At 46.4% G+C, this 144,179-nt stretch overlaps 2 protein-coding genes, 1 long non-coding RNA gene and 1 other non-coding gene across 8 annotated transcripts in view; 2 read left to right on the forward strand and 2 right to left on the reverse strand.

The window, feature by feature from the left end:
• MFSD9 (major facilitator superfamily domain containing 9) overlaps positions 1 to 17,565 on the reverse strand; it is an 18,435-nt gene extending 870 nt beyond the window's left edge. The window contains exons 1-6 of one of the 3 annotated variants that reach the window (XM_059658927.1): positions 17,324 to 17,565; positions 12,612 to 12,699; positions 11,643 to 11,686; positions 6,579 to 6,708; positions 3,614 to 3,823; positions 1 to 134 (exon numbers count right to left, since the gene is read on the reverse strand). The exon at positions 1 to 134 is cut by the window's left edge and continues 870 nt beyond it. In XM_059658927.1, the coding sequence (XP_059514910.1) occupies positions 1 to 134; positions 3,614 to 3,823; positions 6,579 to 6,708; positions 11,643 to 11,686; positions 12,612 to 12,699; positions 17,324 to 17,488 (771 nt within the window). In that variant the 5' untranslated portion in view covers positions 17,489 to 17,565. Of the gene's footprint in view, positions 135 to 3,613; positions 3,824 to 6,578; positions 6,709 to 11,642; positions 11,687 to 12,611; positions 12,715 to 17,323 lie in introns of all 3 variants that reach the window. The other 2 variants (XM_059658926.1, XM_059658928.1) reach the window with 2 other exon arrangements.
• A 17,549-nt stretch (positions 17,566 to 35,114) lies between these two features.
• TMEM182 (transmembrane protein 182) lies at positions 35,115 to 110,872 on the forward strand. 3 transcript variants are annotated; one of them, XM_059658930.1, is made up of 5 exons: positions 35,115 to 35,140; positions 48,544 to 48,643; positions 50,197 to 50,295; positions 92,060 to 92,197; positions 108,689 to 110,872. In XM_059658930.1, exons 2-5 carry the CDS (start codon positions 48,544 to 48,546, stop codon positions 108,907 to 108,909), a joined length of 558 nt encoding a protein of 185 aa, XP_059514913.1. In that variant the 5' UTR covers positions 35,115 to 35,140; the 3' UTR covers positions 108,910 to 110,872. The 3 variants fall into 3 exon arrangements, with proteins under 3 accessions (XP_059514913.1, XP_059514914.1, XP_059514912.1); XM_059658929.1 differs by lacking the exon at positions 35,115 to 35,140 and adding an exon at positions 48,024 to 48,322; XM_059658931.1 differs by lacking the exons at positions 35,115 to 35,140; positions 92,060 to 92,197 and adding an exon at positions 48,021 to 48,322.
• Positions 50,979 to 51,105, forward strand: LOC132214095 (small nucleolar RNA SNORA25). Its single transcript, XR_009448190.1, has one exon. It is a non-coding gene; the product is annotated as a small nucleolar RNA SNORA25 (small nucleolar RNA).
• LOC132213742 (uncharacterized) lies at positions 81,136 to 83,181 on the reverse strand. The gene is made up of 3 exons (XR_009448055.1): positions 83,047 to 83,181; positions 82,152 to 82,249; positions 81,136 to 81,508 (listed from the first exon to the last, which is right to left on the reverse strand). It is a non-coding gene; the product is annotated as an uncharacterized LOC132213742 (long non-coding RNA).
• Positions 110,873 to 144,179: the final 33,307 nt, after the last annotated feature.

Consider the following 144,179-nt stretch of genomic DNA (forward strand, 5'->3'; position numbering starts at 1 on the left):
GCTCCCAGGCCCCAGGCTCGCCCCCTGCACGGCACAGTCTGTCTTGTCCAAAGGCGCGTGGTTCTCACCCAATCGCAGGCTGCTCTCTGTACTATGGACACTCACTTCACTCCACGGAAACAGCCAAACGAGACCTGTTGAAATGCGTGTCTGTTAAAGTGGGTGACTTCACGGTCACACACGCCTCCCACGGGGACAGGCAATGACTGCATTAGGTTATATTGCATTTTTTTATTAGCAGATTTACTCATCTGTATTCTTGAATCCAGTTTTTAACCATTCCCACAGCTATTTCTACTCCATTTTAATACCAGAATTCTGCAATTCGCCTTAAGGAAAAATCTATGCCTAAGTAATACGCACTGTTTTCCCCAGCTCAAGAGCCTATGAGGGCTTCCTATATCCCACCATTTCATATCTAAATTCTTAGGCTTTACACTTAAGTTCTTCCCTCACTACTTTGCTAATTCTCTGACTATCCACCATCTGACCACCCACCCAACACTGAAGAGTCAGGCTTCTAAATGTTGAATCCCGTGCTAGCCGCTACATTCACACACAAGGCAAGGCCTGTACAATCCCTGTCCCCAAGGAACTTAAACCTGAGAGGGTGCGGACATGCAGACGGGCAATTCGATTCCAGGGTAAGCGCTACGCTGGGGAGGCAGAGGGTGCTAGGCCAGCCAGCCCTGGCAGGGCGTGGCCAGGGTTCCCACACCAACGGCCCGTCAGGAGGCACCTGCAGGATCTGCGCTTTTGCAAGTCTCACGTAGCAACCTCTGGGGGCACCATTCCCATCGCCCATGACACCCCTCACCCAGCAGCTCTGTCCCTGCTCAGATAATGCCCTCTGCCCCCAGGTGACAGGCACAGTATTGCCTCCGCTGTTATGATCCATGCCATCCAAGTACAATTCCATGCCAATCCCTGCCCTGAGTTTTCTTAAAACTGAACTCAGGCTCGCCACCTAGGACCCGTTTCCTAACTCATCCCTGTGGTTTTCAGCCCTTCGGCACAAGTCCCACCGGCCCATGGCTGCCGGCCAGGGCTGCTCCCTGCTGTTCCCCAGCTCTGCCTGCGCGTGTGCGTCCTCCACACGCAGTGTAAGGGGCCTATTAGCCAGGCACTAGCTTCGGACAGAAAGCTGGTCGCGTGAGAAAGCAGGCCTGGACTTTCCCTCGCTCTCATTTATGACAGTTCCCTTGGACAGCTCACAGAGCTTGATAAGACGTGAAAGAACTGTCGCTAAGGGACTGAAAGAGAAGTATAATTACATAATAATAAAAATGAGGGTGACAGCAACTGGCATGTACTGAGTGGTTACCATGTGCACCAGAGGCGGGTAAACTGCTGCTGTGCAAACCTCCACTCGTTCTCACAACACGTCCGCCAGGGCTGTTTCTCCGGCTCCGACGACGAGGAGACGGAGAGAACCCAGCTGAGGCCCACACTGAACGGGGCCGGTGGGGACGGCACCCGATCTCAGACCAGAGCCTGAGTTCCGACCCAGGAGAAAACAAGTCATGGTCAGGGAAGTGGCAGATCAGAGCAAGGACATAAGAAGGGGTCGGGTTGAGGAAAATGGCCGTCATTGAGGACAAAAGTATGACAAGACGGATTGAGACGACAGCTATACACTGCTCACCGCCCTGGAAGGCCCAGCGCACTGTGCGACACTGTCTGTGTCCCCTCTCCCTCCTCCCTGCATGTCTCTGTGGACACATCTGTGCCCACCCCTCACTCTCCCTCCTCCCCTGCATGTCTCTGTGGACACTGTACCCACCCCCCACTCTCCCCTCCTCCCTTGTATGTCTCTGTGGGCACATTTGTGCCCACCCCTCACTCTCCCCTCCTCCCCTGCATGTCTCTGTGGACACTGTCTGTGCCCACCCCCCACTCTCCCCTCCTCCCCTGCATGTCTCTGTGGACACTGCCTGTGTCCCCTCTCCCTCCTCCCCTGCATGTCTCTGTGGACACTGCCTGTGTCCCCTCTCCCTCCTCCCCTGCATGTCTCTGTGGACACATCTGTGCCCACCCCTCACTCTCCCTCCTCCCCTGCATGTCTCTGTGGACACCGTGCCCACCCCCCACTCTCCCCTCCTCCCTTGTATGTCTCTGTGGGCACATCTGTGCCCACCCCTCACTCTCCCCTCCTCCCCTGCATGTTTCTGCATCGGCTGCAGCCTGTGACCCCACAGGTCTTTACTGGGAAAAATAAATCCCTGTTACTTTAAGCGACGGGAGTTGGGAAACTGGCAGCTGAATGCACGCTCACTGACTCAGGGCCACTCACAGGCTTAGGTTAGGGCAGTGCTTGGCAAACTCATTAGTCAACAGAGCCAAATATCAACAGTACAACGATTGAAATCTCTTTTGAGAGCCAAATTTTCTAAACTTAAACTATATAGGTAGGTACACTGTCATTAACTTAATGAGGGTACTCCTAAGGCTTAGGAAGAGCCACACTCAAGGGGTCAAAGAGCCGCATGTGGCTCGCGAGCCGCAGTTTGCCGACCACGGGGTTAGGGAAAACGTTAAATAGCACTATCACTGGAAACTCCAAACAGGACGCCACACTCACGCTCCTGGCTCACACACTCCTGGCTTCGAGTGACCGCATGTAGGTGCCTTCCTTCACATCGGAAGGTACCTGTTCATACCAACCAGTCACGTGTTTAAAGCCATTTCATCTAGGCTCACACTGATCCATCGGACCTCTCCTCCTGGCTGAGGTACAGGTTACACTCCTGGCAGAAAACCGTGCAGTATCCCCAGGAGCCCTGACATTAGTAAGCTCATGAACTTTGTTCTTGAGGCTGACATCCCAACCCAGCATGGAATTAACCACTCAGCCTGAAGTCTTCAAAATGAATATCAAGTAAAGTAGAATATAATTAGATTTAGGACAACTGAACAGCATGGCTCCTCTTGTTCATAAAGCTGTTTATCTAAGGGTTGGCCATGCACCGGTCTCTGGGCAAAGCGGTTCCTCCTCTCGGCTTTAAGCAGCCGGCCGGGCACCCACGGGCCTTCTTCTATTCACCCAGTATCACCGAACCCCGGCCGCACGCGCCTTCCTCTCTGGGCACTGAGCAAATACAGTCTGTGGAGCTGACTTTCTCACTGTGTGTGTTGGGGGGAGGGGAGAAAACACACTAGTAATACGGCTTCAGAAGAGCTATAACAAATACAGTTACCTTAGACAAAGTGATCAAAGCAAGCTTCTCTGAGGAAGCAGACATTTTAAACTTGAGTGATAACAAGAAAGAGCCAGTGAAGAAACGTGCAAAGAACTCTGCAGGTGGAAGAGAGAGCTCATGGCATCGCCGTCCTGTGGGAATAAGCCTGGTTTGTGTGAGGTCGACCAGGAAGCCAGTGTGGGAAGCACCTGGAGGAAAAGAGGGGAGGGCAACACTGTGAGGCTGGGAGACGAGCAGGGCCTTAGCAGGATGGAGCCCACGGGAGGTCTGCACAGGGGGTGGCACATCTTTCATTTCTGAATAATGAACCTACATACTCTAAGAAAAACAAATTATTCTAAGGAGATAAAAGCGGGTAGGTCAGTCAGTATGAATGAATAAACCAGGCTTTTCATGATTCAGTGGCAACTTACCAGCATTGAGAATGAAGACAGAAAAACAGATGAAGCATGTTAGACAAAATCCACCGTCTAGTTCACTAAGACAGCCACCGACCATGGGGCCCAAGATGAAGCCCACACTGGACGCTGTATTTAATTGTCCGATGACTAATGGCCGCTCCTTCTCTGGAACCAGATCAGAAAGCATAGCCCTTGAAATGGAGAGTGTATGTTTAAAAATACCTGCAAGGAGACAAGTAACATATTCTGTAACATTTTCCACATTAAAAGCAGGGACTTCCCCTCTATCCCTGATGGAGTTCCTATCCGTTTCCTTTGAACCTCTCAGGCCACATGTTCCCTGCTGCCGTGATGGACTCCTGGTTCAGCCCACCGTCCTGGTTGGCCACCCTGTCCCTGGCAACCAAGCTCCTGGATCCTCAGCTTCCCCCCACCTCCCATCAGGACATCCCAGTGTCTCCAGTCCTCTCCGCTATCCAAGTACAATTCACGGTGGCTTCTATATAGAAAGTTATCCTTCATTATTCATAAACTCGGAATAAACATTTTCTGCATGCCTACTATATGTCCAGCACGAACCTTGACCCTGAGGGTAATGCAAGGAACAGAAAGAACAGAAAGGCAGGAAAAAGACAAATATCCTGTCCTCACAGAGCTTCCATATCTCTCTAAGTTAAGTGCTATGGAGAGAAACAGAGCAGAATGACAGGGAGTGAGTAAAAACATAAAGATATGATGATACCACTGATTTTCTACCAGCAAGAAGCTTGTGAAACTGTTGACTACACAAATTGAAAGCTGCGATATGACTTTACTTCTACTGATGTATTTGACTTGTAGGCACCCACACATTGAACACACACACTCATAAATGGACGGGTGAATTCTGGTGACCTAGGTTGCCCACTATTTTGATGAAGGCATCGTAGGTCCTACTAATAAATGCTGCTGGCAGGTCTGGCTGACTGCCCTAACCGGGATGGGGCACTGGTTTCCGTGAGCTCCCTGAGGGAAGCAGCTGCATGTCACTACTCAAACCAGGTTGGCTGACATTAACATTATCATCCTCCACATAAATCTCTACTCATTTTGTAACAAATACTGGTGGTATTGTAAGAGTGGTAGTATTGTAATCCACCCCACCATTCTTGTGACTGTCTCTGTGAATGCTGACTCTAATATGTAGCTTGTAGATGAACAGCATGTTGGCGTAAGAATCCTAGGAACTAACTTCAGAAGACGCAGACCCGGTCTCGAGTCACCCCAGTTCTGGGCCATTTGCTGACCTTCAACCACAGAACCAGATGACACAGACCCAGGATGACGAAGACCAGGGTGATGCACACAGACCATCACGTGACCAGTTTCAAGGTCCTTATCGGCATGGCCTGTGCTGGACTCACACAGAGAACCCCTCCCCTTGATTTCTTTGTTCTGCTTTCCCTCTCCCTCCTTATAAAAACCTCGGCCGCACTGAGACGTTGCAATGGGCTTTGTGACAAGAGTTCCCCGTCTTCTCAGGTGTCTAGCAGTTGAAACAACCACTTTCCTTTTTCACCAGCACATGTCTCACAAATTTGGCTTTCTTGGCAGCAGGTGATCAAATCTTGGTTCCAGTTACACTATTTATCTCTCATCTGTTTCTTTTGAATTCTAAACAGCCTTACCAGTGAATGGTGGAGTGTATTATACTGTACAAGGACACACTGCCACCCAAACCAAGATCATAAAATAATGTGGACACCAGGTGCACATGAAACAGCTGTCAGTGGATTTTATGTGTGATGGTGGAGCTTATTGGAATGATTGATCACATTTAGAGCAAAGGCATTCATAAACCATTGTTTTAAGTAAACCACAACTCAGCATGGATTTTGGAGGGTGAACACAGAAGACTTGTCCATCAGGGTAGCAGAATCGGTCAGTGCTCTCATGAGAAAGGTGAGAAAGAAATAGAATTTCCAGGGCTCTAGTCACCAAGAAAGGCAAAGAGGGAATTAAGAGTAACGACCTACCCATCTCAACACCTAGCACTCACAGGGAGTATTTCAAAGAATGGAAAAACATTTTAATGGCTGGACAAAATAAAAGCTATTTCAAAAATGGAAGAAACATTCAGGAGCAGTCTGGAGACAAAACTAACCACTGAGCATTCCCCCACAAAGCAACGGCCAGCTTCACAGAAGGCGGCAGGAAAGCTATAGTGGTCAGTATCCATTTGAAATCAGGAAGCCCAACTTCAAAACGATAAGCTCGCTGAGGGACAGAACAGCAGTCAGTGCTGGCTGGAGACATTTAACAGATTATCCTGCTTGAGAGAGATCAACAGGAAGGAGCGAGGCACCGCCGCAGCAGCCGAGCTGTCGCCGTGACAGACACTGGGCGCTGGCTCCGGCTCCATCATGAGGTCTGAAGCTCTGGACAAGTCAGCAGAGCCTGGCTGATGGTGGTGTGACAGCGCTAATTTGTATCGCCATTATGCTCTCTACACATAAGCTCTGGTCAGAGGCATTGGCCAGCAGGGACAGGTTTTCTCTATGCATATATAGGGTTTCCCAAAATGCACGCAAGATTTGAATTTTGCGCGAGCATTAACAACAACAACAACAAAAAATAAAAGCCTAATTTTACTTGGTTTATTGAATCAGATTCTAATATCTGTTGCCCTTTGATTTCAATCCCTTCAATTCGATAAGCATTACCAAGTACCAATGATGGCCCAGGAGCAGGGACAAGGAAGACCAATGAAGACCATGGCTTTGTGTATGTGCCAGCAAAGCCGTGGAGGCCATTTACCCGATGTGCTAGTCCATACATAACTCTATACTGTATACTTTATGAATCAATAAAAAATTTTCAATTTTTAATTATAAACCTGTGTTTTCTATCAAAATTACTTCTTGCGTGAATTTTGGGGCACCCTATACATACGAGTGACTTATTCTGAAGGAAAACACAGGCAGGGGCAAGCACTCACCCACAGAGACTCTAGCGAGGACGAACAGGAACATGTTGGTAGAGGCTCCAAGAATAAGATAACCCAGGGCACTGCAGAGAATGCACACCAGCAAGGAAAGCCGCCTCCCAATCACATCACTCCAGCAGCCCTGAGGAAGCAAGAAGCACAGACAGTCCTTGATTCACCATAAAATCACCGCCTTGGAAATGCCCCCCAATGCAAGCCAGTGGGAACCAGCGGGGAATTTGGGCTAAGATCCTTAAATGCTCAATTCTATTATGCCACTTGTCAGAGTATTTTCTTTGGTCTTCCACAAGCTGAGTGGAAAATACAACAGAGCTTTCTCTCTCTCTTTTGTTTTTTGTTGTTTTTTCCTAAATCCTCACCCAAGGATGTTTCATCGATTTTTAGGGAGGGAGGGGGGGAGGGAGAGAGAGAGAAACATCAATCATCTGCCTCCCATACGAGCCCTAAATGGGGACCAAACCTGCAACCTGCTGATTGGTTGCGTCCTGCACACCCCAGGGCTGGGGTTTGAACCTGCAACCCAGGTCATGCCCTTCATCAGGATTTGAACCCTTGACCCTTCAGTGGGGGTGCTCTAACCACCTAGACACACCAGCCGAGGCTCATTTTTATCCTCGTTATTGCTTTACACATTTCAACTCCTCAGTAACAATATTTAGTTTAGAAATTTAGGAAACACTAAAAAACAAAAATATAAAAATGCTTCACAATCCCCAAATCTACAAATGATATTTCTAACAAAATATAGCATACTGTATTTTGTAACTTGCTTTTCCACTTAACAATAAATCTCGAACATTATGCCATTAAAAATTTGCCGCCTCCCCCCCTTTTTTTTTTGCTTAAAAGTGTCTATTTTCTACCATCATGACAACCATGGATTTTACCATTAATTTTTTTGGTCTGTTAATCTTCACCTGAGGGTATTTTTCCCACTGCTTTTCAGAGAGTGGAAGGGAGGGATTGCAAAGGGGGTGGGGGAAACAGAGAGAGAAACATCGATGTAAGAGACACATGGACTGGTTGCTTCCCACACATGCCCTGACCAAGGGGGGGAGCGAACCTGGAACCCAGGCATGTATCCTGGACTAGGAATCGAACCTGCAACTCTTCGGTATGCGGGCGACGCTGTAACCACTTAGCAACACAGGCCAGGGCTTATTGTGTCAACCCATATGGCTCAGATATACTGCAAAATGATTCCCATAATAAATTTAATTAACACCCATTATCTTAAATAGGTATAAATAAGAATGAAAAAATGTTTTTTCCTTGTGATGAGAACTTTTAGAATTTCCTCATAACAACTTTCAAATACATCATTCAGCAATGTGAGCTAGTCACCATGCTGCACAGTACATCCCAGTACTTCCTTATAACTGAAGTTTGTACCTGCTGAACACCTTCACTCAATTTGCTCACGCCTGCCTTTGCTTATCACAAATCTGATCTTTGGTAAAAATCTCATTCAAAAATGACTTTGCTTTTAGAGTCCACATGTAAGTGAGGTCATCCAGCATTGTCTTCCTCGGTCGCCTTCACTTAGCAGAAAGCCGAGGCCCATCATGTGGTCCCAGATGGCAGGGCGCCCTTCTTTTCATGACCAATAGCACCCACTGTGCACACAGACCACATTTCTTCACCCAGTCACCTCCTGATGGACAGAAGTTGGTTCCGTCTTGGCTGCTGTAAATATAGCTGCAGTGAACATGGGGGTGAAGGGATCTCTTCCACAGCGACTGCCTTTCCTTCGGATATACAGGAGAATTGCTGGATCATATACGTGTTCTATTTTTAATTTCTTGAGCAACCTCCATATCGTTTCCCATGGTGGCTGCATCCACCTGCATTCCCACCAGCAGTGCCGTGGGTTTCCCCCCCTCCACATCCTCACCATCATCTGCCTTGTGTTTGAGGTGACAGCCATCCTAACAGGTGTGCAGTGATGTTTCATTGCAGTTTTGATTTGCATTTCCCTAATGATTAGTGATGTTGAACACCTTTACCATTTATTCAGATCCTTTGCCAACTTCTTCATTGGATTCTTTCTTTTTCTGCTATTCAGTTGTAGAAGGTCTATATATATTTTGAATATTAATCCTTATCAGATAGATGGTTTGCAAATATTTGTTTCCATCCGAGTGGCCTTTTCCATCATGGTTGTTTCTTTTGCTGTGCAGAGGCTTTTTAGTTTGATGTGGAGTCTGGGGGGTGGTGCGGGGAGGGTCACAGATGCCTCAGGAGCAAAGGGCCGCCTTCCCAGCTCATCCTTCACTTCCCTGTGTTCAGTCTCACAGCAACAGCTACAGCAAAATACACCTCCCTGTAGCTAGAGGCCTGGCCTTCAGAGATGCAACCAGAAGCCATGGTGAGGCTTCTGAGAAAGCTCTTCAGAGGTGGGGGAGGGGGGGGTACTGGCTGTCTCCTCTTCCTCCTTTCCTCTCTCCTGCTGAGGATGCCCACCACGAGCCCACCACGCGGGAGGCTGCGCCGCTGCTAGTGAGGAGGGCTGGGCAAGACGATGCACGCCGGCCTCCTGCAGCCCCCCAGATGCTTGACAGCCTGGCGATCAGCTGCACGCTTTCCTCTTTACACGTCGGCAGTTCCGTGCAGAGAGATACACGCCTGACGGAGGAGCCCAGCCCGGCTTCAGCGCTGCCAGTGAGCCGGCTCATGTACCGAGGTTCTGGGTGAGGCTTTGTTTGATAGAAGTGTCAGAATGAAAATCACTGAACACTCTCAGAGCAACACAGCTCTGCCGGAGAAACGTCAAGGGCAGGGCTCCGGCCACGTGGCCTGGCGCTGGCTGGAAGGTGGTCTATAGCCTCCTGCCTCCTTATCCCTCAGGCTGCTCAATGACTCCCCCACCCTCTCCAAGTAGCCGCGACACCCACACACCCACACCGGAGCCTGCCTCTCTGTCTTGCCAGCAGCAACCACCTCTGTTCCCGCCCTTCCTCCACTTTTATATTTATATTTATGTGTTTATATTTTTCTAAAAAAACACACAAAAGATCTTTTTACAAAAAGAGGCCATACGTGGTTATAAAATTCCTTTATAAAAAATTCAAGGGCAAATGTTCTAAATACTGTCAACTTTGTCCCGAGTTCGCATTTCAATGGATTTAGAAATTGTCCACTCTCTCCTCCTGCGCCCGCAGGGCAGTGCTGTGATCTGGCAGGAACACGGGCCCTGCGCGAGGCTGTCTGGGTGAAACCCTGAACTCTTACCACACGCCAGACACATTCCACATGGCAGCACATGGCGAGCCCGGCTCTACCTGTAAATCAGGAACAGTAATAGTGTCTGCCCTGGAGGTCTTTCCCCTGCACACTGGCTCGGTGCCTTATGTAAAATCCGTCGTTAAAGACGCAGGGCCTCCAGCGCCGTGGCTGAGAGCAGTCAGGATGAGGGCTGACCGCAGTCAAGTGCTCAGCACAGCGTCGGACACGTAGTAAGCACTTAATAGACGCTAGTCATTTTTATTAAAATCATTAGTCAAATCTGATACATAATTTTCTTAAGGACTTCTTTTTCAAATTAAAATGTTTCTAAAAAACTTATTAAAGATTTATAAAAGCACTGGTTGACAAGAAAATGTTTATTTGGCATTTCACGTGAATGATTTCTAAGGAGTTTCTCCATAGACATTACGGCTAGCAGGTTTATGAAATGTGCTTTGTAAGCGCAAACAGGATAAAGCAAAGGCTTACTTGAGAAAGAGGGTTGGGCCATGGCTGTGACCAAGTTTCAGCCACCAACTGCTCCCGCTGCCAGGGCTCCGACAAGCCCGCCTTCACTCAGACCATCAGCGCCAGCAGGAGGCACTGGCTGCTTACAGCTCACCTCCCCGCCCCCCGCCCCCCCCCCTCCCCCGGCTCTAACATACACACTAGCAAGTGTCTGGGCAGTGAGCTTCCAGGTAAAAGAAAAGCGGCTCTCTACGCACATGCAAATTCCTTCACAGGGACCAGTGTGCCCTACAAGCAAGCCCACCGTCCCCTGTGCAAACTGAGGCTGGTTATCTATTTACTTTTTTGGATCTTTAAGGCTAAGACTTTTAGGGAGAAAAGAACCCAGGCTTAAAGTCTGGGGACAAGATGGGGTCACTTTCTCAAATTATTTCACGTTTGTGAGTCTTCATTTCCTCCTGTATGATAAAGGGAGATGAACATTTTGCTGGGTCATTGTAAAGGTTAAATGAGAATAAAATTGTTATTGTTATACAAACTTAATCTATGAAAGACTTGAAAACAAGATAAATCAGGGAGTAGCTATTTACTTACCAAAGAATTCATTACAAAATCGGACCAAATTTCTTTTCTTTTTTAAAACACCTTTTACGTGTAAGCCGCTCTTGGGAAGCATGGTTCCATACTCTGTGTTCACTAACCAAGGTCACGGCTGGCCAGCCCGTGGACTAGCCTGGCGGTTTTGCCTGGCCTTCCTGGACCACTGGACACTGAGGCTAAGGCCAGGGCGGTTCAGAAAGGAGAAGGGGAAGCTCAGCTACGAATTCCGAAATTCAAACGACGAGTGGGCACAGTGGGCGTGACATGCGCAGCTCTGGCTCTTTCCACCCAGCGCTATAGACAGACTTCAACCCTCCAAATGGCTCCTGTCTGTACACTTCAGTTTTAGAATTAATAAACCGCATAGTTCAAGACGCACCACTTCAAACAGAATCCTAGAAGCATGACTGGATTTGATGACTGTCAATTAATTGAAACAAATGCTAAAACTGGTAATAACCATTCTCTTTCCCAGTCAAAAGTCAGCAGGGAATCATGGGAAGGACATGGTACAGTGTAAAAGTGGGCTCCCGTTCTGACTCAATGTGCTCCTTCCAGACTCTGGTACGCCTAGGTCTTCGCGCATGTCCAGTGAGGAAGAGAGGTGCCTGAGGGACCTTCTGATCTAACGCAGGGATCTCCCAATCATCTGCACGGCCACTTCTGGAAGCCTCCAGCCCTGACTTCGCAGCAGCCGCACTGGGTACGCTCAGAGGGCAGAGCCCGCTTGCAAGACACATTGCCAGATGGAAGGTAACTTACCACCAGTGTGCTAGAAAAGAGCTGCAAGATGCCGTAGGACGAGCCTGCAAAAAACATCAACACCAAGAGCTAAATCAGCTGGACCCTCACAGAACTGGGCAACGGGATAACGACTGCACAGAAATTAACAGAAAAACATTAGGAAAACAAAGATCATTTTAAAAAAGAAATTACCCCACAATTTTTTTTTCAATTGGAAGAGTGTAAGTAATCTAATTATTAATAAAAGGTCTTCAAAATAAAATGAAAAGTAAGCAGAAGAGAGACTAAAGGCAAGTTCCCTTAGGACCTGGAGACAGTCCTTCCTCCGTGTGAGGTCCCCAGAGACGATGCAGAGCCCAGGGGAGCAGAGCCGAGTCCTGGTAGTCTACCACGTCTTCCATGTTAACATCAGCACATGCACACACGTCGTTTTCTCAGGATGCTTTCATGTTATGAAGAACTTACAAAGTTTATAGAGTGCTTTGACCTCCATTCTATCACATAACATGTCTCGTAAATAAAACCCTTGTGCTGCCAGCTGGTCCAGTATAATTCCAGATACCCTTTCTGGCATGGGCAGCGCTTACTGAATATTATGTTCAAAACTGCCCCCAAACACCTGCTGACTGAGCTTGCGAATGACCAAGGACTAGAGTCTTAATTCTTCATTAGCACAGTCAGAAGCCCTGCCAGCTCCTGCCTCTCTGGGGCATCAGTGACTCCTGGCTGGAGACTGGCGCACAGGTGGCAACGCCTCACAGCACTCACACGTGTGGCGCGGGAAGGCTCACCCCACGCCCCCTTTTGGCAAAGCTTCTCATAACACAGGTGGGCTAGGACAAGATGAGTGAAATATCTGAAATTCATTTCATAGCACTTTCAATTTAATTTTGGGCAGCATTGAGCTATGAGACTGATCTGCTTTCAGGGGCTCAGTCCAGGGAGGTAAAATGCTGCGCTCTGAAAATGTGCAGTACATCCACTCACCTGCTATTCCAGCAACGGTGGGACTTGCTCCAAGAGACTTGACGTGAAGGCTCAACAAAGGCACCACCATGCTGACACCAAACAAATCCTGAACAACAAAGCTCTGATTAACTCTAATTAGAAACAGTCTAGGTGTTTTTAAAGCAGTGATCCTAACTATACACTGCTTTTCCAAATAAAACCGCTATCTAAAACTGAGCAAATAAGAAACCGTAAGTGCATTCCATCTATGCCATACTCATCAGGTCCAAGATATCAAGGATCCAAATACAATATGCTGCAGCAGAGGCTCCCCGTCAATGTGCGGGCCACCCTGACGAGAATCCATGTTAACTCTAGCGTCTCTGTGACTGATCTTTAATATTCAAGAAGGATGTGCTACCAGAAGTCTCTCCAATAAGAAAACAAAACAATTTTTGTGAGCAGTCAAGTGAGAAAGGAGGTAGGGGTGATGTGTATTTCTTGACAGAGCAGCACATACTTAATAATACGCATTTCCTCCTGCCGTTAGGGAAGGTAACTGATCTGTGGTTTACAGCCTGAAAAGTAAGTCGCAGTGAAGCAAGAGGCTGGTGGATTAACGAAAGGCCATACTCTGCAGCGACGTCACAGAGAGTGTGCGCGCTCTGGGGTCAGAAAGACCGTTCTCAGTTCCAGGTCCACCACTTTCTAAGAAGCCTGTGTCCTGGGGAAGTTATTTAACGCGACCAGGCACCACTGCGGTCACCTGTGAAAAATGAGGGTTTCTACCTGCCTGGCAGAAACGTGATGCGCATTGAGAGACAGCGACCGAAGAGCTGACACACAATACAATTCAAACATATTTTCTCTTCAGTTCTGAGAGTAAGCACTGACCCTTCTTTTTTTTTAACAGATTGTTAATTTTTCCTTTAAATGTCGTTCTCACTCCTACTCCACTTGGTTACTCGCTACAACTGGTTTAGGAGACGAAAAAAAACACATAGCACACACAGTGTCTTTTACAGTCAACCTGAATTTCTTTTCTTGTAATCCTAAACAGAAATACTTGAAATAATATATTTTTTTCAGCCAATAATTCATCTCTCACTCCCTGCCTCTCTTGGTAGCAGTATATTCATCTAATTATAGAAACATAAACTTCCCAATACACTTTTCAGTGTTCTTCCCATGGTTACAGCTTTAGAAGGCCATATAAATATAATATCCAGTGACCTTAAATAGCTCATAAACCTACACTACCAGAACTGTGGCGCACTATTTTGATTTTAAGATTACGGTAGTCCTCTCTTATCCATGGGGGGTGCATCCCAAGAGGGCCTGAAACCAGAGTGCCCACACTTACTAGTAGATATGGTTTCCTATCCATGCATTCCTACGATCAGGTTTAATTTCTAAATTAGGCCCAGTAAGAGATGAACAACAATAACTAATAAAGCAGAACAACAATAACAATACATTGTAATGAAGGTTATGTGGTGCTGTCGCTCTATAAACACCTGATTGCTCTGTACCCGCCTTCTTCCTGTGCTGCTGTGAGATGGTGCAACGCCTATGTGAGGAGATGAAGTGAGGAGAGATGTGGGCATTGTGACCTGGCACTGGGCCACTATGACAGAGGCCTGAACATAAGCACTGTCATTCTGATAACCGAGAAGGCTGCCAAGTGACTAGCGGAAAGGTGCAGCGTCCAGCGGGGATACACAGGACAATGGGATGAGTCACGGCTAGGCCTGGATGAAGAGGGGCGGCGGGAGGTTTTAAACTGCGTGCAACTTACTTCTGGATTTTTCCACTTAAATTTTGTGGACCAACATTGACCACAGATAACTGAAATCATGGACAGCAAAGCTACCAGTAAGGGGAAACTAATGCATTTAAAATTTCTTTTGAGTCTGAGCCAAATTGGGGGGCGGGGGGAGGTACTGTTAGCTTTGTCCCATCAGCCTACTGATGTTTTATATCATTTAAGACTCAAAATACATTTTCTGGATCTTTAGTACAAGGAAACTCAACTATCCAACAAGATATGTTTTCCAAAAATATCCCCAGTACTGTTTGTATTTAATACTGGAATGGTTATTCTAAGTAAGTCCTGGGAGAGAAGTGTTTCAGTAGGTAGGCCGACAGCTATGGAAGACAGATATAAAGACACAGGCTCATAAGCAATAATGGTGACCATATTATTTTAGTACTTTGTGAGCCTGAAAAATATCCTCTTTTTCCAAGGAGGCTGGCTGTCGCTCCTGCCTCTGTCTTCCAGATTAACAGAAAAGGCGCTTCGAAGCTGGGGCCTGGGAACCGGGAGAGGAGCGGCCACTTCACCCTTCCACAGGGCACCCACCCCTCAGTGCAAACTGACGACTACATCACAGAGTTTGGGGATCTTTTAAAAATGAATCCTCACCCGACTAAAGGTGATGAAATGAAATACAAATCTCCCAGCACCTGGAGGGAAGAAGAGACTGAAATCGCAGGCCCCAGCAGCACCTTAGGGTGCTGACCACGAAGGACCTCATCTTAGACTCACTTTCTACACCAGCTAAAACCTAGCAGACAGAGAGCTGAAAACAGAACATTTACGCAAATGAATTCTTTAACTTGTCCATTTCCTCTCCCAATTGGAAATCATTTTCCCCAAAGTCTTGGGGTCTTCACATCTCTGTATTAAAAATCATAACTAAGATATGTATAATATTGCTTAGCTGTGACCTAACACAGCCATTAGGTGCTTCAAGTTGCATATATTATGTTAACAACACTTTCCATTTAAAAAATCCCGACTTTTAACTTGGGGGAAATCTTACATTTCCCCCTGAAGATATTAGAGACCTGATGATGCTCCTGAGTTAATTATTAAAATGAAGCTTTTACATCAGGTCTGCCAGATCAGGCTCACCATGTGGACAGCATATGAGGAGCTCTGATTGCAAATCTGAATCCCAAGGCCAACCATTAGGAACAATCTCAAACTGTGTTGAATTCTAGGTCATGTTGGTTTCCAAAATTCTCTGAATTCCGGTGTGGACTTTCTAGGTGAGGGTCCAAACCCTGCCCACCTGGCAGGACCAGATCGGAATGCCATCTGAGATAGGGGAGCAGTAGCCTGGGCCCCCATCTTCTACCAGAAGGTGGATGGCGGCCAACCCCTTTCCAGATTTGAAGAGCCACCCACACTCCCTGGTTCTGGATTTTGGGTGACTGGACTGGTAGGGGAAGAGGAGCCTGCATCCTCAGTCTCAGCTAAGAGAGACACTGGGTCAGAAGAAGTGCCAGGCTCTGAGCTCAAAGGCATTAAGCCTGGGGGTGGCTGCAGTAGTAGTGGGAGGCTGGGATCCCTCGGAAAAGCTGCCCCCTGACGGCTCTCAGCTCTGTGCTCACAGCAATGTGGGAAATATGCTCCCATTGTCTTAACAACTGTGAATTCAACATCAGCCTTCGGGGCTGTGGAGCACCTCGCACTGATGAGGGGAGGCAGACTGAGCAGCCTCTGGTCCTCAACCAGCTCAGCGGGACTCAGGTCCGGACTCCAGCCTCCAGCGAGGCACCTTTTGTTGTCGAGACCCTTTGGGGCCCAAACGAGAAAATCCTACTGGGTCTCTGTCCCAAGCGGGGTTAGCTCACAACCAGGGCAACTGAACCGTCTAAACTTGGAAACAAGCGTGAAAAGGTGGATCTGCGCTTCCTACAGACAGTGGTCCCAAACCACCAACACAAGCTTCCCAGTAAGGGTGAAAATTCTCCAGGCACAGGTTGTACACATGGCAATGGGGGCTCCACACACCTAACAGACCGCAGGTATCCAGGAATCCCATGACAATGAATGAGTGGGTGGATGAATGAATTTACCTTACATATACCGGCTTTCCAAGCTGTCCATTAGACATGGACATTGTTAACTGTCCTATTAAACCAGAACACACACGAATTGTGACAAAGCCCTGCACCCCATAACAAAAGGGAGAAGTGTGTAATTCACGGTGACTTGCATTTGTAAACAGCCGGTGTAGCAGGAACCCTCATGGAAACGTGCCAAGCGGGCTCATCAACAGCAACTCCCCAGCCCTGGATGGTAAAGACCTGTGTTCCCGGGGCAGCCCTGCTCAGTGGGCTCTCCCAGGCCTGCCCAGGAAGGCCTGCTCTCCGCCTCGCACGCCTGGCACCTGCCACGTCAATGAACACCTGGGCTCAGCCTCTGAGCAGGCGAGGTCCAGAGCCACCAGGGCGGCCCGGGCCCAGGGAAAGCTCCAGGGCCCTCGGGGCTGGGGCCAAGGTCAGAATGCAGGGGTGATGGGGAAGCAGGAGGCCTGACTGTAGGGAGGCAGCACCGCACCGGCGGATCTAGGTGCGCAGCCCAGGCTGAGCCTGGCCGGCGGAGCAGGGACAGTCAGGAGCCTGGGGGAAGGTCGCCAGGGGCGCCGCGAAGGGCAAGTCTCCCGGGTGGGACCTGCCCCCGTGGCCTTGTCCGCTCCTAGCAGGTCACTGGCCCGGCGGTTAGGGCTCCTGACCTATCACATCGCTGGTCATAGGTTCAGACCGCTTCCCGACCTTTCCTCCCGGCCTGCGGCTACTCATTAAAGTAAATGTGTGTGTGTGTGCTTCTATCTGAAATGTTTCTCGGCCAAAACTCCCAGACGGGGTCTAACCTGGCGCCCTCCGAGGCTAACCAACCCCCGGAGCTTCCAGAGAAAGCACCTGATCAGGTCGGCAGTCTGCAGGGCGGCCGCACTCACCAGGAAGCCCACCAGGTAGAGACAGCGCAGGAAGAGGGGGGCTCGCGACGCACCGGGGCCCGGGCCCCCCGCCTCGGCCCCCGTCCTGGGCTCCTGCCGCTCGGCCGCGGTGTTCCCTGGGCGATCCCGCGGGCGAGCCCAGGACCCCGAGGCCCCCAGCTCCATGCGGACAGGAACCGGAGAGGACGCCGCCAAAGCCGCCGCGAGCTCGGAGCTCGCAGCTCGGCGCCGCCCCGCCCCGCCCCCCCGCCCCGCCCCGCCCCCCCGCCCCGCCCCGCCCCGCCCCCCCGCCCCGCCCCGCCCCCCCGCCCCGCTAGCCCCGCCCCCAGCGGAGGACGCGGACGTGCGCCTGCGCAGAGGGGCGCCGCGGGCTGGGCTCAGCCCCAGGGCGTGGTTGGCCCCAGGCCAGGCTGGAAGTGGGCACGCCCCCTCCCCTCCCCCCTCCTCCCCTCCCTCCCCTCCTCTCCCCTCCCCCTTCCCCTCCCCCTCCTCCCCTCCCAGTCCCCCTCCTCCTCTCACCCTCCCCTTCCCCTCTCCCCTCCCCCTCCTCCCCTCCCCCTCCCCCTCCTCCCCTCCCACTCCCCCTCCTCCCCTCCCCCTCCCCCTCCTCCCCTCCCACTCCCCCTCCTCCCCTCCCCCTCCTCCACTCCCCCTCCTCCTCTCCTCCTCCTCCCCTCCCCCTCCTCCTCCTCCCCTCCCCGTCCCCCTCCTCCCCTCCCCCTCCTCCTTCTCCCCCTCCCCTTCCCCTCTCCCCTCCCCCTCCTCCCCTCCGCGGCGCTAAGGCCCCTGAAGGCCGCCAGTTTTTGTGATGGTGCTGGTGATGCTACTTTCTCCAGGTCAAGACCCTATTGTGCCAGCGTTTGGAGGGTGGGAGGGAGCTGTGACAAGCTCCAGCTTAGAGTACGGGGTTGTCAAGGAGAGAGTGACCAAACTTGTAGAAAAGTTTTTATAAGAGTTTGAGTCCAATTTTGTGGACATACCTAGAAGCAAAATCTCAATGGATTTGAGAAAAAGCCCTGCAAGATGGCAATTCTGCAGTTTATTTTATACCTTAGAATCAAAGGAGATGTAAGGAGGGTGCATGAAATCCGCTGGTGGTAGATTAAGGCAGCCAGAGGAGGGCGTGGGGTGGGGTGGGAAGCTCTAGGATTGGATAAAAAGTGGAAGGGAGAGATAGACTCCAGTTAGCAATTTAAGATCTGATCATGCAGGGTGGTTACTTTGTCAGGCCTGCCATGCTGTGATTTCCACATCTGGGGTAGATGCCTTGAGCGGGTGCTGGTGTTCTTCAAGACCTGTCAAACCACCTACTGGGCTGCTAGAGAAGTAGCCGGTGAACTCTCCGTGTGCTCCAGGGAGCAGGCAGTCACTCAAAGACTTGGAAGGCTCTGCTAATATACAGTCAGTACAGACCTCGGAGGTCTTTCGGCCTCTTGGGAAGTTCCTTACAGCCACTTGACGGCAGAAGGAAATCCTTGAGTCTGGTGTACAAATAGATCTGCATGATATTCTGGTGTCACCTAATGTCACTAGTTTGACATAGGGGTGACTCTGAAGGACAGTGGTGAAGGAAAGTCTTACCATTGGTTGGAGCCCTAAGTGGTATTTTGGTTGTTCACTTTGTCTGGAGTGAGAGGTGGCCAAAAATAAATTACATTACTCATGGCCAGTACCTAACAGGCTGTATCTAACAGGCTTGGAAGATTAATAACAAAGAAGTCTGGAGAAGAGATATGTGGATGGATGTCTCAAAGGGGCACAGGATGGCCTGACTGGTGTGGCCCAGTGGTTGAGCATGTACCCATGAACCAGGAAGTGATGGTTTGATTCCCTGTCAGGGCATATGCCTGGGTTACAGGCTTGATCCCCAGTAGGGGGCATATAGGAAGCAGCCGATCAAATGATTCTCTCTCATCATTGATGTTTTTCTTTCTTCTTCTCCCTTCCTCTCTCTAAAATCAATAAAAACATATATGCATATTTCTTAAAAAGGACACAGGATGTAGAAGCTCCTTTTGTTCCTTGGGGATGTTTGCCAATAGGTATCTACTGCAGAGGAGGCTCTTAATAACCAGGTGGACAAAATGATGTGCTCTTTGGATAGCCCCACCCACACCAGGGTTTCTTCAATGGGTCCATGAACAAAATAGCTGTGGCGGCAGAGATGACGGCTATACACGGACTCAAGAGCATGGCCTTACTTTTGTCAATGATCCAGCTTAATTTGTCACCTACCAACAGCAGAGACCAACATTTAGTTCCTGCTTCACCAGTCGCTGGGGAAGAAACTTAATGGGAGGTTATTATGGAAGGGGCAGAGATTCATCCTTACTAGAATAAATAAATATTCTGCATATATATTTGCCTTCTCTATTCCTAATATTTCTGACAAAAACATTCATAGACTCACAAAATCACTGATCTACCCCTATGGCATTTTTACATAGCATTGCTTCTGATCAATGTACTCATTTCACTGCAAAGGAAATAAAGCAATGAGATCACCCTTATTGAATTAACTGATCTTATCACATCACACATCACCCAGAAGAGGCTGGCTTAGTTAAATGGAGAAATGACTTACTGCAAGCTCCGTTACAGTGCTAAATGGGAGATAACACCCTAAAAGAATAGAGTTCTGTTTTAAAGCATATGGCATATTCTCTGAATTAGAGACCATTATATGGTGCTGTCTCCCCCATGTCCAGGAGATATAATTTGGGAATCAAACGGTTAAAGTGGTAGTGGATTCTCTCACTATTATACCTAAGTAGAGGCCTGTTACAGGAAGATTCCTGCAAGAATAGGGCTTCCTGCAGCCGGAGCGAAGCAGAGAAGGGAGCGAAGCCTGCCCTTCTCTGCTGCTCGCTCCCTCCCGTGTCCGCTGCCTTGGCTCTGCTCCCGTGTCCGCTGCCTCCGGACACTCCATTGGCAGCGGAGCAGCGAGGCTGGATCGGCCGCCGGAGTGGGCAGATTGTGCCTCGCTGCTCACCTCTGCGGCCCCAGGCTGGATGACAGGCCCAGACACTCCAGCAGCATTGCCACTCAGTCCCTCCCCCTGCCTCCCCCACCACCTGCCTGGCCAACAGGCCTGGACACTTCAGCGGCGGGGCTGAGAGGACTGGGTGCCACCATCTTTGTTGATGGAGTGATGGTTAATTTGCATATTACTCTTTTAATAGATAGGACTAGAGGCCTGGTGCATGAAATTTGTGCACGGGTAGGGTCCCTAGGCCTGGCTGGCAATCAGGGCCTCCCCTGGCTGCCAGCTGCTGGCTGGGGCCTTCCATCATTCCGCACTGCCCCCTGGTGGTCAGCGCACATCAGAGCGAGTGATTGAACTCCCAGTCGAACTCCCAAGGGGACACTTTGCATATTAGCCTTTTATATATAGACTAGAGGCCCGGTGCACAAAATTCGTGCACTGGGGGGTGGGGTTCCCTCAGCCCAGCCTGCCCCTCTCACAGTCCGGGAGCCCTCAGTGGATGTCCTACTGATGGCCACAGTCTGGCAGCAGAGGCTCGGAGCAGGCGTCCTGTGTGTGTGTGTGTGTGTGTGTGTGTGTGTGTGTGTGTCTGCTGGGGGCCTGCCCCCAGCCACACCATGGAGGCTTGGAGCAGGAGCCCCTCTGTGTTGAACTCTCAGGCTCCTGGCCTCCACTGCACGTTGTACTCTCCCTTGAGCTATGGCCAGGATGGGGGTGTTGCTTGCAAGCCAGGCTTTCCTGCTCCCGGGTCCCCATGGTGACTGGGAGCAGGCCCAGCTGGGGGCTGCCCACAAGCCGGGCTTTCCTGCTCCCATATCAGGCCCAGCTTGGGGCTGCCCGCAGGCCAGGCTTGCTTTCCTGCTCCTGGATCACCAGCAGGCCCAGCTTGGGGTGCCCGCAGGCCAGGCTTGTTTTCCTGCTCCTGGATCCCCATGGCGACTGGGGAGCAGGCCCAGCTTGGGGCTGCCCGCAGGCCAGGCTTGCTTTCCTGCTCCTGGATCACCAGCAGGCCCAGCTTGGGGTGACCGCAGGCCAGGCTTGTTTTCCTGCTCCTGGATCCCCATGGCGACTGGGGAGCAGGCCCAGCTTGGGGCTGCCCACAGGCCAGGCTTGCTTTCCTGCTCCTGGATCACCATGGTGACTGGGGAGAAGGCGCAGCTGGGCACTGCCCCCAGGCCGGGCTTGCTTTCCTGCTCCTGGATCCTCATGGCGACCCGGGAGAAGGCGCAGCTGGGGGCTGCCTACAGGCCGCACTTTTCTACTTACCAATGGCCGGATCACCACAGCGACCCAGGGCACAGCGGCACTTTCCTGCTCTCCAATAGTCATAGGGTCCAGGCTGGGGGTGGGGCTTAGCAGTGCGGGGCTTAAGCGGCACAGGGGTCCTGGCTGGGGGCTCAGGTGGCACACAGGGGTCCTGGCTGGGGGCGGGACTTATGCCCCGCTGCCCAGGGCTACACATGGGGCCCGGATGGCAGCTCGCGCTGTCCCACCCTGCCTGTAGTATAGGATAGAGGCCTGGTGCACGGGTGGGGGCCAGCTGGTTTGCCCTGAAGGGTGTCCCAGATCAGGGTGGGAGTCCCACTTGGGTGCCTGGCCAGCCTGGATGACGGGCTGATGGCTGTTTGCAGCTGGTCACAACCCCCTTCAGGGTGGGGGCCCCTACTGGGGTGCCTGGCCAGTCTGGGTGAGGACCTGAGAGCCGTTTTCAGGCTAGAGGGCAACTTAAGCTCCCAGCCTCTCCTTTTTTTCTTTTTTTTTATTCTGGGATTTATTTACCTTCTATAGCTGTCACTGGAGCTGAGAGCCGGCTCCAGCTCTGAGGGCTGAAAGCAGGTTCTGGGTCTGTTTGGCTTCTATAATTGAAACTCTGTTGCCATCACTGCAGCTCTAAGCTCTGAGGCTGAAGCTGGCTGAAAGCAGGTCTCTGGAGCTTGTTTGGCTTCTATAATTGCAACATAGTTGCTTAGAGTGCAGCTCAGAGCCCAGCAGCAGCAGGCCGGGAGCAGCTCCGTCACTGGAGCAAGCAAGCCTCCTGTTCGCTTCAGCTGCATGGCTACCAGCCGCCATCTTGGTTGGCAGTTAATTTGCATATCCTGCTGATTAGCCAATGGGAAGGGTGTCAGGGCTATGGTCAATTTTCATGTTTCTCTTTTATTAGATAGAACTAGTAGCCTGGTGCACGAAATTCATGCACATTGAAAGGGAATTAATTAGAGGAATGTAATTTGGACTCACTATCAAATATCAATAATATGTGAGCGTGAGGCAGTCCATGTTTCTGAAATTCGGTGACATGAATTTTAGCTATTACTTTGCCAAATAAATGGAATTTACAGATATCATTTTAAAGAGCATTCAGCTTAATATTAAAAAATCTAGCCGTAACCGGTTTGGCTCAGTGGATAGAGCATTGGCCTGAGGACTCAAGGGTCCCCAGCTCAATTCCGGTCAAGGGCATGTACCTTGGTTGTGGGCTCATCCCTAGTGGGGAGTTTGCAGGAGGCAGCTGATCGATGTTTCTGTCTCATCAATGCTTCTAACTCTCTATCCCTCTCCCTTCCTCTCTGTAAAAAATCAATAAAATATATTTTTTAAAAAATCGGGCTTGCCGTACCTTGTTACAGTTGCCATAGCATCCTGATATCGCTGCTGCATATTTCTGGGACTACCCTCAAAAGATGATGGAAGTATTACCATCTTACCAATCGGCACACTGTCCTTTTCAGATCTAGATGTGAGATAATCCATCAGACCACTATACTTTTCAACTCTCAACTTAGATTGGTTTGCTTTGATGAAATTTATCTGATTGGCCTCCATTTTTTAATACGAATCCATGATAAACTGTTGAGTTAATATTCCTGCATTTAAAATAGGATTGAATGTGTCCCGCACAGAGAAATGAAATCCACAATACTGCATTTGTGTGACTCGTGTCCTTACATTTTGTCTAGTATTATTGTCGATTACACTGTTATCTCTGAGTCTTAATGCAATATCTGTCCCCCAGCCTTTTTCACCATGTGGGAAAAGAATAGGATATGTCATTGCATCTAATGTAGGAAACAGGATATTGATTTTTCATTTTAGTGGCATTTGGATTACTGGGATCTGGTTTACAATGAATGAGCAAGTCCCTTCAAAAGGAGGTTCTCCATCTTTGATTCTGAATATGGCAGCAACCTCGGTTACACGGGAGAATTATATCTACCTGGATCGCTGTTACGATCGTATTTAATCGCCATTGTTACTTCTGTGGGAGCAATACCTTTTGCTGCTGCTTCAGATTGGGCTTCCTTTTCTACCTCATGTAGCATCTTGTACGATTTTGTTAATTTGTTTATTTCATGCATGACGTTGTTGATGTTGATCATGAGTCTTTCTGAGCAGCCCTGGTTTTCTGGCATTGCTAATCTTTTACTTGTAGCTTCGGCTGTATCCAAAATATAGAGTTGAGCAAACTTCTGAGAAACACCATCCTAAGGATATAAAATTCCAGTATGGTGATAAACTGGTCCATGTGTTCTAAAACAGTATGGCCCATATCCTGATGGCGATGCAATATTTGCACCCATGGAAGCAAAAGCAAAATAACTATTTATGGAACAAATATTTTCCATGAAATTTTTACTGTCAGAATCTACATTTGTCATTAATATTTTTAAATATGCCGGGTAATCTGGAAAATGTATATCATTTGGACAGACTTTCCCTTTGCTACAACATCGAGTAAATTTCCCATTGGATGGTTTTTCATCCGAGAAATTTAGTGATAGGCAAAATTCACATCGAACAGTCATTCCACCACAACTATGTTCAAGGATTGCATCCTCATGTACTCCATTTTCGCTGAGAAGGCAGTTCCTACTAGTATTGGTAGTACGTGTTGATGACTGTTCTCTCGACATATTCTGTCATTGCCACAGCCTTCTTTCAACTTCAAAAACGCGTTGGTCTTTAGACATTTTCTGTCGATAACGCCGGTGTTTTTTGGCATCAGAACAGTTTTTTTCCAGTAGCTGGTGTTCAGATACATCCTGTCGCAGGTGCCGCCTTCTTTCAAGATCAGACGCATGCTGCTCTGCAGACACTTTCTGTTGATAACACCGGCATCTTTCAGCTGCAGAGCTACATTGTATCAACAGTTGTTCTTTAGACATAGTCCCACCTCTCTACTGTCATGGTCTGAGATGCAGGTGAATGAGAGTCCTGGCTGTCAGGCCGCTGAGAGCTGTCTGACCAATGGTTGATGCTGGCTGATTCTGTGGGGGTGGGACTTCCTCCTCCCTGCTGTCAGTTTCCACAGATGTGATGAGGAAGCTGGGGTGACAGAGGGAGCTGCGCCCTCCAAGCTGCCCTCTCTCTCGCTCTGCTCTATGTCCAGTGGTCTCCTGCTCTGCCAAGTCCTCCAAACCTCCCGCTCTCTGCTGGAAAGGTCCTGGGAGTCTGCGGGCATGGCTAGGTGCAGGCGGCCGTGCCTCCCCGACTGGCGAAAGTCCTGGGAGCCCACGGGTGTGGCCTCACCTCCCGGGGCTGGCGAAAGTCCTGGGAGCCCGCAGCCATGGCCTCACCTCCCGGGGCTGGCGAAAGTCCTGGGAGCCCGCAGCCATGGCCGCTGTCGCCTCCTGGGGTGCATGACACCTGTGTACAAATTAACCGCCATCTTTGTCAGATAATTTGCATAGTCCAGCCGTGGGCAAACTACGGCCCGCGGGCTGGATCCAGCCCGTTTGAAATGAATAAAACTAAAAAAAAAAAAAAAGACCGTACCCTTTAATGTAATGATGTTTACTTTGAATTTATATTAGTTCACACAAACACTCCATCCATGCTTTTGTTCCGGCCCTCCGGTCCAGTTTAAGAACCCATTGTGGCCCTCGAGTCAAAAAGTTTGCCCACCCCTGGCATAGTCACTCGAATTGGCCAGTGGGCGTGGCTTGAGTGTAGCAGAGGGATGGCTAATTTGCATGTTTCTCTTTTATTATATAGGATACCTCTTTTATAGAACACTAGAGGCCAGATGCACAAAATTCGTGCAAGGGGCTTAGCCCTTGCAGCTGCGTTGGCCCTCACAGCCCGGCTTTGTCCAGAAGGTTGTCCAGACGGTCGTTCCGCTGTTCGGCCATCCAGTCTAATTAGCATATTACGCTTTTATTATTATAGACTTGCTTTCCATTTTGGTAATGTTGGCCTCTCATTTTGAGAACTTTGATCCCAAGAGGGCAGTGTGTCCACCAGATCGCACATCAAAGGTTCTATTGAATTAAAAGATGTTTCTAATGTTATATTTTAGATGTTTTTGTTTTGTGTATCCCCTAGCTACTTTTATAGTTATTGGTTTTGCTCCTTTGTCTTTTAATCTCCATACTAGTCTTTTAAGTGTCTGATTCACTGTGTTTATCATATACTAGAGGCCAGTGCATGAATTCGTGCACAGGTGGGGTCTGGCTGGCCAGCCCCAATCAGGGCAGATCAGGGCCGGGCCTGTTGGGAGGAGGAAATGGTGAGAGGTTGGCCAACTGGCCCATCCCGATCTGGCCCGATCAGGGCTGGGCTGGCTGGGGGGAGGGGCCACGGGCAATTGGGGGGGGCCGATTGGAAGTCAGCAGCTGGGGGAGGGGTCATGGGAGGTTGGCTGGCCAGCCCCACCCCGAATTGGTGTGGGAGGGGGCCGATCAGGGGCGGGGCCATCCAGGGGGAGGGGCTACCAGCCGATTGGGGTGGTGGGGCCCATCAGGGGTGGGGCTGGCCAGAGGGAAGGGCTGCAGGAGGTTGTCCGGCTAGCCCCGCCCCCATTGGAGTGGGGGGGGGCAACCAGGAGTGGGGCTGGCTGGGGGGAGGTGCTGTGGGCCAATCAGGGTGGGGCAGGCCAATCGGGGGCAGGGCCGTGGCGGGTTGGCCTGCCGGCCCCATCCCCCATTGGGCAGGTTTGCTGCCCACAGTGGGCATCGTAGTGACTGGTCATTCCGGCTGTTGGCTTTTTATATAGATAGATAGATTTGCCTTTACTGGTGAGGTTTTTCTTTTCACATATTTTCTTTTTTCTTTCTTTCCTGATTCCATTTAAATGAAATGCCCAGAATAGATAAATCCATAAAGATAGAAAGTGGTTTTCTGGCTGGTGGAGACAGAGTGACTCCTAATGGGCAGTGGGTTTCTATTTGGGATAATGAAAATGCTCTGGAGGTAGATATTGTGATGGTTGCACAACTCTGTGAATATCCTAAAAACCACTGAATTGTATATTTTCAAAGGATGAATTGTACAGTAAGTGAAAATCTTAGTAAAACTGTTATAAAAATTAATCAACAAAAGTCTCCAAACAGAAAAATGAGTCAAATAAATGAACAGCCAATTCACAAAAGAATACAAGAGGTGGATATACTCTCTCTCTATATATAAAAAAGTTCAACCTCACTAAAAGTCAGGTCAATATAAATCAGCACAAAATACCACTTCCAGTACCAGCCTGGAAAAAACTGAAAAGATTTTCATTGATTGTGGCCAAGGCATGTTCCCAATGAGCAGGAACAGAAAATGGTACACTTTGTCTGGATGAAGCAGATATTTAGTGCATTCCTTGGTTGGGTAAAAAGTAATGTTTGGATGTGAGTGATCTGAGGGCCCATGGTACAGTTACTATGATTTCCCAAACGAAAGGGTATTTCACCAGCCGTAAGAAACTGTGAGTCCTGGTAAAGAACTGTGCCCAGAGAAAATCCAGCCTTGGTAATAATAAGCTCTACCACGCTAAGCACTCAGGGAAGCTACTGGCCAGAGAAACTCCGGACTCACTCTTGGCGTAGGGCAGTGGCACAGGCAAGAACGTCACCAGCAGTTATTCCCGCTATGAAGGGAATCGCTGGAGTAGCTGCTGTGGCAATCTGCCTTCAGAGCCTGATGATGCCTGGTGGGTGGATGTGGAGCAAACAGAATTGTCTCATATATTCTTATTTCTGGTTATGACCTTTTCTGCTGAAAACCCTAAGCATGTTTTTGTAAAGCCAGTTTAGTGGTAATGAACTCCTTGAGTTTTGCTTATCTGCGGAACTCTTTCTCTCTCCTTCAGTTCTGAATAGAGTATTCTAGGTTGTAGGTTCCTTTCTTATATAACCTGCCACTCCCTTCTGGTCTGTAAAGTTTCTGTAGAGAAATCTGTAGCTGAAAGCCTTATGGGGTTTCCTTTGTTTTTGACTAGATGTTTTTCTCTTGCTCCCTTTAAGATTGTCTCTTTACCTTTTGCCATTTTAATTGCAAAATGTCTTGGTTTGAGTCTTGTTGGATTCTTCTTGTTTGGAACCCTCTGTGCATCCTGGACCTGGGTTTTCTTCCCCAGATTGGGAAAGTTTTCAACCATTATTTCTTCAATTAAACTGTCTACCCCTGCCCATTTTGTTCTCTTTTTTTTTTTCTGGGATGCCTATAATGTGAATGTTAGTTTTTTGGTGTTTTCCCAACAGTCCCTTGAGCTTCCCTCATTTTCATTATTATTCTTTTACCTTTTTGCTGTTCTGTTTAAGTGATTTCCACTACTTTATCTCCCAGGTTGCTAATCTGTTCTTCTGTATAATCTAATCTGCTATTGATTGCTTCTAGTTTATTTTTCATTTCAGTTATTATATTTTTTATCTCTGATTCTTTTTTGTGTTTTCATTCTTTTTAATTCATAAAAAAATCAAAGAAAAACACATTTGTTTAAATAAGAAAACAAGATACAATATTCAGATGATGTATTATAGAATTGTACACCTGAAACATATATTTTATTAACCAATGTCACCCCAATCCTATATAATAAAAGGCTAATATGCAAATTGAGTGAACAGCAGAATGACCGGTCACTATGACGAGCACTGACCACCAGGGGGCAGACGCTCAACACAGTAGCTGCCCCCTGGTGGTCAGTGCGCTCCCACAGGGGAAGCACTGCTTGGCCAGAAGCTGGGCTCACAGCTGGCGAGCGCAGTGGCGGTGGCGGCCGCACTGGGGATGTCCGACTGATGCGGGGAGCGGACCTAAGCCAGCAGTCGGACATCCCCCAAGGGCACCAGGCCTCTAGTAAATTCAATAAAAAAGAAAATAAAAATAAAAAAACTATTGCAGGAAAGGAGATCTGGGCTGGACCTACCTCTTTTAGAATGGGTAGGGATTTATTAATGTTTTAAACAAAACAAAAAGGAACAAAAAAAAAAGAAATAATTGTTTTGTTCATTACTGTTTGGCATAACTATTTTTTTTTTTCATGCTTTAAACACTCAGAACAGCCACTTCAGGAAGCCTTGAGATGAGACCAGCAAGAATGGCTGCTGGTGCCTTGGCTCTCTAATATCTGGGGGAGGCTCTGAGAGGCAATCCACCAAAGGCCCCCCAAATCCACTCCATTTTTCATTCCACCTACTTTTGCAATGAGAAACAGTCTCCAACTAAATTCTCAATATATTAAGTTTTGGGGTGTGCCAAGTGCCTCCCCAAACCCCCCTGGCTCTGTTCCCCCAGCCAGCTGCAGGAGCTACTCCAATGGCCAGAAGGCCGCTTGGTGCCAGCTCACGGAGAAGGAGGGTGTGTCTGTGTGGTCACTGCTGGACAGGGGGGTCCTTTTAGTGTTTGGAAGCTTCAGAGAAGCTCTTTCCCTCCTAAACCTCCCCAACCTTGAAGGGTAAATGCCATCAGCAGCTTCCTGTAGGGACTGAGCTGGGTTTAGCTCATGCAAGTAGCTTCCAGTTGTAACCCCTGGTTGCTAGCTTCCTCGCCTATTCCAGAGCTGGAAATGGACAGTTAGTTAGAACAGGAGGGGTGGGGGTCGGGGTGGGGGTGGGGGGAGACTCAGGGGCAGGGAGGAGACATGGGGAAGTGCAAGCACTCCTCCTGGGTGAGGCTCCCAGCTATTTCCACGGCCAGCTTAGAATTTTTAAGGAGCCTGGTAGCTTCAGGCTGACTAACTTATGCACCAAAGCAAACTGCACTCCCAAGCAAGAGATGTCCTACTTCTCGGTGGTGGTGGTGTTGGGCTCCCCGCTCCAGTCTTTTTCCCACGTGTGGCTCCCTATACCTTGAGCCAGCCAAAGGGGTGTGTGTGTGTGTGTGTGTGTGTGTAAGAGAGACGGCACAAGGAAAGCAGCAGTGCCCCAATCGACCCCAGCGCAGGTAGCCCGCCGGGCTCCCAGGAGACACTGAAGGTGAGTGAACAGCAGGGCCGAGGGCACCAGGGAGCGAGCAGCCCTTCCCGCTTGCGGTGCGGGGCTTCCTGGTCCCCGCCATCCCCTCAGGTCCAGAGGCAGGCCCTGGCGGTTCTGCCCGAGCGAGGGTGGCACAGTCCGCCTCCGGGGAGACCTCCACGCCCTGGCCAGGAAGGCCAGCCTACAGGGCGGCCAAGGTGGAGCGGGAGGAGGGCACCTCTTGGTGGGCGGACACTCGCCCCTCACGCCTCGCCCATAAGGGAACGCGGGGCCTGCCGTCCCGTCCCGCGGGGCAGGAGCAGTGGGAGGGCTCTGGCTCCTCCTCGCAGGCCACCGCGGCCACCGGACGGGACGGGACGGGAGGGAAGCCGAGCCCGGCGCCCGCCCTCGCCTGTTTCCTTCCGGGTGGTTCCCTTGGGGGCGGGGGTGCCTGCGGGGTCGGCCGCCAGCGACTGTAACAGCTCCGACGGGGCCAGGAAGGTCCTCCTCGGGCCAGAAGCCACCCCCGCGCCTGAAAAAGCAAGAAACAAAATCCTACCCCCGAGAGTTTGCCTCTGACGGCCGCTGATTGGAGGAGACAGCCCACAGTCGGCGGCGACTCACGGAGTTGAGTGGCATGATTGGCTGAGAGACACACAGGCTCCGCCCGACTGCAGCGTTGATTGGTGCCAGGCCCCAGCGTCTTGTGATTGGCAGGAAACCTCGGCGCTGGCTCGGGCTGCAGCGTGATTGGTCCAGACAGCAGCCCGCGTCCGGGAGACTGCGCGCTCGGAGCTTTCTCAGCCGCCCGCCCTCCCGCCCGCCGGGCCCGGCCGGTCCGGCCTGTGAAGGACGTGCGCCTGCAGGTCGGCGTCCGCACGCCGCCTGGCGGTCCTCCAGGCAGTGGTGCCCGTTGCCCCAGCGGCCGGCCCAACCTGGACACCTTCACCTCCGGACGCGGGCCGCCCTGCGGAAGGGGACTGCGCGGTGCGGGCGCACCTGTCCTGGGCGCACCTGACCTGGGCTCACCTGACGAAGGCGGGGTGTAGGTCTGGACCTCTGTCCACTGGAAGGAAGGCCTTCCCGGGGCGTGGGGCTGGGTCTGCCCCGTGGGCACAGCGCTGGCGATTGCGGCAGGTCCCGGGCTCGGAGGGCACCCGCGCACAGCTGACGGCGCGGGCAGGTTCTTGGCACTCGCCGGGCACGGGAGGTGGTGGGTGTTCGGCTGCCAGCCTCCTGCGCAAAGCCCACGGTCGCGCCGATTCACCCCGTGATGAAGCTGTGCTCGTCGCCTCTGGCCGTCGTTCCCCACTTCCACCCCCGCCGGCGCCGGCACTGCTGTCGGTCCCCGGACGTGGCTGCTCGCCCCACACTGTCTGCAGCGGCTTCGGCACCTCGCCAGCCAGCGTGGTGTGGCTTGACCTGGGGCTGCAGCGCCAGCCACCAGCTCTGGACATCAGGGGCAGACCCACGTTCTCTGGCCTCCGACAGGGGAAAGGTCGCTCTCCAAGCAGCTGCCAAACCCATAGGCAGCGCTGGCCTCGCCCACACAGCGGCAGCAGCACAGATCTAGCCACTGAGCCCCTCCTGGCCGGGGCGCTGTAGGCCAGCGTGTCCGGGCTCCAGCTGCACCCCTGGGTGCCCCCAAGTAGGGCAGAGTGGCCACGCTGTGGTGGGAGTCGGGGAAGAGCAGTGACACGATGAGCACCATCAGGAAGGCCCGGGAGAGGAGCCACACTCGCAGGGCTCGCTTCCCTGGGCGAAGCCCTGGGAGGCTGGACCACTGGCCCAGTGGGCAGCCGGTGTCCGGTGTCACCGTGGCCACTCCTCTCCCAGCCCACTGGTGGCCTAGCCACAGGTAGCCTGCCTGTTCCGACCCTGGGTGCAGAAGGCATGCGGGCATTGCTGCAAAGGGGACAGCCGCAGGAGTCTAGGCCAGCCCTCTCTCAAGGTCAGGAGAAAGCACGTGGGTGGGCAGGAGCGGCTCCCCACTTGGGCCTCTGCTTATGGCTTCATTGGGCCTCTCCATCACTGCCGGGCCACCGACGCTGTGCCTCTCCCCCTGCTCTAAGGGAAGGCCAGTACATTGCAGCCTTCTAGGCCATCGGGGTGGCTGGCTGCCAGCAGGCTGAGATGGTCCAGACTGGAGTAGTCCAGGGTCCTGGTGGTTCATGAGCAGAGCTGGGGGCAGCCCTGCTCTCCTGCAGCAGGGGAGCCCTTGACCAGTCGCAACATTGAACACACGGGCTCCAAGCAGCCTCGCTTCCATGAAGAGGGGCCCAGCCCCGCTGCCAGGGGAGAGGAACCAGGCCCCAACCCCGAGAAGAAACCAGGACGCCCTGGGTGTCACAAAACTGCTGCGGAGACCAAGGTACTCCTGACCTCAGGTTCTGCGCTTCCGCTTCCCATCGAGGCGCAGGTCCCTCTGGCCATGGTCACAGCCCCACCTGCAGCTTCCTAAGGGGCTGCAGGGCTGCCGCCGCCGTGCAGTCCTCCGGGCCCGGCACAACAGGGTGCTGCTTGGAACGCAGTCTGGGTCAGCAAAGCATGTGCCGAGGTCCCTGCCCTGGCCCAGGCCTCCTTCCTGGTGCTGCCCTGCCCATCCCCACCCCAGAGGCCAGGGTCCTTCGGTCTTACTGTTAGCTCCTCAAGCAGCAATCCCTTGAGAAGCGCCCCTCGCTTTCAGGCGCCTGGCTGCTTCATAGGACCTGCAGGCCATGTCCCTGCTCCTGCCACAGCCTCCACCACTGCAGAAGCCAGGGCCACCGCCCCACCCAATTGGTTCTTCAGTTTGTATTTAAATTTTTATTTATTCATCTTTACTCTTGAGGGTATTATAGATATCTCTGGCTTTCCCTCCCCACCCCACATCCCCTATTGCCCTCCTCAGCCCAGATCCCGCCCCGCTCCAGGCCTTCACCACCCTATTGTCTGTGTCCGTGTGTAATGCACATATGCAGATAAATTCTTTGGTTGATCTCTTCCACCCCATCTCCTCCCTTCCCTCTGAGGTTAGTCTGTTCCATGTTTCCATGCCTCTAGTTCTATTTTATTCATCAGTTTATTCTGGTTTTGTTTTAGTTTTTTATATATAAATCTTTATTGTTGAAAGTATTACATATGTACATATGTCCTTTTTTTCTCCATTGACCCTTTCTAGCCCCCCCCCCCCACCCCCTAACCCCAGGCCTTCAGCACCCTATTGTCTGGGTCCATGGATTATGCATACAAGGTCTTTGGTTGATTACCTCCCACCCACCCATCCTCCCCTGCCTTCCCTCTGAGATTCTGCACTCTGTTCCATGCTTCCGAGTCTCTGGATACACTCTGTTCATCAGTGTATTTTGTTTTTTAGATTCCTTGTTTGTTTATTTTGATTTTAAGATTCAATTGTTGGTAGACATGTATTTATTGCCATTTTATTGTTCATATTTCCCCTCCTCCTCCTCCTCTTTCTCCTCCTCCTTCTTCTTCTTCTGACCCTTCAACATTTAATGTAATACTGGTTTGATGGTGATAAACTCCTTTAGCTTTTCCTTGTCTGGGAAGCTCTTTATCTGACCTTCAATTCTAAATAGCATATTTTCTGGGTAGAGTAATCTTGGTCGCAGGTCTTTGCTTTTCATCACTTTGAATATTTCTTGCTACTCCCTTCTAGCCTACAAAGTTTCTATTGAGAAATCAGCTGACAGTCATATGGGTGCTCCCCTGTAGGTAACTAACTGCTTTTCTCTTGCTGCTTTTAAGATTCTCCCTTTATCGTTAACCTTTGGTATTTTAATTATGATGTGTCTTGGTGTGGGCCTCTTTAGGGTCATCTTATTTGGGACTTCCTGTGCTTCCTGTACTTGTATGTCTATTTCTTTCACCAGGTAGGGGAAGTTTTCTGTCATTATTTCTTCATATAGGTTTTCACTTTCTTGCTCCCTTTCTTCTCCTTCTGGCACCCCCATGATGCGAATGTTGGTACTATGATTGAAGTTGTCCCAAGGCTCCTTACATTATCTTCATATTTTTGGATTCTTTTTGCTCTTCTGGTTGTTTTTTTTTTTTTTTCTTCCTCATATTCCAAACTGATGATTTGATTCTCAGCATCCTCTACTCTACTGTTGATTCCCTGTAAACTAGTCTTCATTTCAGTTGGTGTGGCCTTCATTTCTCACTGGTCCTTTTTCATGTCTTTGATGTTCTTATTAATTTCCTTGAAATTCTCACTACGTTCATTGGCATTTTCACTGAGTTCCTTGAAGCCCTCATTAAGTCCCTTGAGCATCTTTATCACCATTGTTGAACACTATATCTAGTGGTTCGCTTGCTACCATTTCATTTAGTTCTTTTTCTGGAGAATTCTTCTGTTCTTTCATTTGTGAGATTTCTTTGTTTCCATATTTTGTCTGCTTCCTTGTGTTTGTTTCTATGTATTAGGTAGAGTGCTAATTGGTTCTTTATTACATTTTCTAACTCTTTGCTGAAGTTTTCACTGAGGTCCTCTACCGTCAAGTTGGATGAGCATCCTTGTGACTGTTAGTTTGAATTCTTTATAAAACAATACTTATTTTCATTTCATGAGGCTTTTCCTGTTTGTTTTTTTAGTGTTCCTTCATTTGAAACATATGCCTCAATCTTCTCATTTTGTTTTGCTCTCTGTGTTTGTTTCTATGAATTGATAAGTAGCTGTCTCACCCAATCTTGAAAAAATGGCTTTGTATAGAAATGACCTCTGTGTAGACTGTGCTCAGTGGTTTTGGCAGGCTGGTTGGAACTGGGGTGTGTGTGTGGCACCTGGGGTACCAGCAGGCTTGGGAGAGGGCAGCCTAATGCATATGAGTTTGTGGTGGTGCCCTATTAGTCCACCTGTCTGGGGCCAAAGTGGGCTCTGGGCCATGCAGCCTAGTGTGCATGTGCACAAAGGTGCCTTGCTGTCCAGGTCAGAGCTGGCTCTAAGCAGGCAGCTGGGAATGCACTGCAGTGGCCTTGCACATTGGCCAGATCACCTGGAAATGGCTGGCTCGCATTATGTAGGTAGAGGGGGAATGTAAACAGTGGTGCTCACTGGTACCTCCATATGCCTCATTCTGAAGAGTGCCCACAAATCCCAGAGAGCTCCCATGGTTACTCAACCTTCTCTATGCAGTCTCTCTTTTGTGCAAGAGCTGTTCAATCATCCCTCCATGTGTCTAAGGAGGAATTGTTCTATATGTGGATGTATATTTGGGGTATGTGTGGGAGGGGCAAGTTTAGCGGTCATCTTGAACCCTTCTCTTTCCTAAGACATTTTAAAAACATCTTTATTGTTGAAAGTATTATATATGTCCCCCTTTTCCTCCCCTTGTTCCCTTATATCCTTCCCCTGCCCCTTGCCCCAGGCTCCACCACCTTATTGTCTGTGTCCATGGGTTATGCATGTACACATACAAGTTCTTTGGTTGATCTATTCCCACCAGTCCATCTGCTCCTGCCTTCCATTTGGGATCTGACAGTCTGCTCCATGCTTCTTTGTCTTTGGATCCATTTTGTAAAACAGTTTATTTTGCTCATTAGATTCCACATATGAGTGAGGTCATGTGGTACTTACCTTTCTCTGACTGGCTTATTTCACTCAGCAGGTCCCCAGGTCCCTCCATGCTGGCCCGTTTTTGATTGTCACAACTAGAGGTGTGCGCCTAGCATCTGGTGAGTAGAGATTAGAGGTAGTGCTAAACACCGTACAATTCATAGGACAGCACCCTATCCTTCACAACAGAGAATCATCCTTTACATAATGTCTGTAGTAATGAGGTTAAGAAACGCTGCCCTTTCCACCTTGTTTTTAAGGTGCGGGCTGGTCTGTCAGATCATTTTTTTTAATTGTATCTGCTCCCTCTTGGCTTTGGGTCACCTCTTTGCACTGTGAGTCAGAGACAGTCTTCCTCCTGCAGTTCTAGGTATAGTCGATTGTTATTTCTACCTGACACTTGTGAGCGGGTGATGGTTGGCTGGGAGGAGAGCATTCTCTGATCTATGTCTCAGCCAGGCACAGTCTTCTACAGGCACCATCTCACACAGGCACTGGGAACCCGAGTCTTGGGGTGTGGCCTTCACAAGTGCTCCTAACCCTTTTTCAGTTGTAGTGACATCAGATATTCCAGTTCCTCTCTTAGGTAGAAAGCATTTTTTTTGTTTGTTTGTTTATTTGCTTGTTTAATAGACTTTATTTTTTTAAGAGGTTGAGGTTCACAGAAAAATTGAGCATAAAGTACAGAGAGTTTTCATATCCCCCCTGACTCTCCATGTGCTCCATTATCAACATCCCCAACATAGTGGTACATTTGTTATAATGGATGAACCTACATTCACACATCATTCTCACCCCATCTGCAGTCTATATTAGGGATCACTCTTGGTGTTGTACATTCTGTGAGTTTGGACAAATGATAATGACGTGTGTCCACCATATGGTATCATAGAGAGCAGTTTTACTACTTTAAAATTCTGGATGCTCTAAACCATACCCCTGCTTCTCTCTCAGGGGAAAGTCCCTTCCTTCTTTCCTTTCCCCATCCTTTCTCTCTCTCTTTCCACTCCTCTTTCCTAACCTCTTGTCTTACTCAGCTACAAAGGCTTTCCACACTGAGACAATTCTGTTACTCTTCACTATACAGATTACGGCTTTTGTTCCATAGGGGAGATAGGTAGGCAGAATCTGGCAGTAGCTACCTTTCTGCTCCCCCAGTCAGTAACGAGATGGAGGCTGATTCTCAAGATTCTCCTGTCTTCTCAGTAAGCACTTGCTGGGTTTTGTTGAAGAAAAGCAAGTTGGTGCAAAACCCTTTAATGGGACGCCTTTAATGGGTCTTCACACTAGACTAGACACACGTGGCCTATAAGAAATCATTAGGAATTTTTAGCTGAATGTCCGTAGGAGCTTATAGGCCATTCAGCATTTCCCACTATGGGTTAGCAAACACGTGGGTCCTGTTTCTCCCTACAGGCCCTTGTTTTCCCCAGCAATTCGAGTAGGTTGGTGTTTACCTGAGAACCCAGTTCTCTCATGGGTTCAAGAAAAGTCATTAATTTGAAGTTTGTCTAGCATTTTGTTTGTAGAAAATTTGGTCAGAATGCTCTTTGCAGCTTTCTACACCTCTAAGATAAAAATGGAAACCTTATTTTTTCACATTGTAATAAATCTTTGACAACTGAAGTAGAACTGAAATCTGCCTAGAGCAGCGGTTCTCAACCTGTGGGTCACGACCCCTTTGGCGGTCAAACGACCCTTCCACAGGGATCGCCTAAGACCATCCTGCATATGAGATATTTACATGACGATTCATAACAGTAGCAACATTACAGTTATGAAGTAGCAACGAAAATAATTTTATGGTTGGGTCACAACATGAGGAACTGTATTTAAAGGGCCAGAAGGTTGAGAACCACTGGCCTAGAGCGTCTGACCCCTGGCCTTAGTTCCATGTTCTGGGGTGACACATGAGGCCCAGCCTCAAGTCTTCACTTACCCCGAATCCCCTTCCAGTGGGCCCTATTTCCAAATACAGTCACATTGGGGGTTAGAGATTTAAGATAGGAATTTTGCGGTATGCAAAGCAGCCCATAATAAGAAACCTTGCCACAGAGAGATTCAGCATTGCCTGTTTCCTCACTGATACAATGGGGAAAGTGTAGCACTTACTGCAGTGGGTTATTGTGGAGGTTAAATGAGTTAATAAACCCAGAGCCCTTAGAGCACTGCCTTGGACAGAGCGCGTGCTCTACATGCTGGGCGTTATTGTGATGTTGCTGCCGTCATATTGGTATTTAGCTGTGTGTTATTAGAGCATCCTCAGATGTCCGAGTTTTTAAGCTCTTACGCCGTTCCACATGTGCAACTACCTTAGACAGAACTAAAGGACCTGGCAGAGCAGAACAAGAAGAGAAGGCTGGAGCCATCGGTGCAGGAGCTGCGGTGGCACCTTCGCAGGCCTGCAGACAAGGGCCTCTCCCTCCCCACCTACTGCCTCTGTTTGCATTTTCACACAAACACCAGCTATTTTCTCCTCACGGAGACCTGGGGCAGTGAGGCCCAGGGATGTGTCTCCTCACCTCCCCACCCCCAGTCTCTTTCTCTTGATTGTCTTTCCTTTGGGGCACAGGACCTGACCTGGCTCACGACCCTGGGCTCCCTTGAGCCTCTCTCCTTGGGAAAGTAGTTGGGAATGGAAATGAAAAGTCCACCGTCATCTTTATCAACAAAAAGGACCTAGTGGCAAAGGTATTTAAGGAGAAGGTAGCATACCCCAGAGCTGAGGTGAAATAAAAATGTCTTTCTTTAAATTAAGGTTTAAGTTCTTGCACTCTCTGATTAATGAAAAGCACTTTCACTACCAAGGGGCAGGAGAAGGAAACCTTTCCATTTATGTGGCTTCTGGCGGATGGGATGATATATATCCCCTCAGAAAGAATTACAACAAAACAAAGGAATGAGTGAATTAAATCAAAATTTAATTGTTTAAAATGTCTATTTATTTACATAATAACTACATTCCTACAAGTTACATTTTTTTTTTCCATTTCTCATCCTATGAATCAGAGAATTTCCAATTTGGTTTCCAGTTTTGTTTTTGAAATGTTTTATTGTAGATTGATCGCAAATTAGGGCAGTTTTTAAAGAAATATGTTCCAACTTTTTGCCCTTTCAGGAGTCAATGCACTTAAATGCGCTAATAAGAGTTTCTTATGGAACTGAACCCAGAGCTGGGCAGCAAACCTTTTTCAAAGTGAAGGGCATTTTTGTAATATAACTGCTTCTGTGTGAGTTACTCATGTGCGTAGCTCTCAATTGAATGGACTGTAAACTGCCTAATTAATGAGGTGAGTGGGTCTCTGGATCTTGTAACAGTGTGTTCAGTGTAAGTTATTCCTCAGGGCCTGGATACATTGATGGATACCATCTTAATTAAAGCTGTAAAGCATCTAATTCTGTGAAAATAACAAATCCTCAACTACAGTGTTGCATTATATCAAAATCCCAACAACTGATCATAGCAGTCCATGGAATGCAAATTTTACCTGAGGCCAGCAGATGGCAGTGTTCAACCCAATTCAATTCAAGGCACTAAGAATATTTGATCCGCTAAGTTTTTACTGAGCACCTACCTAAGGCATTGTGCTAGGAGTTATGTAGCCATAAACAAAAACAGAATCACTCAGAGTTATTGCTGCTATAGAGTATGTTTGTTGTTCCTGTACTATGTGTAAGATGAGAAGGCTGTAAATAATTTTTTAATGTTGTACATTGTGGTCCTATTGTCCTATTGGTGAGGGAGGTAGCACGGAGGATGATACACAAGAACCAAGGCTTTAATGCCAAACAGAGATTAACAAGTTCATTAGAGTGGTAGAGACACATGGTGATGGTAGAAACATATGGTGATGGTTCTCTGGGAGTAAAAATCCATTTTAATGATGATCATGGGGAAACCATTGCTTTTAGGGTCATCACTCAGTCTACCATCTTGTATGTAGGACTATAGGACCATGCTCCCTTAAGTGTAGCCTTTAGGACAGAGGTGTTTGGAACTCAGAGTTTTGGGATTTCGGAAAAGTAACTCTGTGCACATACTGTGCATTGCCTACCACTCCCAGTTGAACTGGGGGGCCTGTAGTCAAACATGTGCGTACTCAGCGATCAAACAGATGAAAGCTCACACTATAGTTTATCCACATGCTACGCCAGTCGGGGCTGCTTTGCCTAAAGCTTTTGGTTTTCAGAGATTTTAGATGTGGAAGTGGCAGATATAAGTATTGTGGATCTATAATACATTACTTCATGATGAAAAAGAATCTACCCTAAAATCTCCAAAAAACCCATTCTAGTTTTCTGGAAAATGATTCCTATTCTGTAAAAGCATTGGGAATTTGATTTCTACATTTTTTTACAAATTTGTTCAGCATTGTTTGATGCTCTTGTATTTTTTTTAAGCTAAAGTGAACTGAATTAATTTTGCTTTGAGAATGTTTAAATAGTTTCATTAGATATTTTGATATAATTAAGACTATTGCAATATCAGGATAGAAATTATGACCTTAGGGGGGAAAGAACGTACACACACAGTTAACTAAATAAAAGGACATTAGATCAAAACAAGTAAAGCCTTTCATTACTTACAGTCATTCAATTCAGCCTTTGGTGGTCAAGTTTCACCTAACATATAACAAGAACAAGGGGGAATTTACTCCGGTATTCTGAAATGCTAATGATCTTCATATACAGATTTTCAAAGATTCATTTTTAAACTTTGTTTTAATTAAACAGTTAAGTAGAAACATTTTGGCCACCATTTCTCTAAGTGACAAGTGACTCCAAAAGGGAAGCTTGCAGGAAGTCAGGAGGGTCTCAGATGAGGGTGTGAGAGGAGAAACCGCAGGATGAGGGCAAAGGGAGGGATGACTAAATAACTCAAGGATCTTTCCGATGAAAATACAAAATGAGACCAGTATTTTTAGCTGGACACACACCTTCTAATATCTGATTTCACAAAATGTCTGTTTTGCTTCATTGTTTAATTTTCATGTTGTTCTCAAAAGTATTTGAAGGAGCTTACATAAATGCGTACTAAATTAACAGGTTAGAAAGTCAGGGGCACCCGGGAAGGAAACTAAGGAAGTCGGGGTTGAGGAGGGGCCGTTGCCTTTTATCCATTGGCCTCCAACTTTCTAGGCACCAAAGTAGAGAGAAGCACTCACAGTGCCCTGAGAATACAAGCTGGTTAAGGTTAGAGCACATCTCACGCCCTGCTCTGCTCTGGGACACAGCGCGCTGTCTCAGAGTGGGCAAGTGATGAACATTGATGAACTGACAGTGTCTCTGAGGTGAAAAGTGACAGCAGTGTCCTATGGGAACACTTCTCTAGCATTCAGAACTTTCCTACTCATCTGCACAGAGGGCGCTGTAATGAAGGGACTAGCATCCCAGTAACATCTTGAAGAATAATGGGAAGATTCACTTGTTTGATCATTATTAAGTTAATTGGCTAATGAACCAAACATTTCTTGACTTATTTTTTCCCCATGAAGCAGGGATTCAGAAACTGTCTAGAGATCAAGCACGGAATTAAACAAACACGGAAAAGCGCTACAGGTTGCATAATACAGTCTTGTTGAAACTCAGCCCTGGAACGTGCAGCGCACAGTAGGGACTTGGTAAGTATTTGTTGAAAGGGTTAATGAGGAGTTTGTCAGAGAGGTGGGAGAGAACGGCTTCTAATCACAGGGGAGCAGAATTATGCACAGGTTTGGAGAGGGAGGATGATTACGTGAACGTGGCACTTGGTGAGAAGTTATTCTGTGAAATAAACTAAACCCGAGTTAGATCTGGAATGTTAGCATAGGGACTTTTTATTTTATTTATTTTATTTTATTTTATTTATTTTATTTTATTTTATTTTATTATTTATTTTATTTATTTTATTTTATTTTATCTTATTTTATTTTATTTTATTTTATTTTATTCCTTTTAAAACCTTTTCATCAAGAATGATCTTCAGCTAACGGCAGGAGAGAAAGAAGCCCAATGTATAATGCATCAGCCTATTTGGCACTTTTCCTCTTACCTGATAGCCCCGACCACCCTCTGGAGCATTGCTCCCATCCTATACTAATAAAAGAGAAAAATGGTAATTGGCGTACAACCGATACCTTTTTCATTGGCTAATCAGCGAGATATGCAAATTAACTGTCAGCCAAGATGGCGGCTGGCAGCCAGGCAGCTGAGAATAGGAGGCTTGGTTGCCCCAGCGATGGAGAAAGTCAAGGATCCCCGCAGCTGCAGGGCTCTGAGCTCCTGAAGCAACAACTCCAAAAGATACAATGTTTCAATTATAGAAGCTAAAAGATGGCGGTTAATTTGCATACTCAGGCTCCAAGCAGAGTGAAGCCAAACAGCCCTGAAGCAGCAGGGCAGAGAGGCCTCAGGGCCTGGGATCAGCAGAGTCGAGAGGCCTCCCGGCCCCGGTGATCAGCGGAGCCGAGAGGCCTCCCGGCCCCAGTGATCAGCGGATCCAGGAGGCCTCCCGGCCCCAGTGATCAGCGGAGCCGAGAGGCCTCCCAGCCCCGGTGATCAGCGGATCCGAGAGGCCTCCCGGCCCCGGTGATCAGCGGAGCCGAGAGGCCTCCCGGCCCCAGTGATCAGCGGATCCAGGAGGCCTCCCGGCCCCAGTGATCAGCGGAGCCGAGAGGCCTCCCGGCCCCAGTGATCAGCGGATCCGAGAGGCCTCCCAGCCCCGGTGATCAGCGGAGCCGAGAGGCCTCCCGGCCCCGGTGATCAGCGGAGTCGAGAGGCCTCCCGGCCCCGGTGATCAGTGGAGTCGAGAGGCCTCCCGGCCCCTGTGATCAGCGGAGTCCAGAGGCCTCCCGGCCCGGTGATCAGCCTAGAGGCCTCCCAGCCCCGGTGATCAGCGGAGTCCAGAGGCCTCCCTGCCCGGTGATCAGCCTAGAGGCCTCCCAGCCCCGGTGATCAGCGGAGTCCAGAGGCCTCCCGGCCAGGTGATCAGCCGAGAGGCCTCCCAGCCCCGGTGATCAGCGGAGCAGAGAGGCCTCCTGCCCCAGTGATCAGCGGAGCCGAGAGGCCTCCGGGCCAGGGATCAGGGGAGCCGAGAGGCGTCCTGGCCCTGGAATCAGCGGAGCAGCGAGGCTTCCCAGCACTGGGATCAGTGTGACAGGGTGCGGAGCCCCAACCCTCTGATCGGCCCTGCTCTGTGCATGACAGGAGTGGCGCTGCAACCTCCCTATGGACCCTGCCTTGAGTGTGACAGGGGGTGGTGCCCCAACCCCCCAATCGGCCCTACCCTGAGCATGACTGAGGGTGGCATCGCAACCTCCCAATCCGCCCTGCTCTGTGCATGACAGGAGGCGGGGCCCCAACTCCCCAATGGGCCCTGCTCTGAGCCCAACCAGGGGTTACACCTAGGATTAGGCCTGCCCTCTGCCACCCGGGAGCAGGTGTAAACCAGCAGGTCCTTATCTCCTGATGGGTCCCAGACTGTGAGAGGGCACAGGCCAGGCTGAGGGACCTCCTCTCCCAACCCCGAGTGCACAAATTTTTGTGCACCGGGCCTCTAGTTTCTCTATAAAAGCAGACTCATGGGGTTGAGCAGTTCGCCCAAGATCACTCATCTGGAAAGAAAACATTCTTCTTAATTCCGCGAAATCCTCATTCTGAAAGACTGTTCATGGGGGCGAGGGGGGGGTGTGTGGCAAGGGAGCTGGTGCCTGCAGTTCCTATTCTTGGCCCCGGTTCACCGTGTCCTGGAGGGTCACTCCCACGTCCCCACTCAGCTCCTTGCCTCTTCATTTAGCTTTGGGGGTACAGGGAACTCAAGGTTGAAAGCTGTGGCGGAGCCATGACTGACATTGAGGACATAAGCGTAGAACATAGCCCATAAAGTATTGGGGATTACCTTTGGCAGTGAGGGTCCACGCAGACCTCTGCTTACCTCTGGCCTTTTTTTTTTTTTAACAATGACAGTTAACAATAACTTACCCTGTGACCCCTGCTAAGTCTGGTCCCCACCGGCACTGTCGGATCATTCTGTACATTAGTGGGTTTGTTTCTGTTTTGTTTGTTTTGTTTGTAGATTTCACATATGAAACAATAGTGTCTGTCTGTCTCTGTCTGTCTGCTTTCACGTAGCATAATAACTTTAGGTTCATTCTTGTTGTTGCAAATGGTAAAATCTCATAATGGCTATCATCAATAAATCAACAAACAAAAGTGTTGGCGAGGACGTGGAGAAAAGGAAACCCTCATGCACAGTTGGTGGGGTTGCCAATTGGTGAAGTCACTATGGAACACAGTGTGGAGGCTTCTTAAAAAATTAAAACTACCATCTGACCCGGCAATCCCACTTCTGGATATGTATCTGAAGAAATCCAAAACAGTAATTTAAAAATATATATGCACCCCTATGTTCATTGTAGCATTATTTACAATAGCCACGATATGGAAGCAGCCTAAGTGTCCATCGATAGGTGATCAGATAACACAATGATACATATCTGCAATGAAATATTACTTGGCCATAAAAAGAATAAAACCTCTGGACTTCTTCATGTGACCAAGGAAATCTTTAACTCCTACGATCAAGACTCTTATATGTTAAAATTCTGACCAAGAGAGTGGACACCCACTGAAAAACCGGTCCTTTCATGCTCTGCCTATTGAAGACTTCGTTGTATTTAAAGTATTTAATGTGCTGACTATGGTGCCTGCCACATGGTGGGTGCGCAGGAGCATTAGTCATTATTATTCATCTTGGTTTACATTTTTGATAGTCCAGCGCTCCCACAGGCGGGACCCTGGGACACCATGCTTATGCTTGTGGCCTTGCAGAGTCAGTGTGACAGTCATATCAACATGAAAGTGGGTTCAATATTCACATAAGGGATAGGTACGCGCAGTAGCAGTGGAGTTGTTTCATTGTAGGATTCTTGTGCATTGAGGTTGGTGCCCAGGTGTGGCTGTCTCCTCACCTCCTGGCCTTCCACTGGAAGGAGGAAGAAAGTGAAAAGGGGACCTGTGCCCAGATTTGTAGAGATCATGAGAACGCAGCTGTTTAACAATTTTCCTGCTGCGCAGACAGCTTTCTAGGCTGCTGAGAGAGCGCAGGGGAGAGACGCTGAATGGCTGGTAGAAATATTTGAGAATCATGGAACGTTAGAAGAGTTTCAAATGACTGGCAAAGGATCTCATTTTCTGAAGAAGATACTTTTTGATCCTTGGATTATAAGTTTTATTTCATTTTTTCATAAGAGTCTAAAATAGATTTTAAAAAAGATGGTTTGTGGGCATCTGCGGAGGAAGCACACACCCTGATAAGTTCCATCTCTCCAAAGTTCACGAAGAGCAGGCAGGCCAGATGGAGGCCATCTCTGGTTGGGTAGCTCAGGAGGTCATGCATTTGCATCTCAGCCAAGAGTCCTAATACACATCGATTTTTATTTTATTTTAGTTCCTGTTACATGTCAAGTACTATAAGAAGCACTGGGGATGACTGAGCTAAAAGGTTTCAGTTTTATGATGTAAAAGTATTGCATTATATTTTTCTCAAATAGGGGCACATGCTTGAATGGTTGGAAATAATTAGATAGGTCACATTAATAACTGGTTTAATATACATTTTTAATAATGATGCTTATACATTTTAGGATATGGTGAGAAAATCTTAGTCATTGATGAGGCTAGTCCAGAAGATTATATCTATATATGTATATAATGTGTATGTATATATATATATATATATATATATATATATATATATATATATGTATTTATATATATATTTTGTGTGTGTGTGTGTGACAAAGACAAAAATTGAGATGAATTGTAACAATAACAAAGTTTTATAGAGGTTGTAATGATGGCCTTCTGGCACCAGACACATTCTCCTGCTCACCTCACACATCTCCCAGGATTAGTGTGATGTGTATGTATTAATATGAAATCTCATACATTTTTATGACAAACCATTGAGATAGAAATAAAATAAATAAAAATCTTCCTAAAAAGATTCTCCTTTCTCTCCCAACAGCAAAGATGTCACCTCCCGCACAACCGCAAACACGTCACACTGATCCTGGGAGACGTGTGAGGTGAGCAGGAGAATGTCTTGGGCCAGAAGGCCACCCTTACAACCTCTACGCACTTAACTCTAAGGAACCATTTCTGTCACCTAGCTCAGGAACTCCTCAAGGTCAAGGACTGTGTGTTGTAACCTTAAAATCTGATAAAGGCCTGGGCCCCCACAAGTTCTCAAAAGCACTTTTTGCAAATTTATTCCCCCTCCCCCCCAAAAAACACACACCTTAACTTGATCTGATATTGTTTTAATTATAGAATAGCATCTGTATTCATTTCCTATTGCTGGTTTATCAAATTAACACAAAGATAGTGGCTTACAACAACACAAACTTAAGATCTTGTACGTCCAAATGTCAGAAGTCCCCCAAATTGAGATGTTGGCATTCCTTCCTGAGGCTCTCGGGGAAAAGCTGTCTCCTCTCCTCTTCCAGCTTCTAGAAGCCCCACATTCCTTGGCTGTGGCCTCCTTCCTCCCTCTTCAAAACAGCAACTCTCGGACGCTTTCTGATTACATTTCTTTCTCCGACCATTCTGTCTGGAAAGATTGTCTTCTTTAAAAAAAAACCAAAACTGATTTCAGAGAGAGGAAGGCAGAGGGAGAGAGGGATAGAAACATCACTGATGAGAGAGAATCATGGATTGGCTGCCTCCTGCACGCCCCCTGCTGGGGATTCAGCCCACAACCCAGGCATGTGCCCTCCTGATGGGGAGTGGAACCGTGACCTCCTGGTTCAGGGGCTGATGCTCAACCCCTGGGCCACACCGGCCAGGCAGATTGTCTTCTTTTAAGGATTCATGCATTTAGACGGGGCCTACCTGGATGGCCCAGGACATTGCATAGACGGAATCGTGGTCATGGATTATGGACTGTGTTTAGGATCAGCGTTTGGACACCTTTGGGAGGCTGTTCCATAGCATCCAAATAAGGAAAGTGGTGGTATGAAGGCCATAGACTACTCAGGATATTTCACTCTGTTCACTTCGATCTTGAAAATTGTAGCAAAGAAGCAGAGCAGCAAGGAAATTTGGAGTTGTGTCTATCTAAGGGATGCTTAAAGGAATAGGATGTTTACTTTAGAAGAAAAAAAGTCCTATATTTAGGGGAGGCATGGGAGTTGCACTTGTAGGAGGCATGAGATGATTACTTCCTCAAAATGTCAGGAAGTCCTGTCATGTGCAATCAGAGGACAGAATAGGGGCAATTAACTTTAGGGAAACAGCTTTTGGCAGAATTAAGGCAGACCTGTGTGGAAATTACTGATGTCCTTAAATCCGACATGCTGGAAATGGCATGGCTTGATGATGTGGGAGTCTTCTAAAGGAGATTTGGGCATTAGATGAGGGATCAGCTGAGATGAACTCTCAAATTCCATTTAACCTTCACAGTCACTGGTTCTGTGACTTAGAATTCCACTCATGGCCGAAACCGGTTTGGCTCAGTGGATAGAGCGTCGGCCTGCGGACTGAAGGGTCCCAGGTTCGATTCCGGTCAAGGGCATGTACCTGGGTTGCGGGCACATCCCCAGTAGGAGATGTGCAGGAGGCAGCTGATCGATGTTCCTCTCTCATCGATGTTTCTAACTCTCTATCTCTCTCCCTTCCTCTCTGTAAAAAATCAATAAAATATATATATTTTTTTAAAAAAAGAATTCCACTCATGATCTCTGAGCACCTCCAGTTGCATATACCTGGAGCTGGCCGAGGCCCCACATCCTTACTGAGGAGTCATCTTTGTGTCCTCTTACCAAGCATATACACAAAGATGCCAAACAGAAGTGGTGAAGGAAGCCAGTATAATTCAGATGTCTCTTAGAAGATGCAGTGCCTCGTTACCATTGAGAATATAAAACCACTAGCCATAGGGACAGTACAAGTTTAAAAATGTTATACAAATACCTAAAAATATTCTCTGGCATGTTCAGACATGAAAAGAAAACAAACAAACCAGAGAGACAAGGCATGAAGAAAGTGTAGTTCATTGCTATTAGGTGGCTTGTCTGAGTATCAAGCATGACTCATATTTTGAGGAAATTGAATACTTACAATGAAGAAGGCTAAGGAAAGAGAGGACCAGATCCTTTTATCCTAACCCAGAAGACGTATTTTGGAGAATTCTTTTTCATCAGTCCACTTTGGGGATGATTATTTGACATGACTTGTATGAGATCTGGGCGCTGCTGTGGAAAATGCTGTTTTTATGTCAATATGTGCTGCAGAGAAGTACATCTTATTTTATTTTCCATCAGCATTTATCCCCCTCTTCCACCTATACCCACCCCACTCCTTTCTCCAATCACCTCACTGTTGTCTGTGTCCCTGAGTTCTTTCTCTTTCTTTTTTGTTCAATCCCTCCATCCGCCCCTTAACACCCCTCCCCCCAGAGCTGTTTGTCCACTCTCTATCTATGAGTACATTTTAATACTTTAAACAGTTTATGTTACCATATTCTTGGATCTTTTAAGTACACATTTAATGTCTAGGTTAGACACCTGAGCTGTATTCAGTCTTATGTTAGACCATTTGACCCGCCAATTATTTTCTATCCCCAAAATATCCAAAATGAATGAAGAAATTAATTACAACTTCAGTTGTATTCAAGAGAAGTCTTTGTGCTTCTTTATAGCTGTTATAGCTCTTCAAAGAGAGTCTTAAGTGTCTTTGGGGTTGTAACGGCCACTCAAGACTAAGAGGAGCTTGTCAGACACTTAGGACTGGGCCAATACTGTCAAGGACTGCACCATTCCATATTCCTTCCACTTCTATGGATTACCCAGCACCAATAATGATCATTCCAGCTCATGATACCCCTCTCTACAGTCAGGGGAAGGTCAGCTATTTTTTGATTCCCATGGGGGAGAGAAAGCTCCTCAATCAGTTTCCTAAAATAGCTGGCCATTCTCAGCTGCTGGGCTGGAGTCCCTCCAGGGGTGAGCAAAGGGAATACAATCTACCGGCTGGTTGTGAGTGAGAAGCCACCAAAACATGAGCTAGGAGAGGCTTCTCAAGACGATTCTGCCTTCTCAGAAATCTTTATTCTTTTTTTTGTTGAGCAGCTAGGTGTTTGCCATTTTAAAATTTCTTGTTTTGTGTAAAGGGAAGCCAGTGAGTTGAAAATGAGACTAAACATCGCCATCTTCTTTGGGGCTCTCTTTGGCGCTTTAGGGGTTTTACTCTTTTTGGTGGCATTTGGATCGGACTATTGGCTCCTTGTGACCGAAGTGGGGAAGTGTTCAGGTGAACAGAATGTGCGTTTCTTTTTCCAACTATTTGTGTATTTGGTGAGGATAGCCTTTTGCTTTCTCTTGAAATCGGAGAACAGTAGGGAAATGTCTATTTCTTGGTAGAAGAGATGTGTAGAAAAGAAAGCTACTGACCATCGTTTTTGAAATGAAATGTATTGCTTACAAAGCCCCCTGGGCGTGAGAATTCAGCTGTGTCCCTTGTGCCCCGTTTGTGTCCTGTGCAGATGGAGAACGTGACTTTCCACCACGAGGGCTTTTTCTGGAGATGCTGGTTCAGTGGGACCGCGGGAGAAAACCAGCCCAATCTCTGGAAGTTCTGGTACGGTAAGTGCGCTTGTGTTTTACCTTCTCCTCTGTCTTTAAAATGAAAACGAGCAGCTGCTTATTTAGTACATACGTGTCATTGACAAAATAGGGTTGGATTCTCAGTTGTAGAATTTCAATAGGTATCTTCAAAAGGTTCCGTAGGCAGAAATGGCTATAGCAATCATTATTTTATTCCAACATATCAATAGTTTAGATCTTTACCTGCTGTTTCCTTGTTCATATTTAAAATACACCAGCCCTAACTAACAAAGAGGTATCATTTCTAGTATTTTTGAGTGTCCTTTGTTATATTGCAAATAAAAGTCTTTCTTTTAAAAAATATCCAGAAATAGAAATGTATTGTTTTAAAAATTAAAAAAAACCTCTTTTTAAAGGATGAAACTTAATTACCACCTCTGGCAGATGAAAGTTTGCTCAGTTTGGGCTTCCACCAGGTTTGTGGGCAATAGCAAGAAATGCCTTGTTTTTGATGTTCAAGTTCTCTCATAAAAACGTTAAGGTTTTTTTTGAAGTTGAGCAGCTTCTTAAAAACGTGATGCATTCTTTCAACTTTATTCCTTATATTGTATTAATCTTCAAAAATAAATTTACTGAAAACAGTTAGCCTTTATCTTATTGCATCAAACAAAGAAAAGAACTATTACCCTAAAGCTTATTGTAGGTTGAAATTATTAGTCTCCTTATGAAAACATACTGTGATAAACCCACGTATGATATTTACACAACAGTCAAGATGATGGAATAGATAATAAAAATATGTGGAAGACTTTAGCAAGCGGATAGCAAGTCAGCATGTGTAAAAGGACCAGCATGTGTACATGGCATTTTGAGAGAAAGATTTGATAGACTCTCTTATAGTCTTGTCAGGGAGGAAAATAAGCATGCAGTGTGTCAAAAATTTAGACTGTGGTCAGACGGAGTGCCTAAGACTGTGCAAGGAGAAGATTTTGCCAAGGACTTAGAGAAAGGAAGAATATTCCACACCCTGCCCCTTAAAATGTACACAATGAAGTCTTCAAGTTTTCAAGCATCAAAGTTCTTTCTTGTGGTTTCTTCAAATGCTGGAAATGTATTTGAATTATTACGTCACGTGATCTATTATTTCCATCTTTTCCCTAGAAACAAGTTATAGAATAAATTTTATATTGATTGGAACTGATCAAGGTTAAATCTGCGCTTTTTAGACTTTCATAACAATTATTTTTTTAAATAACTATGTGCTAGGCATTATGTTAGGAACTGAAGAATGTGGCCCTGAAAATAAGTGAGCGGTAGTGCCTTTGGTTTTAAGGTGATACAAGAAAGGCCTGTCTGCATTGAATTATGTCATGGGTCAGGTGTTTGGGGTGCGTCCAGGTTCCAGGTTCCTTGTGCTCCTTTATATGAGATTTTTAGGAAGTCTCCCCGTTCACTCAGCAGTTCTCTGACTTTGTTGATCTCCCTACAGTTTTATTTAGCTGATATAACCCCAGACTCCCTACGTATCATCTTTAGGAACGGTGCTCACTCAGGTGCTCAATACCATACCATTGTTCTGCTCTCCTTCCTAGGCAGTCAGCCGGCATCCAAGACCTGCACGCATGCTTACCTGTCGCCGTACCCTTTCATGAGAGGCGAGCACAATGCCACCGCCTATGACTCTGCCGTCGGTAAGTACCTCTGCCCACGGAGTGTCTTGGGGAAGACATGTAGCCTGGCGGATGCCACCGCAGCGCTGTTGTGGGCTGTTACCCATAACTTAACACCTTTGCATACAGAAGAATAGGATAGCATTTTTAACACTGTTTATAACCCTAATAGAATATAACGTTGGTCTAAAAGTTAAGCTACTACAATTTACTTGCCACTTATAAAGGTAACTTTCTAAAAGTATGTTTTCTGGTATGGAAATAGTAATGTTTGTTAGGAAGAACGGTTTTATAAGGGTTTGACTGAACTACTAGCTCTACAACAGAAAAAACTGTAGTGTGCACTCTGCTTTTAGAGCATTTTTTTTTTTTTTTGCAATTGCTACACACAAGAAGCTGATTTTGTTACTGCATTCCTGCAAGGTGAATGCGCTTGGTTACATGTGACAACCCACTGAGGAATAGCCAGGTGTCATTAACTGGGAGTTATGATCATCTAGCTTTGTGTGTGTGTGTTTTCATACTATTTGTTCTATCAAAAGTAGATGAACATAGACTCTATGGAAAGTACATAATATGTAGTATGTAAATCTAGTTTTATAGAAAGTACATAAGCTCAGTATGTTAACTTTATTCTCAGCTGGTTTCATGAAGTTTTAAATAAAGAGTGCTCATCCCAATCTTTTAAAAAATGAAGGGTTGGTAGGTCATTTCAGAGAGAGCTTGTGGAACCAAAACCAGGAGCTCTTAACATTGTGACTAAGGATTGAAGTTCTCCATATGTTGTAACTGTCATTCAAGAATGCTGTGTTTTCCCGAGGAGATAAAAGATTTAATTGCTAATATCCATGACTCATGATGTTGGAAAATAAATAAATGTCTCTCAAGTTAAAAAACAAACAAACAAAAAAACAACCCCAAAACAAAAACTAAGAGTTGGTACAGAACTTGATAATGTCATAAAAAGAGCCAAAAATATTTGTTTTTCAAAGAGAATACATAATATATTTAATATTCTGAATAAACAAATATTAGTCAAGATTCTCTAGAGCAGCGGGTCTCAACCTGTCGGTCGCGACCCCTTTGGCGGTCGAACGACCCTTTCACAGGGGTTGCCTAAGACCATCCTGCATATCAGATATTTACATTATGATTCATAACAGTAGCAACAAAAATTGCATTTATGAAGTAGCAACAAAAATAATTTTATGGTTGGTCACAACATGAGGAACTGTATTTAAAGGGCCAGAAGGTTGAGAACCACTGCAGAGAGTCCCAGCCGGTTTGGCTCAGTGGATAGAGCATCAGCCTGTGGACCAAAGGGTACCAAGTTCGATTCTGGTCAAGGACAGGTACCTCAGTTGCAGGCTCCTCCCTGGCCTGGGCCCTGGTCAGGGCTCATGCAGGAGGCAAGAAATTGATGTGTTTCTCTCACATCAATGTTTCTCTTCCTCTCTCTTCCACTCTCTCTAAAAATCAATGGAAAAATATCCTCAGGTGAGGACTTAAAAAAAGAAAAGAAAAGATTCTCCAGAGAATCAATATAAGAAAGAGATATTAAGGAAGGGACTTTCAGGAATTGGCTTATGCCATTGTAGATGGTAGCAAATCTGAAATCTGTAGGGCAAGCCGTAGGCTTGGAGAGTAAGATGAGTCAGTATTGCTATCTTGAGTCTGAAGGCTGGAAACTCTGGTAAAATTTCTGTTTCAGCATTGAAGAGAATTCCTTCTTCAGAAAACCTCAGTCCTTGTTCTTAAAGCCTTCAACTGATTGGATGAGGCCCACCCTCATTATGGAGGATAATCTGCTTTACTTGTAGTCTACTGATTATAAATGGTAATCACATCTAGCTAGCACCTTTATAGCAACATCTAAACGAGTGTTTGACCAAACAACTGAGCATCATAGTCTAACCAAGTTGACACATAAAATTAACCACCACAGAACTTCCATTATTCATCCATTTTTCATCTTTCTATAAAATTATGTATTTCCATACATTATAATTTTTTTACAGTTTGTCAAAGGTTGTAGCATTTGGTGTTATCACAATATTAACATGACATTTTATGGAGTGGAGTGGGGTCTACATAGGAAAAGAGGCGAACTGGTCCACAGCTGTGCTTGTGCACTGCGGTTGCTGGCCACAGTGTAGTTGAAAGGATTGTGACTGTTGGTCTAGCAAATGTGTGTGGCGTGGATACTCTTTCCCATTAAAAACTGCATGAGGTGCCTGGCCAGTGTGGCTCAGAGGGTTGGGCCTTGTCCTGTGCACCAAAAGATTTCCAGTTCAATTCCTGGTCAGGGCACATGCCCAGGTTATGGCCTGATCCCGGGTAAGGGTCGTGCAGGAGGCAGCTGAAGGATTTTCACTCTCACGTTGACTTTTCTCTTTCTCTCCCTCTTCCTTCTGGTCTCTCTAAAAAACAAACAAACAAAAACTGCATGAGGAATCTCATTCACATTTGTTGGAACCTCCTGCATCCTGTTTTATGTGGGCCTTCTCACTGCTAAGAGAAGAGATGGCGTAGAAAGGAGTAGAGTAAACCATTTTAAGTTACAAAAAGTTACAAAAAAGGCATTCCTTTCCCGACATTCTTACTTTTATTAAATAAATTAAGAAATAGTATTGGGTTGGTTTTCCAGAACATTATCTATTTGTACAAATATTAGTATTGTTATTGTTGATATTTATATGTTGAGCTCCTGAGATGAGGTAGTATTGTAGGCATTATGTTTTAAAGTGAATCTACATAATTGAAAAGTCTGCCCCTCCAGAAGATAGTGGAGAACTTGAAAAAAGGTGACATAATCCATGCATAATAATTATGATGGAGATGGATAGTGAATGCATGTCAAAGTAATTATACTGCAATTACAATTAGAATTATTATGTAGCACTGCATATAATTACTGTGTCATTTTTTGGATCTAGTAACAAAACCATATTCCAATTTTTTTAAAAAAAATATCGAACTCCTCTTTGGCTCATTCACTTTAAGCAATTTTATCAAATACTTTCAGTAAAAAATGACTGAGATGGGAAGAGGTATGTCCTACAACTGAGACAGTATAATCGCATATCATTTATCTTCATTATATCATATAATATCTGACATCATATTTGGGTGATTTTTTATTAATTTCTTTATCCAAGATAAGGGCACGGATTTCATGACGTTTCTACCCGCCTGCAAGAAGGGGTTCCCAGTCCCCGGTCTTCACTGGACCTTCGTGTGCTTTATAACATCAGGCATTAACATGACCGTTTATCATTTGTAAAACCTGATCTATCCTGTCTGGCAAATTATCGGTGAAATGGCCTTGTATTCTCCCGAGTTTTTCCAGTTACAGTTAGCCAAACTGAAATCAGTGAACATAACGTAGGGGTGTATGATTTTTCTGGAAGGACTGCTTTAGAACCATTGGAGCTACTGATGAAGTTCTTCTATTTCCTAATATGGGGACTAAGACTGATTCAGAGAAACCACGTGACTGTCTTGACAGCTGGTCATTGCCAGAGCTGATCAAAGGTTCAAGTGTCTGGATTTTGTATACTGGTAATCTTAGAAGCTATAGTGAGTAAAAAGGCTAATTTTAATGCTTAACATATTCAGTGTAAGTCTTTTAGTTTCATCTCAATGAAAGAATACATTAAACTCGTGTTGGTTTTCCCTACCTTCCTCTCTGATCCTGACCTGTGTATAATCAAGTCTAATTCAGAGTTTCCTTTATTTTTTAATATCAAATATATTAACCAAAATTCATTTATGCTCAAATCTATTTATTTGAATGGCTGCCCAAGCCTACAGGGAGTGATCTAACTATTGTGTTTCAGGTAAGATTGTGTACTTGGAAGTCCGTTAGACAATTCCATTGCCTTTGATATCTGTCCAAATTTAGATTTTCTGATTTGTCTTATGCTTAAACTCAGTCACAGTTCATTTATTTGGTTTACTTGATAATGGTGTGATGAACATAGATGCATTTTTTAGATAACCCCTGAATGAACTAATCATTTCTTTTGGATGCCCCCTCCCCCCGCCCTGCCCCACCCCAACCTTTGACCACACCTCCACAACAGTCCTCCTTACACTTAACTTAATTTCTTGTTAACCTCAGTTTCCTCCGTACCTATTGCAATCCCTAAGGCACAGACTGTAAGCTCACATTTATATTCCCAGAAATTAATATAGTGCCTGGTGCTTAGTAGACACTTAAATATTTGAAAAAAAAATGACAATGCAAAAATTACAGATAGTATTTTCAGCAGTTAACTATTTTGATTTTATTTTTTGAAGTGGAACATTTTAAAAACCAATTTCATACTTGGCTTTTCTCTTGAGCAGAATATATTGAACCTAGTTTCATCTTTTCTTGCTGAGTTGGAACACACACACAGGCTGGCCACCATAACCTTGAGCTCCTCAGAAGCAGTATTCATCCTCCTGCCCAAGGCCTTCATATGTGCCAGCCCTTCCTCCCAAGTGCCATTGCTCTCGTCGACCCTTCATTTCTCTAACATTGCAGGTTTGTCCTTAGTTTTCTAAGGAAGCCTTCCTTGCCAGCAGCCTCTACCCACTAATACTTGTACTAAACCAGTTCTCCTTTATAAAACTTATCCTTTAATTTGATCATTCATAGCACAAATTTTAATTGTTTATTGTGTAATTATTTTGTTCATTTATTTTCTTCCCAATTTAACTCTAAGCTCCTCTAAGCTCCTATAGCAAAGTCTTTTATGTTTGGCTCACCATTCTATCCAGTGAAGGCTGCATATTTTTGTAGAGTGACTATTTCTTGGGAGTCTTCATTACTACACTGTACTGTGGAACTAGTAGTAATACCCTAAGTCAGTGGTCTGCAAACCGAGGCTCGCGAGCCACCTGCGGCTCTTTGGCCTCTTGAGTGTGGTTCTTCCACAAAATACCACATGTGGGCACGCATGTACAGTGCGAAGTTGACTTAAAACTTTAAGTAAAGTCTATTAAGTTAATTTTAGGGAACGTTGTGGAGTGAAAGAAGATGTAGTGTCGAGGATTGAGAAAGGTGTGTTGAGATGGTTTGGACATATAAAGAGGATGAATGAAAGGAGATAGACGAAACAAGTATACAAGACGGGTGTGGATGGGGGAGTTGGAAGGGGTCGACCTCAGTGAATGTACCTCAATCAGATTGAGGACGTTTTTAGCAAAGGCCAGCTTAGGAGTACCCTAATTAAGTTAATATTAATGTACCTACCTATATAGTTTAAGTTTAAAAAATTTGGCTCTCAAAAGAAATTTCAATCATTGTACTGTTGATATTTGGCTCTGTTGACTAATTAGTTTGCCGACCACTGCCCTAAGTAACTATTGAAATATGCGGGGATTTTTAAAAACTTTACTAAATGGACCTCAGTGATTCTTCAAATTTTTTATTCATATGGTTTTAATTTTAATGTCTCCCAAGTTGTTTTCATATGTCAGCTTGCCCTTTGCTTCTATTGTCAGTGTTTATTTATTTACTATTCTCCCTGGTCTTCTTTTCCTTCACTCTTAAGCAATAAATGTAGGGTGAAGTGAATAATGTGAGACTAGAATCAGGAAGGCAGCTAGGCAGGATATTTGTCAGCAACACAGTAAGCTGTAAGCAACAGAAAACAGACAAAAGCTACAATATAAGGACTACTTTTCTCCCACAACAAGTTCAGAGCAGCTGCCATATGATACCGTCAGGGACGCAGGCCCTTTCAGCCTTTTCTCCCACCGTCCTCGGCAGGTGGACAGTCATCGTCATGTTCTTCCACCTTCAGAAGAGCAGCAGTGTCCCTAGAACCCGCTAGTAGATTTCTGCCAATGCTTTCTTTTTCCCCCCAATCCCTGTGTGTTTTTTTTCTTTATTAATTAAGGCATTACATATGTGTCCTCATCCCCCCAGTGCTTCTTCATCAGAGCGCTGTACCACGGTCTGTAAGCTGGGGCGTGGACTTGGCTTGCTAGCCGCTAGAGTAGGGCGGGAAAGGGCGCAGGTCTGGGGGTGAGTGAGCGCATCCTCCTCAGGGGACTCTATCAGGGCTCCAGCGAGGGCGGGACAGCAAAGGCGAACACAAACTAATGCACCTAAATGATGTAAAGAGTAAATGTACACAACTTAGTAACTAAACAATAGAAACCTGGAGGAATCTTGGATGGTAAAGAAATTTCCTTTTGAGGAAGGTGTAATTCAGTTTGAACAATATACAATTAAAGGTAATATGCTCACTTTCCGAGCAATAAATATTATTTTAGTGTATTTCTTTTTATATGCATATTGTATATCGTTTTAACCTATGGGAATACAAACATGTATCTCACTTTTCTATTTTTAAGATAGCACACATTTCTCCATGTTTTTACCTAACAGTTTCTTATATTTTAAATGTTAGATGCTACCTCCATATTAAAAATAATTACATGCATGCAACATTTTTCATAACCTGTATTAATTGTTTGGATGATATATTTCCGGAAGTGTGAGTGGTGAATCAGGAGACGGAGTGGGCTTGTTGTCGGTACTGTGCCACACTAGCAGCTGGTTTGCCAAGGGGCACAGAACTGTGGGTGACTTCAACTTAGCGATTTGTAAGGAGGACAGAGCATGAGACAAGAGGCCGAGGATGCTTTGAGTGGGAGATGAGGATACTTTTGGATTTCGATATATTCAATTTGGGTTGATGGTGGAACATGAGCTTGAAATAATTTAGCAAGTGGCTTGATGTGCAAATTTCCTGAGAGACATTAATTAGCGCAGCAGATACTGGTGAGGAATTTCAGGACTGGTTTCTGACCTCAGATATAAACTTTAAGAAAAATAATAGGAAAGAAGGCAGCGAAATGTCAACAGTTCTTAGTGGGAGAAGGAAAGAAAGAAGGCGCCCCCGAAGAGGAACAGGATGAAGCTTGCGAAGCAGGCTGGTGCGCAGGCTGGTGCGCTGTCCGAGGGGCTGCTGGAGGGGGCAGTCTTGGGAAGGAGATGCTGTCCTCAGTGCCAAATGCACCTGAATGGAGATCAGAACAGAATGATCAGGCAGAAGTTCGGGGCCCCTGATGGCTCCTCCCACCAAAGGCTCAGCCATGGAGGCCCACGTCCTTCCACTCAGGGGCATGCCAACCCACATGCCAACCCATATATGGTGGCCTGAGACTTCCAGACCCTCCGCTCTGTGTCCCCCTCCTGCTCCCCGCCAGTCCTTGGATTGGACTAGAGGGCCTGCCGTCTTTCTTGGTAACGCCCTTCCTCCCCAGGAAGCCATTCCATTTTCCTGCACACTCTGTCGCCTGAGGACCCTCCTGAGAGCCAAGCCCTGCCCCCGATGTCCTCTTTCTTCTCTTCTCCCAAGAGCAGAGGTCAGAAAGCAGTGATCTTAAGGGGCAGAGCCGCAGAATGCTGGGAATGTGAAACCTCACACTGGGGCGCTCAGGGACTGGGCAGTGAGAAATATGAGACCTTTGCAATTAGTCAACATTTGGACTTGGAATAGCCACCGAAAGAGCACAGCAGTACAGAGTAAAAGTCCTTATAGAATCATCACATATGCACACATACACATCTTGCTCCACTGTGCAAGGCACAATAAGATCAAATAGAAAAATGAAACATAAAACTACAGTTTTAAACTGCACAGAAATGAATTAAAATTTGAGCCTAAAATTAATATAAATATGTAAATAATTGAGGAGACATATCTAATTTTGTTGGGATGGCCTTTTGCTTCCAGATCATTACACTGGGGTAGCTGGGTGTTATCATTTTTTAATATTCAGATATAGGGAATCTGGAAACTGTCTTAAATTTACCAAATGGTTTTAAGTACTTTACCCCACTCAGCTTTAGCAGAGCAAGACATACCTTGCAATCTGTAATGGAAAATACATTTCAGTCTTTTTCTGGGGGGTCAGAAATGTCAAGTACCTAAACATTTGGAAATGCCATACCACCCACTTAATTTCCTCCTGCTCATCAGACATTCGGGTCACATGGCCACGGCCATGGACACACCAGTCAGAAGCCTGGTCCCAGCGCAGGCTTCTCGCCTCCAGGCTGGAGCGCTCGCCCGCTTCCCAGGGCTGCAGTTCATGAGGGCACAGCTGGCTTTTCAGTCCCAACATCAAAGCTGTGGTTAAACATCAGTTATTCAGAGGCAGTTATTTTGTGTTTTCTACAATTTATTCATGGGCATCTAAGGATTGGTTGGCAGTTTATGTAACACCCTCCCAATGAAGGAGGCGCTCGCCTTCTGTAAACAAGGCTGCGTGCTCACTTAGGACGCTGTGGACTGCCTTCCTTCATGGAAGACGGGCCCAGCCTCTGTCTATCTGTGAAGGCGATGGCCAGCTCAGCAGGAAACATCTCCCTAGTGACAGGGCACCTGTTGGTGCTCCAGACCAGGGTCCCTCAGCCTCAGCAGTAGTGATATTTGGGGCCATGTCATTATGTGCGTGGGACCGTCCTGGGCCCCGTAGGTTGGTTAGCAGCACCCCTGGCCTCTCTACTCACTAGATGCCAGTAGCACCCCTTAATCATGACAATCAAAATGTCTCCAAACATTGCCAAATGTCCTGGGGTGAGTGAGCACAAAGTTACCTCTGATGAGAACCACTCGGGCATTCTAGACTTTTACTCCTAGCACTTCTGACCCAGGGCCCGAGCTTTTCCTCAGAATTACTGGTATACTTCCACCGCCTCCCCCCTGTGCCCAGCTCTAGTTCTGGACAACAAAACACCTAGATAATGGGTTAGTTTCCTTCTGCCTTTTTTCATGCAGAATATCCAAACCATAAAGGAGAGGCCTAAGCCTCTCTTCTCTTTAAATATTATTGCCTCTGCTCCAAGCTCTGGATCTTTTTTAGAAGAGAGTATTAATTAAATGAAATGAAAAAAATATTGAATACCACTGTTATTGGGCGCTTCAGAGTCAGCCCTAAATTCTTGCCCTCATCGAATTTTCATTATAGTGGGGAGACAGAAAATAAAATGTCAGTCAAATCCTTGCAGAGAAATAGGGAAGAATGGAGTGTGTGTGGAGAGGGTGCCAGTTTTAAGTAGGGTGACTAAGGCGGCCTCATGGAGAAGACGCTGTCCATTTGTGGCTGGCGGGCCCTGGGTTAAACGGGTGCTGCCATCCAGCTAAGCGAGCGATTTTCAGCCTGTGTGCCACAAAGGTTTTTAAAACATGCAATTCCTGACTATGTAGTCGAGGCACTGACTTCTTTTCCTTTAGATTGTCAAATTTAGAAACAGGACAACAGCCAATGCATCAATAGCTGTCGTGTGTGAATGAGTAAAAAATTATACCTTTTTTTGTTCAGATGGGCAAAAACCACATTTTTTGGTGTGCTGCAGAGTTTTAGGCATTAGTTTATGTGCCATGAGATGAAAAGGGTTGAAAATAGCTGGGCTGAGCCATCACAGTTCCCCGGTTTCTCCTCTGGGACTAGACGGGCGCGGTGGGAGTGCTGAGCACAGGCCCCGGGGCCCCGGGAGGGTTCGTGGGGCTGTGAGCGCATCCAGTCCGGCGTCTGTGCCGTGACCTGGAGCCACGGCCTGGCCTGGCTTCCTGAGCTCCGGGAAGTTCACTGCACTCATTTGTGGAAGGAAGATGAGTATAGTCTCAATCTCACCCAGTTGTTAAAATGAAAAGAGATAATAATGCAAAGGCTTAGCAGAGCGGTGGCCGTGCAGTTGGTATCCAGTAAGTGCCAGCTATTTTTACGACAGTGCACCGATTTAGAGCACTGAAAGTAACCTGTGCTCAGGGCACACAGATTCATCATGGCTTCTCCCTGGTGAATGCTTCCTGCTCTGTGAAGTGTGTGTGTGTGTGTGTGTGTGTGTGTGTGTGTGTGTGTGAGTGATACCGAGTATCTGGCAAAAATGAAGGACTTCAAAAATCATGTTCATGATCATGATCATGATCATCACCACCCTAGTACAAGATAGTTAACATTACCCTCTGTACTGGCCAAGATTTACCACTGTTTATCTGGTAATACTGATTAAAATTTATTCAACAAATATTTATTGAACACATACTATGTGCCAGACGCTTTTCTAGGTTTTGGGGACCAGCAAGGAGCAAAAGGGAAGGACAGCTCTGTGCTGTGGAGCTGACGTTGAGTGAGAGGAGAGAGACAGAGCAGCATAAGATTAGTAGTACGTGGGAAATGACTAGTGCTCTGCTGAAACAGGAAACATGGACCGAGGCTGGAGACTCAGGGCCTGGGGTGGCATGAGAGGGGCGATAGAGCTCCTTAATGTGCTCAGAGGGACGCATGCCTGTGAGGAAGAAACGTCTGAGTGGAGACGTGGAGGCGAGGGAGCGAGCCATCTAGTGTCCATGAGAGGAGTGTTCCCAAGAGGGAGACCAGAGGCCAGGCCTGGAGGCTGGGACACCTGAGGTGTGCAAAGAGCAGAGGAGAAGTGTGTGCAGCAGAAGAGTGAGCGAGGATGGAGCAGAGGAGATGGTTAGAGACACAGAGGTGCCAGCAGAGGTGGGCCAGCGTAGGGACCGCTCTTACCCGGAGAGGGATTGAGAGGGGGGCTGTGAGGAGAGACCCGGTGTATATGGTACACGAATCTTCGCAGGCTATAGAGAGGCAGGGGTGGGATCAGGGAGCCCAGGAGGTTAGTTTTACCTTAGGTGACTAAGGTAAGGATATTAGAATGGGGACATTTGTCTGATTCTGAAATGTGTGTTTTATTATTATTAATTATTATTATTATTATTTAACAACTAGTAAGGAAATAGTCAAATGGACAACACCTGTAACACAAGATAACAAAACAAAAACAAAAACTCCTCTGTCCTGGCTATTATATACCTTACCATAGCAGCCCTAGATTCCATTTATGTCCTACTTTGTTGGAAACTGTTTTGTTATAGGCATTTTCAACATTTATAGGAATGCAGAAACGAGTATAGTCAACCCATGTGTTGTCATCACCCAGTTTCAATAATTATCCACACATTTTATAAGTAAATTTCGCTGCTGTGAGTTGGAGAGTTCTTTATATATTCTAGCTGAGTCATTACTAGATATATGGTTTCCAAATATTTTCTCCCACTCTGCCTTGTATTTTCATCACCCTAAGGTCTTTCACATAATAAAAGTTGTAAATTTTGTTCAAGTCAAATTTATGGAATTTTATGAATCAGACCTTTGGTGTCTTATCTGCAGGACCAAGCCTCAGGGCCTGCAGATTTTCTCCTGTTTTCTTCCAAAAGTCTTATAGCTTGATATTTTAGATTTAAATCTATGAACCATTTTGAGTAGCTTTTTGTATAAGGTATGACATATTATTTTTCAAATGTACATCCCATTGCTCTAGCCTTATTTGTTGAAGAAACAATCTTTTCTCCATTGAATTGCTGTGCACCTATGTCAAAATATTGTTGGTCATACTTGTGTGGGACTATTTCTGGATTATGTATTCCGTCCCTTTGACCTATGTGTCTGTCCCACTGCCAAGCCCACACCATCTGGATCACTTTAGCTATATGTCCTGAAATTGGGTTGAACGATTTCTCCCACAAGGTTCCTCTCTTTTAAAATTATTCTAATTATTCTAGATCCTTTCTTTTTCATATAAATTTTAGAGTAGTCTTGTTTATATCTTCAAATTTTTCTTGGATTATAGAATTATTTGTATATCAATTTGGGGGGAATTAATATTTTTATTATGTTGAGTCTTCCAATCCGTGAATGTAATATAGCTTTCAGTTTATTTAGATCTTAGTTATTTTCTTACATCAGCATTTTGTAGTTTTTAACACACAAGGCTTAATGTGCTTTGTTAGATTTACATCCGGGTATCTCATTTTTTGACCAATTATAACTGGTATTGTTGTTTTTTGTTGTTGTTATAAAGTCTTTATTTTTATGTCTTTTTCCTTTTTTTTTTAGTTAATCCTCACCTGAGAATATTTTACCATTGATTTTTAGAGAGGATGGAAAGGAGAGGGAGAGACAGAGAAAAATACTGATGCGAGAGAGACACATCAATTGGTTGTCTCCTGCATGCACCCCAACCAGAGCCAGAGAACCTGCAACCAAGGTACTTGCCCTTGACTGGAATTGAACCTGGGACCCTCCAGTCCACAGGCTGATGCTCTATATACTGAGCCAAACCATCTAGGGCTGGTATTGTATTTTTAATTGTGGTTTGCATGTGTTTATTGGAGCTAGAAATATAATTGATTTTTATCTTGTATTCTGAGACCTTGCTGAATTCATTTGGTAGTTCTAGGAAGTTTGTGTTTATTTTGTTTTTTATTTTTGTAGATTACTTGGGATTTTCTGCATAGATAGTCATGCCATTGGCATATGGGGCTAGTTTTATTTCTTCCTTGCTTTTTTTTTTTTTTTTAACATGCCTTTTATTTTATTTTCTTGTCATACTGCACTAGGTGTAACTTCCAGTGCCATTTTGAGTAGCAGCTGTGAGAACAAACATCCTTGCCTTGTTTCTGGTCTTCAAAATCACTGTCCTTTTTTTCATTATGTAGGTTGTTTGTTGTAGGATTTTTACAGATTTTTAAATTAAATTGAAGAGGTTTCCCTCTAGTTTCCTGTGAGGTTTTTTTATGAATATATGGTGACTTTTGTTAAATGTTTTTCTGCATCAATTGATATATGATCATAAAATTATTTTTCTTTAGCATATTAATATTGTATATGACATTTATTGATTTTCAAATATTAAAGCTGTGATTTATCCCTGGAATAAATCTCACATGGTCATGATGTATAATTCTTTTTATACATTTCTGAATTCTATTTGTTTATTTTAGTTAAGAATTTTTGCATCTGTATTTCTGAGGGATATTGGTCTGTATTTTTTCTTTTTTGTACTATCTTTGGGTCTGGTATCAGAGTGATACTGGTTTTATAAAGTGAATTGGCAAGTGTGGAAACCATGCCAGAGTTGCCGGATAGTCAAAGCAATGGAGTGTGAAAAGCCTTGTTGGTGGTACACCGGATGGCCAAGGCCACTCTGAACATGGGACTCTTAATCAGAATGTTCAAGGCTAAGATGCAATACACAGGTGCAAGGACACAATGATCTCACTGTACACTGTGCCCTTCTATAACCCAAATGATTGATGTCACTGTTGGCAACTGGCCTCTTCTGTGTAAGTGGTATAATACGTTACTGACCAGCTACCATGTGAAGCTATTATGTGGGGAAAATTCAGGGAGAGGTGAGAGAGGCTGGAGAAGCTACTGGGGCTGTAGCGCTAAGGGAGGGCTCAGGTGCTGCTGCTATGTGAAGGGTAGGTCCAGAGGCAGCGTGCAGCTGCTCAGATAATGGCTGTGGGTACAGAGACGGCTACTGCTTGATGGGAAAGACGTGTTCGTTTATTAGCCCCTGTGCGGCTACCCGTATGGGACTTTGCTGTGAAGGACTGTTTTGTCTGATGGCTATATGGCCACTGGCTTCTGCAATAAAGGCTTTCTTATATACACCCTCAGCTTCTCATGGCTTCTCCATCTACCACTGGTGTCCAAGGAAGTCCAGCCCCTGGCAGAGGGGCTCAGCTCCGACAGTGCAATGGGCGGGGCTTGAGAAGGAATCTGTCCTAACAGTAGGCCTAGTCGAGTAGATTCAGAAGAATATAGGACTCAGAGCACCTGTGCTCTGTAGTGCTCTGACAGGACGTTTCCTCTTTTCTTCAATTTTCAGGAAGGTGCTAATTCTTCTTTAAATGTAAATGTCTGTTGTAATACACCAGTGAAAACCATCTGGGCCAGGAAATTTAGCTTTCAGGGACTTTAAAATTATAAATTCAATGTCCTCAATAGTTACAGGGCTTTTAAAACTATCTATTTAATATTAAGTGAGTTGTGATAGGAGTTTTCTAGAATTGACCCATATTATCTAAGTTGTCAAATTTATATCTATAGGATTGTTCACAATATTCTCTTATTATTCTTTTATATATGTACTATCTGTGATGATATCCCATGTTTCATTCCTGATATTGGTCGTTTGTTTCTTACATGTTCTATGTCAATATTGTTAGAAGATGTTCACTTTATGGAACTTTTCAAAGATCCCACTTGTTTTTTATTAGTTTTCTTTTCTGAATTTCATAAATTTCTGCACTTATATTTAATATTTACTTCTTTCTGCTTGCTTAGCTTTGTCTTCTTTTTATAGTTTCTTGAGATAAAAGACTAGATTATTGATTTTTTTCTCTTTTCTATTCTAAGCATTTACTGGTATAGATTTCACTCTCAGCGCTGCTTTAGCAGTTTCCCACACTTATGATATGTTCGTTTTTATTTTAATTTAAAGTGTTTTTAAATTTTTCTTGAGATTTCTTCTATGACTCATAGATTATTTAGAAGTGTATTGTTTAGTTTCTAAGAACTTAGGGATTTTTCTTTGATCTTTCTGTTATTACTTTTTAGTTTGATTCCATTGTGATCACAGACCATACTTTATGTGATTTGCTATTTTAAATTTAATGAGATTTGCTTTGTGGTCGGGATGTGTTCTGCTGAGCTGCATGTTCCGTGGAGCTGGTGTAGCTGGAATGCTCCAGGAGTGTCAGCGTCATTGCATATGGCACTGCTGAGTGCTTCTGTGTCCCACCGGTTTCCTGCCTACTGTTCTATTAGTTGTTAGAGGTGGTATACTTTCTACATCTATTGAAGTCTCCAAAATAATTGTGGATTTATCTATTTCTCTTTTTGTTCTATCAGTTTTTGCTTTGAAGTGTCATATAGATAGCATATAATTGGATGAATTTTAACTTAAATCTGTTAAGCTTCTCTTTTTTAAATTTTGAGATAATTTTTAAAAAGCAGGCTTAGGTTTTATTCTTGTGTATGGTGTAAGTTGGTGGTCTAGTTTCATTTTTTTGCATAAGCCTGTCCAATTTTCCCAACATCATTTATTGAAGAGATTGCCTTTACTCCACTATATGCTCTTGCCTCCTTTGTCAAATATTAGTTGAGCATAATGGCTTGGGTCAATTTCTGGGATCTCTGTTCTGTTCCATTGTCTATATGTCTGCTTTTGTGCCAGTACCAGGCTGTGTTGAGTACAGTGGCTTTGTGGTATAACTTGAAATCTAGTATTGTGATTCCTCCAACTTTGATTTTCTTTCTCAAGATTGCTGAAGCTATTCAGGGTCTTTTTTGGTTCCACTTATATTTTTAGAGTGTTTGTTCTAGATCCGTGAATTATGCCATTGGTACTTTAATGGAGATTGGATTGAATCTATAGATTGCTTTGGGTAGTGTGGACATTTTAATGATGTTGATTCTACCAATCCATGAACACGGTATATTCTTCCACTTGTTTATATCTTTCTCTATCTCTTTTTTCAATGTCCTGTAATTTTCTGAGTACAGGTCCTTTATTTTGTTGGTTAAGTTTATTCCTAAGTATCTTAATTTTTTTGTTGCAATGGTAAATGGGATTTTTTTTTTTTTTAGTTTCTCTTTCTGAGAGTTCATTATTGATGTATAAAAATGCCATCTATTTCTGGGTGTTAATTTTGTATACTGCTAGGTTGCCAAATTCATTTATTAAACATAATAGTTTTTGGATGGAGTCTTTAGGGTTTTCTACGTACAATATCATGTCATTTGTGAATAATGACAGTTTTACTTCCTCCTTTCCAATTTGGATGCCTTTTATTTCTTCTTCTTGTCTGATCACTGTGGCTAGGACTTCTAGTACTATCTTTAACCAGAGTGATGAAAGTGGGTATCCCTGTCTTGTTCCTGTTTTTAGGAGAAATGATTTTAGTTTTACACATTGAGTATGATGTTGGCTGTAAGTTTGTCATATATTGCTTTTATTATGTTGAGGTATGATTCCTCTATTCCCACTTTGCTGAGAGTTTTTATCATAAAAGGATGTTAAATTTTTTTCAAATGCTTTTTCTGCATCAATTGTTTATCAGTTGTCTTGCAATCTGTTAATGTGCTATATCATACTTACTGATTTGTGAATATTGTACCAGCCTTGCATCCCCAGAATAAATCTCACTTTTCATAGAGTATGATCTTTATAATGTATTGTTAGATCAGATTTGCTAATATTTTGTTGAGGATTTTAGCATCTATGTTTATCAGAAATATTGGCCTGTAATTCTCTTTTTTCATAGTATCTTTATTGGGTTTGGGAATTAGGTTAATGCTGACCTCATTAAAAGAACTTGGAAGTGTTCCTTCCTCTTGAATTTTTTGAAATAGTTTGAGGAGGATAGGTATTCTTTAAATGTTTCATAAAATTCCTCTGTGAAGCTGTATGGACCAGGGCTTTTGTTTGCTGGATGTATAAATGCAAAATGGATAAAAGACTTAAATGTAAGCTGTGAAACAATAAAAATATTAGAAGAAACCATAGGCAGCAAAATCTTAGACATCTCTCATAGCAATATGTTTACAGATACATCTCCTAGGGCAAAGGAGAAAATAATCAAATGGGACTACATCAAAATAAAGAGCTTCTGCACAGCAAAAGAAACCATCGGCAAAATGACAAGAGAGCCCACTGCATGGGAGAACATATTTGCCAATGATACATCCGATAAGGGATTAATCTCCAATATATATATATATATATAGGGAACTCATACAACTTATCAAAAGGAAGACAAACAATCCAATTGAAAAATGGGCAAATGACCTAATAGACACTTCTCCAAAATGGACATACAGAAGGCCAAGAGACATATAAAAAATGCTCAAAGTCACTGATCATCTGATGAATCAAATCAAAATGAAAATGAGGTATCAAATCACACCTATCAGAATAGATATCATCAACAAATCAACAAACAACAAGTGCTGGTGAGGATGTGGAAAAAAGGGAACCCTATTACACTGCTAATAGGAATGCAGACTGGTGCAGCCACTGTGGAAAACGGTATAGAATTTCCTCAAAAAATTAAAAATGGAACTCCCATTTGACCCAGTAATCCCATTTCTAGGACTATACCCCAAGAAATTGGAAACACCAATCACTAAGAATATATGTTCATAGCAGCAAAATTTACAATTGCTAAGATTTGGAAACAGCCTAAGTGCCCATCAGTAGATGAGTGGATTAAAAACTGTGGTACATCTACACAATGGAATACTATGCTCCTGTAAAAAAGAAAGAACTCTTAGCATTTGCAAGAGCGTGGATGGAGCTGGACAGCATTATGCTAAGTGAAATAAGCCAGTCAGAGAAAGATAAATATCACATGATCTCACTCATTTATAGAATATAATGAACAACATAAACTGATAAACGAAAATAGATCAAGAAATATAGAAGCATCAAACAGGCCATCAAACCTCAGAGAGAAGGCAGGGGAAGGTGGTGGCAGGTAAGAGATCGTCCAGAAGACTTGTATGCATGTATATAAGCATAACCAATGGACACAGACAGTGGGGTGGGGGGGCAGGGGTTGGCTAGAGGAGGTCAGTGGTGGGGGAAGGGGCCATATGTAATACTTTTAACAATAAAGTTAAAAAAAATAAAAGCACTTTTAGGCTCACAGAAAAATTGAGAGGAAGGAACAGAGATTTCTCATATATTCCCTGCCCTCACACATGCAGGTCTCCCTATGATCAATCCCAAACCGGACTGGAACATCTGTTATAATTGATGAACCTACACTGATACATTATAATCACCCAAAGTTTATATTTTACCTTAGGGCTCCTTCTTGGCCTCGTGGGTGTAGACAAATGTATAACGATATGAATCCATTATTACAGCATCCTAGTGGTTTTACCACCTTAACAACCCTTTGTGCTCTGCCTATTGACACCTCCCCTCTGCCTCAGCCACTGTACTTTTTACTGTTTCCATAGTTTTGCCTTTTCCAGGATGGCATATTGACAGTATTTTGTCTTTTAAGATGCACTTAAGTAATCTCCCTGTCTTCTCAGGGCTTATTAGCTCATTTCTCTTTCTTTAAAAAAAATATATTTTTAAAATATATTTTATTGATTTTTTACAGAGAGGAAGGGAGAGTGATAGAGAGCCAGAAATATCGATGAGAGAGAAACATCTATCAGCTGCCTCCTGCACACCCCCTCCTGGGGATGTGCCCGCAACCAAGGTACATGCCCTTGACCAGAATCGAACTCGGGACCCTTCAGTCCGCAGGCCGACACTCTATCCACTGAGCCAAACCGGTTAGGGCTAGCTCATTTCTTTTTAGCACTGAATAATGCTTCATTGACTGGTTGTACACAGCTTATTTATCCATTAATCTAATGAAGGACAACTTGGTTGTTTCAAGTTTTGCCGATTATGGATAAAGCTGCATAAACATATGTGTGCAGGTTTTTGTGTGGCCTGAAGTTCACAAGTGTGCAACTCCTTTGGGTGAATACCAAGGAAAGTGATTGTAGGATCATCCCTGATGGCATATGATGTGGAGCATCTTTTCATATGCTTATTTTCCATCTTTATATCTTCTCTGGTGAGGTGTCTGTTAAATAAGATCTTTGGCCCATCTTTTAATTGGGTTATTTTTTTTAAATTTTTTTTACTAGAGGCCTGATGCATGAAAATTCATACACTGGAGGGGGTGGTCCCTCAGCCCGGCCTGCCCCCTCTCACAGTCTGGGAGCCCTCAGGGGTGGGAGACGACCCGGCGATTAGGGGAAGGCAATGCCCCCATCACACCTCTGCTGCTTCCACTGCAGGCAGCGCAAGCTTTGGCCGGCCCTGGTTACCTGAGCCTCGGGCCGGCCCTGGGTGGCTGGGGGGCTGAGAGGACTGGGGGACTCCAGAGGCAGGCACGTGGCAAGGCAGGCCCGGCCTTGCTGCACGCCTGCCACCTGACAGGGTTGAGGGGACTGGACGCCACCATCTTGTGACTGTGGGCACTGCCATCTTTGAGGGCGTGACAGGCAATTACCATATTCCCTCCTTATTGGCTGTGGGCGCCACCATCTTTGTGATGTTGTGAGGGTCAATTAGCATATTCCCTCTTTAATAGGTAGGATTTTTAAGGGTTCTTGGCATATTTTGGATCATAGCCCTTTATCAGATGTATCTTTTGCAAATATTTGTCCTAGCCTGTAGCTTATCTTCTTATTCTCTTTAACATTGTCTTTTGTAGAGAAGAATTTTAAATTTTAATAAAGCCCAGCTTATCTATTATTTCTTTCATGGACTGTTCCTTTAGTGTTATATCTAAAAGTCATCACCATACCCATGGACATCCAGGTTTTCTCCTATATTGTTTCTAGGAATTTTTAGTTTTGTGTTAATATAAATGGTATTGTGTTTTCAAATTCCACTTGTTCATTACTGATGTATAGAAAATCAATTGGCTTTTGTATATTAACCATGTATCCTTCAACCTTGCTATTATCGGTTCCCTGAGTATTTTTGCATTGATTTTAAAAGATTTTCTACATAGAAAATCACATCATCAAATGAATAAAAATAGTTTTATTTTCTCAGAATCTATATTGCTTTTATTCCCTTTTCTTGTCTAATTTTATTATCAAGGACTTCCAGTGTGATGTCGAAATGTAATGATGATAGGGGACATCCTTGCTTTGTTCCTGATCTTAGTGGAAAAGCTTCAAGTTTCTTACTATTTAGTATGATATTAGCTGTAGAGTGTTTGTATATATGCATTAGCAATTTGAGGAATTTCCCATCTATTTCTAGTTTCCTGAGTTTTTTATTATGAATGGTTGTTGGACTTTTTCAGAAGCTTTTTCTACATGTATTGATAAGAATCTTGTGATTGTTTTTATTTAGCCTGTTGATGTAATGTTTACATTAGTTGATTTTTGTATGTTGAAACAGCCTTTTGTATATTGTATGCCTAGGACAAATCTCTATTGATCATGGTGTGTAATTGTTTTCTCTTCTTCTAGCCTCTGAAATATTATAGAGAATTGGTATAATTTCTTCCTTAAATGTTTAGTGTAATTCACCAGTGAACCCATATAGATCTGGTACTTTTTTTTTGGGGGGGGGGGGGAGGTTATTAACAATAGATTCAGTTTATTTAATATATCTCAGCCTAAATTTACATTGTCCATTTCTTCTTAGTTGAGTTTTGGCGGATTTTGTCTTTCAAGGAATTAGTTCATTTTATCTACATTATCAAATATGTGGGCATAGAATATTCCATAGTAGTCCTAATTACCCTTTTAATCACATGTAGTGATATCACCTCTTTCATTTCTAATATCAGTAATCTGTGTCCTTTCTTTTTTAGCCTGGTTAGAGAATAATAAACTTTTTTTTGATCATTTATTTTATTTTATTTTTTTTCTTTATTATTATGTCACTTTTATTTTATTTTATTTTTTAATTAAATCTTTATTGTTCAGATTATTACATTTGTTCCTCTTTTTTCCCCCCATAACTCCCCTCCTCCCAGTTCCCGCCCCACCCTCTGCTCTCACTCCCCACCCACTGTCCTCATCCATAGGTGCACGATTTTTTGTCCAGTCTCTTCCCGCATCTCCCACACCCCTTCCCCCCCCCCCAAGAATAGTCAGTCCATTCCCTTTCTATGTCCCTGATTCTATTATGATCACCAGATTATTTATTCACTTGATTCTTAGATTCACTTGTTGATAGATGCATGTCTGTTGTTCATAATTTGTATCTTTACCTTTTTCTTCTTCTTCCTCTTCTTAAAGGATACCTTTCAGCATTTCATATAATACTGGTTTGGTGGTGATGAACTCCTTTAGCTTTTCCTTATCTGTGAAGGTCTTTATCTGACCTTCAGTTCTGAATGATAGCTTTGCTGGATAAAGTAATCTTGGTTGTATGTTCTTGGTATTCATCACTTTGAATATTTCTTGCCACTCCCTTCTGGCCTGCAAAGTTTCTGTTGAGAAATCAGCTGACAGTCGTATGGGTATTCCCTTGTAGGTAACTGAGTTTCTTTCTCTTGCTGCTTTTAAGATTCTCTCTTTGTCTTTTGCTCTTGGCATTTTAATTATGATGTGTCTTGGTGTGGTCCTCTTTGGATTCCTTTTGCTTGGGGTTCTCTGCGCTTCCTGGACCTGTAAGTCTATTTCTTTCACCAGGTGGGGGAAGTTTTCTGTCATTATTTCTTCAAATAGGTTTTCAATATCTTGCTTTCTCTCATCTTCTGGCACCCCTATAATTCTGATGTTGGTACGCTTGAAGCTGTCCCAGAGGCTCCTTACACTATCTTCGTATTTTCGGGATTCTTTCTTCATTTTGCTTTTCTGGTTGCATGTTTTTTGCTTCTTCGCATTTCAAATCTTTGCCTTGATTCTTGCGCTCCTCTGGTCTGCTGTTGGGAGTCTGTATAGTATTCGTTATTTCAGTCCGTGTATGCTTAATTTCTAGTTGGTTCTTTATCATAACATCGAGGGTCTCATTAGTTTTCTTGAGGATCTCACTACATTTATCGGCGGCTTCTAGACAGTTCTTAAGAGACCTTAAAAGTGTGGTTCTGAACTCAATATCCTCCATTGACAGTTTTGTCCTGTTTCTTTGTCTCCGCATTTTTTATGCTTTCTTGGTACACCCCCTAGTGGTCTTTGTGTGCAGTCTTGTTGTAGTTAAGCCTTGATTGTTGACGGCAATACCGGGGGTGATTTGACCTCCAGGCTAACTGGCTATGAGAGTCCGCTGTGTCTTCAGTGGGAGAGCTTCTGTGCTGGATCTCTAGGGCGGTGCTAATCTAGCATTTGCCTGAGGCTATCCGGCAAATGGCTCTGTGCAGGGCTTGGGCGGGGTGGGTCCCAGGGGATCTACAGGGCGGGCCGGAGCAAGCAGTATGGCTGCTCTCAGTTCCGTCCCTAGGAGCTCTGCCTCACAGAGTCCCAGCAACCGCTGCAAACCTCGGAGAGAAAGCTGCCTTCGAGTTCCGACCGAAGCCAGACAGTCCCGCTTCTCCCGTTTGAGTCTGGGTCCCTAGAGACTCGCCCGGATCTGGAGCTCAGAGTCTGAAACTCCCTTCTGATTGAAAACAACAACCGCGCCCTCCGCCGCCAGCCCACTTCGCGTGCACTCCGCACCTGAGTATTTCACTTCAGCACTGCGCCTCCTCTGAGTCTGGGTATGATATTCTCTTTCCTCCTAGTTGTAGAATTTCCACTCAGCCAGCCTTCCTGTGGTTCTGGATAATGTCCATTCCATCTTTAGTTGTTTTTTGAAGTGGTTGTTTGAGGCAGGAATCTCCGTCATTAACCTATGCCGCCATCTTGGTTTCTCCTCTTTTTTGATCATTTAAAAAATTCTTTCCAATATGTTGATTTTCTCTATTGATTTTCTGTTTTCAATTTCAATGTTTTTTGCTCTAATTAATATAATTTATTTGCTATGTTCATTTTGCATTTATTGTGCTCTACCTTTTCTAATTTCTTGAGGTAGAAAATAAAGTTATTGGTGTTAGATCTCTCTTCTTTCCTAATGTATACATCCAGTGCTATAAATTTCCTCTAACCACTGCTTTCCTTGCATTCCACACATTTTGATGAGTTGTGTTTTTATTTTCATTTAGTTGAAAATATTTTAAAGGTATCTTGAGATTTTCTCTTTGACTTATGTGCTATGCAGAAGTGTGTTTTTCAACTCCACATATTTTTGGGTTTTCCAGTTATCTTTCCGTTATTGATTTCTAATTTAATTCTACTGTGGTCTAAGAGCTGACATTGTTTGATCTTTTATTTTTTAAATTTGTTAAGGTGTGCTTTATGGCCCAGAATGTGGTCTACATTAGTGAATATTCCATGAGAGCTTGAGAAAAATGTGTATTCTGCTTTTGTTGAGTGAAGTAGTGCATAAATGTCAGTTATCTATAATTCATTGATGGTGTTACTGAGTCCAGCTATTTCCTTACTGATTTTATGCCTTCTGGATCTCTCCATTTCTGATAAAGAGGTGTTAAAGTCTCCAGCTATGATAGTGAACTTGATACCATTATAATTAGCTAGTTACTATAATAGGTAAGGAGCAAGGGGGAACATCAGACATAGGTGTGTCATTTGGGCAGCTTTACCAGGAAGCTGCTATTTTGCACTCCCCAAGGAACACCGGCCCATTCCCTGCAGATCACTGGGGGAAGAGTTCCAAAAAAAGGGAGATAAATGCATGCCCAGTGAAGTTGGGGTGACAAAGGGAAGGTATTTTCCTATCAGTCAAATTGGGGGACAGAGTTGGCTGGCCAGAATGGATGGGGCCACTGCAAGTCCATAAAAACTGGGGGATACATAATCCCCCAAACAAAGGAATTCTTTCTCTTGTTGCTCTTGGCTCCAGGCTCATGGGGCTCTCTTTTTCCTGCTTCCTTGCATTCTCCCATGTTTCCTCCATAGCCCTGTGTCCCTGCCAACACCACAGGGAATGGGCTGGTGGTCTGCAGTGGCAAACACAAACCAAGGCTGCCTGCTGCTTGATTGGACACTGCTCCAAAGCAGAATGAAAACTCTGGACACTGACTCTGATTTTAGCTCCACTGAAGTCCCAGCTATACTTCTATGCGGGACTGAGGGAGAGGGGGCCTTGGAAATGCAGCAGTTTAATTCTACAAAAATAAAGCTTTCTACAATATTTCATACTACTGTGTGAGTCTCAGAAAATTCTTTTTCTTGGGATACCACAAGAATTCCACTGCCATGAACAACAGGTGGGGAGCAGGACTTCCCACTTCCATCAGTAACAAATTCAGTTTTTCTCCTTTGTTAATGGAGGGAAGAGTTCCTCCTCTCCTCCAGTTGCTAGTGGGGTTGGATTTTTTGTGATATCACAAGAAAAATAATTTTTTGAAACTTGTACAGAAAGATGCAATATTATAGAAAGCTTTACTTCTGGCAAATCAAACCCCTGAATTTTCAAATTCCCATTTCCCTTTGTCCAGTCATAGAATAAGTGTAGCTGTGGCTTCAGTAGAGCTAAAATCAGAGCCTGTGACCAGTTTCCTTTCCATGGTGGAGCAGAGTACAATCCAACATCAGGCTAGCATAGTTTGTGTCCCCTCTGTAGTACTGCAGTCCATTGCACGTGGGGGCCACAGGGCCACATGGCTATGGAGGAAACAGGCAAATGCGAGGAAGTCAAGAATGAGCCAAGAGCACAAGGGTAACAAAAGCAACAAGAGCTACAAGAGAACAACTTTCTTTTTTTAGGAGCTTATATAGTCCCAAATTTTCATGCATTTACAATGGCCACACCCATTCTGGATAATGATCTTTGTTCCCAGGTATGACTGATAGGCAAGCACCTTCCCTGTGTCACCCCAACTTTACTGGGCATGCATCTCTCTTCCCTTCGTTGGATCCCTTTCCCCGTTGTTTTGCAAGGAATAGGCCAGTGATTTCCTGGGGAATACAAAGTTGCAGCTTCCTGGTGAAGCTGCCCAAATGACATGCCTATAATGTCTGGCTTTTCCTTTTACTCCTTTTCTATTATTTATAACTAGTGGCCTGGTGCACGAAATTTGTGCATGGGGGGTGGTGTCCCTCAGCCCGGCCTGCACCCTCTCCAATCTGGGACCCCTCTGGGGGTGTCCGACTGCTGGCCTGCTCGCCCCCCACTGCCCCCCACTCTCTGGCTTGCTTGCCCCCAACTGCCCCACCCCTGCTGGCCTTATCACCCCCAAATGCCCTCCCCTCTTAGCCTGATCTCCCCTAACTGCCTCTCCCTCAGCCTCGCCACCATGGCTTTGTCTGGGAGGATGTCCGGAAGGTCTCCCGGTCGAATTAGCATATTGCCCTTTCATTAGTATAGACTAGAGGCCTAATGCATGAAATTCGTGCAAGAGTAGGCATTCCTTCCTCTGCTGCTGGCACCAGCTTCCCTCTGGCACCCGGGACCTGGCCTTCCCTCTGGTTGCCTGCAGGCACCCGGGACCCGGGCTTCCCTCGCAGCCCTGGCTTCGTCTGGAAGGTCCTCTGGAAGGATGTCCAGTCTAATTAGCATATTATGCTTTTATTATTATAGATAAGCTAATTATAATGCTATCACTTGCAGTTCTATCAGTTTTAGCCTCACATAGTTTGATACCCTCTTGTTAGGTACATATACATTAAAGCAAAAATTTTTCTTTAATTAGTGTATCATCACCATTTACATTTGATTTCATAGTTGATATGTTAGGACTTTACCCTGCCATTTTATTTTTTGTTTTCTCTTTATTCTGCTTTTAATTTTCCATGTTCTTTCTCCTCTCTTATAATAAGTTACTTGTTTATTTGTTATTTTGGAATTTCATTTAATTTTGATTTATCTAGTATTTTTTAGTATATCTCCATTCTTCACTCCATCCCACTATTCAGAACACCAACTGAGTTTTTATTTTTGGTTATTATATTTTTTCATTTCTAAAATTTCCTTTTGGGTCTTCTTTATATTTTCTGTTTATGTGCCAAGACTTTTTCTTCAATTTAGTTCAAGTATGTTCATCTTTTTCTTTGAGACATTTTGTCATAGATTATTTACAATTTTTGTTAAATAATACTAACACTTCTACTCTATTTGTTGGCATGTGTTGCATAATCTTTTTCATTGAAGTTGACATTTTTTCACTCTTGTATGAATAGTCTTTTATTTTTCAATTGAAAGTTGGAACTTGGGGGGTATTATGCTATAAGACTCTGGGACTTCTGTTTTGGTTGGCTTTTTTGATACTGATCCTAGGAAGAGTGGACATTAAAAATCAGGTGGGAGTGGAATTCCAGGTTCCCCACTTGATCTGCGTTGACATGAGGAGAAACCCTTCTTCTTCCTTGTAGGGAGCGGCTCCAGAGTCAAGCCTCGGGCTGACCTGTGGCAGGGCCACAAACAAGTCCCAGCCTGGAGGGCAGAGCTCTCCTAGCATAATGAAGCCTGACCTTGTAGCCCTCCCTAATTCCTTCCTAAGTAGCTAATGGGCTGTGGGAGGTGCAGCAAGTGTTGCCAAAACAAGAACATCTGTATACATGTTCATCTACCCTTGTGTTTTTTAAAAATATATATATTTTATTGATTTTTTTTTTACAGAGTGGAAGAGAGAGAGATAGTTAGAAACATCAATGAGAGTGAAACATCGATCAGCTGCCTCCTGCACACCCCCCACTGGGGATGTGCCCACAACCAAGGTACATGCCCCTGACCGGAATCAAACCCAGGACCCTTCAGTCCACAGACTGACGCTCCATCCACTGAGCCAAACCGGCCACGGCTACCCTTGTTTTAATCAGACTATAAAAGAAAGCATCAGCTTGCAGGCTGGGTCTTTTGTGTCCTCATCCAGACATGGGAGATCCACTGAGCCCCAGCTGTATTCTCTTGTCTGTCTTTTCTTCAATCCTTCACCGCCCCCACCCTTGGCCATGCTGGCACAGCACACTTCTTTTTTAATCCTCACCTGAAGCTATTTTTTTCCATTGATTTTTAGAGAGAGTGGAAGGAAGGGGGGGAAGGAGGAGAGACACATCAACATGTGAGAGACTTATTGATTGGTTACCTCCAGCACATGTCCTGACCAAGGCCAGGGATTGGACCTGCAACGGAAGTATGTGCCCTTGACTGGGAATCAAACCCACAACCCTTCAGGCTGTGGTTTGAGGTTCTAACAGCTGAGTCAAACCAGCCAGGGTGCGGAGCCCTTCTTGGCACTGCTGGGTAATGATGAGAACTTTGGCTTCCTACTATGGTTCCATTGATACCATCCTGGCCAGTAGGCTGAGGCTTGGGTCATTACAGCTTCTACTATGGCTTCCACTGACATGGTGAGTATCCAGGGGTGGCCCCATTACTACTGGGTGGTGCTGAACGTTTTCACTCTCTATGAGGCTTCCTCGGAAACCCCCAATAGGGCAGGGGTGCCTCATTTCCATTTTGTAGGTAGGGAAGTCCAGCTCCGCACGTGGTTTCTACTGTTTCTGTGCATGGTGGCTTCATTACCGCTGCATAGATGAAAGTCCTGATTCCTTATTCAGCCTTTTCTGCCATACCCTTGTGTGCATGTTTGGTGGTGGTGTAGGGGCACCTTGCTATAGCCTATCGAGGGTTGAAGTCTAGCCTCTGCTCTAGGTCTTGGCTGATCTGAGGGCCCCTGCTTTATTCCGTAACGTTTTACTGGTTAGAGTAGTTATTTTCTGAAAGTTTTCCGCTTTGTTTGGTGACCCCTTAATCTTTTGGTTAAATAGTTTTATTGGGGCTTTTTGGGGGGTCTGTGATTGTTGGCATTTCTTAGTTGCTGGCTTTTCATTTCCACTGATACCTGGTAGTGATGAAAGTCCCACCCCCTTCCTTCTCTGACACCACCCCTGCAGGGGGTGCTGGCATGTTCCCTATGGTCTGCTGGGGGTGGAACTAGACCCTCCACTCAGACTTTGTTGAAGTTTTCTCCTGTGGTGTTTGACTGCAGTGAGCAGTTATCACATGAATGTTTACTGTGTTGATATGCTGCCCTTTTCCTGGTGGTTGGTCTAAATAAACCAGGTTTTTGGTGTCAGTGTCTGACTCCTCTAACTTCAGTACGAGATAAATGAGGCCAAAAGAAATCCCAGGTAACTCACCACCACGTCATTCCTTGGGTTCCAAGGTCCCTAATTGGTCCGCCCCTTCTCTTCATCATTCGGATCTTCTCTTTATTTCATGGATAATCTCCAGGGCTTTCGGTTGTGAATAAAAGAAACAACAGGGAAAGTGTGGCTGCTTCATCTTCCTGGAGGCAGAAGCTCCAGGACCTGGTCACATTCTGAAGAGCAGGTGGCCGGACTTGCTAATGGGTGTGAGGGAAAGAACAGGCAGGGATGACCCTTTTTTATCCTTACCAGCTGGCGGGATGGAGATGCTATAGTTAGAGATGGGGAAGGCTGACGTTAAAGAGGTAGTTCTTGGACATGTTAAGGTGAAGACACCCTGTGAATATGGAATGTAAGCTTTTGGATCGAAACCTACTAACCTACTGGCAACTGTCTAAAAAGAGACATTTTATTTTTTATCTTACAAAATCACTTATGTCACAACAAAGTGGCTTACTTCATTTTTATTACAAACTGAGTGGATTGATGGGAGCACATGCCAGCTCCTCTTGTGAGCAGCCACTGTGCAGGCCCACCCGCTGTACACATATTGCCCCCTTGGATCTTGGTGACAGCGCTGTGAGCTAGAGTTTATTGCCACCAGTTGAAAGCTGATGAATCTGAGATTGTCTGGGTTTCTCAATATAAAGATCAAGCTTTGCAGTGAGCTGTCTGCATTTCCAATCACCTTCTTGATTACACTATAGGGGAAATTGTTTCATGTACCTAACAAGCAATATATACTTTCAAACAAAATCTACTTGTTAATTAGAGGAGAATTGGTAAGTCCTTTTATTTTACTATTTAGTTTTGGTGTGATGAGTCAATATCAGTTTTTCTTTTACTATTTATTACTCTTTACAAACTAGTTTGGGGGTATGGAACTAAAATTAAAATGACTTTTAAGTATAGTTATTTAAAAAATATGATAGATTTTAATAGTGTTTTTCCTAGCACTCAAATTCATTGCTTCCAGTCTTGGAGTAGCTAAGTCTATTATTCACATCAACAAAGTGTTGGTTCAGTGTTGTTAAGGGGAGCAAAACATTTTATGGAAGTCAAAATGTTAACTTGTTTCCAGAGCAACAGCTATTATCATGCAATGGGGCCGGTATTTGCTGTAACACCTTATGTTGAGTAGCTGAAGAGGTGTCCTGTCACTGCAAATAAATAAATAAAACCAAATCATGCTCCAGCCGGGTGGCTCAGTTGGTTGGAGCATCATCCTGTATGATGTTGCAGGTTCCATTCTGGACAGGGCACGTGCCTAGGTTGCAGGTTTGAGCCCAATTGGAGCATGTATGGGCGGTAACCGATCGATGTTCTCTCTCACATCGATGTTTCTCTCTCTCCCTCCCTCCCCCCCTTCCTCTCTCTCTAAAAACCAATAAAACATATTCTCAGGTGAGGATTAAAATAACAACAAAAACAAATAAGCCACTTGACCATGTACAGAGCAGCTATGGGAATGCTGTGTTTGATCTTTTCAGTGACTTTCATTAAAACGGGCAGTGTTAGAAGGCTGCTCCTGCGAGAAGAGAGCTGGAAGTTCCGTGCATTGTCAGAGGGAAATATCGCCCACCACTTGCTGGAACTCTCACCAGGAGCGTTAGCAGTACCTTCTGGGACTTGTGGTTCTCCCTGTGTGTCAAGAAACAAGCAGAGACTTAGGAAGGCTGTTTACATGACTCACTTCCCAAGAACACACAGCAAATTGCTGGCAGGTCAGTGCGACCTCAAGGCTGCCAGGAGGCATTTCTACCTATTTTTTCAGACTGATTCCTGGAAGAGGCCAAGTTCATGGAAGGGCCCGGGAAGGCTTTAGGTACTGTACTTGGTGAATACTGACTTTGAGCACCAAGGATCACGTTTCCTGAAAAGCGGGAAATCATGACTCTCAATCTGTTGTGAATAAGCAAAGTGAGAATGTTTGTTCTGGAATAAATGAGGTGTGCTTGCCCTGCCAGAGATGCCAGCTGTGTCCCAGCGATCTTTCTGTCCCCATGAGACACTCATCTTACATGGGCTGAGCTAGCACTCCTTGCGTGCGGGGCTCACACCCACATCACACAGGAGCTGGCCGAGCATTCTCAAGGCAGTCGCCGCCAGGGACAGGCCATTACTTGCTGGTACGGCCCTCTCGCCCCAGCAGCGGATGGTTACTCTCATTGTAGTACCTTTATTTTCTTCCTAGAAACGTGTTTGGTTCCTTTCTTTTTCATTCCAATTCTTTGATAAGGTTTCTTTGCCCATTTCATTGTCCCCACAAGGCAGGGCAGTTACTGTGATGAACTGTCAGATTATTTTGGTGGCTTTATCTCATAGTATTTTACCCCTTTAAAAATATATTAGGAAATATAAACTTCTATAAGAAAAAATGGAATATGTGTTTTTCTGCTTTCTATTTGTATTTCTTTCTCACTGAAATACCTCCCCCCACCAAAAAAAAAAAAAAAAAAGAAATACCTCCCTTCCCCCCCAAAAAATAACCCGGACTGCAAACATGTTGCCAATGGTTTGAATATTGATAGATTGAAGCTCCACGTGGATAAAAAGCCAATATGAATTTCAGTTATTGTGATTCGTGATTTATAGGAAAGTTTCATACAGCGTGGGGGAATTGTTCCAATGGAAATGACCTACGAGGACCGCCATGACCTTCCCCCTGGCCACTTCCTCTAACACTAACGCTTTCCCGCTGTCCGCGCCCACACATGCCACTGCCCTCCATGGCTTCCCTGCCATGCTGTCTCTGCCGCATTTCCCACATTTCTGTTCTCCCTTTTAAGAATCACCTCCTCCAAGAAGCCACTAGTAGTATGCCAAGATTGGGTCAAGTACCCTTTCTCTGTTGTTGGGTAATATACAGAGTTTTCTCCTTGCACTTGGCATAGCTATAGTCATCTGATTGTGTATTAATTCCTCTCCTATTAGACTGTTGATGGCCCACATTGTACTTTTCTATGTCATATCAACAATAAGTGCATACCTAGCACAGTGCCTGACATAAGGTAGATTGTTTTTCAGTCAATCACAAATTTGAATATAGGTGGATGAAAGAGTGGAATTCAATTTAGTTGTCAATCATTCTTTTGTTGGGTGTTTTATGATAAGCAGAGGGGGAAATACCAAATCATTCTAGGCCATGGAATTTCTAAACTAGCTCTTCTGATGCAGAAGTGGTAGAACCTACTTTTGGTCTTGTCCCTCAAGAAGGAATGCAACCTGGATGCAGGTTGCTATAAAACAGCATAAAATCCCCTGAAGTAATGTGATTTCTAGGGTGTTAGAAACTTATAGAGACAAATCCTGGTATAAAAATGAAGACAAACAACAGAATACTTACAGCTCAGTGAGCAAGACTTTGCAATGTTTATTTTCAATTGTGTCTAAAAAATCTGTGGGTGAGCAGGTTCAAATCTAATGTTAAAGAAGCATTGGATAAAGTGTCCTCCAAATGTCCTTTCCATTGGTTGATATAAAGGATAACAGGGCTCTCCAGGGACAGATAAGATTTTTTTAGAGGGAGCCGGTGGATGGGGAAATGTGTCTCCTGGCATTTTCAGAGCTGGCAGGAACACTTAACTGATATTCCTGATCTTCTCGGCTTGCTCCCCTGTGCTGGTTACTCAGGAGCATGGTCAGGCCTCAGCACTCTGACTTGGTACCTTGGTGGCAGCATCTCATCACCGATTCCTCAGTTCTTCCAAGCGCCTGGTTTTCCCTAGTAGGGAGTAAGTGATAAAGTCTCTCCAACTGTTACAATAGTTGCATGAGGTCAAGATCGTGATGCATTTCTGTTTTGAATGAGTTAGCTTCATTCTGTTCGATAGCTATTAACTATTCCACCGACTTTGGCTGTATACCTTGAGATGTCAGTGGGAACTGAGTGATACATTACTGGTTGTTCACGCATTCACATTTTATTGAGCATAGAGCTTCCCCTGGCGTTAGACAGATGAATGAGACCGAGGGTTTGCCTTAAGGAATTCAGTCAAGAAGTGAGGTGGAGATGAGAGGAAGGAAGACAGTACAGAGTGCCGGTCCATGAGGACAGAGGGAGACGCCCTGTAAAGGCCGGGCCACGGCATAGGTACCGCACTTCTCAATGAAACCAGGAGCTCAGGGAGGCTGGGCTGCCCTGCATCTCGGCCGCCGCACAGCCCGCTCTCCTGGAGGCTTCAACAACACAGGTGCTGGTGCCCCCTCAGAGATTCTCACTGGGATGTCTGGTTTGGAACCCTGGTTTGGGAATGGTGTTAAAGCCCACCAAGTGACTCTGACCCTGAGGCAGGGGTGGGATCCCCCAGCCCAGGCAGCGGCCTCGGGAGGGCCTGGGAGCTGGAGGGTAAGCCCTGGGAACTCACCTTGCCCTGTGCCAGGATCCGAGTGGCTGTGTACACAAAAGCTCTGTGAGGAAGGGAGGGCGTTTCCCTCTGCCCTCTCAGATTCAGTGACTGGGGCCCTGCAGTTGTTACAAATACAAAGGGAGGAAGCACTTAGGCCCGAGATTTTTTATACCTTTTTAACAAAAAAATAATAAATGTGGAGATGTGACAAGACAAAGGGAAAGGAGTTTGGTCTGGGGCAGTAAACTATAAGAAGGTGACTAGGGAGTATGTGGGGAAGTGAATGCATGAGTAGGGCTCTTGTATAAGGAATATAGTGTAAGGGCTATTATATAAGGCTATTGTATAAGGGCTTTCATATAAGAGCTATCATGTAAGGGCTATTGTATAAGGGCTATCATGTAAGGGCTATCATGTAAGGGCTAGCATATAAGGGCTATCATGTAAGGGCTATGTGCAGACCCTTCTTGGTGCTGTCTGTCTTCCTCATGCCAAGCCCCCCAGGAAGAGGGAATGTGTGGCAGGTCTCATTTCTCCGAAGTTCCTGCTTGTGGTTAGCAAAGGAAAACTCCTAGAAGGTTTCCGTCTGCACGTGTCGATTCTCAGTTGCTCTAATTATTTCTAGCGCAGATTAAAGGAATTCTTATGCCAGAGTGGCATGTGCTGGGAGGGCAGATTCTGACCCGCTGCGCCTCACTCTGAGACCTCCCCCCTCAAGACTGCGACCTTGAGGATGCAGCGCTGCCGCTGTCCCGCGCATCCCCACCCCCCACTCCTGGGGGGCAGCCCCTGCTCTTCCACCCCCTTTGCCCAGCGCCCGAGGCAGCTGGCAGGCCTCCCTCCTCGCTCCAATGCCGTCAGGCCAGCAAAGGAGGTCTGACGCGGCTTTCCGCCCCCACCTGGAAGCTCTCACCCTGTGAAGAAACCCCTCTCCGCTTCAGGGACCGCCCAAGGTCACAGCCCGCGGGAAGGTGAAGGCCGAGCCTGCGGGCACCTCCCCGCTCATTGCTCCCTGGTGGCCAGTGTTCCCTGCGGGAGGTGACTAGCCTCCGTCCTGCCCCTCCCTCCTCGCCCTTTCCTCCCGGAAACCGGGGGCTGTGCAGGGCACGTGGCTTGGCAGGTCCCCAGTCACGGAGCTGGGACAGGGGCATGCCCACGCCCACGGTCTTCCCTCTGCTTTGGGTGGGCATCGCCGTACTTTAGACGCGGCAGCAATGCCAAGGCCAGCTGTGGGGCAGCGCAGGGCAGGCTGGTGCGGCCCCCGCGGCCGGGGAAGGGGGGGATGGGGGGGCGGGTGGGGGAGGGGGTTCGCGCCGCGGTGCCTGAGCAGTGAGCGCAGGTTATTAGCTTCAAGAACCAGCTGGCGAGCTGTCTGAGGAAGGACACGACACGGGCTTTGCAAAATGAGTGACATCAGTGTATCTTTAAACTGCAAATATATTTACATTTTATACCCACACAGAATAATTTATCAAAAAACTCTGAATTTGGAATTGTGATCATTTGGGTTGACATTTTTACTTGACTGTGTATGAAAGGTCTGTTGGGTAAATTATGATCTTATGAAATCAGGGATTTGTTAATATCCTAACAAAACAAACGGTTCACCCTTGCTGGGTTCTCAGCACCCCGGACAGCAGTGCCCCTAGAGCTGTTTCTCTCCAAGCGGTGCCCCTGCAGCTCCAGGGGCTGCTGCCATAGCTGCCTCACATGTCCCTGCAGGCGCTCGTCTGCCAGTCCATCCTCCACGGATGCTGTTCCCATGCGACGAGGCTGTGGTGCTCACACTCGTTTCTGAGGGCTGACCTTCCGCACACCTGGGGGCCTGAGTGATGCAGTGTGGACAGAGGCCTTGACTGCCTGTTTAGGTTCCCCATTCCCCTCACCGGCCTGGGGACAGCTGCAGGGACCACTTTCGCTTCCCGGGTCCCTGGGCCGCTCCTGTGCTGGGATGCCTTGCCTCCAGCCCAGTGCATGGCCAGGCGAGACCAGGTAAGCCCAGCTCTGCCCTCCCAGCCCCAGGCCTGGCCTCTGCACTGTGGCCAGGCTAAGGCTCCTCTGCATTCCTCTGCCGGGGCACCTGACATGCAGGGCTAAACGGCTGCTTTCCCTCACTGGACTGACTTTGAGGGCCAGGCTGTGTGTATCTGACGTGGCAGTGTTGTTCCTGGCACCCAGAGAGACTGGAGGTGTATCTGCTAAGTTAGGTGGCGTCAGGCGTCAGCAGTGCGCACAAGGCTCAAGCAAGCTGGCGGCCTGCCCGCGTCCCTGGAGACACACTCATTGGAGCTATTGTCTGCATGCGAATGGTTGGGAATGGAACTTACTCTCAAACAATCCACAGCGAAAACTCCCGCTGCTTTTGCCACTGTCTACATTAATGAGGTCTTAGTGTCTGCTTGTTTATTACGTTCCTACTGGAAAAAAAAATACGGTAGGGCTTCATTTTTCTAACCCTTGACATGAAACTAAGAACAGATGCCAATTCTGGCATTGGCTTTCCATCTTGGTCTGCACAGAGGCACAAAAGCACACACATTCAGGCACACATATTAATGTGCATAATTACTAGTCCACTCTATTTCATGGCCTCCACTGTCCTGAAGTTTTGGATGACTTTTAAATATCCATATTTTATTGTTATCAGAGAGGAAGGGAGAGGGAGAGAGAGAGATAGAAACATCACTGGTGAGAGAGAATCATTGATCAACTGCCTCCTGCACACCCCCATACTGGGGATTGAGCTCACAACCCAGGCATGTGCCCTGACAGAGAATCAAACCATGATCTGGTTCATAGGTCGATGCTCAACCGCTGAGCCACAATAGCTGGGTTTGGATGGTTTTTATGTTTCCTGCCTGAAGGATTTTTAATGGATGTCTCCCTACACGTCCTATTCATGCCTCTTTGGAATTTAACCTTTCAGATATACCCCAGATATGAGTTCCTTTGATATATATTTGAATCTGATATTTGAATTTGCAATGAAGTTAATACTCTATATGTAATGTACTTTTTATCAATAAAACTGTGACATCAGGCCCTGGCTGGGTGGCTCAGTTGATTGAGCATTGTCCTGCACACCCAAAGGTTGTGGGTTACATTCCAGTTGGGGCACATACCTAGGTTGTTGCGGGTTAGATCCCTGGTCAGTGTGTGTAAGGAGGCGACCAATCAATGTTTCTTTCTCCCATTTACTTTTCACTCTCTCTCTCTCACTCTCCTTCTCTCTTTAAAAAAATCAATAAACATCTTTGGATAAGGATTAAAAAAACAAACAAACAACGAGACGTCAGGAACATAGCTTTGATTCTATGTACACTCTTACTTAACAATAGACCATCTCAATGACTTCATGTCTTTTTCTACTGAAGAAAGGCAGCAGGATAGTCCTCAAGTGAAAACTAGAAAATACTTCATAGAAGTGAAAATATTGTAATAATATGAAATGAAATATTTACATGGAATATATGTTAGGAAATTTCAGCATACTCTGAGCTGATGATTCTAGATCTACTAGAATGAAATTACTAAGCAAATTGGTAAAAGTAATAGTGTAGGTTAAAAATTTACTCAGGAAAATAAACTGAGGACACTGGGAGAACCATTTCTATAGCATCTGTTGTTTGACTAATGACTAGTCATCCTCCTCATTACACTTGTCAATCTATGGTCACTGGTGCCAATTCAACACCAACAGGAATCTCCAATGTGGGGCGCTGTAAAGAAGGAAGCTTTATTCAGTGTAGAACAGCTCAATTTTGATACAGCACAGCTATGAGGCAGTCCTGGGGCCAGGCCCTCTCCCTCTGGACAGCTCTGCTCTGCTGAGGCATCTTTAGTGTTTCAGCTCAGCCAAGGAACCGCACTCTTTAGTCTTAAGTGAAAAAGTGTACTCCTAGAGCCAGAGGACAGGCAGTTTATATGGACTAAAGTCCCTGCCCTTGGTCCTTGATTGGTCTGTCCTCATGCAAATGAGGACTCCAAATCCTCAAGTTTGATTGGTCCAAAAGGCACTGGGTCAGAATAGAACCACTCTGATTGGCCAGGGTTGTGCAACTCTGATTGGATGGGGAAAGACTCAATCCTATTGGTTGAAATAGGATTGTAGGAAACCTTTATTAGTGCTGGCTCAGATGACAGAAACACAGGCAGGCAGGCAGTTCAGTGTTGGGTAGCACAGGAGACTTGGTTGAAAAGTTTATAAGGAGGAACATTCCAAGAAAAGGGATGTGCCAAAGGCGGGGCCCTTAATTATTTCTTGATCTTTCCAAACAAGTCTGTGCAATGCAGACCCCTCAGTGTTTACTGGAATCCTTATGCTTAATCTTTGGTCCTTGCTTAAAAGACACTGAAAACACACGTGTCCTCACAATATTACTTACCCTACTGATTGTATCTAAAAGATAAACTTTATCTCAAAGTGCTGTTACAATAAAAGCCTAACAAGTCAGGCACTAGAGGCGGTCTGGTTCCTTTAGCCAGGCAGTCCCTTAGCCCTCTCTTTCACAGCAAGTGTGTCAGAGCAATCATTCATCCCTCGCTCAGCGTCTGCTGGTCAGCCCAGGCAGTTCAGCATAGGCTTTTCCATGAGGTGCATCTTGCCTGAGAGGCCTCTGTGCAGAAATGGCTGCTGGGCTCTGTTTTTTAAAATTTGAGCCCAGTTAGCCACCAGCAGCTCTTCCTGGTAGGTGCCTTTTTTTTTTTCTCTGTGTTTACACACTTGACCAAGGAACACTTTGTTAAGTCACCACCACTTTATCTAGAATCAACAGAACTTCATTTCTTTGGAAATAGCCATTAATTCGTGCCTTCCACAGATTCAAATGAGATTTTCTTTTGATTAATCCAAACTGTGATGATATAGAGTACATGTAAACCCACTTACATTATAAATCTTGCTTCATGTTCTAATAGGAACTAATAGAAATTCAATATTGCTCAAGGTAAGCATTGACTTGTATTTAACAGCACAGATGGATTTTAGATATGTTTTCACTTAGCACAGTCCAAACTTTCAAAGAGAAAGCTTTTCTGTTTTAATGGCTCATATAATGAACAAGGAAACAGACTAAGTGTTCTCTGAGACACATTTAAGACCTAGGAATCTTAAAAATATAAACCACAAAAACATCCTAACCAAACAAAAACATCCTTCCCACTGAAATTTACAGTTCTATATATTAGTACTGAAAGCTTGTTTCCATTCCAGATCCATGAGATTAGTAGATAGATTTTTTTAAGTGCCAACTGCAGATATGTAATAATAACAGATACATAATAATACCAAGTATGTAATAATAACAGCAAACATATTTGAAGTCTTACTGCATGCTACTTTTTATATATTTCCTCAATCCTTACTATAAACTTAGGTGAATAATATTGTTTTCTGTATTAGAAAACTGATCTCCATCAAAGTAAAAATTAGTGAGAGGAGAGGCTCCACTATCATATAATCCTCTTCATGTTGAAAATTCTCTGAAGGCCTCAGTTTTACTTCACCCAGTGAAAGGACTCTATTCAATTCCACATGATGATTCTTCATTATAATTGAGCATTTAATTCTGGAATCAAAGTGTGCCACATATGCAAACTAGGTGATATCACTAGCTAAGAAACAGGATGTTCCAAGACATTTCAAAATAGTCTTGAAGTTGAGCAACTTTGAATGCTGAAGCACAGGCAGGAAAGAAAAGCATGCTGTTGGTGACCGCAATAAGGAATCTCACTTGGAAGCTATTTCTGTGTCTTCAGACAGCCAGATCCCCTTTCCCTTAAACACAAATCCGTTGCTCCTGCCTTTTCCAGGGAATGCAGAAGGAAAAGCCAGGCTATTTCGTTAGAGCAAATGAAGGGACAGGAGCTAGCATTGTCAGCGGTGACAGCAGCTCTGGGGAACATTTATCCCACTTTCTGTCTGGCTCTGTCTCGGCCTCCTTCTCCAGGTGTTTTCGCTCTTTCTTACCGTCTCTCTGCGTTTTCTGTCTTCTTTGTAGCCTGATTCATAATTCCTCCCTCCTGCTTGCATGTGACCCTGGCTTCATGGTTCTTTTGGACCTGGCTAGTTCAAGGTTACATACATGTATAAATGGCAAACACTATATTACTCTGATTCCAAACCTATATTTCTTTCCTGTGTTATGCTGACAGTGTATTTTTATATTTCAAAAGTCAATATATTTTAAATAAATTAAGATGAGGAAAATATTTATGTAGATACTCACCGTTTCTGTTATCGCTTACTTCATTCTGGAAGTTTCAAGTAAACTCTGGTGCCATTTCCCTTCAGCCTAAAGAAATTCCTTTCACACATCTTTGGAGAGCAGGTCTGCTGTGATAAATCCCATTTTCCTACTTGAGAAATGACTTTCTTTCTCTTTCATCACTCAAAGGCGTTTTTACTAGGAGCAGACTTTTAGGTTGATAGGTCTTTTCTTCTGGCATCTTAAAGATGTCTTCTGGCTGCCACCCTTTCTCAGGGGACACTTTCAGTCCTTGGGACTGTTGGTACATACATTTAATATTGGCATCCCCATCTCACCCCCAGTCTTGCTGCTTTCAAGACTTTTTCTTTGTCCATGGTTTTCAGTAATTTTCTGATGTGTCTGGGCTGAATTTTTTTATTTTATTTTGTTTTATTGCTTAAAATATTACAAAGTGTAGTACATATGTTTCCTTTCCTCCCCCCCCCCTTGAACTTCCCCTAGCCTCTCCTACCCCCCCACAGTGTCTTGTGTCCATTGGTTATGCTTATATGCATGCATACAAGTCCTTCGGTTGATCTCTTACCACCCCCAACCCTTCCCGGCCTTCCTGCTGTAGTTTGACAGTCTGTTCAATGCTGCTCTGCCTCTGTATCTATTTTTGTTCATCATTTTATAATGGTATTTATTATCCATAAATGACTGAGATCATGTGGCATTTTTCTTTCATTGACTGACTTATTTCACTTAGCATAATGCTCTCTAGGTCCATCCATGCTGTTGCAAATGGTAAGAATTCCTTCTTTTTTACAGCAGCATAGTATTCCATTGTGTAGATGTACTATAGTTTTCTAATCCATTCATCTGTTGATGGGCACTTAGGCTGTTACCAAATCTTAGCTATGGTAAATTGTGCTGCTATGAACATAGGGATGCATATATTCTTAGTGATTGGTGTTTCTGGTTTCTTGGGATATATTCCTAGAAGTGGGATCACTGGGTTTTTGAATTTATCCTCTTTGGAATTTGTTGAGTTTCTTGAACCTGTAAATTTATTTTTCACCAAATTTGGAAAGTTTTAGGGATTCTTTTTTTAAACATTGTTTTTGCAATGACATCTTTTGCCTCTGCTTTAGGGACTCCATGACACAAATATGAGATCATTTGATATGGTCCCACAATTCTCTGAAACTCTATCTAGTCATTTTTGTTTTCAATCTCTTTTCTTTCTGTTGTTCATATTGGATAATTTATATTGCTCATTCTTCAAGTTCACCTGCTCTTTCCTCTCTCATCTCCATTCAGCCCTGGAGCTTGCATAATGGATATTTAATTACAGATATTTTATTTTTCAATTCTAAAATTCAGTTTAGTTCTTTTTCATAGACTCTATTTATCTGCTAAGAATTTCTACCTTTTTGTTCGTTTCAAGAGTGTTCACTTTAGCTTATAGAAAGTGGTTCCCATAGCTATTTTAAAATCTGTCCACTAATTCACACATCTGAAGCTTTGGGTTGGCACCTGCTGATTGCTTCTTCCTTTGAGGATTGGCCAAATTTTCATGGTTGTTAGTATATCATGTAATTTTGGACTGTATTTGGACTTTTGAAAATTACATTGTCAGACTAGGCATACTGCTAAAATTCTCTGGCAAATATTGATTTGTTGTTTGAATAGGCAATCGACCTGCATGGTCTGCTCATTTCTTCTATGATGCTAGTTTCAATGTCAATTCAATTTTCAGTTATTTTTATGCTATATAGGTCAAGGGGGCATGCACCCCTCAGGGCTAGCTCTGGTGCTTGGTTGACTTTATCACCCAAGAACTGTAATTCAGTTCTTAAAGCTTTGTTATACTTCTTTGGGCATTTTCCACATATGGGTAACTTGAGGTGTGAGCTCATTACTTGAGTAACTTCAAACACAGACTTAGAGATTATCATCTCAGTTCTCTTATGTCTGTGGGATTTTCCCCACATCTTCTGGCTTCTAGGACTCCCTTACCCAGTTTTTTTGACAAGAAAGTCTGGGCTCTTTCAGAGTTTTGGCCTCCTTTACTGTGGCACAGTTTCATGTAGTTACACCACAGTGCAAAGCAGGAGGGAAAAGAGAAAACACATACCATGATCCCCCCACTTTTTGCACAATAGATGTGAAAGTCAACTATCTGGAGGATTGAATCATCATTTGGGATCATAAATGCCCGTGACTCCACTGAGGAAGCAGTGCAGATTTAATTCTGAGGCAGGACTAAGAGAACACAAGGAGATAGGTGGACATGGGCATTTTCCCTATACTTTGGCTTGTAGGGGCCCTTCATTCTGCTTCTTAATAGCAGAATGATGACTTAACTAGGGTATTTTTTTCCTGTTTGCACCTTTTGCAAAGTTCCCAACTTAGTTCAACTCCAGGCCAAGTTCAGAAAGAGAAAAAAAGGAAAAATTCGGGCGAGTCTTTGCAGCTGAGTTGACCTCAGCTACAGATTCGAGTTCCTTCCTTATACCACTTGCTATCGTTTGCTTTCTGGAGTCCTCAGCTAGGTCTTTGCCGTGATTGTCCAGCTTTAGTGTGGTCAGGGGAGGGGCAGAGGGGGCTCCTCTCGTTAATGTCTTTACCCTTCACACTTTCCACGGAACCTGCTGTGTGATATGATGAGGCACATAAAGTCAATAAAAATCAACAGCATTGGTTTTGAGGTAAATTCCACTTGTTATTCCTGCCTTCAAGACTGAGTTATTCACACAAAAACCCCAGCCTTCTTTTCCCATTTAGCTGCATGACTCTTCAAATTCCCATCTTCCCATGCATTTTTCTCTAAGATCCCAGTTGATTGACATATGTTTTTCTTTGCCAGGTGGGCTTGTTGAGAAAAAACATTCTTTGCTTCATTATAATGTTTTTATGTTTGCATACAAATTATAATTTTAATATGATTCACAGAGCTTTCCCTTGTTTACACCAAAAGGAATTTATTTTTGTGTTTTAGCCTTTGGGAAATGATACATTTGTTTAACAGATTGGTAATTATTCCATTCAAAATTGATCATTAGGATTCCTCTTTATTTGATTACTATGAACATATCACCAAAACCACAATCTATTTTCTACCAGCTGTATCCATTAATTCAACCTTGCTGGCCCTTAAATAAAAGATCACTATAACTTCTCATTTTGAACCTTTTTAAGAACAAAGATTGATAGAAAGTAATAAATCTTAGATATATCTAATTTAAAATCTCAATCTGTTTACAAAAGTTTTCTTTTTGACTTTGCTTGTTCTTTTTATTATAAAAATTATCTTAGCAAGAAGTAACTGGCGGTGTTTATACATGCAAATTCCTTTCATGTCTTTTGTACACTTGGTCTGAAGCACCTATAGGTGACCCAATGGGTACTCACTCAAGAGAACTTTTTAGAACTTAGGGTGTTGCCACTTCTAAAGCAGAACATCTGGTCAGGAAACTGAGCTCCCAAAGTCTACTAAGCATGCATGTGGTGCACACCCTGAGCATGAGTTGAGTTAAGGCTGACTTCACTGAGTCCAAAGTCACCTGGTGAGGTTTCCACTTAAAGAGAAGCCAGGACCCACAGCCTGGTCCCACCTGGCAGTGCTATGGCTACAATTAGAAAAATGAAGAGGCAAGAAACTCGCCCGCCACAATCTGTGCGTTCACAGTCTAAGTGTGTTTTTCCTTTCTCCTTTTCTCCTGGGATCTCCAGTTTACCGTGGTTTCTGGGCTGTCTTCATGCTCCTGGGGGTAGTCACTGTCGTGACCGCGAGTTTCCTGATCATCTGTGCAGCCCCCTTCGCCAGCCACATTCTCTATAAGGCCGGCGGGAGCTCATACATTGCTGCAGGTACGTAAGTGCTGTGGGTGTGGTTTCTAGCCCTGGGTTTTCTCTGTGTTATATATTGGCCATTTATAGTTTCAGGTATCAGGCCTCCAGCAGTAGGAATACAGTTAGTTATATTCATGTGTGATCTGTCTAAGTTCTACCTGTGCCTCAGACACTTCTAGGGACTTGGCATTTTCCATGCGCCAACACAGCTAATCCGCATGGCAGTCTTGGCTCATTGTGTCCACATCATATGAAAGAGACAGTTGAGGGGAATCTGTGCTCTGAGAGCCTTTGAACATATTCACCCTATTAATTTCCTGTCTTTGTAACCTTAGGACACAGGTGAAGTCCTCTGTGTGCTCTGACAAGGGCAGCCGCATCATGATGCTCTCATGCCCGATTGCCCGCGGGAGAAAAGCATCGCCTACAATGTCCGCATTCGGTTTTCTCAGTGTGATCTGTGTGCATTATCTAAACAACCCTCCTCACTGTAAAACCTACAGGTATTTTAGTCAGCTTTCCAACTAGTCTTTCTAATTCCTACCGAAATGATCATAGTACAAATAAAACATAACTGAATAGGCAAGTCTTGTGAATTTTAAGCCCCTTTCATTTAATTAGGAAGTAAAAGCCAGAACACTAACTTGAAAACATGAGCTCAATGTTGTTTGTGAAGATGACAATTCTAGGAAATTAGACCAATGTCAGTGTGACTTAGACTGAGCTTTTTGTGACTACGCTACACATTAGAGAACAGAGTGTTTCTACGAGAGAACGCAGTGACGGGAGGGGAAGGGGTGGGAGGAGAGCTTGTCTTTACTTACCACCATGGCAGACAGTGCAGGAGGCTGGCCAGCATTTAATCTAATAGCTTCTTTAAGCACGCATTTTACATAATATTGTGCTTAATTCTGCAGAGGGGATAAACGGAATGGTCAGATATGGATCCTCTGCTCCGGGAGCTCAGAAACAAACTCTGTGAGGTCAAGAGCCTGTTTAACTTATTTCATTTCAACTCTGTTCTTCACTGGTCTTCAAGGGCCTGTATCAAGAGCCCAGATTTGCCCATTTAAACTAAGATATAATTAAGATACAACTCACATATTATAAAATTTGCCATTTTACAGTGTTTCGACACATTTACAGAGTAGTTCAAATATCATCAGAATCTGATTCTGGGATATTTTTATTAGGCCACAAAGAAACCTCATCCTCTCCTCTCCCTGCCCCACCCCCAGGGAGCACTAATCGACTTTCTGTCTCTATAGATGGCCTTTTCTGGACACTTCATATAAGTGGAGTCACACTATGTGGTCTTTGTATCTGGATGTCGTTTCCCTGCTTTAATTCATAATTCCTTAAGATCGAGCTCCTTATGACTTGGGATCTTCTTTACTACCCGTTTTTTTCTTTCCCAACCACATTCTACCCTCATTTCACTCAAAGGTCTAGTTAAGGTACACATGTTCCCTGGTCTTCCCAGAAATAACAGCTCCCTGCTAAAATATGTAAATATTTCTTTCTTCTCATTCCTTGATTTTCTTTTTGAATCTTTCTCAATAAAGGTAATGTGTAATAGAAATAGGTTAGTACTAACACATGGGCAGCACAATTTATTTACTTATTAATTTTTTAAAAATATATTTGTATTGATTTCAGAGTGGAAGAGAGAGGGAGAGAAAGAGATGGAAACATCAATGATGAGAGAGAATCATTGATCAGCTGCCTCCTACACACCCCCGACTGGGGATAGAACCCACAATCTGGGCATGTACCCTTGATAGGAATCAAACCCTTCAGTCTGCAGGCTGACGCTCTATCTACTAAGCCAAACCAACCAGGGTAGCACAAATGATTTAAACACAGAAATGTTCTGGTCTCGAGTACGGTCTTAGGGAAGTGTGTGTGTGTGTGTGTGTGTGTGTGTGTGTGTGTGTGCGTGTGTGTGTGTGTGTTTATGTTTAGTGCTTTTGAAAACAATTTAGCCATTTGATAATTGTGTAAAAAAGTAGTATATCCAACTAGACTTTTCAGGGTGATCATTTCATAAGGTATGGAGCTGTGGAATCACTATATTATACACCTGAAACTAATATAATATTGTGTACCAACTAGACTTTACTACAATTTTTAAAAAAGAATTACAGCTGGCCAAAAACCCTGCAGAGGCATTTGATATGTATCCATGTGCCTGTGACGTGTATTTTAATTTTCAGTGAATCTTTCGTTATATGTGGGTATGGGGCTGAGATCCTCCCTGCTCAGGTCTTCATGCAAAGACCCCGGAGTCCAGAGGTGTTCTGGGAGCCCATTCTGCAAGCCACCGAACTACAATTATGAGGGCACTTCCTTTAGGAATTGCATTTCCTTCCTGGCCCAGTTCCTTGTTGTTTATGTCGGACTGCTGGTTTCCCAGGAACAGAGGGAGGCCCTCTCTTGCATGAGGCACAATATTACTGTTCCTCTTACCCGTTCAGACAGGAAAGTGGTGCACTCGGGAGTAACTACAGCTTACTTTATAGTTGCAATTTCCGTCACAAAACACAAACTTTTAAACAGCTGTAGGCCAGTAAATCATCCTTAAACTTGCGTAATTATTGACGGAAGAATTTTTAAAATATTTTAATTCTCTGTTATTACCATTCCCAGATAATATGAAAGTCAACTCATTTTTTTCTCAAAGTTGAAGATGGAAATTTACATGCCGTGTTATACAAAGATGAAGGAAATATGAAATAATCACTAGGATTGTTGCTCAGCCAAATTTTTTCTGTACCGCATTTAATACCTAAGCATACGTATAGCCATTTACTGAGGTAAAGTGAATTTATAATGCTTCCCTTGGTCAGATTTCTAAATTTTAGAAATGAAGAGGTTTCAGTCCATGTACCTAGTACTCCAAAATATCTTTAGTTTTAGGCCTTGCTTTGTCATCCCGGCCTAGCCGAGTCTCCCAGGCTGCCTGGTGTCACCGCTGTCCTCGGGCAGGCGGCGAGGAACAGGTGCGGCCTGGAACGGGTTGCTGTGGCTGCCTTGTCAATGCCACGGACAGGATTGGACACGCTCTTTATTTGGACAGATGGCCTCAGGACAGGGCAGAACCGGCATCCAGATGGCACTGCTGGGCGTGCACATGCAGGACGGCTCTTTGGCATCAGCAAGAAGGTTGTGGGGGGCATTCCACGTGTGGCTGGACATGGTGCTACAGCAGCTGGTGCGAGGGGTGGGTCCATGGTATTCCTCTTGCTCTGGAAACAGGCCCAGAGCAAGGCTCCCAGGGTGTGGGCTGCCACTCCCTGCACTGGGCAGATACCCCCTCAGGCAGGCGGGCCGGGCCTGTATTCCCAGGGACTTCCGTCTGACTGCGTGCATGGAATTGTCAGGGCATTCTTAAAGCCAAGCCTCTATTTCCATCAGACTCACTCCCCTCTGACCTCCCCACCCCCACCACAATGCTTAAACAACTGGTGATTATTTTGCATTTTATTTTATTTTTTAAATTCTCTAATACATCATCTATAGATTATATTGTGTGTTCACCACCCTGAAGTTGGCTTCCAGGTGGCCTTCTGGAGAACTCCTACGTACCAAGGGGCGACCTTGTCTTCTCCTGACCCTGTGATCCCGGAGGCCACAGGAAAGACGCAGAAAGCGCAGGATGGGTAGATCCCCAGCCCCGCCCCGGGACAGGCCGCACACTGCATTGCAAAGCATTAGTTCGAGGAGAAGTGACTATAGAGCTGCTATTTCTAGTGCCCAGGCAAAGAGGCATCTATGTAGGAACTGGTGTTCATCATAAGACTTCTAAGTGAACAAGAGGGGATGGCGGCATGGCCTGGATGCTTGGGACGCTGGCATGGCTGTCAGCCAGGGCACTAGGAATGTTATCGACCAGCGTCGTATCGGGTGCACCTGACATCCACGCCGGAAATCACCTCTTCCCCAGTACACACTGGGATCAAGTTCTGCCGAAGGAGGAGCCGGTTCCCCTTAAATCCCTGCTGGACCTTCAGGTGGGTGAGGCTGCCCAGGCGCCTTGTGAGTCAGGGGTACAGCAGCCCTTATTCTAGGGGCTCCGCAGCGTCATCAAACCCTTGAAGGTGGTGGAGCGAAGGCGGGCCTGGCCGCTGCCCCGCCTGCTGTCCCTCCCCAGAGAGCTGTTCCTGGGTCACATCCGTCCCCAGCGGCAGGAGCAAGGCTGTGACCTGGCAGTGCTGGGCCTGGGACAGGAACGCACCCTCCTGCAGCGCTCTGCCCTCTGGGAGGACAGGCGCTGGAAAGGCCGGTGCACCTGGTGAGAAAGCAGTGCGTGCTCCTAAGGGAACAGGAAATCCTATCCTCAGGTGGTTCTGACTCAGAAGTAAATCCGATTTGTGCTTTGTTTTGTGTCCTTTTACTTTCAAAAGCCCCATGGGTTGGTCACAGCTCCTCAGTAAGCGCTTTCCCCTGCACCAGGTGAGATAGAGGTGGTGGCTGATACACGGCCTGCCCTAAAGGCTCTCAGAGCCCAGGACCCTGTCACTCCGGTTCCCTTTCCTGTGGCTGAGAAAGCTGGGCTCAGAGGGGCCGGTCCTCCTCCAGGCAAAGCAGGACCTGGCCCCGGGCACCTGGATGTGGGGACGCCTGAGAGCAGGAAGGGACAGGAGAGAACTGTGGGGGCAAGGCGCAGGCTGAGGCAGAGGCCAGGGCAGCGCTCCCACCTGACAGCGCCTCTCCCCACCTGCCCACCAGCCCACCTGCCCTCTCCTCTCCCAGTGAGATGGTTACACACATATGCCCACCTGCCCTCTCCTCTCCCAGTGAGATGGTTACACACATACTCCCCACCTGCCCTCTCCTCCCTCAGTGAGATGGTTACACACACACTCCCCACCTGCCCTCTCCTCTCCCAGTGAGATGGTTACACACACACTCCCCACCTGCCCTCTCCTCTCTCAGTGAGATGGTTACACACATACTCCCCACCTGCCCTCTCCTCTCCCAGTGAGATGGTTACACACATACTCCCCACCTGCCCTCTCCTCCCTCAGTGAGATGGTTACACACACACTCCCCACCTGCCCTCTCCTCTCCCAGTGAGATGGTTACACACATACTCCCCACCTGCCCTCTCCTCTCCCAGTGAGATGGTTACACACATACTCCCCACCTGCCCTCTCCTCCCTCAGTGAGATGGTTACACACATACTCCCCACCTGCCCTCTCCTCCCTCAGTGAGATGGTTACACACATACTCCCCACCTGCCCTCTCCTCCCTCAGTGAGATGGTTACACACATACTCCCCACCTGCCCTCTCCTCTCTCAGTGAGATGGTTACACACATACTCCCCACCTGCCCTCTCCTCTCCCAGTGAGATGGTTACACACATACTCCCCACCTGCCCTCTCCTCCCTCAGTGAGATGGTTACACACACACTCCCCACCTGCCCTCTCCTCTCTCAGTGAGATGGTTACACACATACTCCCCACCTGCCCTCTCCTCTCCCAGTGAGATGGTTACACACATACTCCCCACCTGCCCTCTCCTCCCTCAGTGAGATGGTTACACACACACTCCCCACCTGCCCTCTCCTCTCTCAGTGAGATGGTTACACACATACTCCCCACCTGCCCTCTCCTCTCCCAGTGAGATGGTTACACACATACTCCCCACCTGCCCTCTCCTCCCTCAGTGAGATGGTTACACACACACTCCCCACCTGCCCTCTCCTCCCTCAGTGAGATGGTTACACACATACTCCCCACCTGCCCTCTCCTCTCCCAGTGAGATGGTTACACACACACTCCCCACCTGCCCTCTCCTCCCTCAGTGAGATGGTTACACACACACTCCCCACCTGCCCTCTCCTCCCTCAGTGAGATGGTTACACACATACTCCCCACCTGCCCTCTCCTCTCCCAGTGAGATGGTTACACACATACTCCCCACCTGCCCTCTCCTCCCTCAGTGAGATGGTTACACACACACTCCCCACCTGCCCTCTCCTCCCTCAGTGAGATGGTTACACACATACTCCCCACCTGCCCTCTCCTCTCCCAGTGAGATGGTTACACACACACTCCCCACCTGCCCTCTCCTCCCTCAGTGAGATGGTTACACACACACTCCCCACCTGCCCTCTCCTCCCTCAGTGAGATGGTTACACACATACTCCCCACCTGCCCTCTCCTCTCCCAGTGAGATGGTTACACACACACTCCCCACCTGCCCTCTCCTCCCTCAGTGAGATGGTTACACACACACTCCCCACCTGCCCTCTCCTCCCTCAGTGAGATGGTTACACACATACTCCCCACCTGCCTTCTCCTCTCTCAGTGAGATGGTTACACACACACTCCCCACCTGCCGTCTCCTCCCTCAGTGAGATGGTTACACACATACTCCCCACCTGCCCCCTCCTCCCTCAGTGAGATGGTTACACACATACTCCCCACCTGCCCTCTCCTCTCCCAGTGAGATGGTTACACACACACTCCCCACCTGCCCTCTCCTCCCTCAGTGAGATGGTTACACACACACTCCCCACCTGCCCTCTCCTCCCTCAGTGAGATGGTTACACACATACTCCCCACCTGCCTTCTCCTCTCTCAGTGAGATGGTTACACACACACTCCCCACCTGCCGTCTCCTCCCTCAGTGAGATGGTTACACACATACTCCCCACCTGCCCTCTCCTCCCTCAGTGAGATGGTTACACACATACTCCCCACCTGCCCTCTCCTCCCTCAGTGAGATGGTTACACACATACTCCCCACCTGCCTTCTCCTCCCTCAGTGAGATGGTTACACACATACTCCCCACCTGCCGTCTCCTCTTTCAGTGAGATGGTTACACACATACTCCCCACCTGCCCTCTCCTCTCTCAGTTGAGATGGTTACACACAGGCTCCCACCTGCCGTCTCCTCTCTCAGTGAGATGGTTACACACAGGCTCCCACCTGCCCTCTCCTCTCTCAGTTGAGATGGCTATACACAGGCTCCCCGCCAGCAGCCCAGGGGCAGGAGTGAGGACAACGGGCCTAAGGCCAGGGGTTCTGGCCAGGATGTGTGCGGGTAGGAGTTTTCCTGAGAAATCCCACGCATAGCTTCCCAACCTTATCTAATAAAGAGGGAATATGCAAATTGACTGCCATGCTGTAACAGTCAAGATGGCTGCGCCAACAGTGGAGGCCGAGTTTCCGTAATGAGCCTTAATGAGCAATCAGCAGGGCCCTGAGGCTGCATGGCCCTGGGCTGGGGTAGGGGACCTGAGGCTGCGCCCCCCCTCCCCCTGCCTGAGGCTTGACAGGGGACCTCAGGCCATGCCCCCCCTCCCGGCACCAAGCCAGGGGACCTCAGGCCGCACCCCTCGCTGCAGTGCCATGCCGGGGGATCTGAGGTCCCACCCCCTGCCCAGCAGGGCTTGACAGAGGACCTCAGGCTGTGCCCCCTGTCCCGGTGCCAGACTGAAGGACCTGAGGCCACGCCCCCACCCCGGCACCAGGCCGGGGAACCTGAGGCCACATCCACCGCCATTTGGGGCTTGATGGGGGACCTCAGGCTGTGCCCTCTGCCCCAGCACTGGGCCAGGCGACCTGAGGCCACCCCCCCCACCTGGAGGGGCTTGATGGGCGTGGGACCAGCCAGGTCTGGAATCTTGCACGATTTTGAGGTGCACGTGGGTGGGCAGGGACTTGATTCTGGTTCCCGTGGCGCACCCCAGACTGACAGGAGGAAGGTTTTCATATACATTTTACTAATTTTCTTTCATCTCTGACACTTCCATTATAGAGAAAGGGCAAATAGCAATATTAAAATATTTCCTCTAATTAATTCCCTTTTAATGTGCACGAATTTCCTGCACTGGTTCACTAGTAGGAACAAAATATTCGCCGACACCTATGGCTGAACATTGTATTCGCAGCTCTGGCTCCTTGGAGGTGTGAGGGGGGAAGAAAAGGTGATGGATAAGCGCTCTGGGTGCTGATATGTCAGCAGATGCGCTTCTCACAGTAGAATCTCCCATTGCGTGGCCTGTTGAGTGGAGGGGCGGGGGTTCTGCTGCTCAGTCACAGGCCCGGCACCCGCTCCCCCCCATGTGGCCTGCACCCACATGCCCGGAGCTGGCCCCTCTTGGGATGGAACTGGCCTGCTATGCCAGCACTCCGTGCCCCCAGCTGCCACACTTAGGGATTTGTTCTGGAAAGTTATTGTTTTGGATACAATATATTATTATATTATATATTCTATTATAATATATATTACATATTATATATTACATATAATATTCTATTATATTGTGGGCAGCCTTCTTTCAGATTTTCATGGGGAATTTTAATGTCCTTCACCTGACATTTTACATAATCTAAGTGCAGAATAAGTCACCCTTGGTTCACATTAAAGAGGAAGGAGCTATGAAGGGTTTTTATTCACAGAAATATTTTATTTTTTATTTTATTTTAAAACATATTTTTTTGATTTTTATGGAGAGGAAGGGAGAGGAATTGAGAGTTAGAAACATTGATCAGCTGCCTCCTGCACAACCCCTACTGGGGATGGAGTCTGCAACCAAGGTACATGCCCTTGACCAGAATCAAACCTGGGACCTTTCAGTCCACGGGCCAACGCTCTGTCCACTGAGCCAAACCGGTTGGGGCTTCACAGAAATATTTTAAAGCCTTATTACTTTCTTAATCAGATGCATCCTTGCAAGTTTATTTTTCCTCACAGCGCTCTCAGTTGAAATGTGTGTAACAGACTGGTGGACGCAGACTTGTCCTGCCAGGTCCCTATGGGGCACCCGTGGGGCGGTCTGGCACTAAGGCGGGAGGAGGTCCCGGGCAAGGCTGCGGAAGGGACAAGGGACGTCCAAGCACAGGTCTAGGAGTCTCAGCATCGTAGCCCCGATGAAGGCTTTGGCATGGAGGGCGTGCCAAGAGGAAGAGGAGCTGGTTTCCCAGAGAGGAGTGCGGGATGCCTCGGCCCCCTGGGGCAGGTCTGTGGCCCTGGGAGGCGCCCTGGGTCAGGGCCCAGCTCCTGCCCTGGGAGTCTGGCCAGTGAAAGGCCAGCTTAGGAACAGCTTTGGGGAAACTTTTCGGGAAAAAGTTGAGTTTCCAACTTGAATAAGTGTTCACTACCCCCTTTTAAAAATGTGTCTGTGCCATCTTCCCGAGAGCCAAAGCGACGGGCCTGGCGAATGAATCTTTCCCTTTCGTGCCATGTTATTATGGGACATAATTCATCTCACCCTGAGAGGGAGTCTCAGATGTGTAAGGAGAGATTCTTTCTGGTTATAAACAGGACCTCCGGTTTGGGATTAGGTTTGTCCTAGTGAGTGTCCACTTGCTCCCTTTTCCTTCCCAAAGTATGTGTATCGCTCACATCTATTTACTCAGCACTGTGAGGGAGTTCATGTCTTTGGAAATATTCTTTTTCATTCCACACCCTTCCCCCAAATAGTCACTTTGCTCAAACAAACAAACTATTAGTGAGTGGCTAAAGCATGTTGGTTTCTTTATGAAATTTTGTTATGCTTTTCTGAGAACTTTTTTTTCTTTACACTTTCTCATGTACAAAGAGAAAAGCATAGGAACAGTTCCATCTGCATGGTCAGGTTGACAAGAGGCGGCTGCCCACACAGGGCTGCTGAGGAGGGCGGGGGCTTGCTTGGCTGGGCGTTCGAAGCAGAATGTCTTTAATACAAACAAGCACAAGTCTGGCGTCACCTGGTGCTGTTTCCCGAGTTCCCTAATGGGCCCGTGCGGGGACTGCTTCCCCCTGGTGGGCAATTCCAGTAAGACGGTGGCAGAAGCTACCGAAGCCGTTTTCCCCTCACTTCCCTCAGAACTGGAAGACAGAGTGGCAAGTTACCTGTTGGCCAGTCCTGAAATAGGCCAGTCAGAAATGAGAAGTTCTGAAGCTTTTTAGAGGACACTATTGCTAGCCGTTCGCTTAATAACAACGATGGCTATAACCCTGGCCAGTGCTGACCACGGGTTCCAGGTGCCTGTGAGGGCTTTACCGCCAATAATTCTTCATGGCTGCTTGCTATGGCAGGAGCTTGTGTTATCTCTATTTTTCCAATAAAAAACCGAGAAAGAAGTAAAAAGCTTGTTTAAGGTTATTCAGCCAATTAAGTGTTAACTTTCCAGACAGTAAACCTAGAGCCAGGGCAGCTGCAATGCAGGCCTGTGATCTCCAACCACTTCTCTTTCCTGAAACTCAGTTGTTGAGACTAAACACTTTCTTGGCATTAAATGAGCTCTGATTTTCAGACCAGATCCCTAAGCACTTGTAGAGATGGATAAACCCTTGTGATCATTCTCTATCAATAATTGTTTCTCAAGAGGGTACAGAGAATTGATTGTATAGGATATTTAATGCCTAAAATTATTATGCCAATCTAAAAAAATAATGAATATTGAGAAATCTCATAGATATTATAGAGTTTTGGTGATTAAATAAAAATATGAGCCCAGAAAATGAAAGGGAAGAGGCATTTAATATATTTGGAAAGTCATATGATGAAGTATGGGCAGCAATGAATATTTGAGAATCAGATAGATGTAATGAAAATATACAGTTATGAAATTATAACTATATAAACTATATATAACTATGTAAACTATCTTAGAAAATTGAAGAAAAATTAATAGAAAAGTGATTCTGAGAAAATGAAGAATGGAGATAAGTCGAGAATGCTTATGTTTGGCCATTATGTATTAGTTTTATGATTTCTGAAATACGATATGTAAAACTGAGCATAATTATAAGAAAAAGCAATAGCATATTAATTTAAAGAAAAAAGAACTACTACAAAAACACAATTTTAATTATTTTTAAGAGGCTCTAGCTTATGTTCCTAGAGCTATTTTTTGTTTTTGTTTTTGTTTTTTTGTTAATCCTTACCCAAGGATATTTTTCCATTGATCTCTAGAGAGAGTGGAAAGAGAGGGAAAGACAGAAACATTGATGTGAGAGAAACACAACAATTGGTTGCCTCCTGCATGAGCCCTGACCAGGGCCTGGGCTGGAGAGGAGACTGCAACCCAGGTACGTGCCCTTGACTGGAATAGAACCTGGGACCCTTTGGTCCGCAGGCTGATGCTCTATCCACTGAGCCAAACCAGCTAGGGCCTTAGAGCTAAATTTTTAATAAAAGAAATGATATACACAAGACTACTTTAAACGTATCCCAATATATAAAAAGCCAGGAGCGGTCATGACCAAAACAACTAGATGGACGACCAAACAGCAGGCTGCATGAGGTGACAAGGCCAGCAGAGGGGTTAGTGAGGGACGACCAAATGACTGAACAGCAGGCCACATGGGGCGACCAGGCCAGTGGTCTGGGGCAGTTAGGGGCAACCAGCCGACAGGGAAGCAGTTGGGGGAGACCAGGCTGGCGGGGGTGGAGGGGTAGTAAGAGCCAACCAGGCCAGTGGGGGGGGGGGGCAGTTGGGGATGACCAGGCCTACAGAGGAGGCCATTTGGGGGGTGACCAGGCCTACAGGAGAGGGTAGTTGGGGGCCATCAGGCCAGCAGGGGAGGGCAGTTGGGGGCGAGATCAGGCGGGCAGGGGAGGGCAGTTGGGGGTGACCAGGCTGGCAGGGGAGGGCAGTTGGGGGCGAGATCAGGCTGGCAGGGGAGGGCAGTTGGGGGTGACCAGGCTGGCAGGGGAGGGCAGTTGGGGGTGACCAGGTCAGCAGAGGTGGGCACTTGGGGGGTGACCAGTTGGGGGTGATCAGGCCAGCAGGGGAGGGCAGTTGGGGGTGATTGGGCCGGCAGGGGAGCAGTTAGGCATCAATCAAGCTGGCAAGGGGAGCAGTTAGGGGGAGATCAGGCAGGCAGGCAGATGAGTGGTTAGGAGCCAGCAGTCCCAGATTGTGAGAGGGATGTCCGACTGCAGTCAGACATCTATCTCCCAAGGGGTCCTCGATTGGAGAGGGTGCAGGTCAGGCTGAGGGACACTCCCACCTGTGCATGAATTTCGTGCACTGGGCCTCTAGTCCTATATAATAGAAGGCTAATATGCAAATAGACTGAATGGAGGAACAACCAGAACAACCAAACAACCAGTCACTATGACATGCGCTGACCACCAGGGGACATGACTGGAACATGGCAGGCATCGGCAGTGGTGGGATGGTGGAGCAGGTGAGGAGGGTGCCAGATGTATCTTTCTAGATGTTTGAACACACATAATCTCTTCCAACATAGGCCACAGGCTGCCACCACACTCTTATTCTTGAGTTGTTCATATTCTTATTTGGAAATGTTTTCTGATTTACATAGATGTTGTAAGTCCCTTTGCTAAGACCCATTGGAGTTTTACTAGCCGTCTTAATAATGTCTTTTATAACCAAAGGATCCAGTCCTGGAACATGCTTTGCATTTAGGTGCTATGTCATTTGATTCTCCATCACACCAGAAGAAGTCCTTCTTTGACCTTCATGATCTTGACTCTTTAGAAGAGTACAGGCCCATGCTTTTCTAGAATGTTCTTGAATCAGTTTGTCTGGATTCATGACTGGATTTAGGCTCATTGTTTTGGCTGTAGTATCATAGTAGGGATGCTGTGTTCTTTCCATTGCATCTCATGAAGCGATGACATCAATTTGTCACGTCACTGGTGATGTTAATTTTGATCACTTGATGAAGGTGGTATTTGCTAGGTTGCTTTAGTATAAAGCTACTATTTTTCTCTTTACAATTATTAAGTGTTTTGTGTGAAGAAACTCAGAGCCTGTGTAAATATTTATTACTTGTCTAATTTTCATCCACTAGTTTTAGCATCCATTTTTGTTTCTTGCCTGAATTATTACTTAAATAAATGCCAAGTGGGGATTTCAAATTTAACTCTTCCTTCAATTTCATAAGGAAAAGCTTTTCCCTCTCCCCACTCATTTACTCACTCTTTTATTTATATCACTGTGGGTTCATGGATCTTATTTTATTCAATGATATATAATGTGCCACTGTCATTATTTGTTTGATAACAAATTGTCTCAGAATTGGCTATGGGAAGCTCCATCAATATGGCTCCTGAAACATCCCATCATTCTTTGAGCACATCTTTATTTTTGGTAAAGCAAGATATTCCAGATTCCCCTTGTACTTTCTGTTCCAACTTGAATTCATATCCTGGTTCCTGGTATTTAGAAGCCAAGATCTGGACAGTTAGTGTGCACTATGCTACTGGGGTGTTGTTGATCCCAGATCCGCTCAGGGAACAGAGTCAGGAAATGTATCTAGATATATACACACAGGTATGTTTTAGTACACACACACTTTTACTTTATATTTGCCCCTCTGTCTATCTTCATAAATTCACAGATATATTCAATCCCAAATAAACACCATAGAGTTTATTCTAGCTTTTCCCATTTTAAATTTGTAACTCCTCTTTTAGGCAGCGAAAAACCTGGTTCCAATGAACTCATTGTATTTATTCATTTGATCGGTTTACCTATACTAACAGTTCCCTGACTGCTCTCTTGGCCACATTCCTTGTGCAGAACCCTGTCATAAGTTCTTGCTGCTCTATCAGCTAAACCACTGGCCTTGATATAATACTTCCCCATGCTTGTTAGTTCATTTTACTTCTCTATGTTTCTGTGTGCACGCGCACATACACACCAGGTGGAATACTCTGACAATTCAATGGGCATGGGAACACTGTTTTTCCCCAGGCATAAGCTATAATAAAAACTGATATGAAATGAACTAAATGGTTTATGTCTTCAGTTAGTGAACAAGTTAAATGTTATAGTGATAGAAACACCTATTATTCATTTCCTCCAGGATGTAATTGCTCTTGCAATAACAGCAGTATTGAAATATCAGTAATTCTTCCTTATTAAGAACCATCTACATGATTTCCAGCAATACATTTTTTAAACACTCTAAATTAGGAAGTGGATTTTGCAACTTTTGAAACAATGTATATCAGGCTACTAATTTTTCACAGAGGCAATTTTATTTTTTATAAAAATATCTGCAAGCACAGGAGATTCACCTGGTGCAATGAAGATAAAAACCATGTCAACAACTAATAACAAAGGTTTGCAAATCGTATATAAATCACTGAGGCAACCTTCACATCAGCAGAGAACACCGTCTCCACATCTGCTGGAAAAAATGCCTTGAAACGCAGAGTTGCCAAACGACACATGGCGTGGCCATTGTTGCGAGGGTCTGAGGTGGCTTTGCCAGAGCTGGCTCTCAGGCTCTGGCTCCTGTTTTCGTGATGTGATGTTGTTCAGTGGTTAGATTGCTCTATTCTGCGCTCCAGCGTTTGCATTTATATTACAGACCACAGTATGAAGGGTGCTTCTTTTCAGTGAAGCATGCTGAGTCCTCCCTGCTCTGTGGCTCCCATCACAATTATGAGAAAGGTTAAGCTCTGATACTGAGACATCTTGACATATTCATGGGCCCTTCTTTTCTGTTTACTTGTTAAGATCGGTTATGAAATTGATGACCCGAGAGAGAGAGGGAGGACCTCCTAAATACTGCAGGAGCACAATTAACTCAAGAAGGGTGATGGGTGGCTCTTAAAAGTGATCCTCTCCTGCCAATATGCCCCCGTCTCTGCTCCTGGCAGAAGTTCTGGTTCCCTTTTGGACACACTAGCATTTAGAACATGGAGATTTTATACCTGGTGGGTCAGTTTGTTAAATCAAAGAGTAAATAGTTCCTTGACATGTTTGGCTTGAACTTTTGGACAAATAGCAAGTCACCTCAAGTATCTTTTCCTTCATGACAAATGTGAATTCCCCAGGATGTGTGGTTTGTGTGTGGGACCTGTCACTCACTCACTAGTGAATCAGCTTAGTTCATGCTCCTGAATTGGTAGCCCAGTGTGGTCCTCTCCCTCCTGTTTCTATAGTCACAGTCATGTGGAAACGTATGTGCTTAGTGGCAGTCTCCAATTCTAGCGTTCACGAAGCTCTTCTGTCTATTTCTTAAGATCAACTGTGCAACGCTATAGTATTTTCTCTACTCTCATAATTCCAACACATTTTTGAACAGGTGGATTAAAGTTACATTGAAATTGTTGATAAATGTGATGTTCTCTTCCAATCAGTAGTTAAACATTTTCCTGCCTTCCTTCCTTCCTCTCCTCTCCTCTCCTCTCCTCTCCTCTCCTCTCCTCTCCTCTCCTCTCCTCTCCTCTCCTCTCCTCTCCTCTCCTCTCCTCTCCTCCCCTCCCCTCCCCTCCCCTCCCCTCTCCTTTCCTTTCCTTTCCTTTCTTTTCTTTCCTTCCTTTATCTTCTTGCCTCCCTTCTTTCCCCTCCCTCCCTCCCTCCTTCCTTCCCTCCTTCATTAATCCCTTTCTTTGCTTAATATGCTCCTGATCTCAAACCTGTGGTTTCCTCTTCCACTGACTCTTTTATTTTCAGTCCCCTCCCTCATTTCTACAAGACAATGTTTCTTTCTTTTTTTCCTTTTTGAATTTATTGGGTGATATGTATATATATAAAAGCCTAAGCAACCGGTTGACCACTTGACTGGTCAACCGGTTGCTATGATGCGCACTGACCACCAGGGGGTAGATGCTCAATGCAGGAGCTGCCCCCTGGTGGTCAGTGCGCTCCCACAGCAGGAGCGCTGCTCAGCCAGAAGCAGGGCTCACGGCTGGCTCCTCTGCAGCAGCACTACCAAGCCGTGGCAGCAGGTGCAGTGGGGCTGGGATGAGCTGGAGCGGAGTGGTGCCTGGCCCTGGCTCGGGCTCCTCCCCGGCAGCCTGCCACTTTGCGCACTGCTATGTCCCCCAAGGGGTGCCAGATTGTGAGAGGGTGCAGGCCAGGCTGAGGGACCCCACCACTGTACAAATCCATGCCAGGGACCTCTAGCTAGTTAATAAAATTATATAGGTTTCAGGTATACAATTCTACAGCACATCATCTGTGTATTTTTTTTTTAAAATATATTTTATTGATTTTTCACAGAGAGGAAGGGAGAGATAGAGAGAGTTAGAAACATCGATGAGAGAGAAACATTGATCAGCTGCCTCCTGCACACCTCCTACTGGGGATGTGCCCGCAACCCAGGTACATGCCCTTGACCGGAATCAAACCTGGGACCTCTCAGTCCGCAGGCTGACGCTCTATCCACTGAGCCAAACCGGCTTCGGCTCATCTGTGTATTGTATTGTGTGTTTACCACCGCAAGTCAAGCCCCCTTCCATCACCCTTAATCCCCTTTTACCCTTTTCTAACTCCCCCTCTTCCCTCTGGCAATCACCATACTGTTGTCTGTGTCCATGAGTGGCACACGCAAGTTCTCAGCACCTCCATGTCAGCTGTTGCCTTGTCCTGGCTCCTACTCTATAGCCCTCATCTCAGTGCTTTGACAATTAGACACAACAGAGCTGCATATAAAGTACATAACAAAGGGTCTGACACAAAGAAGGGGATTTAGCTAGAATTATACTTTTAGAGGCATCATTAGGCAAACGATTGGTGAGTGCTCTCGGGAAAACATCTTCAGCAAGGCTAATGGTCTTTTCTTCTGTCCTGCAGGCATCCTGTTTTCCCTGGTGGTGATACTGTACGTCATCTGGGTCCAGGCAGTGGCTGACATGGAGAGCTACACAAACACGAAAATGAAAGACTGCTTGGATTTCGCGCCTTCTGTCCTGTATGGCTGGTCATTTTTCCTGGCCCCAGCAGGGGTGGTCTTTTCTTTGCTCTCTGGGTTACTGTTCCTAGTTGTCGGGCGACATATTCAGCTACACCACTAGCCACACTGTTGCCACTGGCGTTTTCTTGAGAAGTTTGAAAACAGCATATTTTATTGTTATTTGCTCCAGTGATCCTAGCAGAGAATTAGTTGATGTAACTTTTTAGTTGCTATTTGAATTAGCCATTTCGCTTGTGATTTTCTCTAATAAGAAGGTTCTGGAATCTCTCCGGACCCCAACATGTTTTCATCTTTTTAGTGCGACCCAGAACCTGGTTCTTCAGGAGCAGGTAACAGAGTTACTTGCCGGAGTTCACGCAGGTTGCAAACATTAAAGGCAGAACAGCAGCAGCATAACGCCATGCTCTGGGGCAATCAAGGTTTGACTCGAAGCCTCCTTCTTGGCATTCACTTCTGTTGCTACTTAAAAAACATCTTTGGAAATTGATTAAGAATGAAAAACAAGTCTCAGAGAATTTACTCCATTTCTTCTCCATACACGTACATATCATGTCTACGTTCACTGACTCCTTTGAGCAAGTTATTCATTATTTAAAAATAGATAGCAGTTGTTCTTGTAGCAGGAGCCACACAAACGTATCAGTTATAATAATAATAATTATATAATTATAATAAAAGGCCACGCAAAACCGAGAACGTCCACTTCCCCATGTTCTCATCAACAGTCGTTTGGTCACATGACTTTAGAATGTAACTGCGCATGCTTACATAACCTTGGGCTATATTTAAAAGTAGCACATCTGTACACCAAAATACATATAATGCAGATTGGATTTTTAGAACTTAAAGTGGGTTAATTGTATATTTAATAGGGTTGAAAATACACAAAAACCAAGAACCTTAGCTTACTACATAATTCTTTTTGATATTTAAAAATTCCCATTTAAAATTATATTGCTAATATGTTCAGCTTATGAAAATTTATTGATGAAATGTGCTTTTAATATGCACAAAATACTTCTATATGAGGATGATATCGATTCTCTTTATTAAAGACTATGAAACTGTAACTTTTCCAAGATTGTATGGGTTGTAGTTCTTCTGATCACTTGATTGCTTAGTTATTGTTCCTCAGATTTTTCATCTTTACAACAACTATTTTAACACTTACAAATTTTCTATTTCCTTTAATGTCTTTGAAGAGTGGGAGGGGTGGAGTGGGCGGGGATGATCCTGTATTATTGCCCAGCATAGACATTTTGCATATCAAAGATGTTTGGTACAGATTGTGAATGAAATCAAACTCACCTGAGAAGCCTCGTTCTCGCATTTGGAGACCTCCCAGTGGGAGGGTGTGCTAGTGAAGGCATGAGGCATGGAGGGAGCCTGGCAGTGACTCTGTCCCAGGGGCAGCATTTTCCTCCACGCTGCTGTGGAGGCAAGGCAGGGCTCAGCAGACTGCGTGACCGCCCAGAGATGCTGTGGGGTGGAGGGGCTGCGCCTCCCTCAGCTGCCCATGATGCAGACACTGCCCCGTCTTCACCGCACATCTCGTGTTTCCCACTAACCTTGTCTCCGTGGGAGCGGTTTCCAGAGGAAAGGCAAGGGTCTGAGGTACCTATAGAATAAGGAGTGGCACTGTAGTGTTTGGGGACAGTTAGGACTTGCATGTAGTAAAAAAACACACCAAGGAAACAAAAGTACAACAAAACTTCAGGATTTTAACTGGTTTCTCAAGCCATTTTAATTATATCATAAACAATTTTGTGTAGTTTCATTTGCCTTTTGTTTTACTTTGATATTGCTTCACTTAGTTCCTTGCTTTTGGCTTGATGATTATGAAAATAATTATGGGTTCTATGCATATTGGCTGTGATATGACATTATGGCATGCCAGTAACTTCTCCAGACAATGCTAGATGTATTTATTAGTTCATATCGTCTGTAAGTACAATTCCTTTCTGTAGAATTTTGGAATAGAGCCCTTTTCTGGTGTATTACATGTCATTTAGATTTCACATATAAGCTGTTTTCATTAAAGGTTTGAATATTTATAAATGTCAGATGGTTACCCTCACTTTCTAATGTACTTATGCGGCTACCATATATTTATCATAAGGCAATGGGCTGAATATCTGATGTGCATGACACTTTTACACACACCACATTTTGGAAGTATCTGTGGTTGAAATGCATCAATCTCATTAACTCCAATGCATTTCCTGATCTACCACCAGCAATCACGGAAGGAAGGAGGTGAGCTGTGTTTGCTGTCGTAGAAAATATACTTAAAAATAGAAGAAATATATGGTATACTCTTGTAATGATCTTATGTCTGATTTGGGATAGTATAGCTCCTATTGGACGTATTGATTAATTTTGAAGATTCCAAAGTGCTAAAATCTTAAGAGTGTTTGATTTTACATCATAAACTTTCAATTTGACAAATAAGGTATTTTGTGTGTGTGGCCATTCTAGAAGTGAAGTAAGAGGGAGGGAATCATGCCCTTGGACTTGGTGAGAGCTGCGATCTCCTTATATGGTGTTCAGTGGGCTAGTTTGGTTGTGGGCTAGTTTGGTCATGGGCTAGTTTGGTTGGTGGGCTGGTTTGGTGGGCTAGTTTGGTTGGTGGGTTAGTTTGATTGGTGGGTTAGTTTGGTTGTGGGCTAGTTTGGTTGGTGGGTTAGTTTGGTCAGGCAGCAGGAACGGGGGGAAAACCACACAGAGAACCACCTGAATGGTGTTATTTGTGAAGGTTGAGGTAGGACGAGAAATCCGTAAGTGCACTCTTACTGGTCATATAGTCACTTTTATGACTAATCTGTGAAATATCTTTATTGAATTTGAATATTATAATTACAAGGGTATATGGTGGTGGAGGTGTCAATATTTGGTAATTATCATTTATCTCTGTCTATCATCTATCATCAACACAAGTTGTGTGAATGTGAATGTTTGTGTGTGTTACAATTATAAATCTGGGTAGAAAGAGATAAAGCAAATGATGGAAATGAATATATCTGAGATAAGCAAAAATGTAATTTATTTTTTTAGGTAAGCAGATTTATTTTATTTTAGATAAGCATTTCTCTTGGGTGACAGTGAGACAGCTGTTCCCTGAGTGCCCCTTTTGCTGTTTGACCACTGAGGATGGTTTACTCAGGTCAACACATACCTCAACTTATATGTTCATGACAGTGGCCTCACTATGCTACAAAGAGACTCAAGCTCAGAGGGCTGGGCAGATGTGGGTGATGGTACAAGGAAACTGGACATGCATGTGCAGGTGGGTAGCATGGTGGGGGAAGACCAGTAGTATTGGGTTCTATGGAAAGAAATAAATTAATGGGTAAGGAGACAGGTTCCCAGTTTGACTTTGGTGGGACTCCATCAGCCATTTGGGGGCTCACACAAAAGAGATGATAATAGAAACTGAATTTTGGTTGATTGAAGGAATTAAATACATTGAGACATTTGCTCAGTAGTGATCAAGTGTAGGTAGAAAAATTACAACAAAAACTTAAGAAGACAATATATTAGATATGTTAAAAACCAAGGAGAGTGGAGAAATGTTTAACCTCACACACATTATAAAAAGCATAAAATAAGCAAAAGAATGTTCAAGTTGGATGCAGAGAAAGAGGAAAGAGAAAAATGTTCAGTTAGAGCTCAGAGTTTTGGAACTAGGAAGCCAAGGCCAGTGCTAGCAGCTGTCTTCAGGAGTGTTAAAACCAGCCTGGACCGGTCTGTCAGCTGGGAGTCAGAGAGAGGACACGTTTAAATGGCCATGAAGAAGGACTACCAAAAGTCCCACTCTGGCCTCTGAAGGGCCACTTTCTCACCAATGTATGGCTATGACTGAGAAAAATGGAAGGGGCGATTGGACGGGCGAAAGTTGTTAGGGATATGTAAAAATCACATCATATATCTAATAATTCTATTTTGTACATATGTGTGTATACATGTAATTAATCTAAAGATAGCCTATATAATAAAAGGCTAATATGCAAATAGACTGAATGGCAGAACAACCGAACAACAGGTAGCTATGACGTGCGCTGACCACCAGGGGGAGCGCGTGGAACATGGCTGGCATTGGCAGCAGGTGGCAGTGCGTGGAACATAGCGGGTGTCGGCCGTGGCGAGATGGTGGAGCAGGTGAGTAGGGGCGCCTAGCCCAGTTGGGGTGCTGGTTGCTGTCATTGAGGCGAGCCTCTGGTGGTTACTGAAAATTCTTTGCTACTGCACGCTGCAGTCCTGCTGTGGTCCTGCCTGGCACTCGCACCTGCTGCCAGCGCCAGCCCTGCTCACACCCACTGCCGGCACCGGCTCCGCTTGCACCCACAGCTGGTGCTGGAGCCACTGCTTGAACCTGCTGTGGGCGCCCAACGCTGGCCCCAATCACTCAGCACTGTCAGTGGGTTTGAGCAGCGGCTGCTGGCCCTGATCATCCCTGAGGGATTCTCCACCTCCCCCTGTTCCTGAGAAGGTATTGGGACAGCAGCCGCCACTTGCACCCGCTGCTGGTGCTGGTCCCAGTCTCTCTGTGCTGTCAGTGGGTGCAAGTGGGGCTGGTGCTGTCAGCACATGGGAGTGGCAGTGGGAGCAGGGCTGCCAGCAGACAGGGGACCAGGGGCTATGGCAGGAGGGGCCAGGCAGGGGCATGGAGGATGGGCCAAGACCCGCCCCTATGCCCACCACAGCCTCATGGCCCACAGTTCCTTTCAAGGTGCACAAATTTGTGCACCGGGCCCCTAGTCTATAAATAAATTAGAATGATTTTGAATTCTGTAAGTAATGATGATTTTTCTGGTTCTCACAAATGGCAGAGATAGTCTAAACTGGCTTATGAAATAAGCGTTTCTGGAGTAATTGTGTCTGGCACTGCCCCTGAGTGTTATGTACATCACTCAGGGAGGGGGGGGGGACTCACTGGCATAAGTTAGAAGTTAATATTGTCATTCTTCTGGGAGTCCAGGAGTTATTGTGACATATTCACTGAAAATGAAGATGGCTCTCCCTTTATATGGCAATTCTTTTTTCTTTTTTTAGCATTTATTTTTCCATTTAGTCTAAAAAAAACCCTGTCACTGTTTAAAAATTCACCAATGCTTGCAGATAGCATTGACATTGAAAACTATCTAAACAAATAGGTATTTAAACAACATAGATTTTAAAAGAGTGATATGTAAAGAATAATGCTTACTGCCTCATATTTTGGTGTAGTGTATACAAAGACACTATAAGAAATATTGATATACTAGAGGCCTGGTGCACGAAATTCATGCACAGGTAGGGTCCCTAGGCCTGGCCAGCAATCAGGGCTGATCAAGGCCTTCCAGCTGCGGGCTGGGGCCTTCTTTCCCCAGCTGCTGGCTGCCGACCTGGGCCTTCCTTCATTCCGTGCTGCCCCCTGGTGGTCAGTGCATGTCATAGTGAGCAATTGAACTCCCAGTCTCCTGGTTGAACTCCTGAGGGGTCACTTTGCATATTAGCCACACACACACACACACACACACACACACACACACACACACACACTAGAGGCCCAGTGCACGAAATTTGTGCATTGGGGGGTCCCCTTAGCCCAGCCTGCACCCTCTCCAATCCGGGACACCTTGGGGGATGTCCGACTGCTAGTTTAGGCCTGATCCTGGCCAAAACTGGCAGTCGGACATCTCTCTCACCATCCTGGACTACTAGCTCCTAATTGCTCACCTGCCTGTCTGCCTGGTTGTCCCTAACTGCCCCCCCCCGCCCCCGCCGGCCTGATTTCCCCTCACTGCCTCTGTGTGCTGGCCTGATTGCCCCTAACTGTCCTAATCACCCCCAACTGCCCCTCTGCTAGCCTGGTCGCCCCCAACTGCACCCTCCCGCCAGCCTGGTCACCCCTAACTGCCCCCTCCAAGCTGGCCTGGTCACCTCTTACTGCCCCCCCTGCGAGCCTGGTTGCCCCTAACTGCCCCCTCACTGGCCTGGTCACCTCTTACTGCCCCTTGTGCCAGCCTGGTCATGCCCAAATGCCCCCTACTGGCCTGGTCACCCCTCACGGGCCCCTGGCCAGCCTGGTCACCCCACACAACCTGCTGTTCAGTCATTTGGTCGTCCCTTACTAACCCCCCTGCCGGCCTGGTCCCCCCACGCATCCTGCTTGTTCAGTCATTTGGTCATTTCTCACTAACTCCCCTGCTGGCCTGGTCATAGGCAGCCTTCTTGTAAGGGCATGAGGGTTAATTTGCATATCACCTTTTCATTGTGTAGGAGATATATCTAATCTAATAAAAGAGAAACATGCAAATTAACTGTACCTCCGCTACACCCACAAGTCACACCCACAAGCCATGCCCACCATCCAATCAGGAGCAAATATGCAAATTAACCCAACTAAGATGCCGGCAGCCACAGAGCTGGAGCAAGCAAGAGGCTTGGAGGCAATGGAGGAAGCCAAGCTTCCTGCCTTCCTTGCTGGCCCTGAGCTCCACTCAAGGCTACAAAGTATCAATTATAGAAGATAAATAAATCCCAGATACCTGCTTCCAGCTGCCATGGCCATGCAACTGGAGCGAGGAGGAGGCTTGGGTTGCCTCCTGCAATGGACGAAGCCAAGCTTCCTGCCTGCTCTGGCCAGACCTGGGCTCTGCTCAAGGCTACAAAGTTTCAGTTATAGAAGATAAAAAAATCCCAGAATAAAAAAAAGAAAAAAAGGAGAGGCTGGGAGCTTCTGTCACCGGGGGGCTTGGCCAGCCTGAAAACAGCCATCAGCCCCTCACCCAGGCTGGCCAGGCACCCCAGCGGGACCCCCACCCTGATCCTGGACACCCTTCAGGAGGCTCCCACCACCACCGCTGTACTTGCAGCCGTCAGCCTGGCTTGTGGCTGAGCAGAGCTCCCCCTGTGGGAGTGCACTAACCACTAGGGGGCAGCTCCTGCATTGAGCGTCTTCCCCCTGGTGGTCAGTTTGTGTCATAGTGACCAGTCATTCCCAGTCGTTCTGCTGTTAGAGTCAATTTGCATATTACCTTTTTATTATATAGGACAGAGGCCTGGTGCATGGGTGGGGGCTGGCTGGTTTGCCCTGAAGGGTGTCCAGGATCAGGTTGGGGGTCCCGCTGGGGTGCCTGGCCAGCCTGGGTGAGGAGCTGATGGCTGTTTGCAGGCTGGCCACACCTCCTTCAGGTTAGGGGGTCCTCCCTGAGGTGCCTGCCCAGCCTAGGTGAGGTGCTGATGGCTGTTTGCAGGCTGGCCATCACCCCCAGCCACCCAAGCTCCCAGTGGAGGCTGGCTGGAAGCAGGTATCTGGGATTTATTTATCTTCTATAATTGAAACTTTGTTGTCTTTAGTGGAGGCCACAACCAGCCAGGACAGGCGGGAAGCTTGGCTTCCTCCATAGCCAGGGTAACCAAGCCTCCTGCTTGCTCCAGCTCCGTGGCTGCTGGCTACCATCTTGGTTGGGTTAATTTGCATATAGTCACTCTGATTGGCTGGTGGGTGTGGCTTGGGGCATAGCGGAGGTGCAGTCAATTTGCATGTTTCTCTTTTATTAGATTAGATTGTCTTTATCCCCCCCCCAAAATACAAGAAAACTTTTTTCTCAAGAACTGTATGGATGCATGCAAATATTTGGAGAGATGTAAAACAGAAAGTTGGATTAGTCTCTGTGTGTGTATGTGTGTGTACACATATACCCAAATGCCTATGCATGTTTACATGTATGTACTATGTGGCATGCGTGCCTATCTATATAAAGATTTGGATAAAACTATATATGTAATTGTTAAAAGATACACACCTGAACATACACGAAGTTTTCAGATCTATTATGTATATAGGAAATGCCTGCATTTCAATTACATATGCATGTACACATTTGAAAATATCTGTCTGTCTCAGCCATGCCTGGGCCCTGAAGGTTGGCTGAAAAGGGCCACATTTCATGCTGATGCTAGTGCATGCCTGTCCCAGGGGTGGCTGGGTGCAGGAGACTCAGTGACTGCTGGCAGGGCCTCCCTGTATCCAGGGCATATGTGGTGATGCAAGTGCAATGGACTGGGCATGTCTTACGCTATGAATGCCCAGTGGCAATGGCCCTGTCTTTGAGCATCTTCTAGCAACTAATACTTACCAACTGATAGTTGTTGATGCATATTTTAATAGCTATACATTTTGTATAAAAGAATTCCTTTCTAAAGCAACATGACTTGATTGATACATTTCTTTAATCCCCATGCAGAAGATTAAGTCCTCATTTGTGCCACCTTAGGGAAGACCCTGTGCTGTGGTGGGAAAGGCGTAAGCCTGGACTGAGACCTGCATTCTGAGCCTGGACTGTAAACATAACTTGATAAGCTGTTCCACCTCATGGCGGCTCAGTGTCTTCACCTAAAATATTGACTCATTTATTCAACAATAGTAATTGTGTCACAAATGGTGCTGTATATTGGGTATATTTTACTAAACAAGACTGAAATGGTATTTTCATTCTTTAAGCTAAGGGTCAAGGAAGGAATATAGACAATAAATAACTAAACCAAAGATAACTGAATTTATAACTGGGGACAAATACTCTAAGGTAAAATAAATGAGACATAATGACAGATAAAATATGATTGATGGGTAGTCAGGTAAGTCCTTGGTAAGGGGAAAATTCTGAATTGCAGGAACGTATTTTGACACATAACAGATAGGCAGGGGCCATCTGGGTGGAGATGGCAGAGAGAGCTCTTCAGGAGGGGCCGGGCGAGAAGGCCTGAAGGGAGAAAGGGAGGGAGCTGTCCCAGGAGCAGCAGGGAGGCTGGTGTGGCTGCACATTGAAGGGGGTGGTCTCTGGTGAAGCTGGAGAAGAAAGGCCCAATGACTAGGAGTCCTCGCGCCATTATAGTATCTTTCAAAGGAAAAAGTTGAAGGAACTGGCTGGTGGATTGGATATGGGATGAAGACAGGGACAAATCAGAACTCCCAGACTTTCTGGATTGAGCAAAAGGACGGATGGAGAAGACAGGACTGAGAGGGGAGGGACAGGCTGGGGAGGAGGGGCCTGGTTCACCTGCTGACAGGTCTGCGACGCCTATCAAATGTCCAAGTCCACCCACTGGAGACAATGGCTATGGCCCGGAGCAATCTGAGAGGAGGCACACTTCGGACTCCCCAAATCTACGGCCATGGGAAGAGCAGGCTTGCGGGGAGTGGAGTGCTTTCATGGAGCCCCGAGAAAGCATTCTGGGAGCCTGGAGCCGGCCGAGGTTTACTGCAGACGCTGGGCGAAAGGCAGTGGGGAGGGGGCCGAGGGGGTGGGACTGCCTGGGTGACGAATGCCCCCGCCCCCGTCTTCATCAGAGAGGCCAGCGTCCAACTACCTGTCATGGGCTCGGTCCCGGCAGCCCCTGGCCCGTGGTCAACTCCTTCCGTGCCAGCAGCCTGCTGAGGAGGGACTGCGAGGAGCCAGGGAGGGTGCCAGGGCTCCCAGCGGAGCCTGGTTCCACCACCCCAGGCTGGGAAAGGAAGGGCGGCGCTTTCTCTAACTAACCAATCAACTTCCCAATCCTTCACAGGCTCTTGATGGGCATTTCCCCAACCAATCCATTTCCTAGATCTCTCAGGTTCTGTGTCCCTTATCCAATCGGACCCTTTCCCAGGCTAGGCTCCGCCCCTCCTGGGCGCCATCTAGTTCCTACTGTGCACATCCCCGGCCCTCTTGGCTTCTACTGGGCATGCGCCAGCTGAGTACTTTCCCTGGTATTGTCCTGCTGGAGGCCCAGTGCACAAAACTTGTGCACTTGGGGGTGGGGGGTAGGGGTGTGGGGGCTGTGAGGGGTGTGGGAGGTGTCCCTCAGCCGGGATTGTGAGAGGGCGCAAGCCAGACTGAGGAACCCCACAGTGCATGATCAGGGCTGAGGAGGGATGTGGGAGGTTGGCCAACCGGGGAGGGACCATGGAAGGGCTCCAGGGCGTGTCCAGCCTGCCTCTTTCAGTCCTGATCAGCTGGACCCCAGCAGCAAGCTAACCTACCGGTTGGAGCATCTGCCCCCTGGTGGTCACATCAAAGCCAGCAGTTGAGCGGCGTTAGCATATCATTACCATATTACACTTTGATTGGTTGAATGGCCGACCGGCCGACCAGATACTTAGCATATTAGGCTTTTATTATACAGGGTCCCTCCCCCCAGTCACCTGCCAAGGGACAGGTGGTTCCCTGGGGAGTGTGTGAAGCTTAGCTTCCCAGTGAAGCAGGCCCAGGGTTGCATTCGGCTGTAAGTTTGTCAGGCTTCTTACTGTCTGAGTCCCCTTGCTTGCTTCCTTCCTTTATTAATATCTAGCTTCCTATGAAGGTGGCTAGAGAGAGTACCGTTCTCTGCACGGAAACACCCGACATTGAGAGGTCTGAGCCTGAAGAGAGACCAGAAACAGAGAAGGAGTGATGGGAAATGTGATATGAAGAGACGAGGATGTTTTGAGCACGGACTGAGTTTTGATCTTTACCAACTCTGCTGAGGTGATGACTAAGACAGGGAAGGGAAGAAGAGCTTTGCTATGGGAACTTGGAGGTCATTTGTGATGACATCAGAAGTCTTGGCATATTGGTGGGAACAGAAGTCAGCTTTGATTGGCTGGAGGAGTTAATGTGAGGCGAGAAAGTGGAGAAAGCTTGTTGTGTAATTTCTAGAAGAAGACTGTCCTTGAAGGACAGCTAAGAGTCATGAATCTGGGTAGCAGAGATTGTGGGGGCCAGAGAAAACATTTGTAACACCGGGAAAAATGAGAGCTAGTTGTGGATTTTGAAAATGTTCTGTCCAGAGCAGTTAGTGATGGGAGGAAGGACCATGACTAGAGCAGATTCATGGAGATGCCAATGTGTGCATGGAGGGATAGTGGGACCTGCCTCACCTTAAAGAGGGTCACATATTGGAAAATATCCAGAATGTAGAAAACTCTCATTACATTAACTTTGACCAAAACAAACAAGAATTCTATTGTACATTTTCCATGTCCTAGCTCCAACCTTGGGTTTTGGGGTTACAGAAAGTTTGGCAAATCACCTTGCATAGGTCAAATATATTGCTTATAAATAAGTATATGAAGACTCCAGGGAGTGAACGCAGTTGAAAGATAGGTCTGAGAAAAATGTTAGTAGCATAGAAAGTGACAGCAGACTCAGTGTGTCAGGGGGCACTGCCTGTGAAGGCTCCATCTTGCCATGAAGTGAAGTGCTCCCTGACTTGCTTACGTAGGTGAGTATCTCAGAAGGAGATGTCTTGCTTGTATCTGAGGGCATGAGCTTTCTTTCTACCTAAGGAAGTCCCAGTGTCTGTCAGAAGGCCACTCACTGGGAGGATGGGAACACTCAGCTTCCTGTTTAAGGAAAATCAAAAGACATACCAGATACTGCACTCGAAACCTCAATCTGGATTCTGCATTATTTGTTTTGTTACCTATTTCTGATCTTGGAAAATAACCTAAGATAAAAATAAAATTACAGTATAAAAATTTCAGCCTGGCTGGTTTGGCTCAGTGGATGGAGCATTGGCCCACTGACTGAAGGGTCTTGGGTTCGATTCTGCCCAAGGGCTTAATCCCTGGCCCAGTCAGGATGTGTGCAGGAGGCAACCAATCAATGTGTCTCCTCACATCAATGTCTCTCTCTCTCTCTCTCTCTCTCTCTCTCTCTCTCTCTCTCTCTCTCTCTGTCTCTCCTCCTCCCTTCCACTCATTCTGAAAATCAATGGAAAAATATCCTCAGGTGAGGATTAACAACAACAACAACAAAAATTCTAGCTTCAAGACCCTCCGGTCTGATCTTTTCTTTGCTTTCCTCTCCTCTTTTTGAATAAAGTATTTTGTGTGTCATTGATCTTAGAAGGTTGTTTCTTGGGAAAAAAAAAACACCAAAAAAAACCCCCAAAAACCAAAAACATTTCCTCTGCCTAAGAAGCCCCAGACATGGCTGGGAAGTGCAGCTGAGTGTTGAGCATCAGAATAGCAGATTTAAGCCTCACCTTCATTATCACGCAATATTTATATTTCACAGAATATTCATGGAAAACAAGCAAGCAACTGCCAAAAAGATCTGGCTAATTCACACACTGGAGAACACGGCTTGTGGTTTTAGGATCAGAGAAGTGAAATGTTTTGGAATATGACTCTGTGCAGCTGTTAACCAGAGAATAGAAATCAAATTCCTACCTTACAAATGACTGAGATATTAAATGTGTCTCAGGTCATGTGTAATGGAGTTCCCTGTAGAGCCAACTACTAGCATTGCTAGTTGGCACAGGGAAGTGGTGGTGAGGACACAGCTTTCCCTCATGGCTGATATATGTCATACTCTTAGCAAAGACATTACTGAATTGTTTTTATCTGTAAAATTAAAAGAATCATTTAGAGAGCTTGGAAAACAAGGTAGCCAGTTCACTTCCCAGGTTTTCACATGTTATCTTTGAGAAAAAAAAAAAAAAAAGCTAACAGGAAAACTGGTCTTGATTTTGACATCCCCACTGGCTCTGGTACAGGATGACCTGTCAGTCGAAGTTTCAGGAGTGATGGCCAAGGTCAGGGGAATGCTGCTGATAGCCCCTCTTTGACTGGGTCTCCACAATAGCGACTCAGTAAACATTGGCTAAATGAATGACTGAATGATGTGAATCGGTCAAGCAGCTGTGAAGTTTTGGCCCAGAGCAAGATTACTTTAATTAAGGATGTAGAAGAAACTGAAGCAGCCGGTAAAATTTATATTAAACAAATATTCTGGTCATTTATTAAACAAATATTCCAGAGCTGGAGGCCAGGAGCCTCCCACGGCCACAGCAAAGCCTCCGCGTCTCACGAAGCCACTGGCACTGACGGGACTCCCTTCCGCTCTCCATGCGGGTGGCCTTCTGACCCGCCGCCAGAAATCTGCCTGTGCCTTCTGACCGAGGCGTCTGTCTCTCCTTCCAGCACTTTTTAAAATATATATATACTAGAGGCCCGGTGCACAAAAATTTGTGCACTCGGGTGGGTCCCTCAGCCCACCCTGTGCCCTCTCGCAATATGGAGCCCCTTGGGGGCCCCTTCCCCTGGCTGCTGGCACCAGTTTTCCTCCGGTGCCCGGAACCCAGGCCTTCGCTCTTCGCTGGGAGGGGCCCACACGGTGGGCGAGGGGCTTAGCTCTTTTAAAAATACTTCTGAATGTTTGGTAAATAACCCTGTAGGAATCTACCATCTGAAACATGCTGGTTGTTAAGGGCTGATTTGGGTAATCAACAAAATGTATGTTAAAATCCTAATCCCCATAACCTCAGAATGTACCTGTATATGGAGATAAGATCTTTAAAGAGGGGATTACATTAAATTGTGGCAGTTCCAGTGGGACCCTTAGCCCATCTCACTGAAGTCCTTATAAGAAGAGGAATGTTGGGGTCCAGCCCCAGCAGGTCCAGGGGTTCCCAAAGAAGGAATGACACAGAGGCAGCATTCAGGTTATCATCATAGCCAGGTTCTCTTTTTATTGTCCTGTTACATCTATATTTATACTATTTGATCCTATAAACATGCCTCTATAAGCTTTTTTTTTTTGCATCGGGTCCATTTATTGGGGGGTCAGTCAAAGGGGGAGCTGGCTAGGGTGGGGTAGGGCAGCAGCTTGTCTGGCCCCCGAGAAACCCAACTTAAGTCCAGAGCCTCGAGGGCTTAGAAGCCAAAGTCTTCCTCCACCTCTATCTGCACGCGGGCCAGCTCCGGAGTCAGCGGGACTCCTGCCCAGTGCCCTTCCTATGGCACTCGCCGCCTCTTCCAACTGCTGGGCCCCTCTCCAGGGGCCGGGCTGCTGGCTTCTGTGGGCGCTGGCGTCCTCCAGGGCGGGGACAGCCCCTCTTTCTCTGGAGGCTCGTTCTCAGCGTTGCCTGGGTTGGGGGCGTCTCTGCCCTGGCTGCCCTCGTCCTCCAGTAAGATGGTGAACTGGCTGGCCCGGTAGTTGTCACCGTAGGAGTCCAGCACCTTCATGAGGAACCTCCGCTCCTGCTGGAGTCTCTGTGTTATCCTCTATATCTGATGGAGCCTGTTCAGGACCCCCTCCTTCGCCTGCTCGATCTCCCTGCAGCGCCGATCCAGCACCTGGTACTTCCTGCGATTGAGTTCCTGTTGGCGCCGCCCTTGCTGGCCTCAGGCTGCCTCCTCCTCTTCGTCTCGCTCCTGGAGGCTGGAGCTGCCCAGACCCCCAGACACGAACTCCACTTTGGTCTCAAGCTCGCTCTCCAGGATGTGACCACCTTCAGCGGAAGCAGCGCCAGCTCCCAGCCAGGAGGTGCTGAGAACTCCTCAAAGCCCACGGCTGCCATGGACCCTTCTCTCTGCTCCAGCTCCATTTCTCCCTGGCTCCTGACGCAGAACTTCCAACCTTGCAAGCCTCTAGTTTAAAGTGGCTTTCGAAACTACAGCCCATCCAATTTCACAGCCAGGCACCCAGGCCCTGGCCACTAAGCCTCCTGGGAGTTGTAGTTCTCTATTTCCGGCTTGCCTCCCTCGCCCCACCCCCACCCCAGTCCCAACTGAAAGGCCCTGCTGGCTGGTCTAACCCTGTGGCCAGGCATCTGAGTCACCTCGGGTCTTTATTCCTGTCCCGACACCACGCCATCTGACCATGGAGACTCTCCTCTTGCGAGGCCCCTGGGTCTCCTTCTGGGTCTCCTCAGCCCAGGTACTGGATTGCGTGCCCCAGCAGTGATACAGCCCTGGTGCCTGGGTCTCCTTCTGGGGCCTGGCTGTATCGCCCCCAGACCGGATGGCATGCCCCAGCTGCGACGCAGCCCCGGGCCCTGGGTCTCCTCAGCCTGGGCACCGGATTGCGTGCCCCAGCGGCAAAAACAGCCCCGGCGCCTGGGTCTCCTTCTGGGTCTCCTCAGCCCAGGCACTGGATTGCGTACCACAGCTGCAACTCAGCCCCGGGCCCTGGGTCTCCTTCTGGGGCCTGGCTGCGTCGCCCCTGGGGTCCAGATGGTGTCCCCAGGCAGCTATGCAGCCTGGCCTCTGGCCCCGCCTCTGGGTGTTCTCCCATCACTGGTGATCAGTGATCTGAGAAGCCAGGCAGACACCCGCCTCTTCCCTGCCCCACCCAGCTTCTCCCATTACTGGCCCAGGGCCGGCAAAGGCGGCCAGGTTCTCTTATCACAGAAGCCGGCAAAGGAGGCCTGGCTTCTCTGAGCAAAGGCAGCTCGGTTCTCTGGCTCTTGGCTGCCGCCTGGGTTTCCGATTGCAGTCAGCGGCAGGCAGCTTCTTCCCTCCTTCCCCTTTTGCCTCCCAGCATTGCGCCTATGTTGGCAGTTAACTGCCAATCTTAGTTGGCAGTTAATTTGCATATAGCCCTGATTAGCCAATGAAAAGGGTATCGTCGTATGCCAATTACCATTTTTCTCTTTTATTAGATAGGATATTTTATTGATTTTTTACAGAGACGAAGGGAGAGGAAGAGAGATAGAGAGTTAGAAACATCGATGAGAGAGAAACACCGATTTAGCTGCCTCCTGCACACCCCCCACTGGGGATGTGCCGCAACCAAGGTACATGCCCTTGACCAGAATGGAACCTGGGACCCTTCAGTCCGCAGGCCGACACTCTATCCACTGAGCCAAACTGGCCAGGGCTCTTCCAGCACCTTGATCTGCCCACAGTGTAACAGAAGTTACACTGGGACCGAGCAGAAGTTAGCAAATATACTGGATTTAGTCTTTCTCTTTTAATGTACAAGAATTGGCAAGTGAGTCCTTAACTGCAGCAGAGAGTTTAAGGGATTGCTAATGTTCTCGCCAGGCAGAGTTGTTCATTTACACTGAGCAGTATTGGATTAAGCATTTCTTTAGTACTTCAAACACTTCATCAAGAAGTGCTTCATAAGAAATGTACTAATAACGCCCCAGAGCTGGATCCTGCACGTTCCAGGAAGCAGGTGCCTAGTTCGTGCCCCAGGCACCTGGCCCACAGACGCCAATGCATTCGACCCAGCTACTCGCGACTCTGACCTCCAGAGCCCAGGGGGAAATTGGGCCGTCGGGTTCTTTTCTCTCCTTCCTTCCCGATTCCCTCTTCTCCCCCAGTGGCTGCCCTCCCAATATTTACACCGTGGGCAGATCAAAGGAGCTGGAGGAAGGAGAGACAGACGCCTCGGTCAGAAGGCACAGGCAGATTTCTGGCGGCGGGTCAGAAGGCCACCCGCATGGAGAGCGGAAGGGAGTCCCGTCAGTGCTAGTGGCTTCGTGAGACCCGGAGGCTTTCCTGTGGCCGTGGGAGGCTCCTGGCCTCCAGCTCCGGAACCAGCATCCTGGCCTTGTGTGGGAACACTCCCCCCCACTCCCCATTTAACCTGGACTGAGGCTGCCCACACTCTCAGCAACTCCAGCGCCAACCAAAACAGTTCCCCCCAGGCCAGCAGGGCAATGTCCGTATCATCTGTAGAGTGATGAAGAGTAACAAGAAGGATGTTCACTTTGCTTGAACACCACTGGGGAATCGGAAAAGCTGGAGCAGCTGAGAACCTACTGTTCACCCAGTTCTGACTAAGGGTTTATGTCTCTCCCAGGATGCTTGGTTTCTAATCCCCTCCCACTTGTTGTTATAATGACATGATGTCTTGTTACTGTTGCTAAGTCCATACGTCTGAACCTTTACCTCTTATTTTCAGCATCATAATCCTCAGACTTAGTGAATAATCAAAAATTGACAACCCTTTCATGCAAACGGCCATCCTCACCTGCAGCCTCAGGACTCCGATCCGGATCGCCGGCCTGTAGCCTGGCGGGGCGTGAACTGGTGGCTCAGCATCCGGTGTTAGCCTCAGGGTCTAGAGCTGGTGGAGGCAGATGCCAGCTCTCAGGCTGGGCTGTGGTGAGCTACCCGGGGAGGTAAGCTATTGTTTACAACACTGGGGCTTTGGGGAAGTACATTTCAGTTTTGACCAACTGACACACTTTTGGAACACAGGCCATTTATAAACAGAGCCCTGTCTGCATACATTTTCCACACAGTCATGTTCAAAGACGAGTGATGAAAAATTTCAAAGGCAGAACTTTTGTTCTAAGATGTGCTCCTGAGTGTGTGTTTCTGCCATGACTGATTGCTGACCCATGTGCTCAAGTAATAGAGTAAATTGTAAGGAAGGCTGAGCGCAACTTCGCTACGATGCTCTTTCCCAGGGGCACACAGGCCTGCGCTTTATGTATTGCAGAGAGGCAAAATGTGCGTGCCAGTGGAAAACACTCAAGAGAGATGGGGAACATGGACACTGTTTTCCCGTGCTGCTCTCCAGGCCGGCGTGGCGGAGTGACAGGCGAACACCTGCCTGAAGGACTCAGCCATCAGCACGTCACTGGACTTGACCTGACGACATCCCGTATTAGCCACGTTTTCATTTTGTACACAATCAACACATAGTCCAAGGATGTCTTTCTGGGCTCTGAAATAACCCTTCCGTTCCAATGACTCTCCTCACACTTCCTCCAAGTTCTTTTCAGTGAAAATACTTGTGGCTTTTGTTATTGCTATGGTTGTAGCTGCCATTTTTACTGCATTTACATGTCCTGGCACAGCACCGACATGTCACAGTTCTGATGGAAAGGGCCTCCCCAGCTTGCCAAGGTGCTCTGGCTTGAGGATTGTTCTCTGAAGGCCTTACAGGGTTTGTTCTAGCTTCACTCTTGGGGAATGTAGACTTGGGGTTGGATGTCTGGGCCAAAGGCAGAATTATATCTTACAACTGTGTTCAAGACCAACACTCAAATCTAAGCCCAAAGAAGTTGGAACTATTGCAAACCGCATTTATAATATCATGTGAGGGACAGCTGGGGGCAGGGCTAAACTTTAAATGATCAGATGCAGAGGCAACTCTTGCATAACAATAGGCTCGGCGGCCACACCGAATGGGAAATGTATTCCGAACAGGGGAGGACTTGTTTTTAGGAAGCTACCCATGATTTACTTCCCCCCTCCCACCCTCAAAAATCGCCCGTAATAAGGTAAACGTTTTACTATAAATTACACAAGGCAATTGTTTGAGTAGTTTAGGTGTTTATAGCCTGAGAGCAGGTCTGCCCAATTGTGCTGGCAGGGAGACGGCTGGTGTGACCTGCTGGGCCTTTCTCCTCTCCCATGTCTGCACGTCTTGGAGATCCATCGCAGAGCCTAATTATGACAGCAGTTTATTATTCTGAGCTCCTAATGGTGTACTTCACCAGAACAATGTGTGTGTGTGTGTGTGTGTGTGTGTGTGTGTGAGAGAGAGAGAGAGAGAGAGAGAGAGAGAGAGAGAGAGAGAGAGATGGTGCCTTTGCAGTGGTTGACACAAAAATTGGAACAAGCAGTGATTTCATGGCGGAGCCCGCCTTTCCCAAGTGGTGGAGGGAGGAGGGAGGGTTAGGGATAAAAGAGTTGCTGGCAGGGGCTCCTCAAACCAATTCTCAGTTGTTTAATTTCTCGTATAAACCGATATGGATATAGGTTTTGTAGGAATAACAGCCATGTTAGCTCTGACCCTTTGCCTCCATTTAAGGAGCATAGCTGTTCCCTCCACCCCCCCCCCCCCAACCCCCATCGAATCCGGCTCCAGCATCACCCTGGGAGCCGTGCACGGGAATGGGAAATGAAGCACCATGCTTCTGTTTTTTAACGTTATATTTGTAAAGAAATCTAAACTTACAGAACGGCTGCCAAGATAAAATAGGAAACTCCCACACATCCCCCACCTGCTTTCTCTATAGTTCACCTCTTGTGAGCCCACAGCATGACTTGTAAGAAGTGAACGGAGGTACAAGGCCCCTGAGTAACAGCAGGTGCCTGCCTTTGATGGGACAGTCTTCCTCTCTCCGACCTGATGCAAGCGCCCAGACTGCAGCGGCCCCCTCGCCTCCTCCAGCCGGCGAGGCGAGCTCCCGCCTCTTCCCTGGCCCCTCACGATGCTGACCCTTGAAGAGGACCCACCAAGTACCTGTCAGGTTTGGACAGATGGGACCTGTGGGTTTGGGAGAGAATGATTTTCCATTCTCAGTGCGTCACAGCATGAGGCTCAGAACGCGAAACTACCCCACGAATGGTGATGGCGACCTTAATCAAAGTGGGCTCTGCTGAGCCAGTGACGTACACCTTATTCCACTTGTGGATGGGCCCGAGTTACCCAACGATCACAGCTAACCTCGCGCTAACAACGCGTTTAGTGGAAATATAACTTAAACAGCAGGAATGTGCTTCGAGTAAGTATTCAATCCTTCGAATCATTGAGTGGGCTTGCCTTCTCCATTCCCGCGCTCCATGATGTGACCATCGTGTGGAGGCCTAATAAATCTCGGGTAATTCTGTAGCCTCTGTGGCCTTCAGTGAGTCTACCTCTGCCCCCACTGGGCCTTGGCCCTTCCTCGAAGGCTGGAGGTTTATCCGTTGCTGAGTTTTGTGTATGTGTAGGCCTGAAGAAAGAAGCGCTGATCTAGTTACAGCCATAGGAGTTGTCTTTTCATCTGCATATGCTACATGTATGTTTTTCTCTCCTTAGCCCTGGAGGTGGAAAAATCAGAAAGAGTGTTATTTCCACCCCACAAATTAAAAACAAAACAAACAAACAACAACGGATGAACTGATGTTTAGAAAGGTTCAAGGACGTGTCAAGGTTATATGGCTGTGGCCCTGCAGTGTCAGCTGGAGGGTCCAGGTTCTCTGACACTGAGCCCAAGGAACCTCCCAGAGACGCAGGGCCTTGCTGGTTGAGAGCAGTCCACCACATAAGCACGTGGCTCGAAGTCTGAATTCATTACTGAGTTATTATGAAAGTCCAGGAACACTTGTGATCGCTCTGGTTTTTCCACTTGGTGGTTGTTATTTCAGGAATAACGTTCTCCTGCGTCTATTTCTAATTTAATGCCAAGATGCAAATTGTGCCTCACCTGTTTGACCTGGGGTGTTATTTATGCCCAAATAACACCTCCTAGATGAGGACCCACCGTGCCTGTCTCCTCCGTTGGAAATTAAGGATAATGATAGTAATCAGCTGCACACAAAGCAATTGTGGGGGGTGGGGTGGAAAAGTCTCAATAAATATAACAGCTGAGGGAAAAGCAAAGTCAGGGCAAGTGCTATGGATGTGCTAAATGCACTAGTAGAATTGTGACTTCTCTGCACATTCACTACCGGAGGCCAAGATAACACAAATGCTCCAGAAACATTAACTCCACAAATACATACTGGCTACATGTAACACCAGAATCTAAAGCGACAGGGATTTTAGATAACAAATAACCACAGCTAACATTTTTCATAGACTTTACTTTTTTAGAGCAGTCTTTATTTTTTAGGTTCTCAGCAATATTATTAAGCAGGAGCTACAGAAATTCCTTTCCCGTATACCTCGTCCCCCACCCCTTGACGCATCGCCTCCCCTGTTACCAACATCTTACGCCAGCGTGGCACTCTGCTACAACTGATAAACGTGCATTGTTGCATCACCATCACCCAGCATCCACAGTCTACATTAGGGGTCATTTTTTTATTTTTTAAATAAAATGTTTTTATTAATTTTAGAGAGAGAAGAAGGGAGAGAGAGATAGAAACATTGATCAGCTGCCTCCAGGATGCCTTCTACTGGGGACTGAGTGGGCAACTCGGGCATGTGCCCTGAATGGGAACCGAATCAGTGGCCTTTTGGTGCGTGGGAAGACACCCAACCAACTGAGCCTCAGCAGCCAGGGCTAGGGTTCACGCGTGGTGCTGTGCGGTCTGTGGGTTGGAGAAACGTATAATGACACGTATAATCCACCGTTATTGATCTATACAGAGTGGTTTCACTGCCCTAAAAGTCTTCGGTGCTCCCGTTCATCCCTCCCTCCTGCCTAACCCCTGGCGGCTAGGCTCTGGGTACTGTCTCCATAGTTTTAATTTTTCCAGAATGTCACATACATACTTGTAGCCACACAGTATTTAGCTTTCCAGACTGGCTTCTTTCATTGAGTAATACGCATTTAAATTTCCCCCATATCTTTTCATGGATTGCTAGCTCATTTCTTTTTAGCACTGAATAATATTCCATTGTCTGTTTTGCCTTTTAAAAATCTATTCACCTACTGAAGACATCTTGGTTGCTTCCAAGTTTTTCTTTTAATTCTTTATTGTTGAAAGTATTACATATGTCTCCTTCTCCCCCCCCCCCCTTGACCTCTCCCTGGCCACTCCCACCCCCAGCACATGCCCTCACCCCCCTATTGTCTGTGTCCACTAGTTATGCTCATATGCATGCATACAAGTCCTTCAGTTGACCTCTTGACCCCACCCCCCTCCCCTGCCTTCCCTCTGAGGTTTGATGCTTCTCTGTCTCTGGATCTACTTTTGTTCATCAGTGCATGTTGTTCATTACATCCCAAAATGAGTGAGATCATGTGGAGAATGACCTACGGAAGCCGTAATATGGGATTGGAGCCCATAAGGGTCTCACAGCTGTTCGGGCTGGGACCCTGAGACCTCAACCAGGCCATGGGCAGAGGGAGGGTGGCAAGAGGGTGACTTTAAGATGCCCGTGGGTGTGAAAAATGAGGGGGAGAGAGAGAAGCCAAGGATGGGAAGGACCTACTGTCTTCATGAAACTAGAGGCTGTACCTTCAAAAGCGGCCACTAGAGGGCTCGTTCCATCTACAAAGAAACATTTTCTTGAAAACCCAGGACTTTCCAAAGGCATCTTTTTGGGACACATCCTAAAGGGTGGCGGGTTGTGCTGATATGTACGCATACAAGTCCTTTGGGTGCTCTCTCCCCCCACCCCCCAATGGGCACGGACACTGGGGCGGTCGGGGCTTGCCCGGGAGGGAATGGCTGGGGTGGGGGTCAATTGGGGGAAAAGGAGACATATGTAAAACTGTAGACAATAAAACAAAATTATTTAAAAAATAAAATGTGTTTGTTGAAAAAAAATAAAGTAAAATAAAAGGATGGTGGGAACTGACGGGTTGGGGTGCTGGGGGTGGCATGAGGCCGAGTTGTATCATCGGATAACTTTGGGGGAAGGTGTGTGCCTAAGTGAGAAGTCACCGCAGGTCAAGACGCTGCATTTTCCTGCTCGTGGGGCCTCAATACACACAGCGCCTGTTCCAGAGAGAAATGAAAGTCCATTTATCTCGATATAACTCTCCTGCCTCCTGCCGCGGGGATCTGGATTTAACAAATGTGTTCCCCGTTGTGTTCCCAAGGGCCGGCCACCTAAATTGGGGCAGAAACCAAAGTAAATATAGGGACATTTCTGGGTCAAGTAAATGATATTTGGGCACAGAGACTAGGGGCCACTTCAACATCAGAGAGAGGCTGAACAGAGAGCCCAGGGATACCAACCACCATGAAGAAAGGGGATTAACAAGCAACAACGTGGGACCCCAGTTCCTCCACGGAAAGCAGAGCGTTCCCAGGACGCAGGGATTCCCAGCGACAGGGGCGCCGAGGCCAGGCTGCTGGTCCTTCGGTCTGCGGCACCGTTTCCAGACCCGTCACTGGCAGGTCTTCAGCTCCCGTTATATTCAAGCGGCCCCACTTCCACAGGTCAGACTGCACCACATCCGTCGCTGCCCTGCGCTGGACAGGCAGCCGCCGCGCCGTCTGCCGTGCGTTTGCAGAACAGGCGGCGCTCCGCGGCAGCGGTCGTCCCGGTGCCGCCAGGGGCCGCTCAGGCTCCGGTCCCACTGAGCGTCCCGGCCGCTGAGAAGCCCGGGCGGCGCCCCGCAGGCGGCGTGGAGGAGGGGCTGGCGGCTACAAGCCGCGGCGGAGCGGGAGCCAGACCGGGAGCGACAGGGACACGCGGGGCGCCCTTCACCGGCCGAGGTCGTGCTGCCGTGGGACCTGGCTGCAGGGGAGCCGGAGTCTGCGTGTTGATCGTCCTGCGCGAGCGCCACTCACCTGCACACGGGCAGCCACGCGGAGGGAGGGGTCCGCGGCCTGTGCCACCAGCGCCTCGCGCTCTCCGCCGCCAGGCGGCGCCCTCCTGCAGGGCCGGCTGCGCAGTCCTTCCTTCCCAGCAGGGGTCACTGTGGAATTATTAAAATGGAAAGAAGAAAAAGCTGTGTTTTAGTGAGCTGAGCCCCAAATAAAATATTGAGCTGAAATTGCGCACAGGCCACGCAGCAATGACTTGGAGGAATTGAAAACAAAACAAAACACTCCGCTGACTCCCAGGCTGTGACTGCTGCCTTTGAACTCTAGTTCACTTGGCTTCTCAAGGCTTAAGAAGCAGAACTATTATCCACACAACATTAAGAAGCTAGATATCTACATTTCACAGTGTCAACAGCAATATCCATTTTTTGTCCTATTTTCTGGCTGTTTGGATAGGCACTTTGGTTTGCTTTTTAACGAGGAGGTAACGATGTCATGGAGTCCACAAAGCTGCCTGGTGAGGCCCAGTCTGCACCCCAGTGTGTGGGACTTTAGGTAGTTTACATGGTGTAAAGCCTTGCAGCTCAGTTCCATGACAAGGTCATTGTGAAGGTTAAACAAGGAACCATCATGGGAGCACCTCGAGGGTTTAGTTAAACCTGAATCTAGATGCACCGCTGAAGCGCCAGTATCATCTTAGTACTTTCATTTCATCCTGAACGGAGTCTATTCATACGCTACTGGCCACGTGGAAATTATAGCCTTTAGAACAGTGGTTCTCAACCTTCTGGCCCTTTAAATACAGTTCCTCATGTTGTGACCCAACCATAAAATTATTTTCATTGCTACTTCATAACTGTCATGTTGCTACTGTTATGAATCGTCATGTAAATATCTGATATGCAGGATGGTCTTAGGCGACCCCTGTGAAAGGGTCGTTCCACCGACAAAGGGGTCGCGACCCACAGGTTGAGAACCGCTGCTCTAGAACGATAACCCGCTTATCTTACACAGGCTCCAAGGCCCACTGACCGGCTCTGCCCAGATGTCCTGCTAGGACTCCAAAGCGAGCCAGATCCCTGTAGCTCAGGGTCACTTCTGCTTTCTTTATCCCATTAGATGGTGCTGTCCCCTTCCCCCGAGCCTTGAATTGTTGGGGTCACCTCAGATTCTCCTTGTCATCACCTTCTAATCCAAATAGATCCCTGCCACCCTCCAATGTCCCACCAGTGGCAGGATTATGAGTCTGGTGTCCTGCTTCTGTGGCTACCGAGGGGCTTTCCCTGAGCACCAATGCCGGGGCCCACCCAGATCCCATCATCAATACTGGGGGTGAAGGTGCAGAATGACATGGCTTTAGCACACACTCAGGATTCTGTTAGGAATCGTCACATAGATTCTGACCTCAAGTCAGTCTACCTTTAAACGCAAAGTGCAGCTCCCTGGTAGAATGCTCTTGTTAAAGCCATATTTCAGGGTTGCCCCTTCCCTGCTGCGGTCTTCCTGATTTCCGTTTCACAGGGAATGGGCTCAAGCGCAGAGCCAGGAGACGTCACCACATAGCAAAGCGCCTGCCACCTGATGCACATTTACTTACAATAGCTCCCTCTCGTGGTTGCCTGGATCACAAACATGCCCCCTTCCTTAGGGGCTGGCCTGATGGACAGAAGCGCCCCTGGCACCGTCCCTTGGCCATAGTTGAGGGCAGGCGTCTGACCCAATGTATGCAGACAGGTGCTGTTCCCAAATAATCGGAAACCTGACGTGGACATCCGATTTGAAGCCATGGAAACGGAGCCCATGAGTGACAACCCGCCCCTGCAGAGCTCTTGCTGCGGAGGCCCAGACAGAGCCGGTCTGCCCACCCCAAGCCCTAGCCGCTCAGGCCTGCCCCTCCCTCGCACAGTCTTTCTTCTCTTTCCACTCGCCGCCCAGTCCGTTCATGAGAAAGTCCTTCTTTAAAAGCCCGATTCTCCTAGTAAATTAAACCTTTTCTAAGTGGGGCTTCCTCTCCTCTTTGTCACCCCAGCATCTCAAAGCCCGGATGGCCTGCCCGCCTGAGAGTGCTCCGTGCCAGTGCCACTCCTTCCTCCGAGCCGCTCAGAGCGTTCCCCGAATGGCTCACTCCGGTTCACGTTGCCGTTTACTCTCTCCCTTGAACTTAGTCATCTTCCCAAGGTTGCAAGCCACTTGCAAGCAGGGAACACTGCTTGGATTTGTTGTGTAATGTTTTACTGTCAAATGCTTAATGGTTAATGCTTTCTCTACTACTCTTCTTCCTGAACTCTCATGGTTTAAGTGTCTCACCCCCACTATACCATGTCTTATAAATATTTATTGAATGAATGGAGGGAGTACGTACCTGCTTATAATTCTAAGTAAAGGGAATTCAGGAGTATAGTATTTGTTTTTCCAAAAATGCTTCCAATTAACCATTCCCTCATCGGTGCACATGTAGAGGGAAATGGAAAGTTCCTTTCTAGAATGTCTGCTTTGTAATTGCTGCTGTCAGGATGATTAATGAGCAGTGGTTTGTGACCAGGACCCTCGATGGTGACCTGGTGGTCAGCAGAGGCCACCTCGTCTCAGATATTTCTGTCCTTGCATGAGGTGTTTCTTTCCTTCTTTCTTTTCTTTTTTTTTTTTAAAAACCCACACAAAATGATGGCTATGGAAAACGGCTAAGGTTGCATGATGGAAACATTTGCATACGGATTCCCAGAGCGGCCCAGAGCTAATTGCATCCAGGCGGGAGGCCTGACTTGCTTACCAGGCCGTCCTGCCTGGGAGGTGGATGGTCCCTCCAGCTGGGGCCAGCCTGGCCCTGGAGCCAGGCTTCCGCCTTCTGCGGACATGTCCGGTGACCTGTGGTCTCGCGGGGGACTGGGTGGGGGGCGCAGGGGATGCCGCGCACAGGGCTTCCCCTCCTCGGGCGCTAACTCAGGTCCGGGCACTGAAAACCTTGTCGCCCTCAGGCTGCTGCTCCCAGGGCCCTGCGTCTCCGCCTGAGGCCCCAGCCACTCGCAGCGGCTCTTCCCGGAGGGGGAAACCGTGGTCCCGGGCCAGGCGGAGGCTTGATGCTCTGTGAGCAGAGGGGCGGCTTTGAACCTGGCATTCAAAGGCTGTGCCCCTAGAAGCCCGGGGCTGCCGCCGGCTGCTGTGCCTGCCCTTCCCTCCGGCCCGGCCGGCGGCCCTCGGGGCCACACGGTCCCTCACGGCCACCAGGCAGGCAGCGCGCTTAGTCATCCGGCTGCGCGGCAGGAGCGAGGCGCAGGGCAGCTGAGGAACTTTCCCAAAGTTGCACGGGTTTATGTTTATTGCAAGTGTTCTTATGAGAACAATGAAATTACTATAGATAAGAGCGCCTCCTTAAGTGCTCATAATAACGAAGTCTTTCCCAGGAATGGTGTGTTTTAGGAACCTGTTTACCAGTAAATTAGATGGCAGCCTTCTACTTGATCATTTAAAATTCCTTATTGACATAGAGCCCTGTTCTACAAGCTGAACGAAATTAAAAAAAAAGAAAAGGAAGGAAGGAAGGAAGACAGGAAGCAAGGAGGAGGAAGGAAGGACGTGCTGGGAGAGAAGGACGTTTCCTGTCTTGTCCTCTGACTCTGGCTGAGGTTGCGCCCAGGGCGGTGCCCGGGAGGCCGGCGCTCTTGCTGGTGCCGGGCGGGCAGTGTGGCCTGGTGCTGAGGAGAGGGCCCGGCGGGCCAGTGTGTCCCTGAACACCCATCGCATCGCCCTGCATCTTAATCATCCTGTAAAGCGGCCATAACCGTCATTTCCGGTTTCGCGGGCTGCTCCTCAGAGGAGGACTCCCACTCCTGGGGGAGCTGGACGGTGCTGAGCTCAGCCGCCCTGGCCCCTCCTGCATCTCCGTGTGCACCCCGAGCTGGCGCACCTGGGAGACCCCACACCCCCCCTAGGGAGACCCCTACATCCCCCCAGGAGACCCCCCCAGGGAGACCCCACACCCCCCCTAGGGAGACCCCACACCCCCCCCTAGGGAGACCCCCACACCCCCCCAGGAGACCCCCCCAGGGAGACCCCACATCCCCCCGGGAGACCGCACATCCCCCCAGGGAGGCCCCACATCCCCCCGGGAGACCCCCCCAGGGAGACCCCACATCTCCCCGGGAGACCCCCCCAGGGAGACCCCACATTCCCCCCTAGGGAGACCCCACATCCCCCCGGGAGACCCCCCCGAGACCCCACATCCCCCCCGAAACCCCACATCCCCCCCCCAGACCCCACATCCCCCCCGGGAGACCCCCACATCCCCCCGGGAGACCCCCACATTCCCCCGGGAGGCCCCACATCCCTCTGGGGAGACCCCACATTCCCCCGGGAGACCCCACATTCCCCCGGGAGGCCCCACATCCCTCTGGGGAGACCCTCCTGCTCTGCCTCCCTCTAGCCCAGTTCCCAGGGGTGGGTGGTGTTCCGCTGGGGGTCCTGTGAAACCCTGTGAGTTCTGCATGGAGGGCACCTTCCTGTCGCACACGCCCGTTCTGGACGCACTGTGTGCCGCTCACAGGCAGCAGCGGGCGGGGGACGTGGCCCCAGGAGGAGCGGTGCTCGGTCATCCGCCGCCGCGCTCACCCACCGGCGCGCAGAGAACCGGCTCCTGCGGACACGCCCGGGCTTCGCGGCGGAGGAAGGGCTTCCAAAGAGCGCGAGGGGCGGCGGGGGGCGGCGGGGGCGCGAGGGGCGGCGGGAGGCGGGGGGCGGCGGAGCTGGCGCACCCAGCAGGTCCCAGATGCGTTTCTGGAAGGGCGAGTGGAAGCGGGAGGCCGGGGCGGCCGGAGGGCAGAGGCCGGATCCCCCCTGCGGGGCCGAGGAGCGGGCGGCGCAGTGCGTTGCGCTGCTCCCCGCGGGGCGGGCGGCCGGGGGATGTGCGGGGGGCCCGGCAGCAGCGGAGCCTGGCCTCCGGGCGGCGCTCCACCAGCTTCCCGGGAGCCGGGGTCAGGCCCAGAGTCTGCACCAGCTCAGACACCCACTCTCCTGAGTCGCGGGCGGAGGGAAATGGCAACTCGAGGGAAACTGAGGTGTAGACAGTGACTTTTTAGCGCCTTTTAATCCCTGAAGGGGTCTCCCTGACGCAGAAACAAAACGCGTTAACACGCAGGGCCACGATCGCGCTGGCCGTTTGGTGTTTATGTACGTCCCTCGCCGCGCGCTCACGCAAAAACAAAACAAGTGACAAAAGCTAGGAAGTGATGGTGGAGAGAAATATTTTTTGTCGCTACATTTTAGGGGAGAAATACTTGTTTATCACCTTTAGCTGTTTGGAATTTTTTCCTCACTCCGTGGTCTGAGTTCTTGTGAAATTCAAACCAGAAAACCAAAGCTGACTGCCGCCCGAGTTCATGGGAACTCTGATTTCTTTGGTTCCCGGACATGGACATGCGGTTTATGGTGAGGGTGCTGCTCTTTGGGAATTTGAATACAAAGTGTTAATTTGATTTTCAGAGTTGAGAACTCTGTTATATCATTAACAAAGTTGGTTGATTCCCGCTCCCAACCCCAAGTCCTGGAGAAATAATGTATTAAGATGTGTTCAAAGAATGAGATTTTTAAAGAAAAGAAATAGCCATGTAACGTGCTTGTTTTCTATCTTTTCATGCCAGGGAAATGGAAGAAGAGGGAAATGGATATATTACAGGGTTAAAGCATTTCAGTGAGAAAAGCCTTCAACTAGACAAGACGAATGGACTCCTAATGTTGATAGATTTTTAAAGTGGAATTTTGGATGCTTTGTTTAATTAAGTTGTTTCAAAGGCCAACTTTCTTTTGTAGAACTTGATGTATAGTATGTACAACAACACAGGTAACACGGAATGGCAACTGATATGGTGGATGAGTGTTTGTGCAGAGAAAGGTGATAAGCACAAGAAAATTTGCCACAGGATGGATCAAAAAACAATATATATATTTTATGTAGCATTATATTTAACTTATAAGTATCAATAGTTTCCCCTGTAAATTAGCAAATTTTTGAAAAAAATTACTGAAGTGTTTTCAAACATAGAAGTATCAAGAAAGTATAATAACCCCACGTGTCCATTCCCTGGATCCCACAGACATCACCATTCTTCCTGTCTCCCGCATCCATTCCCAGCCCCACTTTTTATCTGGAATATTTTAAAACAAATTCCTGATACTATATTATTTCAACAATGCATACCATCTATCTATTAGATAAAGCACCCCTCTTTTAAACATAAACCTCAATACCATTATCAGCAAAACTAACAGCAATCCCTTAATATCATGATACCCAGGCAATACCCAATTGTCCCCGGTTCGCTAAAAAGTGTGTTTCTACAGTTGATTTATTTGAGTCGGGATCCAGATGGGACGCATGCACCGAGCACCTATCATTGGTACATCTCTCTTAGTTTCTTTTAGAACAGTTCCCTTCTCTTTCCTGCCTTCCTACTACCTCCCTTCCATTCTTTTTTTTCTTCCTGCCAAGAATTTGTGGGGGGAAGCGGATTATTTGCCCCGAAGATTCATCACCTGGATCCGGATGACTGAGCCCTCCAGTGCCATTGGTATCTGGCTGCTGGTGGATCTGCGACTTGATTAAATGCTGATCATCAGCAAGAGCACCTCAGAGGTTTTTATCTAATAAATCACTCTCAGGAAAGACCACCTGGTGGCAGTGTTAGGCCCGATAGTTTCTTCTTGGGTGAGTCTCCACGGTGTAACAGAGCTCTCTGCGTTCCCTGGGCCCGCCAGCCACAGCGCACCGGCACACGCAGGATGAGTCGCTCTCCTTGCACGGTCCCTCCTGAGTCTCCTCAATGTCTAGAGGGAGGAGGCCGACAAGGTCTGAGCAGCCTGCCTCCTGCCTCACCATAAGAATCACCAGCTGGCCTCCTGATGAGTAAATTCGAAAGTATAGAAAAGGCTGTTGTTGTCGTCTTTGTTTTTCGGTGGGAGACGGAAGGGTTTCAATATGACCTGAGTTACTATAGGCCATAAGACATTCATAGCATCTCAGCAAAAGTGATACAAAATGACGGCCGCCCAACACCTTTATCTCAGCCATGGCCCTTGCCCCTTCACAAGAGAACAACAGGATTTGTGTTCCCCTTCAGTTATGAGGACAGTTTCAGGGAGCCAAGAAGTGCTCATTTTTTCATAGTATTAGGTGGCTCCTGGATGGGTCAGCTGGAGCTTTCCAAAATTGCCTCCTCCTCAGAGGCCAAAAGGGTGACAGGCACAGCCCAAGGGATGACAGTGGTGACTTGGAAGTTCATTCTGGGTTAAGGCTCTGAAGCCAAATTACTTGCCCTCAGTTTATTCACCTCTGGAATGTGAATGACTGTTCGTAATTTACCTATGAAGACGAAGCAAGTTAATCTATTGGTGTACCTGTCACGCAGTTGTGCTGTCAATGTTAACACACAAGAAGCAACCTCGGTAACACCAGGCCTTCCGGGTTAGAGTTGGGTGAATTTCAGGACATTTTTAAATTGGAACGATCAGACCAGCTGGTGTGGCCCAGTAGTTGAGCATCAGCCCATGAACCAAGAAGTCACTGGTTCAATTCCCGGTCAGGGCACATGTCCGGGTTTCAGGCTCAGTCCCTAGTGAGGGCAGACAGGAGGCATTGATCAGTGTTTCTCTATCCCTCCCTCTTCCTCTCTAAAATCAATAAGAACATTTTAAGTTTGAAGGATCACGTTGAGGGAGAGCCTGACAGCAGAGTTGCAGAGCAGTTTGTACTGTCGTAAAATTAGTAAATGAGGAGAAAGTAATTCACTATGTGTGCCCTCAAGCTCTAAACCGGAACCCTGCAATTTATTTGTTAGATACCATTGGGTAAGAACGATTTTACCTGGAGATTCTATTTTCTTGTAATTTAAAACCAAACCTTCAGCCAAGGCAAGTCAGTGTAATTCTGGGGAGTCTCTGACTCCTCTGTGACTCTGGTTTCTGTCCGCATCCTGGCCGCGTAGCCATTGCGCATCCGAGCCTCCTGCTGACGAGGTCAGCTCACCAGAGCAATGCATTTCCCTAACAATGTTGAGTGGAGTAGTTAGAGCATTTAAACTGCTTTTAGGGAAATCACTGACAAGCACATTTAAATCCAGAGCCAGGTCACTGTAAAGAAGAGACGGAGGAGGAAGAAAAACACCCTATTCAACATCCAAAAGCCATAATTATGGTTATAAAGCTCTTGTCCTTGTCTAATAAATCATTGGGTGTTAAGCCAATATGATTTGTATGAAATCATTTAGAACATTTCTTGGAGTGAAAAAATGAATCATACGGTTCTGTCACATATTGAGTTTGAACTTCTTTATTTGCTGATACCCCAGCGATGAGAAGAAAACAGGAACATGTGAGGAGCTAATGAGCTGGTGCCGCGAGAACTCTGCCAACCACGGAGCCAGGGAGCCAAACTATTAACAAGATAAGATGTTTATATACATTCAGAATTTTAATGAGGTTTTTTGATATAAGTTAAATGCCAAATTCATCTGTACTTAAGCAGATCATACAGGCCTTAAAGAGAAGTTGAGGAATACATGTAAGTGCAGATTTAAAAGCTCATAGTTAGAGACTTTCAGTAAAAATGCATTCCTCAGCTAAACAGGTAAAATCCTTAGAGATGATTCAGTTTGTATCCAGTGAAAAACAAAAGTTAAGAAACGTTATGGTTAGCTGAGAAAAGCTGTAGTATGATTTTGTATAGACAGTCTCCCACCCCCTATTTAGACTGTTGCTGGATGATTCTCATTTCTAGACTGCAATTTCCAGTTTATCCTAAATATAGATGCTGGATTTGAGCCATCCTAATTAAATGGTCAAGTTCTTTTGTAGTGAGCGCGGATGCTTCTGAAATCAATTTCAAGACTTACACAAGCAGTATATATCACCTTCCAGGTTTTTCTTCACTTTGTGAATTTAACTAGAAATGATAAGATGCAAATAATATTTTATTATCAACTTTCTTCTATTTTTTTCCCCAGACTGTTTTTCAAAAAGATAGATATCATTGTATCTTCCTTCTGTGCGGTAGAGATTTAATTCCTTCTTTCAAAAGTTTCCTGCCCTAAAGCACCGCTCTTCTTTCTGCAGGAAGTTTCCATCTTTACATTATAAATGATGAGGGTGAGATAAAATGGTAGTGCCTAAGGCTACCTGGAAAAACAAGTACAGTATTCTTCTGTTGTTACACAGAATTCATGGCTTTTCTTGACACACAGCTGTTAGAGATAATGGCATTTTCACTAAGGGAACAGAAGGCGAGGATCAAACAAAAATTTCATACAAACCAACCCACACGGTAAAGCTGGAGGCTGGGGTGGTGGCTCCAGCGTCCCTGTGCCTTCCCAGCCTCCCTGGGAGCTGCCTGGGCCCTGGAGATGCCCCAGGAGCTGCGTGGAGCCGGGGTTCCTGTGCAGGCCCCTCCCAACTGCCCTGGACCTTGGAGAGCACCGGCAGCAGTTCTTGGGCTGAGCTTACAGGAGACAAGTTTGCTCTGACTACGTACTGGAGCAGGGAATACAAGAGGCAACAGCAGTTCATAAGAAGATGGCTAACCATTTTTAACAAACCCGAGAGTCCTGCACCTGTTGGAAGTGCAGTTTGAGAGTAAGGTTTAATGGACTCTGACCTGTCCCTTTGACTTCAACGTTCAGAACGTCACTTTACTAGAACCCCAAGATTGTTGTGAGGAGTTGGTAGTGGTGACTGTCCTTTTAAATTACCTGTGAGAGGCAGGAACACGTGAAATAGTGTGTTCGCCTGGGGCTCTTGGGGTCAAGGAGCAAAAAGCAAGCATACTGTGGGCTAGAGTTGGCCTTAAAGTGTTTCTCAACCCTAGCTACACATTAGAATACCCCTCGGTGCTTTTGAAATATACAATGCCTAGGCCCCAACCCTGGACCAAGTAAATCAGTTTCTGTAGCTGGGGGCCATGCATGAATATGCTTTTAAAGCTCCCCAGGTGACTCCACCTGCACTCAGGGTACTGAGCAGAGCAGCGGGTACAAACCTTCATGTTGTCAGCAGCCCTCAGGGCTCTATGGGTCTGCGGGAGTGTTGCAAAAATCTGTTAGAAAACATTAGTTCTCACGTGCTTTGTTTACTTTAGACAGCTCTCTCAGAGGGCAGAGCAGGAAGGAGTGATGCAATGAGAGGTAAAATAAACGATTCAACAGGAGGATCGCCGAAACCGGTTTGGCTCAGTGGATAGAGCGTCAGCCTGCGGACTGAAGGGTCCCAGGTTCGATTCCGGTCAAGGGCATGTACCTGGGTTGCGGGCACATCCCCAGTGGGAGGTGTGCAGGAGGCAGCTGATTGATGTTTCTCTTTCATTGATGTTTCTGACTCTCTATCTCTCTCCCTTCCTCTCTGTAAAAAATCAATAAAATATATATTTAAAAAAACACACAAGAGGATGGTCTAAGTGAGCTGGAGCATTGGTTTGGAGGGCCGCCTTATTTCCGTGTGGGTCTACGTAATACAGGAAGAAAATAAAAGAAAGCAGGTGTTTAAAAATAGAAGTCATCACGAATCTAATATACAGAATTATTGTTTTCAGTTGATCTGGTACTATGATAGAAATGTTATATTTTAGCTACTAGATTATATACCATTATAATATTGTTAAGTTAGCATTATGATTACCACCTAAGAAATAAGCCATCCTTGAGCTAAGCTTTCAGCATCCTGCTATACTTTAAAGTAGAAAAAGCTGTTCCCAGGTCTAATTGCTGGTTTACAGCAGTGGTTCTCAAACTTGCATGCAGGAAACTCACCTGTAAGGCATGTTAATCAGATTGCTGGGTTCCATCCCGAGTTTCTAACTTATTAGTTCTTATTAGTGGGACCCAAATATTTGCATTTCTAACAATGTCACAAATGATGCTGGTCTGGGGCCCACACTTTGAGGCCCACTGGTCTAAAGCATTTCATGGGTTAATTTTACATAATATTTGTCTTGACCCAGGTTCTCCAGAAACACAGCCTGAGGCCAAAGCTTATATGCTGATAGGTTACTGGGGTATGCAGTTCCAGGAAGCTGGTGTGACAGAAAAAGAGAGAGGCAGAAGAATGCATCTATCATTTTCACTCCTCTCTCAAATACAAGTTATTAGTGCTACCCCAAGGGATGGTTTCCCAACTTCTGAGTTGTGTCACATTTCTGTCCAGGCAGCCACTGGACAAACCAGCCTCCATGGATATTAACCTGCCAGAGGGCAGGTGTGGCACCTGGCAGCATGCATAGGATCCTAGCTGTATAGGCTCGCAGCAGGAGTGCCCAGTCCATGGTTCAGCCATTGCTAGGGTGACTCAATCAGAGAGTAAAGCTAGTATATGGAGTAACACATAGACTGACACTAGTAAATGATTAGTGCTTCTCAAATTATTTGCTGTGGAAGACACATTTTAAAAATCGCCAGTGGTTCATAGACTCCTGTCTTGCACTAGACCAGTGATGGCGAACCTATGACATGCGCGTCAGAGGTGACACGCGAACTCATTTTTTTGGTTGATTTTTCTTGTTAAATGGCATTTAAATATATAAAATAAATATCAAAAATATAAGTCTTTGTTTTACTATGGTTGCAAATATCAAAAAATTTCTATATGTGACACGGCACCAGAGTTAAGTTAGGGTTTTTCAAAATGCTGACACTCCGAGCTCAAAAGGTCGCCTTCACTGCACTATACTGTGCCAGGCTAGTATGCACTGTGTCGCATGTGACTCCAAGCATGAACTCAACAACTCCCAGATAAATCTAAACCCTGTTCAAGCAGAGGAGGCCACTGACTACCTCTTGGATGTCATGGAAATGCCAAATTGCTGTGTAGGTTTCCTAATGCTTGCTTTCAACTTCCTGTCCTTGTAAACTGGGACAACTAGCGGACCAGGCTATTTTCAGACCACTCTTCAAATAGCATAAGTGTAGATTATTTTTGACCAGATTCTACATTTATGACTTTGTCTCTCCCTTTATTATGAATGTCATATGTCATACAAAGCAGGAATATGTCATAGGCTCAGCAAAACTACAATAATATATAAGGTAGAGCTATTAAATAAATGATTTTTAAAGTTGAAAACTTTAGGACAAGTAGTGTATTCTACCAGAGTGGAATATTGTTTATTGTAATCTTTGCATCTAAAGTGTTGAAATTATATTTTTTTCTAACTATATAGAGGCCAGGATAGAGAGCATATATAGGTTCTGTACCCATCATATAGGTTGCCTAATGCAACCTTCCCTCTGCCCTGAGTGATTCTTGATTCTCTAACCTAAAACAAAACAAAACACACAAAAAAATCTACATCTTCTCAAGACCCACAAAAGTCCCCTTCCATTAATACATTGGCTCAAAGTTCAGAATGTCATTATTTGGATCAGGTCCAGATATGAATGAAGTATAACTTCTCAAGTAGAGCTCCTCTCTATCTATAAATCTGTGAAACAGAAAAGTCACCTGTTCTCCAACACACCCAACGTACAATGGTGAGACATAGGGTAATT

This window comes from Myotis daubentonii, chromosome 12, assembly GCF_963259705.1.
Source record: "Myotis daubentonii chromosome 12, mMyoDau2.1, whole genome shotgun sequence".
Classification (NCBI taxonomy): Eukaryota; Metazoa; Chordata; class Mammalia; order Chiroptera; family Vespertilionidae; genus Myotis; species Myotis daubentonii.

Excerpts from the sequence above, each read along its gene's own strand:
- TMEM182 (XM_059658929.1), top strand. The coding sequence starts at position 48,191 with ATGAGACTAAACATCGCCATCTTCTTTGGGGCTCTCTTTGGCGCTTTA. Across the intron at positions 48,644-50,196 it reads TCTCTGGAAGTTCTGGTACG|GCAGTCAGCCGGCATCCAAG; the intron begins GTAAGTGCGCTT and ends TCTCCTTCCTAG. Across the intron at positions 50,296-92,059 it reads CGCCTATGACTCTGCCGTCG|TTTACCGTGGTTTCTGGGCT; the intron begins GTAAGTACCTCT and ends TGGGATCTCCAG.